Source organism: Hyperolius riggenbachi, chromosome 3, assembly GCF_040937935.1.
Source record: "Hyperolius riggenbachi isolate aHypRig1 chromosome 3, aHypRig1.pri, whole genome shotgun sequence".
Classification (NCBI taxonomy): Eukaryota; Metazoa; Chordata; class Amphibia; order Anura; family Hyperoliidae; genus Hyperolius; species Hyperolius riggenbachi.
In genome coordinates, this window is record NC_090648.1 from 320,386,022 (window position 1) to 320,528,287 (window position 142,266).

Here is a 142,266-nt window from a genome sequence, read left to right on the forward strand (position 1 = left end):
GAAAATTAATGATGTTGTATATCGGGGGACTTTACCTCACTCTATGAGGGGAGTAAGGTCTTTTCATGTATCATTATTGAAACCGGCAGCCAATGTTTCATCTTCATCAGGAGCCCCTGATGAGTCAATAGACGAAACGCATTGGGCGTGGCTACACGGGCAGGAGAGGATTCAGTGCTGAGAGGAGATGTCCTCTGATATATGCTTTTATACTTCGATTGTTTGTGAGTAGTACTACCGGTATTTTATACTTTAATAAATGGTTTTATGCGATGAGATTTCTGTTTAGCAATGCACTTTGATACTGAAAGAATATTGGCTATGGGAGAGGCATAGAGGCGGACACTTGATCCAGGACTGTGCATCCATGCTGTACTGCGGTCTGTTGGTCTGGGCAGGCGGTGCATAAGTTCAAAGGATTAAGAGAAAGGAAAGGAGCTGAATGGCAGGATCTATATTACATGCTTTTGTTGCTGTCTGTGGGCCAGGGCAGCGACATACTAAGGTGAGAGCGGTCCCTAAAGGTGGTGGACACAAGCATCGTGGTGTTATTGTTAGAAACCGCACAAGGGGACTAATGGTGAAGGAGCCATATATAACTGATGGTCTATGCGATGAAAATCTTTCTCTCATTGTTTTTTGAGGGGATCTGTCAAGAACTCTCCATCTGAAGAGTGGTGGATATAACATTGTTGGACTTTCTGATTTAGTGAACCATCTGATAACCCTTCTGGAGACTGCCAACCCCTAACTGACCTCGTCTTTCATTACTCTCATCGATAACTGAATTTATACCTCTGGCATTTCCGAAATTAGAGATGTTTGTTCTACAGTTCTTATGTCATATCTACATACAAAGACTCAAAAACAATTTGCTTTATTGCACTAACTTCTTCACAGGTATGATTATGTAGATAAACATTTTTTCTCTACTATATTGTGTCAGATCTGATAGGAAACTGTTTGTTGAGTGAGAACATTTTTTTCTTTCTGTTCTTTCCATCCCAGTTTATCAACACATTGCTATATAGAAACAATGAGAGAGGCACTGCTTTACAAAGTAACATTGGGGTTGATTCAGCAAACTACCCATAAACTGCAGTACCCTATACACAAATTACCACCAGCTTACTGCACACTCAGTGAGCCAGTGTATAATGACTATACAAGCAATATAAGTGCTGCATGTATTATACCAGTTACCCTATTGGCGTCACTCCCTATGTAAATTGCATAAATCCGGCAAGTATCACGTGCACTGACTCCAGTATCGACCTTTTGTAAGTATAACTATGTGCTGTGGCCAGCTGAGCTAACTTGCTCAGTGACCATTGCTTAAAAAGCTTTCCATGGTGCTGATATGATCAGCTCCATGGAAAGTCAGAATAAAATGACATGTGTCCTTCTCCTCCGCTTAAAGCAGGGATCCCCAAACACCAGGCCACGGCCCACTGCTGGTCCGTGGGCAGTTTCCAGCTGGGCAACTATACTATCCGGGTCTGGCCTCTCCCCCCCCCCCTCCCCCCGCGGCCGCCGTTCCTGTTACCTTATGAGCTGGCGGCCGCTTCCTCTCTCAAATTCCCCCAGCCGCTCTCCTGTTTGCAGCATCTTCTATGTACAGCAGCGCGTCCCACGGCTGCTGTAAGGAAGCGGCCGCCAGCTCATAAGGTAACAGGAGCAGCGGCCGCGTGGGGAGTGGGCTACACAGGGGCAACTAGCTATACAGGGACAACCATACTAGCTATACAGGGACAACTAGCTATACAGGGACAACTATACTAGCTATACAGGGGAAACTAGCTATGCAGGGGAAACTAGGTATGCAGGGGCAACTATACTAGGCAACTATACTAGCTATATAGGGGCAACTAACTATACAGGGGCAACTATACTAGCTATACAGGAGTAACTATACTAAGCAACTACAGTGGTGTGAAAAACTATTTGCCCCCTTCCTGATTTCTTATTCTTTTGCATGTTTGTCACACTTAAATGTTTCTGCTCATCAAAAACCGTTAACTATTAGTCAAAGATAACATAATTGAACACAAAATGCAGTTTTAAATGATGGTTTTTATTATTTAGTGAGAAAAAAGCCTCAAAACCTGCATGGCCCTGTGTGAAAAAGAAATTGCCCCCTGAACCTAATAACTAGTTGGAGCACCCTTAGCAGCAATAACTGCAATCAAGCGTTTGTGATAACTTGCAACTAGTCTTTTACAGCGCTCTGGAGGAATTTTGGCCCACCCATCTTCGCAGAATTGTTGTAAATCAGCTTTATTTGAGGGTTTTCTAGCATGAACCGCCTTTTTAAGGTCATGCCACAACATCTCGATAGGATTCAGGTCAGGACTTTGACTAGGCCACTCCAAAGTCTTCATTTTATTTTTCTTCAGCCATTCAGAGGTGGATTTGCTTGTGTGTTTTGGGTCATTGTCCTGCTGCAGCACCCAAGATCGCTTCAGCTTGAGTTGATGAACAGATGGCCGGACATTCTCCTTCAGGATTTTTTGGTAGACAGTAGAATTCATGGTTCCATCTATCACAGCAAGCCTTCCAGGTCCTGAAGCAGCAAAACAACCCCAGACCATCACACTACCACCACCATATTTTACTGTTGGTATGATGTTCTTTTGCTGAAATGCTGTGTTACTTCTACGCCAGATGTAACGGCACACGCACCTTCCAAAAAGTTCAACTTTTGTCTCGTCGGTCCACAAGGTATTTTCCCAAAAGTCTTGGCAATCATTGAGATTTTTTTTAGAAAAATTGAGACGAGCCTTAATGTTCTTTTTGCTTAAAAGTGGTTTGCGCCTTGCATATCTGCAATGCAGACCGTTTTTGCCCAGTCTCTTTCTTATGGTGGAGTCGTGAACACTGACTTTAATTGAGGCAAGTGAGGCCTGCAGTTCTTTAGATGTTGTCCTGGGGTCTTTTGTGGCCTCTCGGATGAGTTTTCTCTGCGCTCTTGGGGTAATTTTGGTCGGTCGGCCACTCCTGGGAAGGTTCATCACTGTTCCATGTTTTTGCTATTTGTGGATAATGGCTCCCACTGTGGTTCGCTGGAGTTCCAAAGCTTTAGAAATGGCTTTATAACCTTTACCAGACTGATAGATCTCAATTACAGTACTTTTGTTCTCATTTGTTCCTGAATTTCTTTGGATCTTGGCATGATGTCTAGCTTTTGAGGTGCTTTTGGTCTACTTCTCTGTGTCAGATAGCTCCTATTTAAGTGATTTCTTGATTGAAATAGGTGTGGCAGTAATCAGGCCTGGGGGTGACTACAGAAATTGAACTCAGGTGTGATAAACCACAGTTAAGTTATTTTTTAACAAGGGGGGCAATCACTTTTTCACACAGGGCCATGTAGATTTGGAGTTTTTTTTCTCACTAAATAATAAAAATCATCATTTAAAACTGCATTTTGTGTTCAATTATGTTATCTTTGACTAATAGTTAACGGCTTTTGATGAGCAGAAACATTTAAGTGTGACAAACATGCAAAAGAATAAGAAATCAGGAAGGGGGCAAATAGTTTTTCACACCACTGTATACTAGCTATACAGGGGAAACTATACTAGCTATTCAGGGAAAATTATACTAGCTATGCAGGGGCAACTATACTCCCAATACTAGGATACTGTGGGCAACTATACCTGGGGGCACTAATACCTGGCTACCTACCTATCTACACACTCCAAATGGGGGGACTCCCGCTACTAACCCCGACTCTGTAAAGGCGTGTTAAGTTTGATAAGGCATGTTATCTCTGATAAGGTGTGTTAACTCGGATAAGGCATGCTATTTGTCTTAGTGAATCAAGCTCAATGTGTGATACTGTATCAGTTACACCACAATCACCACGTGCTCTCAATAGACCGTGACTTCATGACATTTTCACTAATGGTCACCACCACCTCTTGCATTCATCCAGGTATCACGCTCTTTCAACCTTTTCTCAGTGCTGCCAAAATACAGACCACAAACAGCATGTTTTAACTTTTAACATGTGCGTTTCATAAGGACATACTCATCAGGGGCCCATGGAAAAGTTAACACATGCTGTTTGCTGTCCGTGGCTAGGCAGCATGGAATAAGGGGGAGGGGCTGTGATACCTGGATGTTTGCAAGAGGTGGTGGTGTGGTGACCATTAGTGAAAACGTCATAAAGCCACAGTCTGTTGAGAGCATGTGGTGAAAATCCCCCTCATGGAAATATGGAGGTGTTATTAGAGCAGGGTATGTTAGGACAGTTAGTTTTTTTATCACAAGAGGGCAGTATTCCATTGCCAAATGACCTACTCTAACGTTAACATAGTTAAAAAGGACCTGAACTCTTACAGAGGACAGAAAGAAATCCTAGAGAAAAGCACCCTGTATGTATTTAGAGTGTTTAGCTTGTCTAATTTTCTCTCATCTGTGTCTAATCACAAGTTGTAATTTGATCTCTCTCCTGTTTCACCTCTCTCTCCTGTTTCACCTGATTGCTACGGCAGATAAGAAGATAAGCTCATTTGAAAGCACAGGATGTTAATAATATGTCTGCTTCCATGAAAGCAGGAAATAGAAACACTGGAGATTTATTTTAGGATTTGTATCAGCTGTAAAAAAGAAAAGTTTTTATTTAAATATTATTATGCTGTTGCTTATCTTTTAGAGTAGAGAGGAAGTTCTGAGTTAAGGTCCACTTTAAATAATATCTTTATTTTATATCCAGAATGATATAAAATGTTATTTCCTCATTAACCACCCTGGCGGTTATCACGAGTCAGGCTCGAGGTAGAAAAAACAAGCCAGGAGCGGTAACCCTGAGCGTGACTTGTGGTAGCTGCCGGAAAAACTGTGCAGAGCATAGCACACCAGAGCATAGTAGCTGTAGAGCTGTGAGCCTCAATGCACATTTTACTTTTCCCCCACCTCATAAGCACTCTGTGTATAATAAACGCATGTAATGGACAACAGAGATGTCAGTAATGTCCATTACATACAAATTTCCACCCTGGTGGAAAGGTTCCTTACCCTATTTTCTATTTACGGAGAGCGACTTCTTAAACTCCTGAGTGGGGACAGGATTAAACTCCCCACCTGCCTACACAGTGGTTGCCTTGGTGGTAACCTAATTTTGTGAATATATTCTCACACATATCTATTATTTCCATAACATACTGCACTATAGGGGGCTCCAGGTGTGCCTCCCTTCTCTTCTTCTACAATAAACGCATGAGACAAATCATACATTCTCCATGGAGAGAAAGAAAAAACATTTTTAGGTGTGAAAGGAGGAATGGTTTGTTAATAATCACCACTATTCAAAGCACATATAGAAGTGACCATTATCACCTCAACACCAATAGAGAGCTAATGTTGCAGTTGCAACCTCCTAACCACCTATTGCTACTCCATTGGTCAAGTTGTTAAGTTAGGATTATGTCCAATGAGCTTATAGACCACTCCGCCCAGATGTATAATAAGTCTATTAACTACTTTAAAGTAAATGTTTACCGTTAAAAAAAAGAAAATGTTAGATACTCACCTAAGGAGAGGGAAGGCTCGGTCCTAATGAGCCTTCCCTCTCCTCTCCCGGTGCCCGGTCCCGCGCAGGATCCCCGGTGGCAGTATTCGACCAGTTCGGTCAAATACTGCCACTTCCGCATGCCGAAGGGAGCCTTCGGAAGCCTTCGGGAGCACTCGGGCTCCCGATGACGCGGCCGCCCCATACTACGCATGCGCGAGCGCCCTCTATGACGCGCTCGCGCGTACGTAGTATGGAGCGGCCCGTCTTCGGAAGCCCGAGTGCTCCCGAAGACCTCCGAAGTCCCTGCGGCGGCGGACGCGAACGGGGGAGCCAGCGCAGCACCGAGGGCACCGGGAGAGGAGAGGGAAGGCTCATTAGGACCGAGCCTTCCCTCTCCTTAGGTGAGTATCTGACTTTTTCTTTTTTAAACGGTACCCATTGGCTTTAAGAACGCATCAATGCCCATAGGCTCTGGCTCACACTGCTCTGGCTCACGCTGGCTATCACACAGCATGCCCATATTGCTGTTCCCAGAATAGGCTGAATTCACTAACAAAATAATAGTTCTATGTAAACCACATGCCTTGATAAAGAGGGGCCCTGTGAGGCCCCTGAAACAATTGTCGGATCTTTGTGGATACTGAAGCACTAATAAAGTGTGCTACCATTGAAACTGTTGTGCTGATATTCCTACGCATCTACTAAAATAATAGGTCTATAAAATATCATATTCAGTATTTTAGACTTTTTTTTTAGAATTCAAAAAGATTTTCACACATGTGGTAATAGTTTGATAATTTACCAAAAAAACATGGCTCTGCAGCAAGCTGAGCTGTATTATACCACAGTGATGTTCTCCCACTTCTGGCCAGAATTATGCCAATTCTATAGGTGGTCTGCCTAAACATGAGCCTTCCTTTGCAAGAGCTGCTTGTGACAGCATACAACAGTAAAAGACATCAGGAGTCAGACCAGTGTCTGTACAGTGGACATCTGCTGAAGATTTAGAAAGCCGGATCTTTAGCAATCCTCGGCGCCCGGGCACTGCACAATCACATTGTTCTGCCCTCTTCCACGGAAATCTGCTCTGTCGCATGCCGCACCTTCTCCCTTTGCCCTCTGCATAGCAACAGATGCGTCGCTAGCTAGGAGACTGATGATGCACCTGTGCAGCATCACCAGTGCTCTTTCACCCCAGCGGGGATCGGTACACAATCTCTTGGGTGATAGAGATCCCACAAAATTCCCCTTGCAGGGCCTTAAAGGGGAACTGAAGAGAGAGGTATATGGAGGCTGTCATGTTTATTTCCTTTTAATCAATACCAGTTGCCTGGCAGCCCTGCTGGTCTATTTCTCTGCAGTAGTGTCTGATTAAAACCAGAAACAAGCATGCAGCTAGTCTTGTCAGATCAGACTTATAAGTCTGAACCACTGAAACACCTGATCTGCTGCATGCTTGTTCAGGGGCTATGGCTAATAGTATTAGAGGCAGAGGATCAGCAGGGCTGCCAGGCAACTGGTATTGTCTAAAAGGAAATAAACATGACAGCCTCCATATACCTCTCTCTTCAGTTCCCCTTTAAAGTGTTTCTGTGGGGGGATGAAAATAAAAATGGACACTTACCTGGGGCTTCTATCGGCCCCCTGCAGCTGTAATGTCCCACGCCGTCCTCCAATGATGCTCCGTTCCCTGTCACCGATCCCGGTCTAATATTCGTCTAACAAGGCGGATAGTGCTCGCTCCTGCATGCGTCATCGGGAGCTTACTGCGCAGGCCCAGTACGAAGTTTTCTTGTACTGCGCTGGCATAGTAAGCTCCCGATGACGCGTGTGACAAGACAAGACAAATAACATTTATATTGCGCTTTTCTCCTTGCGGACTCAAAGCGCCAGAGCAGAACAGCAGCCACTAGGGCGCGCTCTATTGGCAGTAGCAGTGTAAGGGAGACTTGCCAAAGGTCTCCTACTGAATTAGTGCTGGCTTACTGAACAGGCAGAGCCGAGATTCGAACCCAGGTCTCCTGTGTCAGAGACAGAGCCCTTAACCATTACACCATCAGCCAACTGCTGTGTGGGAGCGAGCAAGTGCAGACGCAGTCTTATTAGAATTGTAATTAGACCTGGACTGGCAGCGGGGAACAGAGGATCCTTGAAGGACGGTGTGGGACATTACAGCTGCAGGGGGCCAGCAGAAGCCCCAGGTAAGTGTCCATTTTTATTTTCAACCCCCCCCCCCCCCCCACACACACACACACAGAGAACCACTTTAAGGCCTTGCAAGGGGATTGTCGTGGGATCTATATCGCCCAAGAGATCATGTACCGATCCCCGCTGGGGTGAGAGAGCACTGCTGTTACTGTACAGGTGCATCATCAGCCTCCTGACCAGCGACGCATCTGTTGCTATGCAGGGGCAAAGGGAGAAGGTACGGCATGCGAGAGAGCAGATTTCCGTGGAACAGAGCAGAACAATGTGATTGTGCAGTGCCCGGGTGCCCACAGAACACCTTTGAAGTTGTAGAGGGTGCGGTTATAGGAAAACTGTTGAAAAAGAAGCATGGTTGGCATAGTGGTTAGCACTCTCCCCTTGCAGCGATGGGTCCCTTCTTCATTCGAATCCCAGCCAGGTCAACATCTGCAAGGAGTTTATATGTTCTCCCCGTGTCTGCATGGGTTTCCTCCCACATCCCAAAAACAGATAAGTTAATTGGCTTCCCCCTAAAATTGACCATAAATCAGGCATGGGCAAACTGTCGGCCCTCCAGCTGTTATGGAACTACAAGTCCCACAATGCATATGCCTTTATGAGTCATGACTGTGGCTGTCAGACTCCTGAAATGCATTGTGGGACTTGTAGTTAGTTCCTTAACAGCTGGAGGGCCAAGTTTGCCCATGCCTGCCCTAGATTATGATACATACACTACAAGATATAGATGTATGACTATGGTAGGGGCTGGATTGTGAGCCTCTCCGAGGGACAGTTAGTGACAAGACAATATACTCTGTACAGTGCTGTGTAATATGTTGGCACTATTTAAATACAGTAACCAATCACATTAGTGGAATTTCCCTTTGAGGTTTCCTGCTGGGTCAACTCAATTATACTAACACCCAAAATGCACTATGTTCCTTCATATAGTTTATCAATTCTTTGAATATGTTTCTGCACCACAATCTTTGAATTGTGATCTTTCTTGTGTCTTTGCTACTCTACTATTAACCTTATTATTATATCAGTTGTATTGTTTTGCTGTTCATAATTCTTACTAAATTTAATTAAAATAAAGTTGAAAAAAACTTGCAACAAATTGTAGATTTAGCATTCTCAACGATCCTCTCTACTGCAGCGGACAGGTGAACATTGAATTCACACACCGGAGAATCGAAAGTCCGCTGTACTAGCAGCTACATTGTTGCTGTCTTGCCTGCCTTGGTTTGACAGAGGGCAGCAGAGAGCACATTACGCTGATATTGATCACGTGAGCCAATTCCTGGAAAGTTCCTGGAAAGCGGCCTTTGCATTTACCAGATATGGGGAGGGAGAGACAGGCGAGGAGATTAGGAGGGGGGAGGGTAGGAGACTCGTTCACAAGGAGACTCGGCTAATAGGGTGGGGGTGAAATCAGGATCCCTAATCAGAATCACAACTCACACAAACAGAGGCACGTTTTGCTGCAGACGAGCCCGCTGCTGCTCCGCGGATCCCTCGCTCTGGCTGCTGTGAGCGGATGGATGGCAGTGATGTGCTGTGGGATGTATAGCGACATGTGACAGGACATTCACCTTGCGCTGCCCGTGTAGTGGAGCCGGTGCAGTGACTGCCTGCCTGTGTGTGTAGTCACTACTCCGGGGGGCACCTCCGGCTGCTGCAGCCGCCTATCAGCGCACCGTGCCGGGGTGTGGTTGGGGTTTTGGAAGGTGAGAATGGGGTTTGGGGGGGTCAGACAACGAGAGGACCTTCAGGGAAAAGCGACCCAGTGAGATTAGAGGTTGATCCAGGACTCGCATCCCCAGCGCACTTCTCCTGCTGTGTAAAGTTTAAACACTAATAAAAGCGATCCTATGTGGAACTGTGGAGCCTCCTCTGTGTGGGACAAATACAGCAGATCACAAGGTAAAGACTGTGACAAGTGGATGTTTTCTCCAGGGAAAGTGTAGAGGCAGCCAGTGCGGGCGAGGCGATTCCTAGACAGTCTGGGCTCGCTGCGACTCGCAGACACATCACTCCTGTCTGCTGCCAGCGCCTCCTGCCTATAGGCAGCACAGACACAAAGGTAGCGGGACCGTCAGCGTCCCCCGCCTATAGGCAGACACTAAAGTAGCGCGACTGCCAGCGTCTCCTGCCTATAGGCAGCACATATACAAGGGTAGCGGGACCTTCGCCAACCCGTCCAACACCCCATGTAGTCCCGGGGATCCTTAATAAAGAGCTTAATTGGCTTGCATCACGTATCTAAGTTAAAGCTGAATATTCATTTTTGTGAAAATGACTGCAACAAAAAACAACTTATCAATTATTAAATATAGAGGTATAAAACTACAGTGATGACCCCAAGTGCCGCCGCTCTCCTGGGATCTGTTCTCTATGGGTGTGATTGTGAAGGTGCCCGCTACCGAGATCGGGACCGTTACAGTTTAGCCAGTGTTCCTCCTACAGCTGTTAGACTGTATATGTTGGTTGTTTTGTTGCTTCATTATGTTATAGGGTGGCACTGTATGCAATTATTCAATGCATGCAGACTATTTCAGAAGTTCTGTGTAGTTTTCAGGTGTGGCTGAAGTCACGTATTCGTCTGAGGAGAAAGCCAATGTATTTAGACTGATTATTTTTAGAGCTATAGTTCGCGATCATTATAACTTTTATATGTAACGTAGCTCTTTGTTGCTACAAACGAGAATAAGTGAAGAACATTAATTATACAGCTGCATTCCAGTTAGTATCTAAGAAACATTATTGCTGTAACTGTGTAAATAAGCTGCCTTGTGTATCTTATTTATTTAGAAGATATCTAGAGATACAGACCCTTGTTTCTAGGCATACAAAAAGATCGAGTTGATTGTAATTATTCAGATCTTTATATTTGTGAGAGACTCGCAGCCTCCAAGCATAGAAAGACAGGTGTGTGTTTATTATTACTGTATTACAATTCAGATGACCCATATAGGTGAAATAATCTTGTGTATCTCCAGATCCAGAATTAAATTGTTGATGAATTATTAAAATTCTGACTATATAGGTGAGAGTTCCAAGTATTTCCAGGCACAGAAAAAGAGCAGTATTTATTATAATTCAGGAGATCCCTATAGGTGGAACAGTCTGGTGTTCTGATTTATAAGAATCCAAGATCTCTATTGATGCAATAGTCTCATGCACCCCCAGTTTCCAAGCACAGTAGATGATTGTTGTTTATTATAACTCAGTAGATACCTATAGGCGAAACCGTCTGGTGTTGAGATACTAGAATAATAGGTCTTGGATTATTATAAATCAGAAGATCTCTATTGATGCAATAGTCTCCTGCACCCCCAGTTTCCAGGCACAGTAAATGATTGCTGTTTATTATAATTCAGGGGATTCCTATAGGCGAAACGTCTGCTGTTGAGATACTCGGATAAGATTGGTCTTGCATTATTATAAATCATATGTCTATAGATGAAAGTCTCCTGCACCCTCACTTTCCAAGCACAGTTATTGATGTTTATTATAATTCAAATCTCTATAGGTGAAACAGTTCGGTTTTCAGGTACTAGAATAAGATTGGTCTTGAATTATTATAGATTAGAAGATCTCTGTAGATATAATAGTTTCATGCACCCCCAGTTTCCAAGCATATAGTAAAATATTGGTGTTCATTATAAGTCAGCTCTCTATAGGTGAAGCAGTATGGTGTTCAGACAGCATAAGATCTCTGTTGATATAGCAGTCTCATGCAGCCACAGTATCTAGGCAATAGTGAATGATTGGTATTGGGTTATTATATTGCACCCCTCCCCTCGTATTGATTTGGCAGCCGAAAGAACTGTAGTTGCTGCAGGTTGACTACTTTTGAGTGTGTTGGTCTTGGTGGTGGCCTGCAGCTCCTGCACACATGGCCAGTAGCAGTAATGCAATGTATAGATGGCGATCATTATGTGCATGACACATTTTCTAGCAGGAATTTAATTCCCCTCCCAATGAATCTCCCAGCCAGGGGCTTCTGATCCTAATCCATCCCATTTGTTGACTTTCAGGAAGGAAGAAGAGCCGAGGAGGACCAGATCCCGTCCTTCCAGCCGATCTCTGTGAGATCATGCGCTCTGGCAGACGGTGAAGGTGGTCTGTGTACCCCAAGTTTAGGGCAGCCCCCCCTGTTTGCGTGGCTGGAGGGAGTCGAGCTGCTGGGTGCAGCGCTCTGTCCAATGACCCTACGCTCGCCCGACACCACTGACAGCAGCAGCGCCATACACAACGGGGACCAGGAGCACGGAGGGTCATCAGCAGCAGCAGCAGCAGCAGCGGGGGGCACTCAGGACAGCCCAGCCTGGGATGAGCGCATTGCAACTTCCATGGGGGAGCTCCGGAGGTCAGGTAAGAGATCTCTCACTGCAGGCTGTGTGTTAGCATCAATATTCCTCAACTTCTTCCAATGAAATCTACCCAAGCAGGGTGTTAGTACCTGTTCTATTACATGCTCTTTTACGAGGAACCGACCTAAATAAACAGCTTTGAATATGTTTAACCCACGGCATTGTATATTGAAAGCACAACGAAACTACCACCTAGCTAAACCTCACCCAATGTTGGACACTTCTCATAAGTGGGTTACTGTACCAAATTTAGGCTACCAACATCCTGAAAACACATTTGCATGTATATTAGGATTGTGGGAGATGTGCTCCCAGGAGCACTTGCGATCTAGTAGCCCAGAATATTGCCTCATCTACACTGTCCAATTTTCCTGCAGATCCAGATCTATTAGGTCTAATAAGAAATTGCATCGTGTGTAGACGTCCAAATTGTTTAAGATTCAATTTACAATAGATTTTGCTTTGTTAAATACCCAAAATCTGTTGCAACATCTAATGGACTAAGATTGGACAGGTTGGAAATTATCTAAAGCCCAATCTACACGATACGATTCTTTATACGATTCGATTACAATTCTATTTACGATCTGATTAAATCCAACATGTCCGATTGGGATTCGATTTGAATCTATTCGATTTGCCATTGCAAAACAATGACAAATCGAATTGAATCGAATCCTGATCGGACATGTTGGATTTAATCAGATAGTAAATAGAATCGTAATCGAATCGTATAAAGAATCGTATCGTGTAGATCTTAAGGAAAATTATACCGTGTAGATTAGGTGCATAAGGTATGCCGGGTACACACAATGATCTTTTCTGAAAGATTTACTGCCAGATCGAGTATTTCCAACGATCTACGATCGATTTTTCCGATCAATTTTCTGTTCACTACCATGGAAAATTGATCGGAAATCCAATCGGACATGTTGGAAATAATCTCTATGGCATTAAATCTGCCAGAAAATCTCATTGTGTGTACCAGGCATTATATTGCATAGAAATGGTTAGATTGGATGAAAGAGATTGGATCATTAGTGGCCACCATTAAGGTGTCCATTTACTATCCAATTTTCAAAATAATTGACCATCTGATCATTGTGATCGATTGGAAACAATCTTCAGGCCCACCAATGTTGAAGAAAATGATAAACAATCTAATCGGGCTAATATAATTGGTCTGTTTGTCGATTGGCACCATTCCCCCAGTCCGCTCAATCATCCGGCAGGTTGTACAGACAATGGGCACCTTTAGTGAGATGGCGGAGAGGCTAAAATTACCTAATAATAAAGTAGTGGTGGGGGGACTAAATTTGATATGCCATTAGTAATTACCCCACATTTTAACTTGTATCCACTTTAATTGTTATTCGTTTCGTGGTGACAGTGAACTTTCTATTTAAAGGGACAATGCCAATAGGTGCAAAGTGTTGTAACTATTCCTGATTTATGATCTTCATAAAGGCTCAAACACAGCTGCCAGGCTTACGTTTTGTTGTCCTCTGTGTGGAAAAGACCATACATGTACACAAAAAGAACCATTTTTTTTTTCTTCATAAATGCTAAAAGCCAAAGCTGCTTCCTATAGTTAAAATGTCGTATGTATGTGTATATTTAACTGGTTGTTTCAGACATTAAACTGTCTATATTTTTTTTTTTATTGCTGTTAATTCCAGAAACTGCATTTTATTTGTGCAGGTTACCAATTCTGTTGTTTGGCTGTTTGCTACTCTTTTAGCAGTTCAGTAAGTGATGCACTGCGAAGAGATGTAGGAAATGTTCTTTGTTGGTAACATGTAAACGATAAAATGAGACCCTCTGAGTATATGGGTAAACTGAGACTATGAAGCTGAATTGTTACAGGTGTGGGTGCTGGGTGTAGTAGCAGATTATCTCATGCAATGGCTATTTGCTGCAGGTGGAATAGGTGGATTTGCCACTGCAGATTGGTCCTAATGGGTGCAACAGGCATTAATATCCAGACAGGCAGCATCTGAGAACTAGGCAGATGTATCCCAGCAGGTATTGGTTACCGGGGAAGGCGATCATCTCTCCAGCATGTTATATGTCTGTGCAGTGGAGTCTCTGGTTCCTGTGGTGGCGTCTGGCTGTATAAGCTGTCAGTATACATAATGTACTTGGACATCATGTATCTCCAACCAGATTATCCTTTTGACATGCAGCCTGAGGTTCATGACAGCCTCTATGAGCACAGTCTCTGCTGCCACTGGGATTAAGCCCCTCCGGTCTCATGCAGGCTGCTGTTGCCTTGTCTGACTTGGGAAGAAGTTGGCTTATTCTGCGCATGTCAGAAGGGTCTCATCTGTCATGCAGAGCTTTTGTCTGGAGTATAATGAATTTCTTTTGTCACTGACTGGTCCTGAACAAAAGCCTGCACACGCCAACATCTGTCCATTCTACGTAATGTGTGCATCTGGTACAGCCATACAGATTAGAACAGCAAGAAACACCTGCATTTTAAATACGCCCTTTGCTGTTCTCCCACCACATTTGCTTAACAGTGCTATATTTCACCCTCTGAATTACATTTTATGGTGTCAAAATATGTTCACCATCTTTTCAATGCTTCTTTTGCATTCATACTGCTGCAAACTGCTCAAACCAATCACTGCAAAGCAATGTAGATTCGTTTTGTTTGCACAGTCACTGCCCCCCTCCCACCATTTTAAGTCGGTTTCTAAGTAGATCCACAATTGGTAGTAATTATAGCCTTGCGTCTCTGTACACAGGGCACTATCGCATCTGTATGTTGCCGTTTTCCCTCTTTTCTTTTATTAAATTGTCCTAGCTCTCTCTAAGGGTTTGCATTGTAATCATTTGTGAACAGCTTTTTGAAGTTCATCCACAAATTCTATATTTATGGTTTCTGATTTAGCCACAGTAAATATTGTTGTAAATCCATTCTTGTGTAGCTTGGCTTTATGTATGACGTCATTGTCTTCCTCACAGACAGCACTTGTTGTCTCAAGGCTCAGGTTTCTTGTAGACTACCCCAGGTTTTCCCCCAAAATTTCCCTATATTCTGCTGCTCTCATTCTACTCTCACAAGCTTTCCAGAGCCTGCTGCAGGGAAGCATCCATACAGCTTGGTGTTATCACCACCATGCTTCACAGTAGGGCTGGTATGTTTATGATATGCAGTGTTTGACTTTTGTTAGGCTCCACGGTGGGGGTCATGTGTCTGGAGTTTTGGACAGCTTACTAAGGCTCAACTGGAAAGACAAAGTGAGAACATGATCAATACAGGAATAGCTAATGGAGCGAATCTTGTTTTTGCCAGCATGCCTCACAAGGTGACATGGTTTTTACTGCTTTCAGGTTGTAGCCCTTAGCAGTGGCGGACACAGCCAGCAGTGGGCCCCTGTGCAAAATTGTAATTGCGGGTCCCTACGGCCTCTGTCGCGCGAAGCGGGAAAATGGTTGTGGGTAGAACCTGCGGTGCATAGCGCTGCGGCAAAAATGGGCGTGGCAATGACCGGATGAGGGCGGAGCTAACTGTAATTTAAAGTGAACCCGGGATGAGGGTTTATTTCCTTTTAAACAATACTTGTTGCCTGGTGTCCCTGCTGATCTATTTGGCTGCAGTAATAAACTGAATTACACCAGCAACAAGCATGCAGCTAATCTTCTCAGTTCTGACAATATTGTCAGAAACCCCTGACCTGCTGCATGCTTGTTCAAGGTCTATGGTTGAAAGAATAAGAGGCAGAGGACCAGCACGGCAGCCAGGCAACTGGTATTGCTTAAAAGGAGAGAAATATGGCAGCCTCAATATTATTCTCACCTCAGGTTCCCTTGAAAAGTGCAACACAAAGACAGTGGGCCCAAGTTTTGGTGACCCTTTCCCCAGAAAATTCACATAATTGTGCAGGTTTTCTCAAAAAAATACACATAATGTCGGCAGATATGCCCAGAAAATACATTCAATCATGTCGGCAGATATGCCCAGAAAATATGTGCAATCATGTCGGCAGATATGCCCAGAAAATATGTGCAATCATGTCGGCAGATATGCCCAGAAAATATGTGCAATCATGTCGGCAGATATGCCCAGAAAATACTTGCAATCATGTTGGCAGATATGCCCAGAAAATACGTGCAATCATGTCGGCAGATATGCCCAGAAAATACGTGCAATCATGTCGTCAGACCTGCCCAGAACATACACCTGCTAATATAAATAAAAAAAAAAAAACCATTTAGGGCCTGTTTCCACTACACACAGATTCTGCATGCAGAAAACTGAATCTAATGAATGTCTATGGGCCTGTTTCCACTGAACGCGATTTTTCTGATGCAGATTTCCCACAGGCATTCATTGGAGTCAGTTTTCTGCATGCAGAATCTGCATGTAGTGGAAACAGGCCCTCACTCACCTGCAGCAGCAGACCTTCTGTCCCTGCCTCCATCCGGCGCGCAGCTCCCATGGGTGGGTGGGTGGATAGGTAGCCTGGTGGGTGGGTAGGTAGGTAGCCCTTAGCTGGGTGGGTAGGTAGTCGGGTGGGTGGGTAGCTAGGTGGGTAGGTAGCCTGGTGGGTGGGTTGGTAACTAACCCGGTAGGTAGGTAATCTTCCAATATTCACCTGTCACACACCTTCAAGGCCTAAGTCTAGGCCTCCGTGCCGGTGCTCGCCTCCTGCAGGTACACCACTCCTGCCTCAATGTAGTGCAATAGGACAAACGGAGACAGCACACAAATGGCTTCAGTCAAAAACGGTATTGAATAGCATGCAGAGGCACACATACGACATGTTTCAGGCGGAGCCCTTCCTCAGTTTTTAACTGAAGCCATTTGTGTGCTGTCTCCGTTTGTCCTATTGCACTAGGTAGGTAGGTAGCCTGGTGGGTATGTAGGTAGGTATTCAGCCTGGTGGGTGGGTAGCCGGGTGGGTGGGTGAGTAGGTAGGTAGGTAGCCAGGTGGGTAGGTAGCCTGGTGGGTGGGTTGGTAACTAGCCTGGTAAGTAGGTAGCCTGGTGGGTAGGTAGGTGGGTAGGTAGCCTGGTGGGTGGGTTGGTAACTAGCCCGGTAGGTGGGTGGGTAGCTGGGTGGATTGGTAGCCTGGTGGGTGGGTGGCTGGGTAGCCGGGTGGGTAGGTAGGTAGCCTGGTAGGTGAGTAGGTAGCCAGGTGGGTAGGTAGCCTGGTGGGTGGGTTGGTAACTAGCCCGGGAGGTAGGTAGGTAGCCGGGTGGGGGACCCGACTCCTATCTTCCCTCCCTCACCTCGGTGGGCCCCCCTCCCGATATGAGCGGCGGGAGAGCGGCAAATACAGGAAGTCTCCGGGGCTCCAGACAGGCGCTAGAGGCTCAGCGGCCACTTGGTCTCCGATGTCTCCAACTCTGTATACTGCTCGCTACTTCCTGGTTTAGTAGCAAGCAGTATATATCCCCACATACCGGGAGGGGGGCCCCCCGAGGTGAGGGAGGGAGGGAGGGAGGATAGGAGTCGGGGCCCCCCAGGAAAAAAAAAAAAATTAAAAAAAAAAACAGCAATACTTAATGGGCCCCTGAAGCAATGGAACTTCAGGGGCCCTCGTGTGGCTGCACGGCCGTATGTCCACCACTGGCCCTTAGCTAAGCCAATGGTTGGCTGTAGGTAGTGCCAAGAAGAACTGGTGAACTTGGTAGCTGGGGTTGAAGTCCTATAACTGTAGCATAGTCAGCAATGGTGATCAGTCAGAGCAGGGGGATTCAGGCCAAGTTTGTATTGGGCCTAAAATCATCTGGTGGCGGTAGGGTCCTACAAGCCAAGTGAACAATAATGCTCAATGGAGAAGAGCTTGCTTTTGGGATAGGTTAGCTATCAAAGGTGGAAATATAATAGTTGTCATGCAGCAGCCACACAGCCACAAGCCTTGTTTAAACCTGGTACACCTAAACCATGATTTCCAGACACGGCCATCCTTAACAGACCTTTAATACTACATTAGGTATCATTACCAAATGTAGGCTCTCATGTAGGAGACTTTGTCACTGACTTTACTAAACAAACACTGAGCAAAATATTATAGTATCTGAGTTTTAGTTAAAGCCCAACTCCACCCTATTCCTTCATTTTAGTTTGGATAGATTTCAAAAGGCTTAAAACCTATAACTGCTCTTGGAGAGAGAGAGTCTCACTTTTAGTCACCTCCTGTCTGGAGAGGAAATGAGTAAATATAATCAACACAGACAGCTTTGAGGTAAACATGTTTGGTACAGTGGAGAAAGGTGCAGAATTATTGCTAAGTTTTTAATGTTGCTGACTTTCTCACTACAGAGGGTCAGCAAAATGCAGATATTTAATGCAAATTTGTCTGTGGCTTGGAACTGAGGCAGTCAAATGACTGTTTGGATTGTCCCAATAGCAAGCTGTGTACAGTTTGCATTAAACATGCACAGGGCCGGCGCTACCAGAGAGGCAAAGGGGGCAATTGCCCCAGGGCCCCTGAGTAATGCAAGGCCCCCAGGTCTCCCCCTGACTTGTGCCCCATGGGGTCCCTGCACCGATTGGTCAGAATAGCAACTCGTCTATCCTGGCGTGCTGCTCCATCCATTCTCCCTGTATTCATCTCAGCTGGCTGCCTCTTCTCCATGACCTGTCATTACGCAATAACAAGCATAGAGTCATGAAGAAGAGGCAGCCAGCTGGGATGAAGACAGGGAGCATGGATGGAGCAGCGCGAGCCAGGATACGTAAGTTGTTGTTCTGACCGAAACCGTGCAGGGCCTTGGAGGACACAGTAATGTTGAAGGGGGAGATCTGGGGGGCACGACAGCTGGCTCAGGTGCCCTGGGAGATGGATATGCTGGGGAAGGGTTCAGGGGGCCCCCCAAGGTTAATTTTTCCCTGGGGCCCCATTGTGGCATGAACCAGCCTTGGACATGCATGCAAATTGGGATTGTTAGCAATTTCTCTTTCTCACTTTAAGGCCTGGAACCCACTGAAAACCGCAAAACGCAACCGCTAGCATTTTGTCTGAGCGGTTTGCAAGCGGATTCATGTGCGTTTTGGGTTGTGTTTTGCAACATTGTATTTTTTTCCCCAGCGGGTGCCTAGCGTTTTGCGTTTTGCGTTTTTATCCTAATTAAAAACAATGGTGCATGAGCCAGCCTGGGGCCCCGGGAACTCTCACTGCCCGTGGCCCCAGAACCAGCATCTAACACCATATGTGAGCGCAGCCAAAACCTTGGAGCTGCCACCTCCAAGGCCTGTCTCCTACTGCTCTAAAACTTACCAAACACACAATTGGAGAACCTCACTCCCAAACAGTTCTCTGCTGCTTTATAAAGCCTGCAGGCTGCTTATAAGCCAATGAAAAGTGCACACATAATACACCTAGCTTGCAGTGATAATCAAGCAAAAGCTGAGCAAGTCAGCCAATTAGTAGGAGAGGGCTTCAGTTGCATATAGACAATGGCTATATGACCAGCATGTCATACGCTTGTTGCGTTTTTATCCTGACTGGTCCTGTGAATTATTTTTAATTTTGTTACAGTGTGCTGAACTGCAAAACGCTAGCAAAACCGCTCAGTTTAGGTTTTGCTGAGCGTTTCTGCTAGCGTTTCAATACTTTACATTGAAGCGCTAACGCTCCCAAAATGCTGCAGGTCCTGCGTTTGCGTTTCTGGGAAACGCAAACGCTCCTGTGGAAGTTGCCCCATCCATTAACATTAGCCCAGCGTTTTGGCAAACTGCTAGCGTATCGCAGTGCTGCCAAAACGCTGCCAAAAGCGCTCCTGTGGGTTCCAGCCCTAAGGGTGCATACACACATCAGACCATAGTCTTTGGAAAGTGAAAGATCACAGACTAATCTTACCCCATTCCATGTAGTATGAGAGCCATACCTACACAGTCTTTTCTATGGAGCTGAACTCCCCATCAGAAAAAAATCTTTGCAAGATGCTGCACACACAGATGCTGTACAGACACAAAAGATCAATATCTGCAAAAGATCTGTTCCTGCAAAAGATCCATTCCTGCAAATTGCAATGATAGTCTATGAGATCTGCAGATCATCATACACACCTTGTTTAACAGACAATCATCTGCAGATCAGATCCACCAGGATGGATATGATCTGCAGATGATTGTCTGTTAAACAAGGTGTGTATGATGATCTGCAGATCTCATAGACTATCATTGCAATTTGCAGGAACGGATCTTTGGCAGGAACAGATCTTTTGCAGATACTGATCTTTTGTGTCTGTACAGCATCTGTATGTGCAGCATCTTGCAAAGATTTTTTTCTGATGGGGAGTTCAGCTCCATAGAAAAGACTGTGTAGGTATGGCTCTCATACTACATGGAAGGGGGTAAGATTGGTCTGTGATCTTTCACTTTCCAAAGACTATGGTCTGATGTGTGTATGCACCCTTAAGGCTCATACACACATCAGACCATAGTCTTTTGAAAATGAAAGATCACAGACCAATTTTACCCCCTTCCATGTAGTATGAGAGCCATACCTACACAGTCTATTCTATGGAGCTGAACTCCCCATCAGATAGAAATCTTTGCAAGATGCTGCACACACAGATGCTGTACAGACACAAAAGATCTGTAGCTGCAAAAGCTCTGTTCCTGCCAAAGATCCGTTCCTGCAAAATGCATTCATAGTCTATGAGATCTGCAGATCATCATACACACATGATTTAACTGACATTCATCTGCAGATCAGATCCACCAGGATGGATTTTCAGATCTGCAGATGAATGTCTGTTCTGCATATGAATGTCAGTTAAATCATGTGTGTATGAGGATCTGCAGATCTCATAGACTATCATTGCAATTTGCAGGAACGGATCTTTGGCAGGAAAAGATCTTTTGCAGATATTGATCTTTTGTGTCTGTACAGCATCTGTGTGTGCAGCGTCTTGCAAAGATTTCTATCTGATGGGAGTTCAGCTCCATAGAAAAGACTGTGTAGGTATGGCTCTCATACTACATGGAAGGGGGTAAAATTGGTCTGTGATCTTTCATTTTCAAAAGACTATAGTCTGATGTGTGTATGTGGCCTTAGTCAGATGGACTCAAATCCGGGGCTTTGTTGTCCTAGGGTGGGTGAAGTGTGTGGATGTCCTCCTATCAGAGTCCTGGATTGGTGGTGAAAGGTTGGCTGATGTTCTTCACTCTTTTCAAAAGTAGGAAAAAAAATTGTTTTGGGTGGAGTTTGGTTTCCATCCTTAACTGTATTACCCAGAACAAACATGAAGCAGATCAGGTGTTTTTGACTTTGTCGTCAGATCTGACAAGATTAGCTGCATGCTTGTTTCTGGTGTCATTCAGACAGTACTGCAGCCAAAAAGATCACCAGGGCTGCCAGGCAACTGGTATTGTGTAAAAGGAAATAAATGTCAGCCTCCGTTTTCTTCTTACTTCAGTTGTCCTTTAAATAAGTTTTAAAATAGGTTTTACCTGAATGTTTTAAAAGAACAGTGTGAGTGATCTTTTTTTTTTTTTTTTTTTTTTTTTTTTTTTGTACAAGTAACCATTGTTCTTAGAATAAGTGCATTTAAAGTGGACCTGAACTCTTGCATAGGACAGAAGGATACATTTTAATAGACAGTCTTCAAAACTTGGACAGTGTACCCACTGTGCTGTTTAGTTAGCCTGTGAGAAAGGTATGATCAGTATATTGGTCAAATCCCAAGCTCCAGAAACCTATCAAATGCAGCAGCTCTAAGCTGCATATGCAGTATATCCATAAAAATAACAGGAATTTGCATCAACTCTAAATAATTAGCGTCATGTTGACTATTCTTACCCGAGTACCCGTGACTGAAACGTATGCTTCACTTCACCAGTCTGCAGATGTGCCGTCTCCTTGTGCATTACAAAGTGTGAAATGGAAATTCGGAATAGCCAAATTCTCTTTGGAAATAGCCAATAACACTTGAACTGTTTTTTGTTTTGACTGGAAACATTTGTGCTAATGTGTTTTTGCTGTATGCTGGGTTGTTTTCTTGCTCTACTTTGGTTCTGCTTTGTAAAAAATGAACTGGCTTGTAGATTTTGGCACGTGTATGAGAGGTGCAGTAAATGGCATTTCTTACTTGTGATTAGTGTCCACAGCTATGGATTGTGTAAATGCTTCAGATTACCAGCACTACATAAAAAAAAAAAAAAAAAAAAAAACTTTTTTTTTGTGTGTGGAAACTTTGGAGCTTTTAGGTGTGATTTCTCTAAGTAGCGGTGCAGAAATGTCCCTTGTCATAGGCTTGCATAGAGAATGACTCTCGTTAGGGGATATAGTCTAGGATTATTTACGCATCTCAGTTGGTGTGTGTCTACTGACCTTGATCAAAAAACTTTACTCAAAATTATATTTTCCATCCTCATTGCTAGCTTCTTGGAAAGTGTTAGTGAGGCTACTGCTATTAAAACATTTTGTATCAGTGCAAGTTGGCATTCCAATGCTCAGGCTGTTGTTTCTTTGGTGCAGACCGTTGTTAAAGGGGAACTTCAGCCTAAACAAACAAACATACTGTCATTAAGTTACATTTAGTTATAGTATTTACAATAGGTAATATAATCTCTTACCCACCCTGTTTTTAAAAGACCAGGCAAATGTTTGTGATTTAAGGGGGGCAGCCATCTTTTTGGTTGAAAGGAGGTGAGAGGGAGCATGAGACAAAGTTCCAACTGTCCTGTGTCCTGATCACTCCTCCCAGCTGCGCGCACTTTGCTTCAAATCTCAATTAAAAATAAAAAAAAAAACAAATGTGTGCCAAAACAGCAGAAGGAGAACATCAGAAATCCCATCATGCTTTGCACAGCATCAGGGGAAAAATGACCGGGCAGTTTTCTTCTGTGGAGCTAAAAATAAGGCTTGGGTAAAGGTGGCCATACACTGGTCGATTTGCCATCAGATTCGACCAAAAGATAGATCCCTCTCTGATCGAATCTGATCAGAGAGGGATCGTATGGCCACCTTACTGCAAACAGATTGTGATCGGTTTCAGGCTGAAATCGATTCACAATCTGTGGAGCTACCCCCCCCCCGCATACATTACCTGTCCCGGCCGGCCCGAGTCCCCTGGTCCGGCTCCCGGCTGACATCTTCTCCCATCACCTTCCGCATCACACATCCGGCATCCGCGTATAACTTTCTGTCACTCGAGTGACAGCGGAAGTTCAAATAGAGCACCCTCTATTTGTACTTCCGCTATCACTGCAGTGACGCAGGAAGTTATGCCGGATGCCGTGATGCGGAAAAGATGCCAGCCGGGAGGTGACAGTGGGGACTCGCACCGGCGGAGCAGGAAATGTATTCCGCTGTATTGCGTCGGTCGTCGAGCATTCGAACGCCGCTATCGACGCACTACCGACCCGCCGGCGATCGAGAAAAATCTTCCACACGGATGGATCAACGGGAGTCGATGGGAACGATGGATTTCGGATGGAAATCCATCGTTCTGTCAGCGCTGTGCGCGGCGATTTCACGGCCGTTTCGATCACTGTGATCGAACGGCCGTATTTCAGCGGGAAAATCGTTGTGTATTGGCCCCTTAAGAAAAACAAAAGTTCTGATGCTATCAAACTGTTAAACACCAAGCGTTTTCAGTGCTGCTGAGCAGGGACGGATCTAGACCAAGTTGCCCCAAGTTGCGCCTGGGGCAAGGTCAGGTTTTGGTGCCTAAACTGCCATTCACCATCCAATTTTTGCCGCCTTTTTAAGAATTCAACAAACTGCGCCTGGGGCAAGAGACCCGCTTGCCCCCCCCCCCCCCCCCCCACACCCCTAGATCCGTCCCTGCTGCTGAGTAGCTTTTTAGTCTGTAGGTTCACTTTAAAGCCATAGACCTGGAGATTATGGGCAGATTCGACAGACAAATTTATCTCGAATTGAATCTGATTAGAGATAAATGTGTCTCTTGTCAAAGCTGCCCATATACTACAGGCCGATTCCCATCTGATTTCAGCATGAAATCTTCCGGGAATCGGCTAAGCCCACCATCAATGCCCCCCAATGTCTAAATGTGACCCCCCCCCCCCCCACCCAGTGTGTGCATTTATACATTATATGTCCTGAAGCAGCCTCCATACGGTGACGTCCATCTTGCTGGGTTCTAATAGCTGCATACATGCTAGCGTGCATGCGGAACATGGCGACAAGGACTGACACCGGACAGGTAATGTATAAATGTACACACGGGGGGGAAAATTTTATACATTGTGGTGGGGGTTTTGTTGTTTTGCCGCTCATTCCAAAATCGGCTGCCGCACACACGACCAACCAAATTTGGCCTGACCTCTTGCAGCATGAGCGATCGACAATGCAACCAATTTCCGTCCCAAAATTGGTCACTTTGTTGGTCGGACATGCACTTGGACATGCACTATAATAATCAAATTGGATGGTTGATCACCTGCCAAGTCGCCTGATGTATGGCCACCTAACCAAAGGAGTTTTGAATCAGGATATCATAATTTATTGGCTAATTTAGAGATAAATAATTAGTAAGCTTTCAGCTAATATGCCTTCTTCATACTTCCATCCTGACTATATATTAACAAGATGTTGAAACACAGAGCTTAGGGCCCGTTTCCACTAGTGCGGAAACCGGGCCAAATCCGCAGTTTTCCCGCAGGCAAATCATGCAGGGAAACTCTGCCATAGGAAATAATGGCGCCCCCGGCTGAACCACTTGCCCTAGCGAGTTGGCCAACATTGCCATCAGTTTTTCGTGCGGGAGGCAGAAAATCCCATAGCCGTGCATGGCGCGGCGTCTGGCAATCGTCTGCGTGCACGCAGACTAGTAAGTGCCGCCTAGTGGAAACTATATACACTGGACACTCAGAGGCGAAACATTCTTTTGCAAACACATAAATAAATGTCATTGGATGCCCTGATTACAACTCCTGGAGGGTCTCACAGGGATGCTAGCTAATTTATGACAAATAGATAAGACCACTTGTTTGCTAAACCATGACATACCACAGAACTTCCTGCTGGGGGAAGTTTAAACAGTAGAGGGGCACTCTACTGTTTAAACTTCCTGCCGGGACAGGAAGTTCAGTGGAGCCAAGCCAGCCGGACTCGGAGCCCAGCGCGGAGAAGAAGACAGCTATCGATGCACCCGCGACCCACTGGCGATCAAGCAAAATCTTCTGCACGGACGGATCGACGTGAACGATTGATTTCGGATGGAAATGGATCGTGCTGTCAGCGTTTGCGCAACGATTTCACAGCAGGTTTGATCAGTGATCAAATCTGCTGTATATCGGCGGGAAAATCGTTAGGTGTATGGGCCCCTTAAGAAAGTTTTAAAAAACAAATGGCTCTTACAGGGAACCTAAACTGAGAGGGATATGGAAGTTTCCTTTTAAACAATACCAGTTACTGGCCATCCTGCTGATCTCTTTGGCTGCAGTGGTGGCTGAATCCTAGACCTGAAACAAGCATGCAGCTAATCCAGTCTGACTTCAGTCAGAGCACCTGATCTGCATACTTGTTCAGGGGCTTTGGCTGAAAGGATTAGAGAAAAGGAAAACAATCCATATCCATCTCAGTTTAGGTTCCCTTTAAGACCAACTACATATAGATATCAAAGTTTCAATGCAAGCCCTAACCACCTAAACCCCTAAACTACACATCTGGTCAGTTTAATAGGTCAGTATTTTCCATATGACCAAGGAGGAATTCAGCGGCCTATTATATAGGAAATTGTTTTGATTTATTTCCTGAAATCTGGATCCATGCTGTATGAATATTCTCCCTACTATTGCCTGATAACATTTTCAGCCATTTTGTTTTATGTTCCTAGAAAAGGAACAATCGGTGGAAGAGATCTTCAAGTATATTCCAACTTGGCATAAGTGCAGAAAGTCCTGAGTCTCACTCATATGTAGGGATGCTCTCACGAGTAAATTCGAGTGCCTAAGCACCCAAATTCGTGTTTTTAAATTAGCATTAATTACTGTAGGTGTGCGGCGGGGACATAAGGGGTTATTTACCCATAAATCCGTATCCTCCCTGCGCTCCAAACATCTTGCACGCATCCTATTGGACGAGTTACAAGCCTCGCCAAATGTTTACTTCCTCCTTCAAGCCGGAAGAAATTTCCATAAAATCTGTTATATTGTATCGTGTGTGGCCACCTTAAGATCTAGTGAAATATCTGCTTTTAGGTATTTGTCTGTTTACCTGCAAAGATTTGCACTGCACACACCTTCCTGGCTTTCTGGCTAAGGTGGAGTGGACAATTTATAACTACCAAGGTTATCACAAAGTACTGCGCCAACCATACAGGGTCCACATGAACAGCAACTCCCTGTGGGTGCGCATACAAGTAGAGTTTCAGATTATGAAAGCAGTATATTAAGGCACCTATGCGCTCTCCACATCCATCAGAATCTAGACCGAAGACACAAAGCTACCATTGCGTCATACTATTACTTCAATCAAATTTAATCAGAAGCTGCATGAAAATCAATAACCATATACACCAAGACTCCTCAACAAAAAGACTGGGGCTCACCAGATTGTTGCCACCTCAGATACCAGGTGGGTCTAGCGCTCTGGCGGTCTTCCAGCCTCAGTATAGTACAAGTAGGCACGTTCCAACTAATCCATCAGTAAGACATTGGCTATCATTCATAAAGGAGCTGTCGGTAAGGGGAATCAATGCGGGAAAACACCGCTGGCGGATTTTTAGACTTCTGGGTGGGCATTCATAAAGATCCATGTGCGGTAGCAGTGCGGAGATTCCCCGAACTAGGCAGGCGGTAGGCTTGCGGAGACACGGAAGCAGCCGAGTTGATACATTTCTCCGTGTTCCGCTCTGCAGCAGCTGCCTGGGAGGTCTGTGTGTCTCCATTCACTTACATTGGTATCGCCACATCAGAGGGAGCGGTACTTCCTGACCTCACTTCCCTTCCCTGATCTTCATGAATTAACATTTTGCTACATTTGTTCTGATAATCACCGCACAAGGCGGTGATTTATCACTCTGCTCGGTAGTGTAATTTTTTCATGCGGAAAGAGCCTTTATGAATGCTGACTTTGCTAAGTGGTCGGTAAAGTCAGCAGTTTTAAGCATTTCCGCATGCTTAAAACTGCTGACTTTACCGACCACTTAGCAAAGTCAGCATTCATAAAGGCTCTTTCTTTATGCTTTATGAATGATAGCCATTGTAGATAAAGATACCCAGCATGGCTGCTCTCCAGGGCTATGAAACACTGCGGTGTCCCGCTAGTGATTCCCCCCCCCCCCCCCCCCCCGTAATTTGTGAGCTGCACAAGGGTTAGATCCTGGTTGGTGTGACTTCAGTGCGCACTGGCTCCACCCTGAGGTGTGACATCAGAACCCAATGGCTCAGTCCCGAAGATTCGTTGGAATAAAAGCCCTACAGGGCTGTGCTCATACCGTGCTCTGTCAAGTTCCCCAGAGCTGCTCCATGCTATGTACACACGCAGTCAACTGTAGCCTGGAAAGAAAAGGGGGTGGTACTGCAGCACAGTGCTGTGAGCTGCAGGATGCCTGCAGACATTCTCAGGGCCGGATTTGTGGAAAGGCCTCCAAGGCACAGGACTAGGGCGCCAGATTTAGCCAAAATACATGGGGCGGGTGACGCTATACCAGTCACCCGCCGCCATAACTGTCAGCTACTTACTGTGCAAGTCTGCAGCCGCCCGCCCCGCTTTGCTCTGTTACTGTGTAAACAGCTAGCGAGGGGCGGCCGCGGCTACTACAAGTACCGATGTTGTGGTGCAAAGAGGGAGAGAGAGCCTGCAGCAGCCATAGAGCAGACTCTCTATCCCGAGTCCCACACACAGTCCAGCGGCTTGCAGCGGGCGCATCACTCACCTGGCTGGCCGCTTTGTCATTTAAGTGACGTCAGCCTGGCTGAGCCCACTCAGCCCAGCCAGAAGTGTGCAGTAGAGATGGGAAGTTCGGATCTTTTCAATGATCCGGATGATTCGAATCGGATCATTGAAGAGATCCGGATCTTTGATCCGAATATCGGATCATTTTACTACCAGAAGCATTCGGGGGTGAAATGAACAGCAGGACAGGTCTGTGGACAGGAGAAGGGGAGGGGGTGGACACACAGAGAAGGGGAGAAGATGGACAGAGGGCAGGGAGTGGACAGAGAAGGGGAGGGGGTGGACACACAGATAAGGGGAGAAGATGGACAGAGGGCAGGGAGTGGACAGAGATGGGAGGAGGGACGAGCAGAGAGCAGAAATGTTTGCACGTAATACTCACATGCTGAAGTCATATGCTTTACATATATTTCACCTATATGTTCATCTGTACACTTTGAAAGAAAAGGTCGCACAGTGAAATAAAGCATTCCCAGAAGATAAGTGTAGCTGTTTAGTGCTGAGTGCAGGAGGATCATATAATTGCCCAGCAATCACAGTGCCTGCAAAGTTACTGAGCTGTGCTGAACCAATAGCTTCCAATGTGATCACTGTGCAGCACTACGGAACAGCCAGCCTGTAATGGGCAGCACATTGCAGCCAGTATGTGTGCTCTACACATATCTGGCAGTGGCACCCATGTCCCTGACTCCCCTCTACCTCTCTCCCTGCAAGGGTGGCTCCCTTCCAACAGAGCGATCCATCTCTGCTCTGCTTCCGGGACCCCGCTGCCCGCTGAGAGGGGGCGTGTCGCCCCTGGCCCCGCCCCTTTTGTGATCCGAATCACTCATTTTGATGATTCGGATGATCGACTCATAAAATAGATTCGGATCAAAGATCCGAATCGTTCATGATCCGGACAACACTAGTGTGCAGTGGATGGGAGGTCTCCCGCTGCCGCTGGGGCTGCTGGATGAGCCGCCCGCTGTCACTTGCAGATGATCGGCGCCCTTCTCCACCCGACTTCCGGTCAATGGTGTGGAGAAGACGGGAAAACACGTGGCTGATGCAGCGCCACACATCAGTAGAGAGATCTCGCCGCGCTGCTGGGGATGAATGAACGTGAGAAACCCCAGAGTGCAGGCAATGGCGAGATCTCTTGCACCTGCAGAAGAACCGGACTACGGGAGGAGAGAAGGAGGCCGGACTATAAACAAAGATGCACGAGGTCTGGTAAGCAGCACCACTCTGCATCTACTAATCCCCTGTCCACCAGCATCACGCAATCTGTCCCCCGATCAGCAGCAGCCGCCTGTGTGAAATTCCTCTCCCCCTTCCCAGTGTAAGTGACACTTCCCTCCTCCCCACGCAGCAGCCTCCCAGTGTGATCCCAGGGGATTAACTGACCCAACAGCATCCAGTATGTCCCTTCTCCCCCACTAAGTATGTCCCTCCATCCTCACCCCCCACAAAGCAGCACCCAGTTTGTGCCCCTCCCCATTTTGCCTTCCACCTGTACCCAGTATGCCCCTCTCCCTTCCCCCATTAGCACCAAGTATGTCTCTCTCTCTCCCACACATAAAGCAGCATGCAGTTTGTGTGCCCCCCACAGAGCAGCACCCAGTATCTCTCTCTCACACCACCCAGTAGCTCCAAGTATGTTCCTCTCAGTCTCTCTTCCCTCCACAAAGCAGCTGCCATTTATGCCTCCAACCAGCACCCAGTATGTGTGCACACACTACACATACACACACACACACACACACACACACACACACACACACACACACACACACACACACACACACACACACACACACACACACACACACACACACACACACACACCCCCACACCCACACCCATCCTTGCATCCCACCAGCACCCAGTATGTATGTCCCTGCCTCCTACCAGCACCCAGTATGTGTATATACACACACGCACACACGCACACGCACACACACACGCACACACACACATCCATCCTTGCATCCCACCAGCACCCAATATGTATGTCCCTGCCTCCTACCAGCACCCAGTATGTGTATATACACGCACGCGCACGCACGCGCACGCACGCGCACGCACACACGCGCGCGCGCATCCCGCCAGCATCCAGTATGTCTGTCCCTGCCTCCCACCAGCATCCAGTGTCTCTGTCCCTGCCTCCCACCAGCATCCAGTGTCTGTCCCTGCCTCCCACCAGCATCCAGTGTGTCTGTCCCTGCCTCCCACCAGCATCCAGTGTGTCTGTCCCTGCCTCCCACCAGCATCCAGTGTGTCTGTCCCTGCCTCCCACCAGCATCCAGTGTGTCTGTCCCTGCCTCCCACCAGCATCCAGTGTGTCTGTCCCTGCCTCCCACCAGCATCCAGTGTGTCTGTCCCTGCCTCCCACCAGCATCCAGTATGTTATACTCTCCCCCACCCAGCAGCACTCAGCATGTGATAATTCCTGCCTCTCTAAGTAGCACCTTATATGTGACCCTACCTTCTAATACCAGTAGGAATGACCAATGAATGCTTATAATTCCAAGCTGATGCAAATGGATGCTGCTTGGAAATGGACCATTCAACTCCTGCAGCTGCTTTGATAATTTTTTAAGATGCAAAAGTCTGCATATTTGCATTAGCTCACAATTATCTGCATCACATTGGCCATATATAATAACCAGTAGCACCCTTTCCCTCCCAACTCAATCTCTTCCCCAACAGGGAGCGTGGTTGTTCAGGGGCGGTAGGTGACAGTAGGCCTTGGGTGGTGAACATTACAAATCCGGCCCTGGTTCTGGTGTCTCAACTTATGCCTGTCCCCAGACACTGCACCGGCCCTAGTCTGAGGGGGTATTCTGAGCTCCAGTAATATCCCCCTAAACTTGCCTATGCAGAGGGCACCTCATACCAGCTTTTGTGGCATTAAATCACTGTTGCATTTTCAGGCATGCGTATCTTAGTAGTCCATTGCATTCAGAGTCTGTCAGAGAACTGATAAAGACCAAGGAGGGAAAAGGGCTGTCTGCAATATTTTGTATTCTTAAACACTATATCTGAATGTATGCCTGGATTTTCAGGGATTGGAAGGTATGGTTTGCATGTTTAGTAAATGTCCTGTAGTAATACATTACGGCAGTAACTATGTAGACAGCATTCGTAGTGAATCTTGTAGTATTGTTCATGTTTGCTTTGTGATTGGTGTGCAGCAGACTTAAAGAGGAACTTTACTGAAAAGGGGAAAAAGTAAACCACTACATCGCAAAGTGAGAAGTTGAAGAGAGATCAAGAAATGATTGATAATCTCCATGTAATTTGTTCCTATTGTTTGATCCACAATCAGCTACATGTACCGTAATCATCTTTACTACTGGCAGATATGAAAAGAACACAGTACCAACTGCTATTATCTATAACCACCCCCCCAAAACGGCTGTTATTTCCCACAATGCAACAAGGCTCGCCGACAGGAAACTGTCAGGAGCTAGAACCTAACATCACGCTGTGGGTGTGGTTTCACCACAATTTCAGCCATACAGATATTCAGCCACTATATCCGCCAAATCCGCAGTTTTCCCACAGGCAAATCACGCAGGTAAGCTCTGCCATAGGAAATAATGGCGCCCCCGGCTGAACCACTTGACCTAGCAATTTGACCGACATTGCCATCAGTTTTTCGTGCGGGAGGCAGAAAATCCCCTACACTGACCCCGAGTCAGCATCTATCTACTACTCCACCACAGTCACCGCTGTCATGAACACAGCCGCCCCTCTCACCAACTTCCACCCCCGCCGCATCAACAGACAGCCCTGGCTGACTGAACCCATCAAAAAACTGAAAATACAGTCCAGGGCAGCAGAACGGCAGTGGCGGAAAAGCTCCAATGCAGATGACTTCGCCCACTATAAAAACACGCTGCTCCAGCTCAGGGACTTTCTCTTACTTGCAAAGCAGTCATACTTCTCTACACTTATTTCTTCACAATCCCATAACTCTAAACCACTTTTCAACACCTTCAGCTCTCTTCTCCACCCCCCGCCTCCCCCTACAACCACGTACTTGTCTGCAGAAGACTTTGCAGCATATTTTGTGAGCAACATTGAAACACTACAGAACAGCTTTCAAAAGCAACCCTCTTCACCGGTCCAATCACCTCTTCCTTTTTCCTCTCTGCCCGGCAGCACCCCTACTATCAACTATCCCTCTCCACATAACCACTCACCCACTCAAACCTCCTCGCCGCTAACAATCTTCTCCGCCTTAACTGAACAGCGTCTTTTGTCACTAATCTCTAAAGCTCATCTTACTACATGCGCCTCAGACCCTATTCCCTCTCATCTTATCCCCCAGCTCTCCTCCCCCCTCATTCCTGCTTTAACACTGTTTAACCTTTCTATCTCAACTGGCACTTTCCCTTCTTCATTTAAACAAGCTATCATAACACCACTAATCAAAAAACCCTCTTTAGACTCTACTGCCCTTTCTAATTACCGCCCAGTCTCTCTCCTTCCCTTTGCCTCCAAACTGCTGGAACGCCACATTTACTCAGTTGTCTAACTTTCTCTCTGCTAATTCCCTGTTGGACCCCTTCCAGTCTGGCTTCCGCCCTCAACACTCTATGGAAACCGTTCTCACTAAAGTTGCCAATGACCTCCTAGCTGCTAAAGCCAAAGGCAGATTTTCGGTACGAATACGCCTAGATCTGTCCTCTGCCTTCGACACTGTTGATCATACCCTATTTCTCCAGACCCTCTCAACACTGGGAATCAAGGGCCTAGCACACTCCTGGCTCAACTCTTATCTGTCTGGACGTTCTTTCATGGTCTCCTATGCCAATACCAACTCCTCTCCACGCCCACTGTCTGTGGGAGTACCACAAGGGTCCGTCCTTGGACCCCTCCTCTTTTCCATTTACACCCATGGTCTGGGACAGATAATAAGCTCTTTTGGGTTTCAATATCACCTCTATGCTGATGACACCCAAATTTATTGTTCTGCCCCAGACCTCTCCACACTACTTTCAAAAGTCCCCGAATGTCTATCCACTGTATCTACATTTATGTCATCCTGCTTCCTTAAACTCAATATGAGCAAAACGGAGATTGTGATATTTCCACCTTCGCTCTCTGTTCCACCTCCCATTGTCACAATCAATGTAGATAACACCCTAATAGCATCAACCCCCAAAGCTCGTTGCCTAGGGGTAACTCTGGACTCTGAGCTCTCCTTTAAACCACATATTCACACTTTAACTACCTCCTGCTACTTCCATCTCAAAAACATTTCCAGAATCTGCCCCTTCCTTTCACAAGAAGCAACTAAAATGCTTGTACATGCCCTAATAATCTCCCGTCTTAACTACTGCAACACCCTACTCTGTGGTCTACCAAAAAGCAGACTGGCACCTCTCCAATCCCTACTAAACTCTGCGGCCCGTCTCATCCACCTCTCTTCTAGATCCTCTGAGGCAGCCCCTCTCTGCCAATCCCTCCATTGGCTACCAGTTGCCCAAAGGATCCAGTTTAAACTTCTCACACTTGCATACAAAGCTCTACACAAGCTATCGCCTCCATACATTTCCTCTTTAATCTCTGGATACCTCCCCGCCCGGACCCTCCGTTCCTCACAGGAGACCCTTTTGTCCTCCAGCCTAGTCACCTCCTCTCACTCTCGCATCCAAGACTTCTCACGGGCTGTCCCTTTCCTTTAGAACTCTCTCCCTCAGCCGGTTCGTCATGCCACGAGTCTGGAAACCTTCAAACGTACTCTGAAAACACACCTGTTCAGACAAGCCTATAATTTGCTATAGGCAGCACTGAAGGCACACGGCTCACCCACTAATCCTTGTGTTTCCTTCCCTTTTGTTTCCCCCCCCCCCCCACTACCCTCTAGATTGTAAGCCCGCAAGGGCAGGGACCTCCTCCTCCTACTGTTTCTCATACTGCTGTTATTTTAACCACTTGAGGACCCACCCTTTACCCCCCCTTAAGGACCAGCGCTGTGTTAAGTGATCTGTGCTGGGTGGGCTCTGCAGCCCCCAGCACAGATCATGTAGCAGGCAGAGAGATCAGATCACCCCCCTTTTTTTCCCCCACTAGGGGGATGATGTGCTGGGGGGTTCCGATCTCTCCTGCCTGCATGTGGCTGGCGGGGGGGGGCACCTCAAAGCCCCCCTCCGCGGCGAAATTCCTCCCTCCCTCTCCTACCTGTTTCCCCCCCCCAGAGATCAGGGCTGCACAGGACGCTATCCGTCCTGTGCAGCCAGTGACAGGACGTCCCCTGTCACATGGCGGCGATCCCCGGCCGCTGATTGGCCGGGGATCGCCGATCTGCCTTACGGCGCTGCTGCGCCGTACAATGTAAACAAAGCGGATTATTTCCGCTTGTGTTTACATTTAGCCTGCGAGCCGCCATCGGCGGCCCGCAGGCTATTCACGGAGCCCCCCGCCGTGAATTGACGGGAAGCAGCCGCTCGCCCGAGTGGCTGCTTCCTGATTAATCGGCCTGCAGCTGGCGACGCAATACTGCGTTGCTGGTCCTGCAGCTGCCACTTTGCCGACGCGCGGTATGAGTGCGCGGTCGGCAAGTGGTTAACATATGTACATGTACCAACTATACATCAACTATGTATGTATTTGTATTTATTCTATTCAATGTCATGACTGTACAGTGTCTTGTATTTCTTATGTATATTTGTTCCCCATTATTTGTTTGTACTATGTACAGCGCTACGGAAGATGCTGGCGCTATATAAATTAAAAAAATAAATAAATAAATAATAATAATGTTCACTCCTTGGTTAGTTCTTCTTGAAGTCTAGTATGCACATCGGATTTTGAACCTATGAGTGGCCAATTTACCACCTGTAGTATGAGCGCTAGAGTTGGGCCGAACGGTTCGCCGGCGAACGTGGTTCGCGCGAACGTAGGTGGTTCGCGTGCGGGTACCGCACGCGAACCTTTTGCGGAAGAAGTTCGGTTCGCCCCATAATGCACTGAGGGTCAACTTTGACCCTCTACATCACAGTCAGCAGGCCCAGTGTAGCCAATTAGGCTACACTAGCCCCTGGAGCCCCACCCTCCCTTATATAAGGCAGGCAGCGGCGGCCATTACGGCCACTCGTGTGCCTGCATTAGTGAGAGTAGGGCGAGCTGCTGCAGTCTCTCATATAGGGAAAGATTAGTTAGGCTTAGCTTCTTCCTGGCTGCATACCTGTTCTGTTCAGTGAGCCCTCAGCCCACTGCATACCTGTACTGTGATCCTGCCACTCCATACCTGTTCAGTGATCCTGCCACTCCATACCTGTTCAGTGATCCTGCCACTGCATACCTGTCCCGACCATATGGGCTGTAAAGCCACCAAAACCTGCACTCTCGCCATGGTGCGCACCAGTCCAGCACGGCCGTCACTAGTACAAACAGCTGTTTGCGGTGCGTTACACGGTGAGTTTGGTGTGTCAGTGTGAAGCAGTACCTTAATTACACTACCTGATTGATGTATACACATGCAAGATGTTTTAACCACCTGAGCGGTCTGGACGAGCTGAGCTCGTCCAACACCGCCGGAGGTCGCCGCTCAGGCCCTGCTGGGCCGATTTTAATCAAATAAAAAGCAGCACACGCAGCCGGCACTTTGCCAGCCGCGTGTGCTGCCTGATCGCCGCCGCTCTGCGGCGATTCGCCGCGAGCAGCGGCGAAAGAGGGCCCCCCTAGCCGCCTGAGCCCTGCGCAGCCGGAACAAAAAGTTCCGGCCAGCGCTAAGGGCTGGATCGGAGGCGGCTGACGTCAGGACGTCGGCTGACGTCGATGACGTCACTCCGCTCGTCGCTATGGCGACGATATAAGCAAAACAAGGAAGGCCGCTCATTGCGGCCTTCCTTGTTTATTCTGGGCGCCGGAGGCGATCGGAAGATCGCCTCCGGAGCGCCCTCTAGTGGGCTTTCATGCAGCCAACTTTCAGTTGGCTGCATGAAATAGTTTTTTTTTTATTTGAAAAAAACCCTCCCGCAGCCACCCTGGCGATTTAATCAGAACGCCAGGGTGGTTAAAGCACTTTAGGCCTGTCATTTAGCATTCAATGTGATTTCTGCCCTTAAAACGCTGCTTTGCGTCAAATCCAGATTTTTCCCGGGGACTTTTGGCGTGTATCCCACTCCGCCATGCCCCCCTCCAGGTGTTAGACCCCTTGAAACATCTTTTCCATCACTTTTGTGGCCAGCATAATTATTTTTTTTTTCAAAGTTCGCATCCCCATTGAAGTCTATTGCGGTTCGCGAACTTTAACGCGAACCGAACGTTCCGCGAAAGTTCGCGAACCCTGTTCGCGAACCTAAAATCGGAGGTTCGGCCCAACTCTAATGAGCGCTTACCTACAGTCTGTTAATTGTCTTCACAATCTGTCAGTCCTAATACTATATGGAAGTGGTCAATTTTGCCAATCGAAATTGGATTTGTGTACCAGACTTAGAGGAACGCCAGTGAAAATAATGTAATAAATAAGTGCTTCATTTTTTGCAATAATTATGTATAAATGATTGTCAGCGTTTGACCATTGTAAAATATTTTACATCCCTGATTTACATTGACATTTATTACATAGTAACATTTTTACTGTTGGCAAGTGATGTGGCTGCTGCTTGCTGTTTTGGCAGTTGGAAACAGCTGTAAACTGCTATTTCCCACAATGCAACAAGGTTCACAGACAGGAAGCTGCCAGGAGTACCACGGTCCTCAGTTTCTTTTGCGAGGGGTTTCACCACACAGTGCCCCCTGGTGGTCTGTTTGTGAAAATGAATAATTTCTGATTGACAGAATGAAACAAATACCCCATTTTTGGTTTGTAGTAATTGCCACCCTTGCCAAATCTGTCATTAACTCAGTCTGTTAGTGATGCATTATGGAATAACTTCCTGCTCATGTGGAGCTGAATGCTTAAAGTTACTTTGTTTTAGAAAAGCAAAATCGAACGTGGCATAGCTTTTATTCAGTAGAGGGGCTCTTTGGCCTGCTTCAAAAATATTAATGGTTTTGGATCATCGTGACTTCAGGGAGTAATACATCTACCTTGCAAGGCCTATAATCAAGTGTTTCTGCTAATACGCCTGTTTTTTCAGGGATATGAAGGAATGATCTGCACATTTGACTCTTAGGCCTCTTGTAGACGACATGCGATTCCGATTTGCAATTTTAAATTGGTACTACATGCTGCATTTCTCTTTATTTTGAAAGCATCTAGGGAAACTCAGAATCACAAATGGGATTTGTATTGTGTGCAGAGGGGCCTCAAAGTGATACATTATGGTAGTAACTATGTAGCCAGTATACACATTACCAGAGACTACTAGCAAATGTGTCCATTTAGCAGGGCACAGGTCCCACTAAGTAAATGAATCAGGAAGGGAGCTGTTAGACCAGTGGTCCTCAAACTAAGGCCCGCGGGCCAAATGTGGCCCCCTGAGGCTTTTTTACTGGCCCCCCACACAGAAAATGTATTACTTATAGATGCGGTCAGCTACATCTTTAAATATTGGTGGTCCACATATAGAATAGCAGTGCTGGCACCACCCATCCACAAGCCAGAAAGCAGTAATTTGCTGGTTCCCAAGCAAATTCCACGTCAGGTGACACTGCTGTCCAATTGCTGCATGCTTCCCTGTCTGGCCCGCAAAGACTTCTACATCATTTTATGTATACTCCGGCCCCCCAGCAGTCTGAAGTATGTTGACCCGGCCCTCGACCCAAAACTTTGGGGACCCCTGTGTTAGACTGTGAGCTGTGTCTGGGATGGGCTTGCAGTGAATAAGTGGACATACTACAATATTTGTAAGAGCCCCAAGATGGGTAGGTTTGAGCAGAGACAATATGTAAAGTGCGTCTTGAGAAGAGCGTCAATGTTCTTCAGTACTAAGATGCTGGGGGGAGGGGGTGGCAATGGATGTGCAGCAGCCATGCCAGGCTTCTATGTAGTCATACCTGCTTCCGATGGACAAAGCATGGATGTACTCATAATGTGGGGGGGGGGGGGGGGGGGGGGGGGGGGTCTGAGCTGTATGTAAATGACATGGAGCCATGGGAATGAAAATGCAAAACATGCCAAATATGGCAAAGGCAAAGTTGTGTAAGCACATGACAGTGACCCCATATGTAACTAGTGTGATGTTTTGAGTTTGTGTTGGGTCAACACATGATCAGATGTTGTTCCAAGTAGTGGACCAATGAGCATTACACAATGTAAGATAGCCAACCTTGCTAATGCAGGCATTGGTGTAATTATGGGGTGGAAGAAGTAAGCCCTGATGTCACCGTACTGATCTCTGTCTGGAGACAGCCAGGGGAGCCTGGTGGAGGAGGAAGGAAGAAATCTGGGCTCCTACGGGCATGGGGGGGGGGGGGGTGTTGAATGTAGGAAGGGGGGCACCCAAAAAGTTTAGCAGAGTGGCCCTGTGAGAAAGTTATGGCCCATAATGAAGGTTTATTATTATTATTATTATTATTATTATTATTATTATTATTATTATTACTTCCTCTTAAGCCATAATAGTTGCCTGGTGTCCAGCTGGTCCTTCATTTATCAGTAGTGTCTGAATCACACACCTGAAATAAACATGTGGCTAATCCACTTCAGTCAGAAAAGTCTGATCTGCATGCTTGTTCATGGTCTATGGCTAAAAGTATTAGAGGCAGAGGATCAGCAGAAAAGCCAGGCAATTTGCATGGTTTAAAGGTAAATTCATATGTCAGCCTCCATATCCATCTCACTTCAGGTGTGCTTTAAATGGAACCTCAGGTGAGAGGTATATGGAGGCTGCCAATTTATTTTCTTTTAAACAATACCAGTTGCCTAACAGTCGTCCTGAGCCTGCGTCTCTAATACTTTTAGCCATATAGACCCTGAACTATAGTATATGCAGATCAGGTACTCTGACTCAGGTTTTACTGGATTAGCCATATGCTTCTTCCAGGGTTTTGACTCGGACACTACATCAAGTGGCATTGCTGGCAAGGAAATAAATATGGCAGCCTCCATATCACTCTCACCTTGGGTTCCCTTAAGCTTTCAACTTGTAACTGTACTGAAACATCAAAGTTCATGGGGATGGTCTTAAGCCCAATCTACATGATACGATTCTTTGTACAATTCGATTACGATTCTATTTACGATCCAATTAAATCCGACATGTCCGATCGGGATTCGAAATTAATCGAGTCCCGATCGGACATGTTGGATTTAATCGGATCGTAATCGAATCGCACAAAGAATCGTATCGTGTAGATAGGACTTTATAGCATTTGCCTATACATGCTTATCTATAATTTTCTTTCTGATCTCTTCAGAGGGTTGTCTCCTTTGCTTTCTGTGGTGCATGTTCAGTGTGGGACCTAAAACATTACCAAAGAGTCTCAATTTAAATAGGCTGAGAGACTGATTGTGAGATTGGAGATGTGTGATATGAATTAAAGAAAAATTACCTAATCCAATTACTTATGAGGTCTCTTAAAGAGACTATGAAGTCTCCTAAAATTGCACTTTTTATTTCACAGTTGTCTTCAGCATTATAACACAAGCTAAAATGCTGCATCCCCGCAGCAGATCGCTACATTTAAACCTCCCAAATCCCCTGGGCTAAATATGGGGAGCATTTCCTCATAGAGGCAGAGCTTTGGGCTGCAGCTCTGCCTCCATGTGTGTCAATCCCTGCTGATTGCCGCCGGTCCCCGCCCCTCTGTCTTCCTTCACTAAGAGAGGCGGGGGAGAGGCGGAGATCCGTGGGGATTGACGTGAATGGAGGCAGAGCTGCAGCTCAAAGCTCTGTTTCTCCGGGGCAGCAAAATCCATGACTTTGAAAGTCGTGGAAATTTGCCCCAAGATTTGGGGGGTTTAAATGTAGCGATCTGCCGCAGGGATGTGGCGTTTTAGCTTGTGTAATACTGCTGAAGGTAACTGTTTAAATATAAAATGCAATTTTAGTAGACTTCAGAGTCTCTTTAAGCTGTGTTCCCACAAGAGTTGACCGAGGACATGGTAAGGGGTACAGAGGAGGACATGGTGACAGAGTATGACACAAGGGGGTCAGAGGATGGGGTACCCCAGGGGTACAAGGGGGATATAATAATTGGCGGGAGAAGATCCACAAGATGCCCCTGCACCATGGACACACAAGATTTAGTTTTATTTTGCTTCCTAGTTCTTGCATCTTAAGGCCCGGAACGTCTTATGGTCCAAAAAATACTATATCTATTCAAGTGTGATTTGTTGACATATATTTTCTGTCCTGTATTTTCACAATATACTTAATGGCATTGATCTGTCCATATTTTGTTTCTTGTACCGTGCCTGATCATGTCTCCCAGATACTCTTATGCATCAAGTGCATCCCTTTTTGTGGACTGTACCAGTTTCAAGCATATAGCCCCAAAATCCTGGCCATTTTGTGCTGGTACTTTTCTAGGCTGCTTATTCTCAGGTATTTTCATACTCCCCATTGGGGTGGAGGTGATTGATGCGGATTTAAACCAGTCAAGAATTAAGCTAAGCAAACACGTTTTAATTTCTGTTGCCTGGCAGGGATTGGGGCTTGGTCCCCCAGACAGTTCATGGGCAAGTTGTTCATAAAAGTATCACTTTTCCTGATCGTTTTGGTCAGAAAGTGTTTCTTATATGCCGCAATGTCCTTTTGGGCCACATTATGTACATGAAACCACCCAATAATTTAGGAGCTATCTATTGTAGTACAGGTACTCCAGTGCATACTAAACAGATAGAACAGATAGCATTGAAAAGGGTCACCATGACTTTAGTCTGAAATACTACATTATTGATCCTATTCTTAAATTGTGGAGGACAGGTGGTTAGGATAAGGTTCTATTATTAAAACAAAGAATGGTAACTTTGATCTATGGGTTTAGAAACATTCGTTCCAGGAGGCCTTAACAGGGACTTTGTTTTTGTAACTTGCGTTTTTTTCCAGATCTTGTCACTGGATTCAGGAGCACTCCTATTACTCTTCTATGAACTCCGCTTGAGCGTATGGAACTATAAATTAGCTGTGTTTTCTGTTTCTGCACCTTGGGCTCGATTTTACAAAGAGTAGTTCGGTAAAATAATTTTCTTCGGTATAATACCGCCACCGATATTTTACACCTTTTTTTCCAAATTCACTAAGGTTTTCCCACATAAGGCAGAAGTTTGGTAATTTACAGAACAAACATGCCTCAATTCACTAATGCCTGCAATTCTGTTTTCCTTCAGTCCTGTTCAAGAGTTCAGGTCCACTGTAACCAGAACTCTCAATCAATCAGAAGAAAATCCCAGTCTTGCTGGATGCATAAAGCTATTTTTAAAGTACGATACACATTAATAAAGCAGTTTCGTTAAGATAAGTTTGTCTTAATTACTTTTTAAAGACTGTATTTCAACATTTATATGGATGGGTATAGTAAAAGGTGTACTGTAGCAGAGTATTAGTTAGGCCTGTTTTTAAAAGTAGCCCTCAAGCAACCAGAATTTACATGTATCCAGCATATACTAATCCCTTTAGGTCCCGAATAACTGAGATTCTACTGGATTTATATTATGGTGAAGTAACATTGGATTATTCCCTGTGAGTTCAGTATTTTCTTATTTTTTTCGGATATGCATATTTCAAAATAAAATGTGTTTGACTTATGATTTATTATAGTTGTGTAGTCTATAGAGCACTTTCCTGTTCTCCAGTACTTTAGAGATACTACTCTGATTTTGTGAGTAAGAGACTTTGCACCATAGGAAAGGTCCAAACTCAGCAGAAACACCATCCCTTTGGATGCATTGGCATATCTTTATAGACTGCATATTCACAAATTATTTTCTGTGCTTTACTGTCGCATCCTCTTACCATTGCTACCAGGAGTAACACTATAGCATGGCTCCATTGCTTTGTTCTGTAGTGAGTAGCATGTACATGAATCCCATACGGCCAAATATATCACGTCATCGCCTAAGGATCTGGCACAACCACCAAGCGCATTGTTCTCCTTACCCTGCCTCCTGGAAGTTGCTTGATTGTACAGTGTGAATCATCCTTTTCACCCCCTCTATAGCAACAGATGCATCACTAGCCTCTAGGCTAGCAATACGTTTGCACTTGTTCCTGGACTGTCGCCTGAGGAGCAGACTCCCAATCATGTGACTGTTATTGCGTGTACAAGGCCACAGGAGTCCATTCCCTAAGCCTCTACATTGGTGTTATTTTTTTACCAATCTTCTCATTTCCATGTTTGTTTTACCCAACCTTTTATTCATTAAGCTGCTTTTTCTTATTTTACCAACTGTGAAAGCTCTGTGTGATAAAATAACGATGGTTTATTAAATTGCCAACCAAAATAATTGTTACTGACAAGTGAACACTTGTGCTTTAATTTATAGCATACATTAATTTCACAGAAGCTATGTTTGGTGATGTTAAAGTGGATCCGAGATGAACTTTTACTCGCTGCATAATTGTGTTATTTTCCTATTGTTTATAGGGCATTCCTCAAGCCAAATACTTTTTGTTTTAACTCTTAATTCCCTATAAACTAAACGAGCCACTCCCACAGGTTTTCAGAGAGCCAAGGCATTTTCAGACAGTAGCAAGGGATCATGGGAGCTCAGTATGGGCAGGAGGGGGAGGTATTACTTGCCAGAGGGGAGGAGGAGGGGGATTAGTGTTTTTGTTTTGTCCCCCCCCCACAGGCTGAGTGCTCAAGATGCAGATAAGCCTGCCTCTGTGTAATGTTTACAAACATGGCTGCTGTCATTGTATCACAGGAAGAAATAATCATATTCTATTGAAGCTGAATGCAGCTAGATTTGCTGTGTAAATTATCTAACGTTCAGAGAAGATATATAGACAAGTTACTTGTTATAGTTTGTTTTTCATCTCTGATCCGCTTGTCCTTAGGTACACAGTGGTGATAAATATCTATACAGCTTTTATTGTGAAGAGAGGGGTTAAGGAGGAGACCGAGGAGGAAAAGGAGAGCTGGACAAAGAAAAAAGCTAATTAAACCACTCGGGAAAATGAGAAAACATTTTCCTAACTTCACTCGTGTTGTGTGTATATAACACAAATCTACACAAATTCTCATGTAGTAACTGACCCAGATTGGCAGTGGGAAGGTGTGAAAGAGGTAACTATCAAAAGCTAATTGTATCACAGCTGGCCTCTATATTGCATGTACTGCAATAATGGAGCAATACCACATGAATCCTTAACACAAACTATGGGATACCATGTCAGTTTTTAAAAAATATAAATTTAAAGTATGATGTAAAGTATGACCTTTATCAATTGAAAAAAAAAAATTGAAAATTTTATTTGGCTTTTGGTAACATATCACAAGAGGAAATTTAAGTAGAGATAGGACGAATCCTACATTTTCTCAAACTGAAACCTTAAAAGGTTCTCATAGTAAAAATGCACATTAAGCCTGTGCCCTTTGAGCTACTCACTGTACAGCTACAGCTACTCACTGTATTTAATGTCACCCTTCATTCCTTCCTAATCTCTACCGCTATAGCAGACCGCTATAACTCCCTATTCTGAATATTTTGCCTGAACCTTGGTGGAATTCAAATTTGCTTTCTTAAAACAGAGTATTTGCAATAATTCAGGTTGGAGTGAGCGCAGAGTATTTGCAATAATTCAGGTTGGAGTGAGCGCAGAGTATTTGCAATAATTCAGGTTGGAGTGAGCGCCAAGATGTTTCCCAGTGCATCACTGCTGAATATATGCAAATCACCCATTGTTGTCCCTGTGAGCTAAAAACACCTCCAGATCCGCTAGAATGCAATGATGTGTCATCCTGTTAATATAACAGAGCCACACTAATCCAACATGCATACAGACTGTTTTGGATTGGTTGATCCTCATCAGTGCATGGCATGGACTATTGTGGCTCTATGGAGTAGGACTTGAAACACCCAGAGTTAGTGACTACCCAGCAAGCTCATGGTGACCCAGAACTCATTAGAGTGTGTAAACCTGAATTATTGCAAATACTTTGTTTTAAGAAAGCAAACCTTTGTTTTCCATAGCATATTAGTAAGGGGGAATTTTGGTCCATTGTAGCCCCTTACACACTCCAATGAGTTCTGGTTCAGCATGAGCTTGCTTGGGTAGTCTGTAACTTTTGGTGGAACCCTCAATATCTTTTCATATGGATGTTTTTACAGCAGTTTTGTGGCATGACTACTTTACATCTGCTGTTCAATTGCCACCCTGGAAAATTTTATTTTTCCATGTAGCAGGAGAGATTACCTACACAATGGCCTCGATTCATAAAGCATTACCTCATGCGGTAATGCTGAAAACAGCAGACTTTACCGACCACTTAGCAAAATGTCAATTCATAAAGGCTGTTACCGCATGAAAAGCTGACATTACCGACCAGGGAGCTAAATTACCGACTTGGCTGCAGTTACCGACAACACATGTCAGTAAATTGTCAGCAAATGTCAATTCATAAAGCCTGCAACATGCGGTAAGCCTGGCGGAAGTTACCGACAGGTGAGGTCTTAACAAGTCACCGACAGCTCTGACAGCTCTGATTAATGCAAAGTGCAGAGATCCGAAAGTCTGTTTGATTCATCTGTGGAGAGAGCCAGTGAGCCGTCTGTGTGAATCATTTCAGCAGGCAGGGAAAGACTGTGTGACTCATCTGTCTGAGTCATCAGTGGGAGAGCCAGAGAGAGCCGTCTGTGTGATTCATTTCTGCAGGGCAAAGAGGGAATCGGGACACTGCTCTACTCTACCGCTCAATGGGCTGCGGTAATTTACCGACCTCCAAGGGCAGCTGGGGAAATCTTTATGAATTAGCACACAGACCGGGAAAATACCGAGTGCGGTATTTTCCCGACAAGATTTTTGTTATCGCACTGCTGTTTATGAATCGAGGCCAATCTGTTCACAGCATTCAAAATATTTTGGCCCTCGCCCTACCGCCCCATTCAGTACAAGTGAATGGGCCATCTGTGTCCTGTGTGTGAATGGAGAGGCTGGGCAGCAGTGGGGAACAGGCAGTGTGATGTCAACAGGTCCTTACACTGCAGGCTTCGTGTAGACTTCAGGCAGCTGAGTTGGCCAATAACCACCTCAGCTGAAATCGGGCGTGTGTTTGGCAGACCCCTGACCCCCAACCCGCGAGCGATCCACCAGGTGGATCTACTCAAGCTGAGAAACACTTGTATGCTTGTACCCGAGGTTTGCCTTTGGTACTAACGTACAAGCGTTTCTCGGCTTGAGTAGATCCACCTGGTGGATCGCTCGCGGGTTGGGGGTCAGGGATCTGCCAAACACACGCTCGATTTTCAGCTGGGGTGGTTATTGGCCAACTCAGCTGACTGAAGTCAGCACGAAGCTTTAGCAAGCGAGTTGAAGCCTGCAGTGTAAGGACCTGTTGACCTCACAATGCCTATGCCCCACTGCTGCCCAGCCTCTCCATTCACACACAGGACACAGATGGCCCATTCACTTGTACTGAATGGAGCAGTAGTGCGAGGGCCAAAAGATTTTGAATGCTATGAACAGATTGTGTAGGTAATCTCTCTTTTTTTTTTTTTTTTTTTTTTTTTTTTTTGTGTGAAATCCTCAAACGGTGATTTAGTGCAACAATAATCTATATTTATATCTGCTTACCGCATATGCAGGAGGAAGGAAAGGACGTGTAAAACCTGGGAAACTGTCCATACACTGAGATGTTTTAGTCTAATCATGAAGTTGTATACTTCTGTGACCAGTACAAAAATGACTGCAGGATCCCACTCGAGCCTGACACTCCAGGGAACTCAAACCAACCGTTTGCAGCTATTAGCACGTTCAGTGACATTAAGCAGAACCTTTCCAATTTGATGCCTCATGCAAATCGAAACCTATTACATTAAGTTTATATCTGACCAGCTTCTACCTTACCTATCAGAATACTTACTGTTAATGTCAACCCTGGGTTGAATTGGAATGACCTGCAATATTTAACTTGGTCTTGTTGAAAATGAAAGTAAAATGTATTGTAGTATAATATGCATGTGAGTGACTCTGGGTGTGTACAGATGTTGCAGAAGGAATATTTCTTAGGTAATGCCCTCTCCCCGTGTATGTAGTTGGTAAATGCCTTGTTGTTGCTTCTTTCACTTGTTCTCCTCAGATGCTGTGCAACCTCCACTGCATGCTTAGTAAACACTTTAATTCTAATGGACAGCTTCTTTCTTTGGGAGATGAATAAGAATAGCTAGCTGCAGATCCCTGTAATAGTATTAGTAGTCAGTGAATAGCCAAAAAATAAATAAATAAATAAATAAAAAACTAGCACAAATGATCCATTAATGAACTGAAAATAATTAGGAGGCATGAAGTAGATTTTAAGACATATTTTATTTTTCTAGGGCTACATGTTTTCTGAAATATATTTGGATAATGAGATCAACGATTTTAGGTCTTATAAATACTTTTCATTTAAGCGTTACTTTAATTTATAAAATGGCATTGCAGTTCTGAGAGCTGTAAAAATATTTGCTGTGCCTATGGTTTAAGTGGGCCAATAAATCTGTTTATTGCGCTGCTCTCTGCAAGACCCTATCTGTACATTGCATCTCCTAATTGTCAAACAAGAATTGCCCCCCCCCCCCCCCCCCCCCCCATCCATTAGTCTTTATTGAATTGCTTGTGTCCTCTTCACTCCTTACTTCATTATCCTAAAGATTTTCAGTTGCGCAGGGAACACACTTGCCTTTCAGTTTTCTGCACACGTTTTTCTGCGTACTTTTTCTGCACACCACGTGTTTCTATGCAGGAAAACGCACACTTTTTTTCAAAGCGGCTAATTTAATTGATAGAGAAAACTGACAAAATGTGCCGAGTCATCATGCAGGATTTTTTTTTTTTTGTGCGCGAACATATTAAGTGTGAACTAGCCCATTGATTAACCTGAGTTCTCAGTTTTTCTGTACAGAAAACGCACACGAAAACAGTCAAGTGTGTTCCCTGCCTGAGGGCTGGAACCCACTAGAGCGATTTTTTTTTTGAGCGTTTAGGGAGCGTGATAAATCGCTAGCGATTTCCCTAAACGCTCGGCCAATGTAAATGGATGGTGCAAATTCCACAGAAGCGATTGCAAAATCGCAAACGCAGGACATGCAGCATTTTGTTAGCGTTTGCGCTTCAATGTAAAGTATATAATCACTGGCGTAATCGCTCATCAAAACTTGCACGGAGCGATTTTGCTAGCGTTTTAAAGTTAATGTACACTAACAAAATTAAAATTAATTGAAAGGACCAATCAGACTTTAAAACGCTAATCGCTACACAACCGCTGGCAAATTGAATACACTTTCTAAAATCTCTCCCTAAGACGCTCATACAAAACGCTAGCGATTGCGATTAGCGATAGCGTTTTGTAGTAGGTTCCAGGCCTCAATGTTGATGCTGAAGAGCTCTGCTCATTTGAATACCAGAAAGAATTCAGTTAAGTGTGTTTACAGTATTATTCATCACGGGAGTGGTGCATAATATCATATGGTTTAAGAAGGGGCAGACTACTTTAATGCATGAAAGGCCGAGGTCATGTTTGCCCTTAGGAGAATCAAGTGTCTGGAATTAGCCTGCGATACTTGGTACTGAGAGAACATTTTACTAAAGGTGATCTCTTTTTCCAAGTAATGCTGACATATGAAAGCGCGTTAGACCCATTTCCTGGAAGTGTAACCCGTTTTATGGAATGAATTTTGTCTCTGTGCTTTTAACTGTTCCACAGCCAGGGCTTAAGAAACAGGTCTCTAGTGATCAGTTTAGTTTCACAGTACGGTATTCGTTTTTTTATGCTTTGTAATATGTTTATTTCTGAAATGTATAAGAATATATTTGACAACTGCACATTTGACTTTGTTTGCTTTTTTTAATAGGTGATTTATTTAAATACTTAAACACTGACTACACTGTTGGGGACAGCACTGAAAAAATAATTTATAATTTTTTAATTTTCTTTTAGTATACACCAGGTCTGATTATTTTTTTTATTTTTTTATTTCAATTTTGGGGAAAGACTATGCATCTGTATGTTGCGGTGTGGGAAGAAGCAAGTGCATGGAGGAAACCATACAAACATAAAAAGAACATACAAACTTCATGCAGAGGGTGTGTACTGGCCCAGACACAAAACCAGGACCCAGCACTGTAATGTAATTGTGCTATCTACTGCATCGTTTTACCTAGCATATCCAAATGTTGGTGTAAAGTCATGTTACTGCCTGCAGCTCTGTGCAGCAACAGTTTATCTCACTGTTCGGCTCTGCATCAACCGACATTTATAGAAAGGAGGAGGAAGTTGGCAGTCTGGTCTAATGTTGTTTAAGCGGACCTGGAGTCAATTTCCTCTCTGCTCTAAAAGATGAGCAACAGCATAATAACCTTTTAAAGGGAACCTTAACTGAGAGGGATATGGATGTTTCCTTTTAAACAATACGATTTGCCTGGCAGTCCTGCTGATCTCTTTGGCTGCAGTAGTGGCTGAATCACACACCTGAAAAACAAGCATGCAGCTAATCCAGTCTGACTTCAGTCAGAGTACTGGATCTGCATGCTCGTTGAGGGGCTGTGTTAGAGACACAGGATCAGCAGGAGAGTCAGACAACTGGTATTTTAAAAGGAAAAATCCATAACCTTCTCCTTTTAGGTTCCCTTTAAAGAAAAACATTATTGTTACAGATTACAGAACTTTTGCTATAAATCTGCATTCCTGCTTTTATGGAATATGACAAAGGGTTAATATACTGTTTACATATTAGCTGTGTCTGCCGAGGACTGCCGAATTTCTGTGCTGACACAGCTGAGATCAAATTACACTTGTGATTACTTACAGATTAGGGGGAATTAGACACTCTTCTCTCTAAGGGCGCATTTTTCTCTGTTTTCCTTATGTCCTGTGCAAGAGTTCAGGTCCATATTGAGACCACCGTCTCATGATAATGTGGTCCCTGCAGTATATATGGAGTGATTGTCACACCCTTGGGTGTACTTTGCAAAAAAAAAAAATGTACCTTGCAACAGACCTCTTAAGCAAATAAGTTCTATTTAGAGCTTAGCATGCCACCGATGCTAAAACAACCAAGCTCTGCCCTAAACCCTGCCTGTCTTGCTGCTGGAATATGTCTGGGGTATCGGGGTCCTGGCAGGGGTCTTCTGGTTATGTAAGCTTGGATGAATTCTCCGTCAGTTACTTTCCATTACCATGAAAGCAGAATAACGACTGCTCACATGGTGGCAGTGCCCACAGGCGTAACCGGTGGTACAAGCACACAAACCATGCTGACCTGAAAATAGCAATTCCAAGAAAGGATTTACTGCACTCAAGCTGACTTGCAAATTCCATGTGCTTCAGCCAGGGACATATTTAAACTTTGTTTTTCCTTATTTCCCCTTCCTGTGTTCTGGCTATCGCTAGACGCCTGTGGGTAAACCCAGCAGCAGAAGGGGCAGGATGGCTTGTGGATGGGTTTGAGGACCATCAACATTTTGTCTATGTATAAGGCTCCTAGTTCCAAAATGAACATTTTGCAAATACGGATGGTCTTTTTCCTTCTGGTAATGCATGGGGAGCTTCTTTTTTTTTTTTTTTTTTTTTTTTTTTTTTTTTTCTTGTGAAATTCACATTGCTTTTTATTATGTGGACCCAGCCCATACAAAGGAAGTCATGCTGCCCATGGCACTAACTCTACAGGCAGATGATTCTGGCAGTCTTTCTCTTATGTGTGCTGACAGACTAAAGGGAGTAACTAGGAAAACCTAGAACTACATAACAAGAGTAGATAACATGCAGAGTTGATAGCAGTAGTTTAACCACTTGATGACCACAGTGCTAACCCCCCTCCCCCCCTAAAGACCAGGCCATTTTTTTTTTTCAGTACCAAGCTGTGCAGGCTTTTCAGCCTCCTGCACAGCCCAGCTATGGAGCCCAGCGATCGGACTGTCCTCCTTTTTTGTTCCTAAGGGGACATGCCTCCGGAGGAGTCCGATCGATGCGGCCGTTTTTTTTTTTTCCACAGCCTCTGAGGCTCTCTACCCCCCCCCCCCCCCCCCCCCCCGACAGCAGAATTGGAACCGGACGGCAGGGAACGATTGCGCATGCGCGCGGCTGTTCCCTGTGAAACTGCAGTCCCAGGACTTGACGCCAATTGGCGTTAGGCGGTCCTGGGGCTGCCGCCACGATCACGCCCATTGGCATGAGGCGGTCTTTAAGTAGTTAAAGTGAACCTATGATCACACGAAGGAAACGTGAAGTAGCAGAATTATGATTAACTTCATTATCCTGTTTACAAATGTCAGTCGTCTAGCTGTGATGCTGAATCTTTGGCTCCAGTGTTGTCTGACAGAGCCAAGCGGCAAACATGCAGCCAGCAGAGTTGGTGTGGAATCAGGACTTCTAATCTGTAGATGTGATTTGGGTCAGACTCAAAGTATTACAGGCAAAGGCACACCAGACAAGCAACCTACTTTTCCCAGTATACGTGTCAACGGAGGGTGTCTTGTGCACACTTCCATATGATTTGCATGCACATGCCCCCTATGCTGTTAAACCTAGTGTGCTTTATCAAGCACACTTGGGCATGTGTTGGGTAACTTAAAGGGTACCTGTGAAAAAAAAATCCATTACTTACCTCCGATCATTAGAGGGAAGCCACTAGACAATCAAACGGCTTCACTAAGGCCTCGTTCACATTAGGCAACACATATGGCCATGCGTTTTGGATGCAAGCGCCCGCTATTGCACGTCGTCTGCATTGCCATGTGTTGTGCTGCTGATCCCATTCATTACACTAATGCGATCAGCAATGCGCTTTGCCAAAATGCATGCAGCAGTGCGATAGCACATCGCATTGCTGCGCAGCACGCATATTCTGAACGTCAGAAGTGCTGTCTATGCACTTTTGATGCTGATCGCACACCATATGCGCTGCCGAAATGCGCACGGCAGCGTGTATAGTGTGAATGAGGCCTAATCCTCCTCGACGGCACCAATTCAGCACTGGGAAGCTTTAAACATATTCAACCAGAACTTGTTGAATATGTTCTCATGGCTGTGCTCCTGTCCATGTATGAGCACGGCTGCCTTGCGCAGGCACAAGTTTGACTTGTGCAGTAGCGCGCAGCTACTTGTGCACAGCTTTTCCTCACATGCACGAGTGGCTTTGTGCTGGTGTGCTCCATGAAAGGACAGGAGTGTGGCTGAGAAGGGGGTCCCATCGAGCACCAATGAGGTTGATCACCAGAACTAGGTACTTCCCTAACATCTGCAAGCAAGTGGTAATGAATACCAAATGAATGCATTTACTGACATCGTGTGTAGATGGAGAAAAGGAGGGGACCTAGGACAGAGTCCTGATTTAACAGAATATGGGGTAATGCCTACACATGAAAATGTTTGGAGGAGCAGAGTGTGTTCCAAAATAAGAGGACAAATCAATAAGGATGAATATAGAGTGGTGGCATTTGGATTACGGTAAGCTGTTAGGTCATTGGCTATTTTGACAAGGGCCATTTGTGTGGAGTGGTTTGAGCAGAGGCCAGACTGGGCTTAACCCGGGAATTTTTAATCAACCATACTTTTAGAACTTATTTGAAATTGATCGCAAACTTTTCAATTAATTTTTACTATCACAAGAAATTATACACATAATCAAGTTAAAACAATTCATACTTGCAAAGTTGTCTTCATGTACAAAACGTACTGTACTATTTTTTGTTTTGCATATTTTTGTTGTTACATGTTACAATACTGTATAAACTATAATAAGTAATTGAAAGCCAAGCAAAAGCTTACTGAAAACAAAAAAATTGTTTAAACTACATGTCAAAATCTAGAGTTGTCCAAAAGTAAATCGGGTATCCACGTTTCACTATGTAAAACGCGTGACTCAAAAATGAATTCTACTTACAAACAACCTCCCAAAACGGAGCCTGTTTAGAAGTAGGGCTTCGTATGTGAAAGCAGACCTGAATTAAATATAAATTCATAATTGTATGTGTAGTGACAGTGGTACATAGAACTCTCCTAGTATCGCATATTTATGGCTCATACCATTGTCAGGATCAGTTATTAGGCAGGTTACCGGAGGAAGTGGGCAAACCCTAAACCTTTTGCAATTTACTTTGAATTTGCGAGATATGTATTGTTTACCTCTTTAATGTATCTACCTTATTACCACCAGCCATAGGTGCCTCCAGTACCCACATCTTTAATTACACTTGTTTACAACATTGCAGTTTGTGTTCCTCCTCCCTAATGGGTTTTCCCCTCAAGCAAAATACTCAGTTGCAATTGGACAGGCACTCAATGAGGGTAGCATCCATCAAAAACCTACTGTCCAAGAGACTTGTCACTTAGGCTTCTGGTTCCCCTGTGTATTTCTTTCTTCCTTCTCTAAGGTTTCCCAAATGTCCTGTGTATGGTACTCTCCCGGGCATCGTTTTGCAAAGAAATTCAGTAAACTGTCAGACCTTCATTCTACTATTCTGGCTATCTCTACAGTTAAAGCAAACCTTAATTTGAAAGTAAATTCAAGAGATAATTGTATGTATAATAGCAATATTACATATAACGTTCCTGGTATCTCATATTTTCAATGTAGGGGATTCAATTTTAACTTTAAAACGTGCACAGCAGCCATGTTTAGTGTGACATAAAATCTGATTCTTTCAGCTCTCAACAAAAAGAAATACTTAGCTTTTAAGCTTTTCAATACTCATCTGGCTGAGTATACAATCCTGATAACAAGTGTTTGGGCTTCTATTTACTTTTTAGGAAAGCTGCCCTGCATTGGATTTCAGTTTGGCTGCCTCATTTACATGACATACATCACTGCAATTAAAAAGAAATAGAAAATGAACTCAAGAAAATTGCAAGCTAGCTAAATAGGCTTTGTACTATATGTACCCATGTTTATCTGATAATGTTGCATGTTAATGCAGGTACACTTTACCACTAATTGTGAGGAAAGAGTTTGTTAACCCAATGGAAATTTGTGCAATGTTTATCCAGTATGATAACTTGATCTAACTTTTTGCGCATTATAGTACAGTCATCCATTTCCAATTGGGAATCTTTATCCAGTGATAGACAATGACAAATGTAGAAATGAACCTCCTATATGCTGAATTAATTGAAATGCTGTTGGCGCAAAGTATACATAGTCATTGGGTTTGTACTTCTCACTAAATAGAATTTCACACTATGGGCCTGAGTGAAGATACAATAATAATACAATACAATAACATTTCTATAGCGCTTTTCTCCCATAGCGCTTAGGCTCTCTCAGATTCAGTAATTAGTAGGATGAAGTATTCACACAACAAAAGTTATATTTCTGCAAATGCCAGACTGAACAGGTGGGTTTTCAGTCTGGATTTAAACACGTCCAGGGATGGGGCTGTCCTGATCTGTTGAGGTAAGGAGTTCCAAAACGTAGGGGCAGCATGACAGAAGGCTCTGGGACCAAAAGTTTCCAAGTGGACTCTGGGTATGACTAGATTATTAGAATCTGTGGATCTGAGAATGCGGGGATTGCTACGCAGCTGTAACATATCTTTCATGTATCCAGGGCCTAGATTATTCAGGGATTTAAATGTCAGTAGGCCGATCTTGAATAGGACCCTCCATTCTATAGGTAGCCAGTGAAGGGAATGCAGGACTGGCGTTATGTGGCAGTGACGGGGTTGGTTGGTTAGCAGTCTGGCAGCAGTATTCTGTATCAGCTGTAGGCGGTACAAGACCTTTTTTGGAAGGCCAGTGTAGAGAGCATTGCAGTAGTCCAGTCGGGATGTGATGAAGGCGTGGACTACGGTTGGCAGATCTTCTGGGGGTATGAGGTGCTTGATTTTTGCAATGTTCTTCAGGTGAAAATAGGATGATTTCACCACAGCAGAGATTTGAGTTCTGAAGTTTAAATCCCCATCAATTAGAACTCCCAGGCTACGCACATGATCAGAGCTGCGTAGATCCGTGCCTCCTATTCCCAGTGGTGAAGACTGCAAGTTAAGTTGTTTTGTTATCATGCTCTGCCCTCCAATCAGAAGGACTTCAGTTTTGTCTGCATTTAGTTTCAGCCAGTTGTCATTCATCCATTGCTGTAGTTCACGTAAGCAGGCGTTTATAGTTAGAGTTGGGTCTGTCACACCAGGCTTGAAGGAAAGATATAGTTGGGTGTCGTCTGCATAGCAGTGGTATGTCAGGCCATGTTTTTGGATTAGTTTTCCCAACGGTAGCATGTAAATCGTGAAAAGCAGGGGAGAGAGGATTGAGCCCTGGGGCACCCCATACTTAAGTGTTACAGGGGTGGACAGGAAGGGCCCCATAGACAATTTGTGGGTTCTGCCACTCAAGAAGGATTGGAACCACTGAAGTACTATGCCATCAATGCCGCAGTATTCCTGTAGCCTGTTTATCAAGATGTCATGGTCAACTGTGTCAAAGGCTGCAGAAAGGTCTAGCAGTATGAGGATCGAGCACTCGCCTCTGTCTCTTGCCATGAGCAGGTGGTTGCATATTTGGATGAGGGCAGTTTCAGTGCTGTGGTGTTTCCTGAAGCCAGACTGGAATGGGTCATAACTGTTATTTTGTAGGATTCTGGCTTCTAGCTGGAGGTATACAGCTTTTTCAATTAGCTTGCCCAGAAAGGGGAGGTTAGAGACAGGTCTGTAGCTGGTCATTGCATCTGGGTCCAGTGAGGGTTTTTTGAGGAGAGGCCTGATGATTGCTTCCTTCAGTAAAGCAGGAAATATCCCTGATTGTAAGGAACAGTTAACAATTTTGAGTAATACCGGTACGAACAGGTCGGGGCAGTTCAACATGAACTGTGTTGGGTCAGGATCCAGGTCACAGGTAGTTAGGCGGACGTGAAGGAGGATGCTTGATGTGACTTCTTCATCAATTTCTTTGAAGTTTGACCAAGGTGTTACGTTGTCTCTGCTAATGGTCTTCGGTGCTATATTAGGCTCAGATGCTGTAAGTTGGACGGCAGACCTTATAGCGGAGACTTAGTCTGTGAAGAAATGGGCAAATTGGTCACAGAGGTCCTTTGAAGACTCGATATTAAGTTTTTGACATGCTGGGTTTTGCATAGTTTTTCCACTGTGCGGAACAGTTGGGCTGGTTTGTTAACTGCATTTGCAATCTCTTGTGATAGAAAGGATGATTTTTTTTCCCGTGATTACCTTTTGGTAGCTCTTCAAGTGGAAGATTAAGGCATGTTTGTCTTCTGGGGACTGAGATTTGCGCCACAGCCTCTCAAGTTTTCGGCCTTGTCTTTTCAGCTCTTTTATAGCGTTATCAAACCACTGTGCATGATGGTGTGGAGTAAGATATTTGGTGCGCAGAGGAGCAATGGTCTCAAAGGTGGAGGACACGCATTTGTTGTATTTAAACACCAGAGTATCAGGGTCCAAGCTGGAGTCAGTCAATTCATCAAAGCTAAGGTTATCTCGGATATGTTGAGGTGTTAGCCCTTTTAAGCGGCGATATTTTATTTGATTCTTGACCTGGTGTTTGACGGCTGGTATTGAGAGGGAGAAGTGGATAGTGTGATGGTCTGACCAGGCAACCTGATTAATTTCCACATTGGCTATTGACAGCCCAGTATGGAATATAAGGTCCAGAGTGTGACCTTTCCTGTGAGTAGCAGAGCTGATTGATTGGAGGAAGCCCAGTTCATGTAAGGCACGAGGTAGCTCTTTTCCAAATTGTGAAGAGGAGTCGTCCAGATGCACCAAAATCTCAAGATGCATGAGCAAGTGGATCATGGTATTTCCACTGAAGATGTTTATAAATTTGTGCAGATGTCTTTGTAAATCAGACACTGCAAGTGAGGTATGGATTGGTGTTGGTCATGGAGCAGATCAGACACTATGCCCCAAGTCCCAATTTACAATGCAAACTTCTCCAGATCCAGACAAGGCACATTTGAACATCTTTGATGGGACTGTGTTGAAAGTAAAATGTTTTAAAAAATAAAGCAAATTATTTATAGTCCCTCTCTCCCTCTCTCCCTCTCCCTGATCTCATGAATTTTTGGATGCCAGACTTGCCTCTGAGACATGGTTTCTTTGAGGTCTTGCATGGGAATGTTTATGGATTCACAGATTGTGTAATCTTAGCTTCTGCCTCTGTCTTGTCCTTTTTGAATTATGTTTTTTCCACGCATCAAGGTCTTCTGCATTGAATTTTCTCTTCACACAATGCAGTCAGAATTTGAAGTTTAATTTACTGGTGACTTTCCAGTGAGCAATTGGATTTTGAATACTGACTAGATCTTCTTACAATCCAGGGAATTCTAATTGATTTTTACCTAAACTGCAATTGAAAGCACCAGTTTTTCAGTACATAACATTTTTTTGTTAGTCTAGTTCTCCCAGCTGTAAGTTGCTTTGTCCATCCACAGCCTTGAGAATTGAGTCCCCATGGCCACGAAATGTTGGCATTTCCTTTGTGATGGATATTTCTTGGCTTTTTATTTTTTTTTTTTTGACCTTCTGCAGCCATGCATCCCAGATCCCCAGGTGAGGCATGGGTGCAGATTGTTCTACCATTATTATGGGAAAACACTGTAGCCTTTATTATGCTGATCATTGTTGGAATAGCAATGGCTCTGCACTTTAGTATCTTGACCATATTTGCTATAGCTTTCCTCCTGAGAAGCAAACCTCTTCTAATTTTATGGATGCAGTCACCATTTACAAAGATCACCAAGACAAAAGAATCACTGTATCCACTTTGTCTCCACCTACTTGCACATCAGTGGCGAGCTATGAGCCTCAGTGCAAGTTTTACATGGGGCCCCCGCCAAGCACTCTATACGTAACAATTGATATGGAGCAACAAAACCTGCCAAGGTCATCTACTGTATTAGAGGTGCAAGAAGGAGATGAGGAACAGTTTGATTACTATTATTCAAAGCATCTATAGAAGTGATTATTCCCACCACAGGGCCAATAAACAGCTTATACTTTGATTTAGATGGGGCCCCTCTGGACCAAGGGCCCTGATTCGGTCGCTACCTCTGCAACCCCTATTGCTACACCACTGTTGCACATGATTAACACAGGAGAAGTTAACATAATCTTAAGCTAAGAAGTAAGCCAGCTTTTGCACCTCTTTCACATCATAAATAGGCTCTTTAAAGCTAGGTACCCACGTGAAGACTGCAGAAGATGGACTGGGGAACTTCCGGCGACCCAACTAAAGCTTGTTCGAACAATTGGCACACAATGGGTGTAACGTGATCGTGGTACTTTTGCATGGAAGTCTGACTATTGTTTACGATGAGTGATTGCCACGGGTGGCCATGTCGTTCAACATCATTAACAATCATTAACATAAACAATGCTGTGAAAAATCACGTCTGTATGGGCCTTTTCTCTTCCTCATTTTCAGACTCCAGAGTTGTATGATCTGCATCTGATTTTTAGCTACATCACTGATTTCATCTACATAAACATTCTGCATTATATATTCACTATACTAAATTTGACAGTTGACAAACCACTTCACCTCACTTCTTTCTAAATCTTGAGCCATTCACGTATACCAGGTTCAGATTTTAAAAATTGCTACTTTGTTTTCTGAGTGATTCCTCGAGAGGCAGTTTGAGATAACCTGGCATTTCCATTCCTCCAAGGACTTGACATGGCTTGTTATGATCCGCAGTAGTAATACATAAAACAAATGTAATATGTAAAGAATTATTTTAAGGACCATTCCCGCAAGAAAAGTAAGCAGTTCAAATCTGACAGAACCGACAGGTTTTGGGCTAGTCCATCTCCTCATGAGTGATTCTCAGGGTTTTCTTTGTTGTCAAAAGCATTTCCCAAATGGCAGTTGGAAAGTCTGACAAAGTAGTGTGTAAATCAAAAATTTAAAATTTGTTACAGCTGATGCAAATCCTAAAATAAATCTGCACTTTCTACTTCCTGATTCATAGAAGCAGACATTTTGTTAACCTCTAGTGCTTTCAAATGGCCTTATCTGTGTAGGTGCCCTCCGTATAGGTAGTTAGCTATAGGTGCCCCAGTATAGGAAGTCAGGTGTAGGTGATCTCTGTATAGGTAACCAGCTATAGGTGCCACCTGTATAGGAAGCCAATGTGTAGGTGCCCTCAAGTATAGGTAGCCAAGCATAGTATATTTACCCCAGTATAGGTAGCTAGTATAGCTGCCCCCAGAATAGGTAGTATACTTGCTGCAGAATAGGTAGCTAGTATAGTTGCCCCAGTATAGGTAGCTAATCTAGTTGCCCCCAGTACAGATAGTATAGTTGCCCCAGTATAGGTTGCTAGTATAGTTAGCCCAGTATAGGTAGCTAATATAGTTACCCCCAGAATAGGTAGTAGTTTCGCCAGTATAGGTAGTTTAGTATAGTTGCCCCGAGTCCTCCCCTTCTGCGCTCCCCCCTCCAGATAGTGTCAGCGGCAGCAGGTGGAGAATTACTCAACTGACCTCCATGTTCCAGACTTCCAGCGCCGACATCACTCTTCTCTCCCTGCTTCTCCCCGCCTCCGCTCTATCTGTAGTTAGAGTAGGGCTACAAGAAAATGGCCGCCAATGTCCACATTTGTGGACATCGGTGGCCATTTTCTTGTAGTTCTGCTCTAATTACAGATGGAGCGGTGGCAGGCAGAGAGACAGAGCGGGGTGGCGAGCAACAACACTTTACTGAGCACCCTTGTAAGCTGGCGTTCAGGTCAAAGACTGGCCATGCATTTATCTGTATTTCTTCAGTCCTGTGCAAGAGCTGGGGATGATCAATTTGTATGCAACTTAAAAATGGACGAATCAAGTCCAACCTAGGTTTAAATTGATCCGTTTTCAAGCTGCTTAAATTTGCATACAAATTTACATAATCCTGCATGAACTCGGAAATATTTGCCTCTCCGTGATCAACCCTAAAGGCGATTTCCTAAAGTAAATGTGTAGTTAAGCGCTTTGAAATTTCAATGATGAGTTTAAAGGGTTACTAAAGGCAAAAAAATAAAAAATTTTAATTTACCTGTGATGTCTTGCAGCTCCCTGGCAATTCTTCAGAGAACCTCCAGCTAGCAGCAGTGATCCCCTCAAAGCTGGCCGGTCATGGTGAGTCGGAAGCTAGCACGCTGATCGCGCTACAGTTGCCTGGAGTGCTATGCACATGTGCAGTAGCTATTTTCACGTACTGTGGATGTGCAGAGGAGGCATGTGGCCAACTTAACAGGGTGTCGCCGTTGCTGGCCGGAGGGTCTCAAAAGGATGGAGCGGGCACAGGATGACTCCAGGGGGTTGCAAGAAGCCCCAGGTAAGTAAAGGCCCATATTCATGGCACACAAATATCTCTCAAAACAGGACTCAGGACGGTTTATGCAACAATTGCTCCGTGAGTAAGCAGCTGCTTGACAGACTGCTGCCAAGCCCCTAGCATGAGAGATCAAACCAATCGCTCACAACTTTTGTAGTGCAAACCGTCTCACAATTTAGAGTTGTTGTGTATGAATGTCTTAAAGACGGACAGCTTGGAAGCAGATGACGATGACCACTTTACAAGTCCGTGGTAGACTGCTCCCATTGTGAGATCACTCAATTTGTTGTCACTTGTGTACAATTGTTGCTGGTGCGAATTGTCCCTCAAAACCGCACGCTGCAATCGTCTGTCTTTAATTCCTGCCTCACAGCTAAAGACATTTGTATGCCGTGTGTATTTACCAACTGATTTGATTTTTTTAAGCCTTTAGATTTCCTTTTAACTTGTTTCTATGTGCAGGTTGCATCATAATATTTTCTCAGCCCATGGTTGGATGTTTGAAATGTACACGGTGCAGGCAGTGTCATTAAACATCTATTTCAGTAAACCACCTGCACTGTTCATTCTTCCTCTTGATCTAAATACAAATCTGCAACGTCAGATTGTCAGTATGTGGCAGATGAACATCTGTAAAGATCAGAGCAAAAGGTATAGTCATATACTCTAATGGGTGTCAGATGAAAAACTGCAGAAACTTCTTGCACTTTACAACACATGTTCATGAGTCTACCACAAAAATAATCAGTGGGTAATCACTGTTGTTGAAAACTAGTCCTTTCAAAAAGCTATTGAAAACAGTCTAGGACACCTAGATGCTTCAGTGCAATACTGGAACAATATTCTGCAGTCAGTTAATAAAAATGTTGAACTCTGGATTCAACTGCACAATGTTATATTTAGTCAAAGAAAAATACTGTATACCAACAGTAACATATTACATCACCTGAGAAACCTGATGGCAAGGATTCAAGAATTGTGCTGCCTCAAGGCCTTATTGATTTTTAGCCATTGAGGAACCAGTTTCCAGCCTGCATCAGGAAACTTCATACATTCTTCTGTACAGAGTATGTGTAACTGAAAACTCAAGATATTGTTTAAAACTGACCTGAACTCAGAACTCTTCTCTGCTCTAATGGATATGCAACAGCATAATAACCTTTAAAAAAAACATTTTTGTTACAGCTTGATACAAATCCTAAAATAATCACTGTTTCTACTTCCTGATTCATGGAAACAGACAAATTGTTAAAAAAGTCAGGGATAAAATCAAAAATTCTTTATTTTTATCTGGTAAACAAGTAATAAGGATACTGACCCGGGAATCCAAAAGTTAAAAAAATCACTTCTTTTTCTTCTCCATAAAACATCATTGTCCAGTTTCCCTAACTCTTATTTGGTACATCTGCCGCACAAAAGAAGTCGCAGGGCATGCTGGGTTGTTTTTTTTATTTATTTTCTTCACTTTCCCCTCAGACCTAAAGAGAAACTCCGACCAAGAATTTAACTGTATCCCAATCAGTAGCTGATACCCCCTTTTACATGACAAATCTATTGCATTTCACAAACAGACCATCGGGGCGCTGTATGACTGATTTTGTGATGAAACCCCTCCCACAAGAAACTCTGGTACCGCGGTACTCTGGGCAAACTGCCACAATAAAACAATAACTATGTAACTATGTACAGAGCAATTAGAGGGCGGGCAAGCTGGTAAATGTACACAGTACGATGCAGAGCAAGTGTGTGTGTGTGGAGGGGTGGGGGGGCCTTGGGGAATTAAGGTGGCCATCTGTTGACTTGGCGATCAACCAACTGTTTTGATAATTACTATCAAATTGAATGAAAATTGGTGCTGCCACAAGCATGCCCAATCGACGATTTGACTGATTTCAGTTGGAAATTGGTCAAATCTTAGATTATGGAAATCTCAGGCCGATGTGGTTGCGTCATCCCTCCAAATGTATTATGTGACCCCCGGTGCCTGTGCAGTTATACTTTACCTGTCCCGCTGTCCTGCAAGTGTCTTTACTGTATTTTCTCAATGGCGCCCCACGTGACTACTGGCATATAGCATGTGGGGCATATGTGTGACGTCATTTGGGCTGAGGCTGCCATGAAAACGGGCCTCTAGTTTGCGTTTTCCCCCCAGGCCGAAAGGTCCCAGTCCTCCCCTGCTGCCAATAAATAACTTAATCAATAAAATATAATTTTTTAAACCTTTGGGCAAGATGGCTGCAATGTAAAGTGCTTCCAGGTCAGTACGCAGTCTCCCTGTACTGCTATGCACAAGAGATGAGCTGAAGTTTTGGAATGTGTGTGTAACGGTCGTGGGACTGGGCCGTCACCAACTGACTGGGGCACTGCCCCGGGCGGACACCCGTGAATGGATAGTCTATGCACAGATAAGCAGGTACTGGTTTAGGGGATCAGACAGGAGAGTGGTGGATTTCAAGCCAGGTCATACACATATAATCAGGTACTGGTTTAGGGGATCAGACAGGAGAGTGGTCAATTTCAAGCCAGGTCATACACATATAATCAGGTACTGGTTTAGGGGATCAGACAGGAGAGTGGTCGATTTCAAGCCAGGTCATACACAGATAATCAGATACAGGACTGACTAAGCACCCAGAGGTTAGCTGGCACCCACGGGGTTGCTGGAGATCGATACAGCACTGTGCACAGCTAAGACTGCGGTCAGAACACTAAATAGTACAGTGAAATCAATACAGAGCTTGCCAGCGAGCCTACTCACAGTAAGCAAACGCTATAACCGGCGTGCGGCCGCGGACCGGAAGTGCCTATATACCCTCCGGCCGCGTCACTTCCGGGTCGCCTGCCGCCTGGACGCATAGTTAGTACGCGTGTCCGTACGCGTCTGACGCATGGACGTACACGTCTGACGCATGGACGTACGCGTGTGACCCATGCGTCCCCTGGAACGCATGCGTACACCCACCGCCGCTGGAGAGGGCGATGTGGAACGCAATCCGGAAGTGCCCGGACCATCGCGGGAACGCGGAATCATCACATTACCCCCCCCCCCCGAGGAGTGACCTCCGGGCACTCTAACCTCGGTTTATTGGGAAATTTGGTATGAAATTCCTGAACAAGTTCCCGGGCATGCACCTGCCGTGCCGGGACCCACCGCCGATCTTCAGGCCCGTATCCCTTCCACTCGATCAAATACTGCAATGAGTTTCTAACCCACCTCGAGTCCAAAATTTTCTCCACTTCAAACTCGGTCTCTCCTTGTACTACCACCGGAGGCGGGGGGGGGGGGGGGGGGTGGCGGAGGCTCGAAAATCCTTTGCTGACTTAAGCAAGGAGACATGAAAGGAATTTCCCACCTTCAAGGACCCCGGTAGCTTGACCCTGTAGGCTACTTTGTTAATTTGTTTTGTTATAGGGAATGGTCCAATGAACCGCGGACCCAACTTCGGTGTTGGCTGCTTCAGTGGGATGTTCTTGGTTGACACCCACACCAGATCCCCTGGACGGAATTCCGGTTCTGTGGACCTAAGCTTGTCAGAAAAGTACTTCTGTTTCCCAGTGGCCTTTTCCAGGTTTCCCCGGACCTTGTTCCACACCTCCACCATCCTTTTCACCCAGTCCTCCACCATAGGAGAATTAGACGGTGGGCCCGACAGGGGAGAAAATTTAGGATTCGAGCCCGTAACCACCTGAAATGGTGACAAGCCCGTAGAGGAACTCACGGAGTTGTTAACAGCGAATTCTGCGAAGGGCAAGTAAGACGCCCATTCCTCCTGATTCCCTGCCACATAGCACCTCAGGTACTATTCCAAGATTTGGTTTACCCTCTCAGTCTGGCCATTCGTCTCAGGGTGGAACCCCGAGGAGAATGATAGTGTGATGCCTAGGCGAGAACAAAACGAACGCCAGAACTGAGAGACAAACTGGACACCACGATCTGAAACAATTCTCTCGGGAGCCCCGTGGAGGCGAAAGATGTTAATAATGAACAGATCAGCCAATTCTTTTGCAGAGGGTAGTTTATTCAACGGAATAAAGTGGGACATCTTACTAAAGCGGTCAACCACTACCCAGATGACCGTATATCCGTTTGAGGCTTGAAAGGGATCGGGAGCGACTGAAGATGACCGCTAATGTGCAGTGCGGGACACTTTGCTTCGGGCACAAATAGGGCAGGAACTGACGAATGCTTTCGCATCTCGAGACAGGGACGGCCACCAAACCCAACGGGATAGAAGTTCCTGGGTCTTTGCTTGTCCAGGATGACCAGCGGCCTTGTCGTCATGGAACTGTTGCAGTACCTTGTATCTCCACTGAGGCGGCACATAAATGCGGTCGACCGGGTTCCCAGGAGGAGCATTACCTTGAAAAGAAGAGAGAAGGCGCGTGAAATCTTCCTCTAGGAGGGGAACGGTCGCTGCAGCTGAAATGCAGTTAGCAGGTATTATAGGCTCAGGGACCTGGCCCTCAGAATTCCCTGGACTAAAGTAACACGACAAGGCATCTGCCTTCACGTTCTTCGAACCTGGTTTGTATGTGATGGTGAACTTAAATCTGGAAAAGAATAACGCCCACCGGGCCTGTCTTGGGCTCAATCTCTTCGCTGACTCGATGTACTCCAGATTCTTGTGATCTGTGTACACCGTGACCGGATACGCTGCCCCCTCTAGCCACTGCCTCCACTCCTCGAGAGCCCACTTAACCCCCAACAACTCCCTGTTTTCGATATCGTAGTTCCGCTCAGCGGAAGAGAACTTCCTTGAGAGGAAAGCACAGGGGTGCAATTTCTCGGGAGTGCCAGCATATTGAGAGAGAACCGCACCAACACCCAGCTTGGATGCGTCGACCTCCACTATGAAGGCCCGTGTAACATCTGGGTGCACTAGGACTGGTGCAGTGCAGAAAGCCTCTTTCAATGCCTTGAAAGCAAGTTGGGCCTGTGCGGACCACCGAGTAGGATCGGCCCCTTTCTTGGTTAAGTCTGTTAGAGGTGCCACTTTGAGAGAAAATCCTTGGATAAATCTCCTGTAAAAGTTGGCGAACCCCAGGAATCTTTGTAGAGCCCTCAAGTTGGTCGGTTGGGGCCAGTTGAGGACTGCTGAGACCTTAGCTGGGTCCATGGTTAGACCCGAACTGGAGATGATGTACCCCAGGAAGGGTACTTGGGATACCTCAAAGGCACATTTCTCGAGCTTGGCGTACAATTGGTGCTCTCTCAATTTCTGCAGTACGGCTCGGACGTGGTTTCGATGCTCAGAGAGGGATGAGGAGTAAATCAGAATGTCATCCAGATAGACTATGACAAATCTCCCCAGAAAATCCCTGAAGACATCATTTACGAACTCCTGGAAGACTGCAGGGGCATTACAAAGCCCGAAGGGCATCACCAGATACTCATAATGCCCCTCATGGGTGTTAAAGGCAGTCTTCCATTCGTCTCCCTGGCGAATTCTGATGAGGTTATAGGCTCCCCGCAAGTCTAATTTAGTGAACACCCGAGCCCCCGAGATCTGCCCAAATAGGTCCTCGATCAGGGGTAAGGGATAGCTGTTCTTTACGGTGACTCTGTTCAGGCCCCTGTAATCTATACAGGGTCGGAGACCCCCGTCCTTCTTCTCCACAAAGAAGAACCCCGCCCCCGCAGGAGAGGTGGAAGGTCGAAGGAACCCTTTTCCTAAATTCTCCTGTATGTATTCCTGCATTGCCACCCTCTCAGGTCCCGTCAGGCTGTACAGATGGCCCCGTGGAGGCATTGCTCCTGGCAAAAGATCGATCAGACAGTCATACGGCCGATGTGGGGGCAGTTCATCTGCCGCCCGCGGGGAGAACACATCTGCAAACTGTCCATAGGCTTCGGGTACCTGCGGTGCCTCCAGCTGGGTGCTGAGGACGGGCAGAACCGCTAGACAGTTTTTGTGACATGAATCAGACCAACTCACTAATTGCCCTGACCGCCAATCCAGAATGGGATTGTGCTGCCTTAGCCAGGGCAACCCCAATACCAGTGGGGTAGAAGGCATACTCAACAGGAAGAATGTGATCTTCTCTGAATGCAGGACCCCTATCTTAAGATGTAGCTCAGGGGTTACCGCTACTGGGGTCAGTAATTGCAACGGGGAGTCGTCAATGGCGGTGACTTGCATAGGCTTACTCAAAGGCAATGAGGGAATGTTTAACTTCCTGGCCAACTCCACATCTAAGAAATTCCCTGCAGCCCCTCTATCTACAAAGGCTTGTCCCGTCATCCCCTTATCCTGCCAGTCTAGGCAGAAAGGTAGTAAGAATCGTGGCCCTTTAGGAGGAATTACCTGCCCGCCTAGATGAACTTCCTCAGATCCACCTAGGCATTGGAGTTTCCCGACTTCTTCTCTGGGCAGTTTGTCACATGTCCCGTTCCTCCACAGTAGAGGCAAAGGCCCTGGGCACGTCTCCATGATTTCTCTGCAGGGGAGAGCTTGGACGAGCCAATCTGCATTGGTTCTTCTGAACTGCCAGGAGGAGTCCCTGTCTCCACCCCTTTTGGAGTCACACTGGTGGCCCCACTCCGTTCTAGCCGCCTTTGGCGTAGCCGCCGATCGACCCTTGATGGCTAGGGTGATGGCATCATCCAGTGTCACTGGAGTTGGATAATTGACCAGATGATCCTTAACTGTCTCCGTCAACCCGTGTATGAACTGGTCTAACAGAGCCGGATCGTTCCACCGGGAGACCACAGGCCACCTCCTGAACTGTGAAGCATAAATCTCCGCAGAATTCTTCCCCTGCCTAAGACCTCGGAGTTTATGGGAGGCTGTAGTAGTAACGTCTGGGTCAGAGTAGAGAACACTCATGGCCTGAAAAAACTCCTCTACAGAGGACAGGGGAGGATGTCCCTGAGGGAGACTAAATGCCCAGGCCTGCGGGTCTCCCTGTAAGAGTGAGATCACCAGGGCCACCCTCTGCGTCTCAGACCCCGAGGCTCTGGGCCTCACATAGAAATACATGTGGCAGGAGTTCATAAAATTACTGAAGGAACCCCGATCTCCAGAGAACTTTTCTGGGAGGGGCAGCTTAGGCTCCGGAAGGTGCTCCACAGGCGCAGGGACTACCGGCTCGCCTGGAGGCGGAGGAGCTGGAGCAGGAGGCGCATTGCCCTCCATATCTATGGCCATATCAAGAGGGGCGGCAGCAGCTTGTGTTTGCACTGCGGCCATGGCGGCCGCTTGGGCTTGCGCCTGGGCTTGGGTGGCAACCTGCGCTTGCGCCAAAGGGGTGACCATCTCGACTAACCCCTTGACCGCTTCGGCCAACTGATCAATCTGCCGCTGCAAATCCTCCATGCCAAGTATGATATGTAATTTGGCCGGTTATAATGTAACGGTCGTGGGACTGGGCCGTCACCAACTGACTGGGGCACTGCCCCGGGCGGACACCCGTGAATGGATAGTCTATGCACAGATAAGCAGGTACTGGTTTAGGGGATCAGACAGGAGAGTGGTCGATTTCAAGCCAGGTCATACACATATAATCAGGTACTGGTTTAGGGGATCAGACAGGAGAGTGGTCAATTTCAAGCCAGGTCATACACATATAATCAGGTACTGGTTTAGGGGATCAGACCAGAGAGTGGTCGATTTCAAGCCAGGTCATACACAGATAATCAGATACAGGACTGACTAAGCACCCAGAGGTTAGCTGGCACCCACGGGGTTGCTGGAGATCGATACAGCACTGTGCACAGCTAAGACTGCGGTCAGAACACTAAATAGTACAGTGAAATCAATACAGAGCTTGCCTTGCCGCCTGGACGCATAGTTAGTACGCGTGTCCGTACGCGTCTGACGCATGGACGTACACGTCTGATGCATGGACGTACGCGTGTGACCCATGCGTCCCCTGGAACGCATGCATACACCTACCGCCGCTGGAGAGGGCGATGTGGAACGCAATCCGGAAGTGCCCGGACCATCGCGGGCACGCGGAATCATCACAGTGTGTCCGTTTCAATCTGGGGACATGGTGAAGAGCAGCTCTGCTGTCAGAAGTTCTGGGGTGTATTTAGAGAGCAAAATTGCTGTTGATGGATTGAAGAGTGCAAACATTCTTATTCCAAACGGGTGTTGTGTTGCTGCTGTTTCTTCAAATAGGAGTTCTAAGTCTTGAAATGATCTACAACTGAAAAAAACAAAACAAAAAAAAACAATTTTTAATTTTTCCATAAAATTGATCTTCTTTTTTGTTGTTGTTTTATATTAGTGAGGATCCACAGCCCCTTTAAGGCGTCCATAAGATTCAACTAAATAGATTTCCCAGTGTTTTTTTTTGTTTTGTTTTTTTGTTTGTTTTTTTATCAAAAATAGTTTGAACTTCATTGCGATACGGGCAAGTGCAAAAACATTGCATATCATTTTGAATGTCATCCAAATTAAACCAAATTCCCCAAACCTGTCCTGTTCACCGCCACCGTTTTTTTTTTTTTTTGTTTGTTTGTTTTTTTTTTCAAGTTTAGAATTGTTAATGTGGAGTTGCTTTCACATTCCGTCTGGTGCCTGAGACTGCCACACCTTATATCACCTTGCTATGGAGGTGATTGGGACTGCAGCAGATAAGACCATTCAAGGATCTGAATGACTTTGAGAGCTGCACTGAGCCTGAGCAGCAGATTATTTTTCCTCACCTTTACCTGAAAAGGATATCCTCTATACATCTAATGTCCCCTTCCAGCATTTGCTGGACTATGTAATGTATACACAGATAGCATTTGTCTGGAATAAATACTTGCTGTATAACTACAAGCCATGAAGGAATTGGGACACATGGTGTTAATTTGCTTTGCTAGACTGCAATTTTGTGTTAGACTGTTAAATAATGTATCACTTAATTCTTTTCAGTAAACTAAGTCTTTTGTTCTTTGATTGGCAGGTTGGTACTGGGGGCACATGACTGTCAATGAGGCCAAAGAAAAACTGCAGGATACTGCAGAAGGTACTTTCCTGGTTAGAGACAGTTCACACATGGACTACCTTTTGACCATCTCTGTAAAGACCTCTGCAGGACCAACAAACCTTCGCATTGAGTATCGAGAGGGGAAATTCAGGTTGGACTCTGTTGTTTGTGTACGCTCCAGATTAAAACAGTTTGAAAGCGTTGTTCACCTTATTGAGTATTATGTTCTGCTATCAAAGAACAAGAAAATAGAAACTGAGACTCTTCCAAACAGGACGGTACACCTTTGGCTTGTTAAGCCACTTTACACATCCACCCCATCACTGCAGCACCTCTGTAGAATGACTGTCAACAAATGCACAAAAAGTATCGATGAACTGCCATTGCCGATGAGACTGAAGGAATACATCACAGAGTACCGGTACCATGTATAGGTTCTTGATTTGCTGTCATTCTCACAGCATGTTAAAATACATTTCCACAAGCGACTTCCAAACTCAACCAAATATGTTTAAATCCACTGTATGCTCTCTGGTGAATATAAGGACTGCACATTTTATTTCATTATAAAAAAAAAGTGGTGATGGAACATTTCAGGCCTTGAGGATCTGGAAAATGGTGGAATCCAGTGTCTATTTTTACTTTTTTCTTCAACTCTCCCTTACCGAAATGCAATATAGGTATCCAGTTATAACGATTCCCACATTATGTATGATTAAAGCAAAATGTTACTTTTTTCCCTAAAATTAAGGTTCTTGTTTTTTAATAGACTTTTTTCATGCCTAAAATGTGTAAACTTCATAGTCATCAGCTTAAGGTTTTCCTGCATACGAAATAACCATTTGATGCCTGCATCTTCAATAGGGTTGAGCAGTGCTTTGATAGCATAGGTGGTGAAAGAAGCCACAAGTGAAAGTCAGATCGCCCACCTGTATGTATTCTCCCATCAGTGCAGACCCAATTGTGGTGGCACAAGAAGCGTCACTCTTTGAGGTCAACAACAAAAGAGTTCTGATGTATGTTTGAAAGTATACAATAGTTGTGGTAGATCACATTCTGATGGTCAATCATAAGTTTGCTTCAATATATTCGCGAGCACAGGAAATATTCGCTGTACATTTAATAGTTTATTAGTACATTGCAAAAACTATATTTGAGTCTGACCAATGATTCTAGCAAATATTTAATATTACTTAGGCTCGGTTCACATTTATTCATGAAAAAAATGGTCCGCTCGCAGATTGTAATGTATCAGATCCTAATGATTGCATCAAATCCAATGTTAACCTATGGATCAGGTTACAGTCGTCAAAAGTTATCCGTTCCATTCTCTCCACTGGACCGCAAGTTTGGTACAGCAGCGTTTTTCCCGGATAAGGGAGCCTAGCGGAACAGAAATGGATGCTGAAGCACTGCATTGGGGGCAATGAGAAAAGAATCCTTAAAGTGGATCCAAGATACACTTTTACTTATTGCATAATTGTGTTCCTTTCATATAGTTTATAGGGCATTCCTCAAGCCAAATTCTTTTTTTGTTTTTGTTTTAATACTCTTAATTCCCTATAAACTAAACAAGCCTCGCCCACAGCTCCTTTTGTGCCTTGGCACTGTAGAAAGGGCTTGTGGGAGCTCAGTCTGGGTAGGAGGAGGAGGTTACTAGGCATTGATTTCAGAGGCAGAGGGGAGGAGAAAGGAGGAGAGAGGACTGAATTTACACACAGGCAAGCAGGTGGCATCTCCAGCCCTCAGCCTGTGACAATGTGACAAACAGAAGATGAAAAAATCCAATTTGCTGATGCGGGTCTGGGGGGATATGGGGAAACAGAACTGAATGGGAACATAACAGAAATGGATCCATTCGAAAGGAAATCTGATCCATTTTCACGGATCCATTTACCACCTAAGTACCAGAGTGAACCAGCCCTTATGGTAGTCCTGATGTTTTATAATCTTTCAGCACTCCATAAGATATGTTCACTTGTAGTGAATGCAGCCTCATGCCACCAAATTAGCTGATATAATGGTGTACCATGAGGCAGACTAGGATCTACACAATGATTTATTCATGAGAAGTAATTTCCGTAGGACAATTTATATCTGACTAGAAACAGGGAAGACAGAAAGTCAAATCATAGGAGCTTGTCCGTTCATCCGTATTAACCCAGTGCTGATTTCCTTCTCCAATCTTGATCTAGAGGTTTGCTTCAAGTACAGGGCGTTAGACAAGAGTAATTCATATGCATGTTGTCTAGAAAATGTCCTGTAACCCAGTCTAAAGCTATCAGATTTAAAGGGGCACTACAGCAAAAGACGGTAAAATTTAAAATATGTGCAAACAACATAAACAAGTAATTTTTTTCCAGAGTAAAATGAGCCATAAATTACTTTTCTCCTATAATGCTGTCACTTACAGTAGGCAGTAGAAATCTGACGGAAGTGACAGGTTTTGGACTAGTCCATCTCTTCATAGGGGACTCTCAGCAAGGCTTTTATTCTTTATAAAGATATTCCCCAAAAAGTTTTTAAACAATGATGCTGGCCAGCTTTCCTGCTCACTACACAGTTTTTTGTCAGTTGGACAGAGCAACTGCCATTCACTAAATGCTTTTGAAAATAAATATATCCCTGAGAATCCCCTATAAAAAGATGGACTAGTCCAAAACCTGTCACTTCTGTCAGATTTGTATTACCTACTGTAAGTGACAGTAACATAGGAGAAAAGTAATTTATGGCTCATTTTACTCTGGGAAAAAATGTACTTCTTATTTGTATATGTTTGCACATATTTTAAATTTTACAGTTTTTGGCTGTAGTGCCCCTTTAAGAGCATAGTCAGACCATGCAAAGCACAATGCAACTATCTATTGTCGTTTCTCAGTGACTTGTCCCTGTGGACAAATCACTGTAACCTTGAACTGTCCAAGCAACATGTTCTTTATTTAGGAGAGGAGTAGGAGACTACCTGCTGCAGGGTTACATTAGCAACTGGTGAAAAAAATGTAATGTGGCTGTTTTATGTGCTGTTAGCTGGATCAACTGCAGAGGACGGTCTTACTGCTTTTCATCATTACCAGATGCCGATAAAATCTCGCTTGACCTATTATGGTTTGTAGAACAAATCCAAGTTTCATCAGGTACAAGTACATAAACAAAATAAATTGGCAGAGAAGTGGAAGTATAGTGAAGTGCCTACAAATTAGATTGCAAAGGTAAAAGGGCTAGCTACATTTTGTATGTGCACTGATGGTTTGAGTCATAAGCAATAACAATGATGGAAGTTTTACAAATGGGTTGTTTAATTAGGTTGATCATAAATGATGAAATATCTATTTGCAACCAATAGGCACTTAATGAGTTAATGAATACTGATTATTAAATCCAAAAAGTACTAACCCGCATCCCATAATTATGGAAATTGTTAAAGAAATAAACAGGTAAAATCTGAACATTCTAGGGCAGGGGTCTCAAACTCGCGGCCCGCGGGCCATTTGTGGCCTGCGATACAATATTTTGTGGCCCCAGGGCTTGTAGGGGCCCCCAGTGGCTACAAGAGGAAAAAAAATTTTCAAATCGGCCTTATAGTTTTTGAGAAAATCGATTTTAAAGTTGCAAAGGAAAAAAAATACACATTTAAAAACCTGCTGACTTTAATGGTTAATAGCAAATCCACCTTAAATGCTAGAAACCATAAATTTGCAGGATATGTTAAGGAGATCATTAGGAATAAGAGGAAAAAACAATTTTTCTAAAAGACCTTATAGTTTTTGAGAAAATCGATTTTAAAGTTTCGAAGGAAAATAGTATACTTTTAAATGCGGTAAATGTCACTTTTAGTAGCAAACCTAACGGTAGTGTAATTTTACATGTATCAAAAGAAAGAGCAATACATTTCCAGACAGGGTTTCCAGGGGGTCCATACGCAGCCGCAGCGCTTTGGCCAGGGATCGCTATACAGCCGCAATATGGCTGTATGAAGATTCCTGGCATTTTTTTCCTATTTCCCCATTTTTTTTTTTTATTTTTTTTTTTTATATGTTTAGAGTGTGGGAATTTTTTTTAAAATAAATTATGTGGGGTTCCCCCTCCTGAAACTTTTTAACCCCTTGTCCCCCATGCAGGCTGGGGTAGCCAGAATGTGGAGCTCCGACCGATTGGGGCTTCACACCCTGACTATACCAGCTGCAAAAAAGGTCCCTTAATGCCGATTTTTTGTTCCAGGGTATCTGTTGGGGGGGGAGGGCAGGTTTATTTTGCTCTAGGGCCCCATTGTTGCTTAAACCGGCCCTGCCTGCCGGCAAAAGCAAAAGAGACACGGAAGCGAACTATATTTGCCCATTTTACCTTATAGTTCGCTTCAGTGCTCCCAAGTAAACCCCCAAATCCCCCGCGCAAACATCCACAACTGCGCTGAGGGGCAGAGCTTCCAGCTGTAGCTCTGCCCCTCCTGACGTCAATCGCCGAATGGATCGCCGCCTCTCCCCCACCCCTCTCTGTGAAGGAAGAGAGAGAGGGGCGGGCAGAGGCGGCGATGCGCCGCGATTGATATCAGGAGGGGCAGAGCTGAAGCTGAAAGCTCTGCCCCTTCCAGGAAATGCCGGCGGATTGCCCCCCGGGCCGATTTGGGGGCTCTGCAGCCCTCGTTTTGCGGCGGGGACATGTGAACTCCCTTATGCGGCCCAGCCTCATCCTGACTTTGCCTCCTGCGGCCCCCGGGTAAATTGAGTTTGAGACCCCTGTTCTAGGGGGACATATACTCAAGAGAAGAGGCAAGAAACTAAAAAGAACTGGCAGGTAAATTGAGCAAAAAATATTCAAAAAGGAATCTGAGATAAAGAATTTGTTTTAAATGGGTCATTCAGTTATTTAAAAAATACAACTTTTGAATTTATAATTCATCCCATAAAGGGAAACGCATGAACAATTATCTAAAATCAATCATCTCTGTTCTTAATGGGATATATTGCAATTTTATACACTGTTAACATAAGCAGAAAATATGGCATACATAGCAAAACAAAAAGATCTCAACGTTTCATAAATTAGCTCACTACATCAGGAGGTATTTAAAGAAAACCTGTACTGAAAAAAGTTCCCCTGGGGGGTACTCACCTCAGTAAGGGGAAGCCTCTGAACCCTATCGAGGCTTCCCCCGTCCTCCTGTGTCCCACGGCGGTCTCGCTGCAGCCCCCGGAACGCACAGGCAACAAATCCGACAGCCGGTGCAATATTTACCTTTTCTGGCTCCAGCAGGGGTGCTGTGGTGGCTCTTTTGATGAAGATAGGCGAAAATAGCCAATCTCCGCCGGGTCCGCTCTACTGCACAGGCGCTATTTTCGCCCATCTCCGTGGGAAGAGCGGATACTGAGCCTGCACTGGAGCCAAAAGGTAAATATTTACATCGTCCCCACTCCGGGAGGATTTTCTCCACCGCCGTGGGACCGAGGGGGGCGCCTCAATAGGATCCGGAGGCTTCCCCCACCTGAGGTGAGTTCCCCCCAGGGGAGTTTTTATCATTACAGATTTTCTTTAATGGCTCGAAAAAACACTTGGAACACACAAATGAGGTGCACAACCGAAAGAGCAAAATCAATAGTGTAAATGTAATAATGAGTACTTAGAACACACAAATACTGAGCTATTCTCTAAAAGTGAAGTAGAATTATTGTTGAATCTGGGATACGAGTGGCGTGGGACTGGAAGGTTTCCAATATCCTCTCTGTTCCAGGCTCCACGCTAACTACAAAGATGAACCTGCGTAAAAAAATGAAGCGCTTATTAGTATTTGACTTCATGTTTACACTGAATCTCTCTGTACAGATTTCAATGGCCCTTGTACAAGCAATGTAACTGATAGGAGAAATGGCTTCTGAAGACCATTATTCTTTTACAGCACTTACAGGATTAAACGTGCCCAGCTGCAGGAAGGACAAAACCCTGCTATGCTCTACAAGTCAGAAAAAAAATCTTCAAAAGCGATCACATGCTTAAAGTGCCCATTAAAGAGGAGCTGTTAGGTATAGGGTCTCAGAGAAAATAAACACATATATCAGTAGCTAAAGATTGGCTGTACTTACATTACATATGCATTTCACTGTCCACGTTTGGATTTCACAGAATTTGTATATAGTATATGCAGAGAATGATGCTCCTGACAGCTCATGGCAGGTTCCATGTTTGTGAAGCCAAATGTGTCGTCATGTCCTGCCTGCTTCTGATCACAGAACAGCTCATACTGAATAACACAGTGTGCAGTGCATATTAATGAGCCATGTGGCTAGGAACAATAGCGGACTCCTGCAGTGTACTCTGCCAGGAGATTTATCTGTGCTGTGGCTGGACTGAGTTTTAGAAGCTGCTGAAACTTGATCCCGTCTTCTCCTTAGCAGCCGAGGGGAGGGCCCCAGAATGCTTTGCAGTATGTTATGCGGCTTGCGTCCTGCTTAGCTCTAAGCATTGCTGATAAGCATACATCAAAGGTAAGATAGATCTTTATCTTCAGTAATGTCTTTTTGGCTTCCTTCTAAACTGTTTAACACAGGAGACTAGAGGTTTAAATTAGCTTCTGCAGCCTGACAGTTACTCTTTAATGATGCAATCTTACCACTTCTATGTAATACAATAACATTGTTCTCCCCAGGGTCTTTCAGCTGGGTGCTCCACCTGGCTAATTTTGGCGAGTCCCGGCTGTCATTGGCTCACCTCTTTATCCTCCTATGCTGTAAGCAGAGTTGTGCCTGCCCTGTATTCCCTCATCGCACCCCACCAGGCTACTTTTTTCATGCTACCCAGTGTGGAAAAAAATTTGGGGACAGCACTGCAATAATATGTAAAGTTAGTGTAATGTAATGTAATGTAAAGTCAGTATATTCACTCAATTTACCCTTCTACTTCTAAGATTTGGTAAGATTATATCATTAAGGGGCACCTGGAGGGAACAAAAATGCCCAAGAAAGATACCTCAGTAGAGGAAATCCTCTGGATAATCGAGGCTTCCTCCATTCTCCCCACCCCACCAATCCAGCGCTGGGATCTTGTAAAGCTGTTAGAAGAAGGGATTGTCAAATAAGTTCACGAGGCTGCACTCCCGCCTGCATATGAGCGTGGCTGCACTGTGCAAGCACAAGACAGCCTACCCTTGAGCATAGATTTTTCTTCTTGCACAGTGCAACTGCACTTGTACACGGACAGGAGTGTGGCTACAAAGAGGGTCCCACTGAGAATCTGTGGATATGGGAGGATCACATAAGCCTCTGAATCATGCTGAGGCTTGCCACTACTGAGATGAGTATCTGACTTTTTATTTTTATTTAAACTCACAGGTTTGCTTTAACATATATGTACACGTTACTAATTCATATAATCATAAAATGCATATTCCAAAAAAAGTCAGAATGAATGTAAACTTTCTATGGATATCTATCCACCTAAAATGGGAGTTAAACCATACATAACTCTGAAGTCTTATGGATGAGTTTAGGGTGCTGTCCCTTTTAATCACAGTAGAGTTCTACTATGACTAGGTAACGGTGGCTGGAAAGTGTAATGGTTAAGGGCTCTGCCTCTGACACAGGCGACCTGGGTTCGAATCTCTGCTCTGCCTGTTCAGTAAGCAGTTCTTTGGGGCGAGACTCCCTAACACTGCTACTGCCTACTGAGTGCGCTCTAGTGGCTGCCTCATAAGTGCTTTGAGTCCGACAGGAGAAAAAGCGCTATACAAAAAAAGGAATTATTATTCAAAAGGGATTATCTCTAAATCCCCTACATGTGTTACTGATCTGAAGAATAATAGCAGTAAAAACTTTGATCTGAATAACAAATCTTTATTGCTCAAAGTATAACATTTTCGTCTTTTAAATCTCAACAGTGGTTCCATGTCTGTGATTCTTTAAACGAAGTTCCCCCGTAACTATCCCAGGTAATTAAATGTTATTCAGATTCACAAGTTACAAGTCTGGCACCTCCACATCAATATTGCAACATGGTCTTCCCTGGTCCAGACTGAGTCTAGCATGTGTGTGTGTATGTGTGTGTTTTCTGGCTAGTTGGGTAACGCACACTACTAGGGGGCAGGAACTCAGAATGGGCCGCCTTCTTCTAATAACTTGGTCAACCCACTGTAACACAGTGCACCTTGAGCCCTATGGGGAAAAGTGCGTTACAAATGTTTTTATATTGAAATGTCTCCTTATTGGTTGATAATAGAAATCCAGCTTCAAGCAAGTCCTTGTCTATGCAATTCTGCGGTAAAGGACAGCTTTAGACCTGTTTCTGTATTCATGGCCACTTTTACACTGTATTAGGAATTTTACTATCTAAAGTGAGAGCACCCTAAATTATTTCATAAGACTTTTTATAGGTTTGTATGCTTTAACTTCCATATGATGCAAAACAGTAAGTAACGTTTAAGACGCTCTTTAGAGTAATTGAAGTGAAGTAAAGCATGCAGCCAGAAGTTCGTAATTTTAGTAAGAATCCAGAGAGCCACCTATTAATTGAAGTGCAACTAATAATAGGAGCCAGCAACAACCACCGCAAACTCTATTTACAAAAAATTCTTGTTGCTGTCTCATGCACATGTACAAAATTTTATTACCGCCTTAGCTGTATATTGGAAGATCACAACACATTAAAACAACAGACACTTAAAATCACTACCTGGCCAGGAGCGCTCACTATTTTAATAAAGGGGACCAGACCTGTGCATACATGCAGCGTGATCGCCCAGCCTTGGCCTATGCAGAAAACGCTTTGCACCACACTGGTCTATACGGTCCTCATCCCACCACCACAACACCCAGCACGCTGTGCTCTGCTGACTCGAGTGCCTGCTATTGGCACAGATTACGGATCCTCATGACATAGCTATGTACGGGGTTCCGCCCAGAATGTTCAGACTTTAGGTTTGCGTGTTGTCATCTGCCTCATGGTAACACTGGTTTGCTAAGGAACTGGCTCTGCATAGCGTATACTGTCACTTAGTGGCTTTGATATACTTGCACTTTCAGATGGCGGACTCCTGTCCGCTTGGCCAGACCTACAGTGCACTGGGTCTCTTGAGTCACGCAGACATATCTCGTGTCATGATCCTCTGAAGCGGTCAATCCTCTTGGCTGTTAGCAGTAGAACTAGGGATCCCAGCAGTATGGAGTTTCGCTCAGCGTGCCGGCGTTTGCACGTGGAAGGCCAGCGCGAGCACTCCGGAGGTAGCCACGCCTACCGACGCGTTTCGCCCCGCCCACGGGGCTTTCTCAAGGTAGCGAATGACAGTAGGTCTGCACACCCCTCCTCTTAAGCTCAGTCACTCATACTCCGCCTCCAGCTTGTATTCACCATGGCAACAATTGCCTCTGTTTACTCATATTTCCTGGTAGCGGCGGAGGAGATTGATGGCTGGGAGAGAAGTGTTAGATTTATACTCATTCAAAGAATTCCACATTATCACATTTTGTTACATGGGTGATATCGTGGAGTTTGACTTTGTTCAGCCAGCATGTATTAATGCTTCCATATTCCAGAAGCTGATTATTGCTCTTATAAGAAGTAAACAAGGTTCAGATCAGTATTCAGACCTCTGGGTGTCATTCTGGGTGTAATAGGGGCTGAATGCCTATTGCTGCCTAATGGTTTGATCTCACACGCAGGTTTTTAAACTCGAGGAAAAATATTCCATAGAAATGGCGTACATGATTGGTGATGATATTGAGGTTGATATTGATTCAACAGTGACTGAGCTTAAGAGGAGGGGTGTGCAGACCTACTGTCATTCGCTACCTTGAGAAAGCCCCGTGGGCGGGGCGAAATGCGTCGGTAGGCGTGGCTACCTCCGGAGTGCTCGCGCTGGCCTTCCACGTGCAAACGCCGGCACGCTGAGCGAAACTCCATACTGCTGGGATCCCTAGTTCTACTGCTAACAGCCAAGAGGATTGACCGCTTCAGAGGATCATGACACGAGATATGTCTGCGTGACTCAAGAGACCCAGTGCACTGTAGGTCTGGCCAAGCGGACAGGAGTCCGCCATCTGAAAGTGCAAGTATATCAAAGCCACTAAGTGACAGTATACGCTATGCAGAGCCAGTTCCTTAGCAAACCAGTGTTACCATGAGGCAGATGACAACACGCAAACCTAAAGTCTGAACATTCTGGGCGGAACCCCGTACATAGCTATGTCATGAGGATCCGTAATCTGTGCCAATAGCAGGCACTCGAGTCAGCAGAGCACAGCGTGCTGGGTGTTGTGGTGGTGGGATGAGGACCGTATAGACCAGTGTGGTGCAAAGCGTTTTCTGCATAGGCCAAGGCTGGGCGATCACGCTGCATGTATGCACAGGTCTGGTCCCCTTTATTAAAATAGTGAGCGCTCCTGGCCAGGTAGTGATTTTAAGTGTCTGTTGTTTTAATGTGTTGTGATCTTCCAATATACAGCTAAGGCGGTAATAAAATTTTGTACATGTGCATGAGACAGCAACAAGAATTTTTTGTAAATAGAGCAGCCAGAAGTTCCTTATCCACAAAGGTGCAAGCAATAACTACAACTTAAGTGCTGTAACTTTCCTTATTGTGTTCACACACAGACTATGATATTCCTGCAGCCACCCAGTGCAACACAATACTCACAGGTGACCACCACCACACAGAAATAAAGTGGTGTCAAATACTGTATTCCAGTTTTTCCAAATGTTTTCAAAAATGTATTGAAATGGTAAGCATGTTGAAATATACAGCAACTTACATTGTGTGACCTTGCAGACAGGACCTTCTTGCATAACCTGGATGATCGTGCAAGGCTGAAACTGGTCAGGTTGGAGACTGGGCAATACAATTGATGATTTACACTACTGCTCTGAGCACTTAATGTGCAATTGATTTGATGTGCTTTTATGAAATAGGGTCCTGTCTTGCTTTGTCTGCCCCCTCTACCTACCTTATCAGTATAAAAAAAGAACACTTTTTTCCCCCAGTCAATACACAATTGATATTACACAATATCTGTCTGATGTGTCCCGTTTTTAATAGATTTTCCTTAAATTTGATGCAAATAAAAATTTAACTAAACATCTAATCCTTATCTACAGGGCACATTTTAAGAAGTGATGCGTTTAAAGTGATGTATAGAACTATATCATGTGTACTGCAAATTTGGTTCCTGTATTTTTCAGACACCTTTTAAATGCCACAAGCAGTTTACTCAAACTAAAGCTACATTGATACCCATGGTCAACATTTTTTAAGATGCCTAAGGCCCGGTTCACATCTGCTTTAGTTTAGTGATTTGTAAACAAAGGGACAAAGCACTTACTCAAAAGTGTTTGCTATAGCAAATTGCTAGCCTCGCACTTTAACTGCTTGCCGACTGCGTCACGATGGGCGTGGCCGCAGCGGCAGCCCCAGGACCACCGCTCGGCGTAAAGTCCTAGGGCAGCAGTTTGCAGGAGATTGCGCGCAGGCTGCACGCAGATCACCTGCTCGGGTGGGGGGCCAGACTGAGCTCCACCTCGCCTTCAGTCTCCGAGCGGCGATGAAGACTTAGACTGCTAAACCGCCGTCTTTTCTGTTAGTACAGCGCTGCGATCAGCTGTACTGGGGACACAGCTGTCCCCCTCGGGGGACAAGAGAGTGATCAGCTCTCATAGGCAGAAGCCGGCTGGGGGGAGGGGGGGGGTTGGGAAGGTGAAGGTTGGTGATCAGACCCCACCAACAGACAGCTCTGTTGGTGTGGAGAAAAGGGGGAGGGGGAATCACTTGTGTGATGTGTTGTGCGGCCCTGCAGCTTGGCCTTAAAGCTGCAGTGGCCAATTTTACAAAAAAGGCCTGGCCGTTTGGGGGGTTTAATACTGTGGTCCTCGAGGTTAATGGATGCAGTAGACTGTGGCTGCTTGTGCAGACATTAGATGACTACGAAGGATTGTTTCAGCCATGAAATTCACTTTCTTTCCGTTTTGACACAAGCTATTTAATCTATATATATAAAATCGGTTGTGTGTATGTATGTGCTGCGATCACGCGAAAACGGCTTGACCGATTTGAACGAAACTTGATATACAGATCCCTTACTACCTGGGATGATATGTTCTGGGGGTCTCGCGGCCCCCCTGCACACGTGGGTGGAGCTACAAACAGCAAATCAGATTTCACCCATTCAAGTCAATGGAAAACATTTAAAAGGCTGCCATTCTCACAGTAATCAAGCGAGAGTCCCCACACTTGGCACAGTTGGTCACTTGATGACCGAGGTTACAAATCCAGGAAAAGTGGGTGGAGCATAATCAAATTTCAGCCATTCATTTAAATGGGAAAATGTAAACTGCAGCCATTCTTAGACTGTTAATCGCAGGGTTCTCAAACTTGGTACACTTGGTCACTGGGTGAATATGATTACGATTCAAGAAAATGGGTGGAGCCTACAACAGCCAATCAAAATTCACCTATTGATTTTCAAGGGGAATATTTAAACTGCTGCTATTCTTACACTTTTAATGACAGAGGCTTCAAACCTGCTACAGTCAGTCATTGGGTGACTGGGGTCCAAATTCACTAAAGGGGCGGGGCCATATACAGCTAATCAGATTTCCTTGGTGAATAAATTGCTTCCATTCACATTTTTTATGCCAGGAATCTGAAAGCTCACAAACTTGGTCATTGAGTGACTGTGTGTGTCAAGGTTACAAAAAGTGGGCGGAGCCCCAAAAAACTTTTATTGGGAAAATATAAACTGCAGCCATTTTTACACCGTTAATGGCAGGGTTCTCAAACTTTGCACAGTTGGTCACTGGGTGACTGAGATTAAGATTTTGGAAGGTGGGTGGAGCCTACAACAGCCAATAAAAATTCACCTTTTGATTTTCAAAGGGAATATTTCATCTCCTACCATTCTCTTATACTGTGAAAAGCAGATTCCTCAAACCTGGTACAGTTGGTCGCTGGGTGACTGGGGTCCAAATTTGGAAAGGGGCGGAGCCACAAACAGCCAGATTTGTTTATTTTTCAATGTAGACTTATCACTGGGTTAAGAGCAGCACCCATCAACAGGAAGGTCAGGTAGCGTGCCTCAGCTGACAGCTCTCCACACCACCGGAGCCGATACTTGCAGCAATCCACTTCAGCAGGCACCACCAATTTAAACGTAATAGCTTTATTGTGTCATATAGATTAAAAGGCAGTCATCCAACGACAGACCGCTGTTTCGAGCTGTGTGCTCTTTGTCAAGTTGTCAAAACTGCTATGCATAAAAACACCAAAATCCACACAATATATAGCAAATGTTAACCAATTGCAGTGTGTCATTTCAAAACATCCAATCATATGCTGCCACATCATAAGAGGACCTGATGGGGAACTTCACTCGAAGGAATAAGTCCCTCCCAGCTAAACAAAGTAGCCAATCCCATACCTGGTAAGTGTTACTGCAGTGTACACAAACGTTTATATATGTTACGGCCAGAACCCGAAGTCTGGCCACTTCGGGTTCTGGCCGGTCACAACGCGAAGTGGCCGCCTGATGCGGCCAATATAAGAAATGCTACACAATTTCGGACTTTGGCCGGCCAGAGCGCGTTCTGACTAAATGTGGCCGGCCAAGTCCCGAAGCATACCTCTTAGGAACTGCTGTCCCGCTGTCCCCCGCTCTCCATGCAGTTCAAGTTGCACTGCTGTCCCCTGCTTTTCCCCGTTCTTCTGCTGGTCCAATTCCGTTCGTTTGCGAGGACCCAGGGGCTGCCTGTATACTGCCTGCATGCCAGCATGTAAAGCTGCGGGTGGGAGATTTATCTACGCTGCGGATACCCGCTTTCCCAGGTCCCAAGATGTGAAGGGCGGGCGGGGGGTTGCTGTATGCTCGCTTTCCCAGTTATACCCGCAGGTCCCACGACGCAGCAGACAGGTCCCATGAAAAGACCCGAGGCTGCCTTTCATTCATAGGTTCATGGACTGCCTAAATGGTGCCTGCTGCTTAATGTCACACATAGGAGGTGACACAGGAGCCAGGGCTGCAATTCTCACAGGGAGGGGGGAGGTATTTGATAGGAAGCTGGGCTGACTCATTTCATCAATGGGGGGGGGGGTAGAGGAGGTTAACGATATTGGAAAGAAGATGAATTCATCACCACCATGTAAAAGACAGAAGGGAAGAAGATCATGAGGAAAACGTGGGAATGTCTGAAGTGTAAACCCCTGCCTGAAGTGCCTGATGCTGAGAGAACAGGTAATAAAACCCCTGCCTGAAGTGCCTGATGCTGAGAGAACAGGTAATATTTTCAAGTGTGCCCCCACTTCACTGTTTGTGATGTACCTGGCTGCAGCTGCATGTGCATGAGGTATTTCTGACAAGGCTAGGCGTTTGGTTTTTCTGCTACTGCTGCGTTTGTGGAAATTCTTTTGTTGGTGGCGATTTGAAGATAGTATTTTCGTATACTTTGTGCTGTGGCTGCCATTCTGTGGTGCTTTCCTGAACTTTCTGTGGTCCTTTCCTGAACTTTCTGTGGTAGTTCGGTATACATTCTGCTGCTGATGCCATTCTGTGGTGATTATGTGAACATTCAGCTGCACCTGCCTTTCCGCAGTACTTCCGTGGACATTCTGTGGCACTTTCATAGATATCCTGTGCTACTTCTGCAAACATTCTGCTGTGGCTGATATTCTGTGGTACCTTTGTGAATATTCTGCAATACTTTTTTGGGCATTTAGCTGAAGCTGACATTCTGTGAAATTAACATGCTGGATGAAAGTAACGCAGTTGTGGAACCAGGATTTGATATGAAAACCAGATTTATGGATGGTTTGAACTCAATGATACAAGACAAAGCAAGTAATTGCGCTACCTTTAGTCGAGAAAAATACTTCGATATTATAGAGGAGGTGAAAGCAGCTAAAACGAAGCAGAAGAAAGAAAGCGTTGACTATCGGCGAATACGAAAATATGATGTAATCGTAGTTGATGGAACAGAAAAGCTGATTGCACCAGTAACAAAAGAAAACCGTGCTGTTTTGTACTATGTACATACAGAAGAACTGTTCGACATACTGCACGAGACGCATTTAAAAATTGGACATGGAGGTCGCACCCGGATGGAAAAGGAAGTACACCTTAAGTACAAAAATATCACAAAAGCAGCGATTAAACTGTATCTGGACTTATGCAAGCCATGCCAGACTAAACTGTCTAATCCTAAGAAAGGTTTAGTTTCTAAACCTTTGCTCTTTAACGAATTGAATTCAAGATGCCAAGTAGATCTGATCGACATGCAAAGCAACCCTGACAGGCAGTACAAGTTCATCCTCAATTATCAGGATCATTTAACCAAGTTTATATTGCTACGCCCACTGAAAAGCAAAACCGCAGCAGAAGTCGCTTACCAGTTACTTGACATTTTCACCATCATAGGTGCACCGAGTGTCCTTCAATCTGATAACGGTAAAGAATTTGTCAGCCATGTCATTAATGAACTGAAATCTATGTGGCCTGAATTGAAACTGGTACACGGAAAACCGCGGCATAGCCAAAGCCAAGGTTCTGTGGAACGTGCCAATCAGGACGTTCAGAATATGATGATGACATGGATGCAGTCAAATGAATCAACACATTGGGCTGAGAGTCTTCGATTTATTCAATTTATGAAAAACCGCTCTTTTCACCAAGGCATCCACCAGTCGCCATATGAGGCCATGTTTGGTTGCACAGCAAAAGTGGGACTGAGTACTTCCAATCTACCCAAAGAAATTGTAGACAAGTTAGTTACAGAAGAAGATCTTGAAAAAATCGAACACGAAATGGAGACAGCTATTCATGGAGGGACTTCTGCTGCTGACAATGCTGCGGTAGTAAGAGCATCAGGAACTTCAGTCCAGTCGCCTAAGAATAGCAACACAAAAGTTATGTGTCCAGTATGTGAAAAAGAGTGTTCATCAGCTCATACCTGTGAATCTTGTGGAAATGATGTTCATGCAATTTGTGGAGTAAGCAACGCTGCGGATGAAGGGTATGGAACTAAGATTACTTGTTGGTTATGCCATAAGAAACAAGAAATCAGGAAGAAGAGATCAGCAGCCCATGTTGGCTTGCAAGCTCAAGCTTCCAAGATGCTCAAAAATTCCGATGCAAAATTCCCATTAGCAAAAAATTGGAGATAACGTGCGCATTAGTATACCAGATGTTGACAGAGGCCGTGGAGACCCAAGAAGCGTTCTTGCAGTTGTAATGAATGTTGAGAATGGTTTCTACAAGCTAGGAACAGAACATGGTGTTCTGAAACAACTGTTCGCCAGAAGTGAGTTTACCATTCTCAATGAGAAATTGATAACATTGGAAGCGGTTGGCAAAACAGAAAAATCACTTCGGACCATCGCATCTTCCCAATCACTAACTGGTGGGCAAGGATATACTCGCTGCAGCTGCACTGGAAAATGTGCAACAAATCACTGCAAGTGCAGAAGACAGAAACTGTTGTGCAATTCCAAGTGTCATAAAAGTTTGACTTGCTCTAACAAGTAAACTACTGCTGTTGAACAATATTCCTGTAAAAATTTGCCTTAAAAACAGTTACATGTCAGTTTTCTCCACAGTAATAAAGTTCATTACTAAATTATATGCATTCTCTGAGTTTCATTACTGTTCTGAGATTTGTGCATTTTGGACTTTGGCCGACTAACTTTGGCCATTTCTAGAACTGGCCGGCCAATGTCAGAAATTCCCAGCATTTTGGACTTTGGCCGACGTCAAATCGGCCAGTTCTAGAAATGGCCGGCCAATTCTAGAATTGGCCAATTTCTGGTTTTGGCCATAACATATACAAAAATTAACACTACGGCAAATAACATACATTACCTAACGGAGCAAAAAGAAGTGTATCTCTGCATCTACTCCTGCGCGTCAAAAATAGGAGCCAGCGTGTATCCAGGCCGCCGACCAATCAGTATCAAGTGCCTCCTGGCCGTGACCAATCAGAAACAGTGTGGAGCCTAAACGAGGGACGCAAGCGCTATTATAGTGTATGAGCCGCCAACCAATCAGCTCCGCTCACAACCCCTAAGACTAAAGCGTGGGACGCAAGCGCTATTATAGTGTATGAGCCGCCGACCAATCAGCTCCACTCACAACCCCTAAGACTAAAGCGTGTGTATCCACGTCATGACCTAGCTCATGCTTCTATGACGGGATGCCGACCAATAGGCCGCTTCCAAGAAAGGGTGTCATCAAAAAGCTGTCAGCTGAGGCACGCTACCTGACCTTCCTGTTGATGGGTGCTGCTCTTAACCCAGTGATAAGTCTATATTGATTGACACCACAAAGAGATTGAGCACCATGGAAGAGCAAGAGTTGGACATCGGTCCAGATGTCTTCTCCTTTACTGGCGAACAAGCCACAAGAATCTTGGCACTTACAGAGGGGGAAGCGACATTTCTACAAAAATCAGATGCCAAACCTTTGAAAAGAGAATTGGAGTATCTAAAGAAGCAAAAGATAGAATTGGACTTACATGCACGGACTCTTACGGAATATTGTCGTAATAGAAAGATTCCAAGATCTATGCGGGCACAAGTAGCCCCTCAACTATTTCCTAAAAATAAGAACTTCTGTGCAATCTGGGAACGTATTTTCAATAAAGCTTCTTTTGACGCTATGCTCCATATGATTAACACCATACACCATGAATTGCCTGCCTTGGATGTGAAGACATTGGATATTACAAGTAAATTGAGAGCACTGGTTCCTGAAGATGAATATAAGTCTTACTTAGAGAATCTGGAGAAAAAGATGGATTCCTTTAGAAAATCTTTGGAAGAGATAAAAAGATCAAAATACAACCGCGACATTTCTGATTACCAGTCAGGTTATGTATATTCATGGCAAAAGTTAATTCCAGCTAACTCTAGACGACCTAGGGCAAGACCCCGTATACCGATCCATCTCCGGGAGGAGGAGGAGGTGCAGAGGCGGGGCCAGATACAGGCGCCAGCAACAGAGGTATGACAAAAAGAGGTCAGCAGGGTCAGACCAATCCAATGACCTTACGCCAGAGGAAGGATACTCAACCCAAGATCTAGTAGTTAATATTTCAGGTCATGAATTATCCTCGAGACGAAATTATTGAATCATGGACTAGGTTTTAGTCCCACAAATCGACCAGATTTCTTCTTATTGGAACAGGAACTGTTTAGGTTCTATAGGAACATAAGATTGAAAGCATTTTTTAGTGCACTACCTTTACAAACTAGAGGGAATCAGGACAATGAGGGGAAGTTCACCCTAACAGCAAGTGGACTTCGCACTAAGAGTACTTTTACACCTTCACCAGATGCCCTGGTGGACTTGTTTACTACCAAAGTTAATGAGGACATTAAAAGAATTGAGCTTGATTCCGTCCAGGAGAAAGTGACCCTTAATTTGACCAAAGGGGAATTAAAAGCCTTACGTGAACTTGAATCCAGAAGGGACATTGTTATCCGCCCTGCGGACAAGGGTGGGGCCGTAGTAGTGTTAGACGCAGAATACTATAGGAAAGAAATTTTGGGACAGTTGACACAGGCAGATGTGTATAGGAGGGTAGACAGTGATCCGATTGGTGTGATACAGCATAAAATAAAAGCATTGATAGAACACGCTCTCTCTAAAGATATTATTGATGAGAAATTAGCCAAATTTTTGGTTAAAGATCACCCTGTCACTCCCAGTTTCTACACATTGCCCAAAATTCATAAAAATTTAGAGTCCCCACCGGGCTGTCCAATCGTGTCCGGTGTGGACTCAGTTTTTGTCCCTGTAGCCCAATTTCTTGATAAGATTCTCCAACCCTTAGTGATTCAATTGGATTCATATATCAAGGATACCACCTGTTTCCTTGAAAAATTGAGGGGAGTTGGGGCCGTCGGAGGGGAGGTTCTGTTGGTGACGTTGGATGTCGAGAGCCTCTACACCTCCATCCCACACGATGGGGGTGTAGAGGCAATCGACTGGTACCTTATGACGCGGCTTGATCTCTCACGAGACCAACGAGCCTTTTTGATTGAACTATTGAGGGTAGTTTTGGTTTTCAACTACTTTAAATTTGAGGACAATTTTTATATCCAACGGAGGGGGACTGCGATGGGGTCGAACGTGGCCCCGGCCTATGCAAATCTTTTTATGGGTTTATTTGAGGAATCTTTTGTATATACCGATGTACTTTTCCGCCAGCACGCTAAGTGCTGGTGGAGGTACATCGATGACATTTTTTGTTTGTGGGCGGGGCCACGTTCGACCCTGAATGCATTTTTGCATTCCCTCTCTGAAAGATGTCCCCATAGTAGACTTACAGCACATGTTGATATGCAGTCAGTTTCCTATCTTGACACAAAGGTATACAGGGAAGGTGTTTCTTTAAACACAGACCTGTATACTAAAAGCACAGACAGAACTCTATATTACACTTCTCAAGCTTCCACCCACCTCAAATAAAAAACTCAATCCCCAGTGGCCAATTCAAAAGGGTAATGAATATTGTACAGGAGAATTCCAAACAAAAATTACAGTTGGATAAAATGAAGCGGAAATTCAGACATAGAGGGTATCCTTCACGGACCCTTGAGATTACACAAAGGAATAAACAAAGTAGAGATAATTCCACACGTATGCCATTTGTCTCAACGTTTAACACCTGCAGCACACAAATAGGCAATGTAGTTCGTAAACATTGGCACTTATTGAGAGAAGCCTTTCCCAGGGTCCCAGAATTTAGATACCCACCCCTCCTGTCCTTTAAGAGGGCCCCTACTATTCGAGATAAACTGGTACATACCAGACCTAAGTCCCACAAACTAAGAGAAGGCAAAAAAGGCACATACCCCTGTCTGAGCTGCCATTTATGCAGCTCTATTACAAAGGGTGATGTCTTTAGACATCCCTCGAAGGGTACCCCCTTTAATATTAGGGAACATTTTGACTGCAACTCTACGTTTGTTATATATATGTTGAAGTGTCCTTGTGGTCTTGCCTATGTAGGCAAGACCACAAAGGCCCTTAAGGTGAGACTATCTTCCCATAAAACGGCCATTAGGAATAAAGATACCACTCAGGTTGTGGCTAGGCACTTTGTGGAGGCAGGTCATGGGGTCTCACAATTGAGGGTTCAGATCATCGATGGGGTGCCTGTAGTGTTAATTTTTGTATATAAACGTTTGTGTACACTGCAGTAACACTTACCAGGTATGTGATTGGCTACTTTGTTTAGCTGGGAGGGACTTATTCCTTCGAGTGAAGTTCCCCATCAGGTCCTCTTATGATGTGGCAGCATATGATTGGATGTTTTGAAATGATACACTGCAATTGGTTAACATTTGCTATATATTGTGTGGATTTTGGTGTTTTTATGCATAGCAGTTTTGACAACTTGACAAAGAGCACACAGCTCGAAACAGCGGTCTGTCGTTGGATGACTGCCTTTTAATCTATATGACACAATAAAGCTATTACGTTTAAATTGGTGGTGCCTGCTGAAGTGGATTGCTGCCTTTAATTTTCAATGGGAATATACAAAGTATTGATACCAAGGACCCCAAAGCCGATAAACTTGATAACTGAGTGACTGTATGTCAAGGTTAGAAAAAGTGGGCGGTGCCAACAACTACATTTTTAACATGGCAGGGTTCCCAAACTTTACACAATTGGCCACTGGGTGACTGGGATGAATATTCAGAAATGTGGGTGGAGCCTACAACAGCCAATCAAAATGTACCTATTGATTTTTAAGGGGAATATTCCCATTGCTACCATTCTCACACTGTTAGTGGCAGAGGCCTCAAACCTGATACAGTCAGTCATTGAGTGACTAGGGTCCAAATTCACTAAAGGGGTGGAGCCACAAACAGCCAATCAGATTTGTTAGATTGATTTCAGCCATTCTGTTATTGGCAGAGTTCTCAAACGTGACACAGTTGGCCACTGGGTGACTGGGACTAATATTCAGAAAAGTGGGTGGAACCTACAGCAGCCAATCAAAATTCACCTTTTGATTTTCAAGGGGAATATTTACATTGCTGCCATTCATGCACTCTTAATGGCAGAGGCCTAAAATCTGCTACAGTCAGTCACTGGGAGACTGGGGTTTAAATTCTGAAGGGATCAGGCCAAAAACAAACAATTAGATTTGTTTAATTTCAATGGTAAAATGCAAAAATGTTCAAATTCAGTAAAGGTGCGGAGCCAAAAACAGCCAGTTTTCTTTGCTGGATAAACTGCTTCCATTAGCACAATTTTTATGCCACGAACCCAAAAGCTCACAAACTTGGTCATTGAGTAGTGACTGTGTGTCCAGGTTACAAAAAGTGGGTGGAGTTAAAAACAGATTTTTCTGGGAAATTGTAAATTGCAGCCCTTCTTCACTGTTAATGGCAGGGTTCTTAAACTTAGCATAGCTGGTTACTGGGTGACTGGGATTAATATTCAGAAAGGTGGGAGGAGCCTAAAAATGGCAATCAAAAATCACATGTCACTTTTCAAGGAGAATATTAAAATTGCTGCCATTCTTGCACTTATGGCACAAGCCTCAAACCTGGTACAGTTGGTCATTGGGTCACTGGGGTTCAAATTCAGAAAAGGGGACAGAGCCACAAACAGTGAATCAGATTTGTTTCATTTCATGGGAAAATACAAATTATTGATGCCAAGGACCCCAGAGCTCACAAACTTGGTCATTGAGTAGTGACTTTGTGTCCAGGTTACAAAAAGTGGGCGGAGTCAAAAACAAATTTCACTGGGAAAGTGTAAACTGCAGCCCTTCTTACACTGTTTATGGCAGGGTTCACAAACTTTGCCCAGATGGTCACTGAGATTAATATTCAGGGAAGTGGGTGGAGCCTATAATAGCCAATCAAAATTCACCTGTTGATTTTCAAGTGGAATATTTAAATTGCTGCCATTTTTACACTGTTAATAGCAGATGCCTCAAACCTGCTACAGTTGGTCATTGGGTGACTGGGGTTCAAATGCTGGAGAGGGGCGGAGCCACAAACTGCCTATCTGATTTGTTCAATTTGTATGGGAATATACAAATTATTGATGCCAAGGACCCCAAATCTCACAAACTTAGTCATTGAGCGTTTGTGCGTTAGGGTTAGAAAGTGGGCGGAGCCCACACCAGTCAAATACATACCCGGGCAACGCCGGGTCATCAGTGGGTGGAGTCAAATACAAATTTCACTGGGAAAATGTAAACTGCAGCCATTCTTACATTAATGGCAGGGTTTTTAAAGAGACTCCGTAACAAAAATTGCATCCTGTTTTTTATCATCCTACAAGTTCCAAAAGCTATTCTAATGTGTTCTGGCTTACTGCAGCACGTTCTACTATCACCATCTCTGTAATAAATCAACTTATCTCTCTCTTGTCAGACTTGTCAGCCTGTGTCTGGAAGGCTGCCAAGTTCTTCAGTGTTGTGGTTCTGCTATGAACTCCCCCTTCCAGGCCGCTCTATGCACACTGCCTGTGTATTATTTAAATTAGAGCAGCTTCTCTCTTCTCTCTTATCTTTTACAAGCTGGATAAATCGTCCTCTGAGCTGGCTGGGCTTTCACATAGTGAGGAATTACAGACAAGGGAAAAGCTGTTTGCAGGAAGAAAAGAGCAGCCAGTGCATGAGAGATGCAGGGGGAAAGAAACACACAAATGATCTCTTGAGATTCAAAAGGAAGTCTGTATACAGCCTGCTTGTGTATGGATGTATTTTCTATGTGTGGACATACTGTACATCAACCTACTTCCTGTTTTGGTGGCCATTTTGTTTGTTTATAAACAAACTTTTTAAAACTGTTTTTAACCACTTTTAATGCGGCGAGGAGCGGCGAAATTGTGACAGAGGGTAATAGATGTCCCCTAACGCACTGGTATGTTTACTTTTGTGTGATTTTAACAATACAGATTCTCTTTAAACTTTGCACAGTTGGTCACTGGGTGACTGGGATTAATATTCAGAAAAGTGGGTGGAGCCTACAAAAGTAGGCTCCACCTATTGCTTTTCAAGGGGAATATTCAATTGCTACCATTCTTGAACTGTTAATGGCACAGGCCTCAAACCTGGTACAGTTGGTTATTGGGTGACTGGGGTTCAAATTCAGAAAAGGGTGTGGAGCCACAAACAGCCAATCTGATTTTTTCATTTCAATGCAAATTATTGATACCAAAGACAGCAAAGCTCACAAACTTGGTCATGAAGTAATTGTGTGTTAGGGTTAGAAAAAGTATGCAGAGCCAACACCAGCCAAATACATACCCGGGCAACGCCGGGCAATCAGCTAGTTCTTAATAAAATGAAATACAGACTGAACTCTAGTTTTCAGTTTTCAATGTAGTGCTTGCATAAGTTTGAGTTTGTCTGTGTTTATATGAGGAGATTGCCGCTCATTTTGTCAAGTCTTACCACTGGTTGTCCCCTCTGCAGATATCCATTCAGTTTCTGTGTTGTCACCAGCTACAGTAAAGGATTGGAGTCTTTCCAATGGGGTACAGATGTCAATCAGAACCTGACAGTCTAACCGAGGCGTCCCCAAACGTTTTGGATCGAGGGCCAAGTCAACATGCTTCAGACTGCGGGGGGCCGGAGTATATATAAAATGATGTAGAAGTCTTTGCCGGCCAAACAGTAAAGCATACCCAGGTGACAACCTGCAGTGTCACCTGATGTGGAATTTGATTGGAAACCAGAGAATTGCTGCTTTCTGGCTTCCATGTGGATGGGTGGTGCCAGCACTGCTATTCTATTTGCGGACCACCAATATTTAAAAATGTAGCTGACCGCATCTATAAGTAATACATTTTGGGGGGGGGGGGGGCAGTAAAAAAGCCTCAGGGGGTCACATTTGGCCCGCGGGCCTTAGTTTGAGGACCACTGGTCTAACACTACTCCTACTCTTCAAAACTGAAAACCACTGTTGAGACTGGGGTTTCGCAACAGTCAAAGGACATGAGAAAAAAAGTCTGGCACTATAGTGTTTATTGTACAAAAAGATGTCACATAAAGTGAATTAAAGTGCATCAGCAAGGCATGATATACATTGATTGATCATTCAGTGAAAAAACACACATACCATCATGGTGTCTTCAAACTCGACTGGGTACAGGTGGGAGGCAGTGGTGGTGGGTGCCACAAGGTGCACGGCCTAACGACCGTTTCGCATGGCTTGCGCCAGGCTTTATCAAAGGTAAAGACTGGGGTTTCACTTATTGATGGTGCAAACTGCTTTTCAGCTTTTACTGTTATGCTCGTGTGTAAAACTTGATATTTTAATGGCATCATTTACGCACTAAGAGAAACTGTATCTTACCTACATGGGTAGATCTGGCTGTGAGTCCAAGTGTTAAAAGGCCATGCAATCATTGCTTTAAAATGCACAATAAGGGAAAGAGGCGCCCTGATTTGAATAAAGGCTTTTAAAACCAGTTTAAAAATGAAAAAGAAAAAAATCTCTGTAAACTTACAAAATATTCTTATTTGATATAAAAATCTTTTGTAAGTTTACAGAGATTTCGTCATTGAGGTAAGATGCCTCATTTTTCTTTTTCGTTTTTAAACTGGCTTTAAAAGCTTTTATTCAAATCAGGGCGCCTCTTTCCCTTATTGTGCATAGTTATACCCCCGTACATGTTTGTCCGAGGGGTGGCGACAGAACACCCATTGTTTTACCACGGTTAATCTTTTGTCCATCCTTTTTCGTCTAAGAGAGCGACCGCGACCAGGTCCGTCCAGGACCACCCCAAGTGGAGTCGGGTTTATGGTCTCCACCTGCTTCCTGTGGTCGGTTGCCCCTTGCAACCCTCCTTTGTGAGTAGCCCTTTCAATCAATTGATTTATATGTAGATTGCATGGTCCTTTACTGTGACTTCTCTTTGTGGATGTGAAGGATCTGTTAAATTGCAGCAAAAACTATTATAATGCTGTGTCTGCTGGAAGTTGCAGCAGCTTGTTTTATTGTCTACAATGTAGAACTTGGTTTTATATATAAACATGACTATTTAACAAGTGTGTAATCGCTTCTGTAACAGTACTATAGTAAAATGGAAACAAAACTTGTATGCACACATGTATTTTTACTTTTTAAATGTAAAATATTATTTTCTCTCTTTAAACAGTACTACATAGTTCTATAACTATAGTTAAAATAGTAACTATAGATAAAATTACAAAATTGATTTGATCTGCTGATCTGATAAGAGGAAAAAGTAATTCCAAAAGAATTAACTTTCACACTGCAACTTACAACTGGTTTCCTGGTTTTATATGAGAACAGAGCATTCTAGTGATTGGCAGGAAATTTTAATCTGAAAATAACTTTTTTTTGTTTGTTTGTTTTATGCATTTAAAAAGTTTTAACACTTTAGAAAGTTTATTTGCAGACTGTGATAAATATCACTTCAGTTTGGTCATTTAAATTACTTTATTAACATCTTTGCCTATGACCAACTTTACAGCAAAAGGCCAACAGAAGAGTCTTTTGGGGGAGGGGCGGAATCTGTACATTAGTGGAATTTATATGAGATGGGAATGCACCTTCCCTACTCCTCACTGCACATATCATGTTTCGTAAATGGCCCTTAAAGAGACACTGAAGCGAAAAAATTAATTGAGGATTTGTATGTGTAGTACAGCTAAGAAATAAAAACATTAGGAGCAGAGACAGAAGTCTAATATTGTTTCCAGTACAGGAAGAGTTAAGAAACTCCAGTTATCTATGCAAAAAAGCCATTGAGCTCCACTACTTTCAAAGTCGCAGAGAGCTCTGTCTTCTGAAGCTTATTATCTCAAGTTTCTGGTGCTGTATTGTTTTTTTGTTTTTTTTTTCCTGCAGAGAACAGTTCAAAAGTTCACTAGCCTGCTCTGTAAAATTATTTAGAATGCTGAGTAGTGTGCAAACTGCAAATATTGGAGAATGATGCAATGTTGTAAAAAAATATATAACTGAAAATAAAAATATGAGAATATTTTATTTGCTACTAATGTTCTAGTAATTATCCATACTACACGACCAATTCATTATATCATTTTTTTTTTCCGCTTCAGTGTCTCTTTAAAGGGAACCTGATGTGAGAAGTATATGGAGGCTGCCATATTTATTTTCTTTCAAACAATACCAGTTGCCTGAAAGGCCTGCTGATCTATTTGGCTGCAGTAATGTCTAAATCACACCAGAAACCAGCATGCAGCTAATCTTATCAGATTTGAGAAAAATGTCAAACACCTGATCTGCATATGCTTGTTCAGGGTCTATGGCTAAAAGTATTTGAGGCAGAAGGTCAGCAGGCAAGCCAAGGATGTGGTATGGCTTGAACGGAAATAAATTTGGCAGCCTCCAGATCACCCTCTTACTTCAGGTGTCCTTTAAGAATGATTACTGCACACAGTATCTAATCACAGAAATGGGACACCAGTTTTTCTTCTGTGTCGCTAAGCCAAAATTTAATAGTCTGTTGCAAACTGTTTTGATATTATCCTTGAATATTTTTTTTTCCACAAAGAAATGTTTTTCAGGGCCCATTCACATGTAAAAGTGCAAAACGGAAGCATTTAGCGCGAGTGATTTTACCGCAATTAGCGCTGTAAAAATCGCTGGACATTCCGTGATTTCAGAGCGATCGCGGTTAGTGCTTTATAAGCACTGTTCCGTGATCGCTTCAGAATCTCCCCAAAAATGCTGCAGGCAACACGTTTGCGATTGGCACGAATTGCAAAATGCCTGCGCTCGGCACCAATCGCGGCAGTGAGAACACTGCCCTAGGGTAACAAAGCAATAGTGCTTTAGCGATTAGCGGGAATTGCCTGCTAATCACCCAAGTGTGAATGGGTCTTCAGACTATAAATTTCAGTAGTACATTGTTAAATTGTCTAAACAGACAGTGCAAAACTTTAGAATAACATTATTAATATCTTGGAAATTTGATGCACAACTTGCTTTGTTAGTGTCCATCTTCTATCTAACCTGATTTCTGCATTTACAACCTCTGAGTCCGAGCAGTAGAGATGTCGCGAACGGTTCCAGGCGAACTTTGGGGGTTCACGTTCGCCTGCATCAGGCGAACTTTTGCGGAAGTTCGATTTGCCCCATAATGCTCTATTGAGCAAAACTTTGACCCTCCATATCACTGTCAGCAGACACATTATTGCCAAACACACTGGTCTCACTACTGTAAGCCCGCCCTCTCTCCTCCAAGCAAGGTCCTTCTACCATTTGACTCAGTTGTCTGCCTACACTAATTAGTTATGGGACAGCTGCTACAGAGATTTTAATTAGCCTCTTGTGGGCCACCTCCCTCCTCCCACCCCCCCTTCTACCCTTCTACCTTTCTACCTATTCCCTCCTACCGGAGGGAGGAGGGTCTCATCTGCCAGGGAATTATCCTATTTCAAAAACCAGTATACATCATACCATGGCTGGGAATCGAACCCAGATCTTACGGTGGTGGGCAAGCACACTAACCACGGTACCACTACAGTAGTAACTGAAGCTGGCCTAAAATTTACCATTTATGCTCAATGCAATAGAAACATTAGGTTGCCTAAAGGGAACCTTAACTGAGAGTGATATGGATGTTTCCTGTAAACAATACCAGTTGCCTGGCAGTCCAGCTGATCTTTGTGACTGCAATAGTGGCTGAATTACACCCTGAAACAAGCATGCAGCTAATCCAGTCTGACTTCAGTCAGAGCACCTGATCTGCATGCTTGTTCAGGGGCTGTGGCTAAAAGTATTAGAGACACAGGATCAGCAGGTGATTCAGGCAACTGGTATTATTTTAAAAGGAAAAATCCATATCCTCCTTCGTTTAGGTTCCCTTTAAAGAGAACCCGAGGTGGGTTTGAAGAATATTATCTGCATACAGAGGCTGGATCTGCCTATACAGCCCATCCTCTGTTGCTATCCCAAACCCCCCTAAGGTTCCCCTGCACTCTGCAATCCCTCATAAATCACAGCCACGCTGCTGACAAACAGCTTGTCAGAGCTGGCTGTGTTTATCTCTATAGTGTCAGTCTGCTGCTCTCCCCGCCTCCTGCAGAACTCCGGTCCCCGCCTGCATCCCTTCCCTCCCTGCTGATTGGAGAGAAGGGACGGGGGCAGGGACCAGAGCTATGCAGGAGGCGGGGGAGCAGCTGAGACTGACACTACAGATGTAAACAAAGCCTCACAGCAAGGCTGTGATTTATGAGGGATTGCAGAGTGCAGGGGGACCTTAGTGGGGTTTGGGATAGCAACAGGGGCTGGGCTGTATAGGCAGATCCAGCCTCTGTATGCAGATAACATTCTTTACACACACCTCGGGTTCTCTTTAAGGATTTGTAGCATAAAAGCCAACTCACATTGGCTGGGATTTGAACCTGGGTCTCACTGTGTGGTGGGCAAGCACACTAACCACTGTACCACTACAGTAGTAACTGAAGCTGGCCTAAAATTTCGAATCTCAGCTCTGTCTGTTCAGTAAGCCAGCACCTATTCAGTAGGAGACCTTAGGCAAGTCTTCCTAACACTGCTACTGCCTATAGAGCATGCCCTAGTGGCTGCAGCTCTGGTGCTTTGAGTCCGTCAGGAGAAAAGTGTGATATAAATGTTATTTGTCTTGTCTACTTTTACTCTTGTATTGAGCATAAATGGTACATTTTAGGCCAGCTTCAGTTACTACTGTTGTGGTACAGTGGTTAGTGTGCTTGCCCACCAGACAGTGAGACCCAGGTTCAAATCCCAGCCAATGTGAGTTGGCTTTTATGCTACAAATCCTTAAAGGGAACCTAAACGGAGAAGGATATGGATTTTTCCTTTTAAAATAATACCAGTTGCCTGAATCGCCTGCTGACCCTGTGTCTCTAATACTTTTAGCCACAGCCCCTGAACAAGCATGCAGATCAGGTGCTCTGACTGAAGTCAGACTGGATTAGCTGCATGCTTGTTTCAGGGTGTGATTCAGCTACTATTGCAGTCACAAAGATCAGCTGGACTGCCAGGCAACTGGTATTGTTTACAGGAAACATCCATATCACTCTCAGTTAAGGTTCCCTTTAAGCAACCTAATGTTTCTATTGCATTGAGCATAAATGGTAAATTTTAGGCCAGCTTCAGTTACTACTGTAGTGGTACCGTGGTTAGTGTGCTTGCCCACCACACAGTGAGATCTGGGTTCAATTCCCAGCCATGGTATGATGTATACTGGTTTTTGAAATAGGATAATTCCCTGGCAGATGAGACCCTCCTCCCTCCGGAAGGAGGGAATGGGTAGAAGGGTGGTGGGAGGAGACCCACAAGAGGCTAATTAAAGTCTCCCTAGCAGAGTGTGTAGCAGCTGTCTCATAACTAATTAGTGTAGGCAGACAACTGAGTCAAATGGTATAAGGACCTTGCTTGGAAGAGGGAGGGAGGGCGGGTCCTCCAGCAGTGATGTGTATTTCACTCAATCAGGTGTGCCTCCAGGTATTAGAGCTCTTGAAACATGTTTTATATCATTTTTCCAGCCAGTAGAATTTTTTAAAATTTTCAAAGTTCGCCTCCCCATTGAAGTCTATTGCGGTTCACGAACTTTTTTGCGAACCGAACCTTTCGCGGAGGTTCGCGACATCTCTACCGAGCAGTGCTTTTCTAGACTGGCCCTTAAATTGTATTCATTGTGCATAAAATTGTTTCATTTTTATTCTTTGTGTCTATGTATAATTTGCTCAGTAATTAGTCGTGACAATTGGGGGCAGAAGCGGGAAGGCTAGACAACTGAAGAGTGTTTGTCATTCTTAGTTTTGGATTGTTTCTTTGCTGAGATCATAAAATGGTATCTCAGTCACATAAAATAGTATGTACCGGTACTGTTGGTAAACACTGAAATGTATTAATAGTAATTTCTTTATAGTGACATGATACAACATCCCTAGTCCTATTATTTGCAGGCAGCTGCAGAACAGTCATGATTACCATCTCATTGATGACTACTGAGGGGGATGGTCCCTGAGATGAAAATGAGGACTTTGCAAATTTTGTATGGAAATGTACGCAGCTTATAAATGGATCAATTAAATCTCATCAAGGTGGAATTCGATTGATGCATTTTCAAGCTGCAAAAATGTGCACAAGCCTGGAATTATTCGCATCTCACTTACCGGTACCATCCCACGTGAGCATAAAGAAATGCTAATTCTTTTTACTTGCAAATTGTATGCAGCTATGAATTGGGTCTTCCTGTGATTTGGATGAGCTGAATTCACTATCCAAGCTTGGAATTATCATATAGTCAAGAGTACATGTTGTGGTGCTGGCATGTGTTGGGCACTGGATACGATCAGCTTCAATCATTAATTAATATGTAGTAGCCAACCGGCTAATACCCGCATCGGGCGACTGATTAACATTGGTTAACAGATGCCTGCTGATCCAAATGACCTGATCCGATCATCAATCTTTTCTAGTCACCAGTAAGTAATGATCTGGCCTTACTGCACTTTTATAGTTATTGTTGTGTTATCAAAACAGTGGTCTGTGGCTGCAGAAAGGCTTCCTGCACCTATTCAACAGTGATCCTCAGCTCTTTTTGTACATCTATATTTTTTCTTTAACGATGGCTTTTAAAACTTTCTGTGAACTATTTAAAAGTATAATTTACTTAACTCACTTCTGTCTAATATCCCTGTATTTCACATTAAACAACAAGGCTTTGAAATAGCTGAAAAAAATGAGTTATATTATTAGGATTCTGCCGTCAGTAGCTACAAGAACATCTGTCATCTGTGATGAAACTTTAAACTAAAATCATTCTAATGTTCGCAGTTCTTAGTACTATATATAACATTTCTTTCTAACCAGACAATCAAGCGAGGTATGATTTTTAGATTAAATGATGGTTAGCAGCTAGAATAAATTCATTGTAAGTAATGGTAGCCACTGGGCATTCATTTATCATTTGCATGGGCTCGTTCCATGTAAGTTCATCTGATTTAATGTACACAGAGTTATGCATTTGTTCTTGGCAGGGACTGGCCCAGTCCTTACTGCATAATTTCCCCATAAGTCTTGGCTAAGCTGCAGCTGCACATAAACAGCTCTCAGTCTCCGCTCTTCTAGGAACTCACGCCCATCTAATTAAGCCATATGTTGGCCAGATACGTAAGCTTGGCCTATGATAACATCACTTATTTTGACCATTGAATTAGCGGGATGAATAAATAGGACTTGCCATGCTAATAAAAATGTTTTCTTTCTAAGAAATGCTTGTTAGTGTTGGGAAACTGCCACCCCTGAAATCCTAGCAAAGATGTTTCTGTGAAGACTAGAGTTTGAAAAAAAAAAAAAAAATCTTACTTATCAAAGCAGTGGAAGCAAATGGTCTAAAAAACAGAGGAAGGGATGGGAGGTGGAAAGACATTACTGAAGGGAGCACCCAGGTAACTACTGTTTAGCTTTTATTTTTACTTTATTCTGGATATCTTATGAACCCCATTTCTGCAGTGTTTGTTATTAAAGGACATGCCTTTTCCATTTTCTGTTCTTTCATTTGTTTAACCCATGCTTTTTTCTTTTACTTGCAACAACAAATCATGTCCCCATTTTCAAATAGCAATGTGTGGCTCCTTAACTAGTATAGCTATCCGCTGAACAGTATCCCACAAGATCCCCATGATGATGCCTATGATTTCTAGCACACCAGATAACCAACCTGTGCCTTTAGTGGAACTGGGGGACCACCCCCATGATGTCATACAACAATGTAGTGGACAGTTTGGGAAATTGCCCTTGACCACCAAAACCCTTGGTGTCCTCCTTCAGGGACCTGCTGCAACAGAACAGTAAGGAAATAATGGTAAGCGGCAAAGCCAGTATCAAGAAGTCTGTAAGCTTTAAGAAAGTAAATGAGTGCTACCAATTTACATTTTTTTTAATTATTCAAACAGTTTTTATTAAGAGATGTTAGCAGAAAGAAACCCAATATACAATGAACAATTAAAAGGAATAATAAGCAAATGCCAAAACATTTAATTGAAAGATCAAATCAGATTGAGCAAACAATGAAATATGCAAGAAAAATACATCTGCGAGCAACATACATATCTGAATAAACAAACAGAACCATCATAACTGAAGGGTCTTAACAAGAAAATTCATCTGGTAGTCCAATGCTGCAAATTGGATACAAAATATAAAAGTAAAAAAAAGAACATTACAGGTAAAAAGATGTAAAACATACTCACATAATAGTGTCCAAGTGCCCGCAGTACCATTCAAGTATAAATGCCCCTTTTCGTCTAAGTGAGATTAAACTCCACCCCTATATAACTTCCAGCCCTCCCAAATCCTATCAAAATGATCCCAGTTCTCTGTACTGAGATAAAAGACCCTGTCCATAAGCATTAATGTATCCAATTGTCGTTTAACCAAGGAAATATCATTTACTTTTGGTTTTATAACAAATTGGATATTGGGTGAGAAGAGTTTTCAACCCTCACCTGGGTTAAATCAGAATATAGTAAGATTTGTTATATTCATATCTCACTAATATTATAAAAGTGAAAGTTTGGATGTTTGTTACTCGATCACACAACAATGGCTGAATGGATTTTAATGAAATTTGTAACACACATAGTACATTACCTGGAATAACATATAGGATACTTTTCATCCCCAGAACCAAAAAATGGGTGGAGACAAATACAAATTTCACTGGGAAAATGAAAACTGCAGCCATTCTTACACTGCTAATGGCAGAATTCTCAAACTTTGCACAGTTGGTCACTGAGTGACTGGGATTAATATTCAGAAAAGTGGGTGGTGCCTACAAAAGCCAATCGATTCACCTATTGATTTTCAAGGGGAATATTAAATTGTTGCCATTGTTGCACTGTTAATAAGCCTCAAACCTGGTACAGTTGGTCATTGGGTGACCGGGGTTCAAATTCAGAAAAGCGGGTGGAGCCATAAACAGCCAATCAGATTTGTTTCATTTTAATGCAAATTATTGATGCCAAAGACCGCAATGCTCACAAACTAGGTCATTGAGTAATTGTGTGTTAGGGTAACAAAAAGTGAGTGGAGCCAACACCAGCCAAATATATACCCGGGCAACGCCAGGCAATAAGCTAGTAGTAGTAATATTTCTAAAGCACTGTACAAATGAATGGAGTAAAGAAACCTTGTCGGTAAACTGAGTTTGTTGCTGCATTCACAAATATAAATTGGAACTCTACTGTGAGAACTTATATAAACATGTTTCAAAAACACCCCTGCCTTCTCTGGGCCCGAACTCCTTAAAGAAAACCTGTACTGAAAAAAAGTTCTCTTGGGGGATACTCGCCTCAGTAGGGGGAAGCCTCTGGACCCTATCAATGCTTCCCCTGTCCTGTGTCCCACGGCGCCGGTGGTCTCGCTGCAGCCCCCGGAACGCACAGGCGACAAATCCGACAGCCTGTTCAATATTTACCTTTCCAGGCTCCAGCGGGGGCACTCTTGCGGCTCTTCTGACGGAGATAGGAGTTAATAGCCGATCTCCGTCGGGTCCGCTCTACTGCATGTTGCATAGACAGCTTTGGTAATTCCTACTGTGTGTGTCACTGCCAGGCCCAGCACATTCAGTGACTACCTGTGTGTGTGACAGGTGCACATTGTAATACCCATCGCTGCATATACCTACTACCTGTTGTTCACTTCAGTGCACCGACCTACCTACGTGAGCGCACGCAGTGTCACTGAGCCTGTCTGGTACCTGTCTGTGTGTGACAGGTGCACATTGTAATACCCATCACTGCATATACCTACCTGTTGTTCACAGTGCACCCACCTACCTAAGTGAGCGCACGCAGTGTCACTGTGCCTGTTCGGTACCTGTCTGTGTGTGACTGGTGCACATTATAATACCCATCACTGGATATACCTACCTGACAGTCACTGTTGTTCTATCATTGAGCTACCACACCCCGGCAACCATATGGGCTTGAAAACCGCCACAGCCTGCACTCCGGCCATGGTGCGCACCAGTCCAGCACGGCCGTCACTACACAAACAGCTGTTTGCGGTGCGTTACACAGTGACTTTGGTGTGTCAGTGTGAAGCAGTACTCTAATTACACTCCCTGATTGATGTATACACCTACAAGATGTTTTAAAGCACTGGGCTTGAAAACCGCCACGGCCTGCACTCTGGCCATGGTGCGCACCAGTCCAGCACAGCCGTCACTACACAGACAGCTGTTTGCGGTGCGTTACACAGTGAGTTTGGTGTGTCCGTGTGAAGCAATGCAGTAATTTCACTCCCTGATTGATGTATACACATGCAAGATGTTTTAAAGCACTTTAGGCCTGCAATTTAGCATTCAATGTGATTTCTGCCCTTAAAAAGCTGCTTTGCGTCAAATCCAGATTCTTCCCCGGGACTTTTGGCGTCTATGCCAGTCCGCCATGCCCCCCTCCAGGTGTTAGACCCCTTGAAACATCTTTTGCATCACTTTTCTGGCCAGCATAAGTGTTTCTAGTTTTCAAAGTTTGCCTCCCCATTGAAGTCTATTGCGGTTTGTGAAAGTTCGCGCCGGAATCGTACTTTTGTGTAAGTTCGCGAACCAAAAATCGGAGGTTCGGGCTATCTCTAATAAAGGTCCATGGAGTTTTATCAGGGCACAGCTCAAAACCAGTATTGGGCTGCATAGGTAGGTGCCATTGGCATGGATAGCTTTCATATCTCAGAAGGCACAACTAAAAGAGAATAAGTCTTGCCTAATATACAAATAAATATCTGTCTTCCAACTATTCACTTTGGACCCAAAGAAACATCATCCTGAATGAATATCACACTCCTCACTCACATTGCAGTTTACTAGAGCTGAAGGATGCCATCTTGCTTAATGATGTAATGTCCTGTCAGAAGATTCTGCAGTTAGTGGATCTTCACACTTGATTTGCATTGTGATTTATATATAAACACATGCATTTGTATGTGAAATTTCGCATTGCGAGTTTTTTTCCTTTTCCTGAATACCAATTAAGTTAATTTACATCAAAATCCATCTAATTCAAAATCCGAAAAAGCATGATTGCATATTCACATATGAACGCAAGTAAAATGCAAAGCCATTGAAATACATTAGATGTGCATCATTTGCGATTTCAGAAAACGTCATATTTATTTTTAAGTGTGAACCCTGCCTTGGGAAAATGGCTCTGTGCACACCCTAGATGCAACTCAGTTGACGTGGCTGATAAGGATGGGAATCTAGTGTGTGTACAGCGGCCTCGATGCCTCTGCTATTAATCAGCCCAGTGGATCAATTCAGGCCAAGCACTGGTGAGAGTATTGTTCTTCCCACTTACCTCACCTGCACTGTGCTGTTCTGCTATGTACCACTCCACAAGTTTGTTCATGAAATGTATAATGTTGTGGTTTATCTGTTGGAAGCAGATGGGGAGATCTGATATTAGGCAAGAATGGGATAACCTTTCACTTTTAAAACGACATGAATTGGTCTCCTCTGTTTCAGAATATTTAGACTGCGTTTGCAGTAAGGTGTTGTTTCAAATAGTTCTGTAGTTCCTGCTCTTGCAGATTTCTGCCTATGCAACAGTCCAGCCTTAAGCCCAATCTACACGATATGATTCTTTATACGATTCGATTTGCCATTGTTTTGCAATGGCAAATCGAATTGAATCGAAGCCCGATCGGACATGTCGGATTTAATCGGATCGTAAATAGAATTGTAATCGAAGTAGTATAAAGAATCGTATCGTGTAGATTGGGCTTTTGGCTATTATATAGCTGAAGTACTTTCTTACAGGGATGAGGCTGAGAAAATGTAGGTTGTAGGCCAAAGTTGTGTGCTTTTTTTAAGTGAACCCGAGGTGGTTTAATGCCACAAAGTTAGATACTTGCCTATGAAAAGGGAAACCTGGCTCCTCCAGAGGCCTCCCATTACTTCCTTGAAATCACTACCACTGATGTTTACAGGGTCTAGGAGTGGCAACAGTGGGCATATGGAGGGCAACACAGCAAGCCTCTGGAGGTAAGTATGTAACTTTTTTTTTTACTTTTTGTCAATTGTCATTGGCCTCTAGCACTTTTTTTTTTTTTTTTAATGGATGTGTGTTAAGGGATAGGGCAAAGCGAAGCAGTTCATTCTGGCGCTCAGCGCCGAAACTGGGCACCGTCATAGCAGCAATGCTATGCTGCGCGCCCTGCGTAATGGTAATTTAGGGCTCCGGCGGCTGCCAGACCCCAAATTTGCATCTCTTCCCGCGTTGCTACAACTACAATGGAGAGGGAATAGTATTTAACACTGCCGGGGAGTTTAGCGGCAGCAGGGAGAGCCGCCATTCGTCCCGCCCTGCGCAGATATCAGATGTACCCGGGCAAAGGGATGGTAGAGGTTAAAGGCAAAATCACCCTAACACTGTTACCTCTGTATTTTTCTGCAAAATCTCCACCAAAGGGAAATGGACCCAACATGGCTGTCCCCAGGTTTTGGTGTGATTGTGTTGGGTTTGGTGGAGGTTTCCCTCTAAAGTATTGTATAGGTGCATGGCCTGTGGGCATCCCTGTTTGCTGAAAGGTAAGGTTTAGGTGTCAATTAGAAATTAATGTTGGAGTAGAGGTTACAGTTAAGAATGAGGAAGGACATCTTAGTATAAGAATTGGTTGTATTGATCCACAATTGATCCGCTAGAACAACACCAAAAACTGCATTGCAAATTTGAAATACCAGACTAGGCAGCTAAACTTTGCCACTCTGAATCCATACATACCCCATAACTGGATTATTTTCATGTTGGTAAAATGTTACTCACCACGTGCCTCTGCACTACTAGCTACAAAATGCCATAGAAATTATGCAATAAAAATTATGTGGTTGCCTTATCTTTTACTACTTCACGGTGTGTGCAGTGTGAACGCAGTATTATTTTCAGAAGCTTGAAGAAATCTAATTGTGGCTGTGGTATCGTCATATTCAGATGAGATCTTTGACTTCATGAGAAGCACATTAGTGTGCCAAAAAGTTTGTACTCTGGATTCAAATACGAAGACTGCCAGCGTGTACTGTTGTGTTATACGAAGCAAAACGTTTTGGTTTATTTTCATTGGGACTAAAACTATTTTGTTTTATTAGGGTTGAGGGTTTTTTATGATGGAGAGAATCTTTTCAAGTAGATGCAAATCCCATCAATAATGAAATTCAAACAGTAGTGCTAACTAAATGCAGTTTTCTAGTACTATTTCTACCAACTGAGTGACCTATTTATGATTAATTTATTGCAGCATTTCTTGACACGGTATAAGATGGCCATCTAGTGGTCGGACTTGAAATTTAAGTTGTTCTTGGTCCTTAAAGTGATACTTAAATATAAATAAACTGATGAGATAATAGATAAATAATTGTACCTATCCTCCTACTTCTAAAAATGAATTTTAGATATTCCACAGTTTTATGTTATGTTTAAAAGCTTAAAAAAAAGCACTCATTAAAACTGTCTGTCCCTTATCTCTGAGTGCTAAATCTATGAACTATAAACTTTATCCTGTCAGTTCCATAGCCTTTTTCAGGCAGAGAAAAAAGAAATGCAACACATCATACTTGTGTGCTTGGCACTGTACATACACATGTCTATCTCATCATGTTACATGTCACTTAAGATTTGCTTTAAAGCCAATGGGTACCAATCTAAAAATAAAAAAGTCAGTTACTCACCTAAGGAGAGGGAAGGCTCGGTCCTAATGAGCCTTCCCTCTCCTCTCCCGGTGCCCTCGGTGCTGTGCTGGCTCCCCCGTTCGTGTCTGCCGCCGCAGGGACTTTGGAGGTCTTCGGGAGCACTCGGGCTTTCGAAGACGGGCCGCTCCATACTACGCACGCCCGAGTGCGTCATAGAGGGCGCTCGCACATGCGTAGTATGGAGCGGCCCGTCTTCGGGAGCCCGAGTGCTCCCGAAGGCTTCCGAAAGCTCCCTTCGGCATGTGGAAGTGGCAGTATTTGACCGAACTGGTTGAATACTGCCACGGGGGATCCTGCGCGGGACCGGGCACCGGGAGAGGAGAGGGAAGGCTCATTAGGACCGAGTCTTCCCTCTCCTTAGGTGAGTATCCGAATTTTTTTTATTTTTGAAATGGTAAACACTCACTTTAACTGTTATTACAGATATTTTGTATGTACAGTATATAGTGCTGACATCTTCCACAACTCTCTACAGAGTATATAGTCATACTGCTAATGTCCCTCAGAGTAGCTTCCAATCAAATTCTAGTAGTCTAAAGCCAATTTTGGAGGGAAAATCTGAGTTCACGGACAGTTCTAGTGTGATGCAACTTAACACCATTGTATTGGGATCCTTTTTTTCAGGATGTGCAAATTAACATGTATACCATACATGTATATATATTTTTAATATACTGTATCTTCCTATGCATGTATGCATCTATAAATGTACTAAATTAGTGTTCTGCTAGATGAGGGCAAATGTATGATTTAAATCTTAGACTCCCATCTCCCGATTTTCTTAACCATATCATCGATTACTCCCCAGCAGTCTACTTCTATGGTCACTCCAATATGAAATACAGTACGTGTGACCCATAATCACTAGCTGCACAACCTAGAGATGAAAGACACTGCTTAAAGAGGGATGTAAATTGAAATTGTAATAGCAAAGACCCATCCCTGTGTCACCTTTCCCACCTGACTTGGAAAGTATACTAAGTACTGCCTGAATAACTGGACTTGGCTTGATGAACAAACCGTGATCTTGTGGAAGCGCAGGGTCATTCCCCTGCCTGTTATGTCAGTCTTGGACCTGGACATGTGCACCGAGAGCACTCCACCTTAGGTGGACACATTGTTATATTGGAGCTCCCTGGTTCCATCTCTACATGGACTTCCCAGTTCCCCTATGCGCAACACCCCAAAAAAGGCCAAGGAAAAGGCAAGTTTGAAAAGTGTACTCTCGTCACTGCATATTTTTTCTAGAACTGAGAGTAGCTGTGAGAGTAGGGAGAAGGTAAGTGGCCACCTTTTTATCGGGACAATAACACTTTATACTGGAAGCTTTTAGGATTTGCCGCACCAAGAATCCCTTTCTAATGTCCTAGCAACCTCCCATTTTGAAAAGAAAGGCTAAGGCCTCTATTGATTTATCCACTGTCGCGGCCAAGTGGGCTGAACTACACAACTGGAATAGCATGATCCTGCACTTAAAGTTACATTTACCCCAAATTTCTTGTAGCTCTCATAGCATCACTTTCTTGCTCTCCAAAGCTTTGTGTATGGTGTTGATCAAATCAATAATCTTGTCCTAGGGGAGTCTATATTCGATGGCTAGTGTGTCATTTTAAATGAACAATAACCTAATAATCTCTGTGGGACCCTCAGACCTATCTGGTGATAAAACACCTTGCATAAAAACTGCATTAACCTAGCACAGTCCTGTGATACAGCATGCCCCACCCAAAGAAAATCATCCATATAGTAACCAAGCTGTTGGGATACACTCTTGAGCCAAACTGCCCACCCTACAAAGGTGCAAAATGTTTTGAAAAAAACTGCACATACCATTGAGCATCCATTGTCAAACAACAATCCAGATAGTAATAGCCACTGAACTTTCAAATGAGTAGATAAAGCCTTTTCTAAGCGCTAGTGATTTAAAAAGGCTCTTGCTAGTGCAATGCTATTTTTTTTTTTTTAATAAAATCACATCGCTCAAGTGGGATCACACCCATAGCATTACATTAGGAAGTACAAATCACAGAGCACTTCGAAAAGCACTCTTAGGCCTGGGGCACACCAGAGGAGTTTTTCTGAGCGCTTTGAGTTTTTAAATCTGCTGCTAATGTTATCCTATGTGTCTGTGCACACTGGAGCAATGAGGTTTTGTAAAAAAAAACCCATAGCATTACATTGGGAAGAGCTTTTAGAGGTTTCAAAAGCTCTTCCTAATGTAATGCTATGGATTGTTTTACAAAACCTCATTGCTCCAGTGTGCACAGACACATAGGATAACATTAGCAGCAGATTTAAAAACTCAAAACGCTCAGAAAAACTCCTCTGGTGTGCACCAGGCCTTAGTGGGTTTCAGGCCTCAGAGGCAAAAGACAGACTCAATGTCGGCCTTTGCCATTAGAGCTCCCTTCCCCATGTCCCATACAAGTGCAGCCGCCTTGTCGAAAGATGTGTACATTACCGTTGATAACTTGGCAGCCATGCCATCATTAACAGATGATCCATGACGGTTGACAGGTGTTGAATGAGCCAGAATTTCCCTTCTTTTTTCTTGACAACGACCACTAGTGGTGAAATTCTTAAATTGCCAAATATGGGGGGGGGGGGGGAGGATCAAAAGTGGCCTGCTATTATTACTATTTGAACTTCTCTCTTAATTTTTTCTTTGATGATCTGCAGGAGCATGCATCAAAAAAGGCGCGGGATATAGCCGAAATTATAAGTTATAATGTAAAACAATATTTTTCGTTTATAGCTTATAAACGAAAATCTAGTGCTAACTAGGTTGAATACATGGAAATGAAACAGCAAAATACTGTCTATAACAAAAATGAAATCTGAAAAGAAACGTCAAATAGCGTCTATAACAAAAAAAAACAACGATATTTACACTTGCATTAAGCATAGTAATACAATGGTAGATTTTACAGGTATTTTACTGCAATTATTCCTAACTGTAGGCTCACACATCTCTCCCTATCCCTAACCCCTAGACCCCCCCCCCCCCCCTGTGTAAATATACATAATTTCATAATGTAATAAATTGTATATATTACAAATATTGTACTGTAACTATACCTAACCCTACTCTAACACACAACCCTCCCTGTACCTATCCCTAACCCCTAGACCCCCCTGGTGGTGCCTAATCCTAACCACCCCCCTGGTAGTGCCTAATCCTAACCACCCCCCTGGTGGTGCCTAACCCTAACCACCCCCCTGGTGGTGCCTAACCCTAACCACCCCCTTGGTGGTGCCTAACCCTAACCACTCCCCTGGTGGTGTCTAACCCTAAGACCTCCCTGGTGGTGCCTAACCCTAAATTTCCCCTGGTGGTGCCTAACCCTAAATCTCCCCTGGTGGTGCCTAATCCTAACCATCCCCACTGCACATACATCCTTACACACATATAAACAATAATATATTTAATCCTTAAAATACTTCACTATAAATAACATGAATAGAATAATTTATATATTTGTAATAGAATAAATAGCCTTAATTAACCACCTTGGCGGTAATGACGAGCTCAGCTCGTCCATTACCACCGCGGTGGATTTCTCAGGCCCAGCTGGGCCGATTTTCACAAATTTTTGTAAACACGCAGCTAGCACTTTGCTAGCTGCGTGTTGGACGTGATCGCCGCCGATCCGACGCGTAACAGGCCACCACCCCCCCCCCCCCCCCGAGACCCCTGCGCAGCCTGGCCAATCAGTGCCAGGCATCGCTGAGGGGTGGATCGGGACTCCCTCTGACGTCTGTGATGTCATCACGATCGTTGCCATTATGACGGGGAAGCCAAACAGGAAATCCCGTTCTGAACGGGATTTCCTGTTTGCTCTGATCGCCGGAGGTGATCAGAAGGGGCGGGGGGATGCCGCTGCTCAGAGGCTATCATGTAGCTAGCTACATGATTTAATAAAAAAAAAAAAATAGTGCTGCGCAGCCACCCTGGCGCAATCAATAGAATGCCAGGGTGATTAAAATCACATACACAATAATAATATAAATAGAAAAAGGTGTGTGTATATACACATTATAATAAAAAAAGCCTTACAATCACGTAGGCATTAAAAATCTTAAAATAACTGGAATATTAAAAGCGATATATTAGTAAAATAATAAATCTGAAAACTATAATCGACGCATTATAAGTCTACATAACAAAGTTAATACCAAAAGCGATGTATTTATAATAGAATAAGGTTGAAAACGATATTTAAGCATTATACGTATAAAAACGAATTTTAAAAATGATAAAATAACTGTAAACAAAAATGTATTTGTTAGTCCTGAAAGTGAAATTTAAAAACGAAAAAATAAGTAAAACACAAAGTCAAAAAACCAATTTGTAAACAATATTTGTAATAAATCTTATTCTGTAAATGAAAACTTTTGTTAACACGATCCCTGCAACCGCTATTTCTCGGGCGCCCAAGTTTCCTGTCGGGCGCCCAATTGCAGATATTTTGCATTGCAGTCTATGGCGGCGCCCTTTTTGTCCATTAGCCATATGCGCCCTTTTTTACTGCTTCCCCTGCAGGGTGCTGTTATGGAAACTTAAAGGGAACTTAAAATGAACATAAAAAAGTTTCATTTACTAGCCCACTGCAATCACCCTGTGCCTGCGCTGTCACGGAATGATCTTCCATTCCCCCGTAGTGACTAGGCTTCAATTTCGGTGGCAGAGCCAGTCGCCGGCCAATGCAGCCCTGGCTGTGCACGCCCTTGAGATTTTCTCGTGCTTCTTTCGTACTGCACATGCACAGGACAGCAGGAACATGATTGAGGATGTGTGCGGCCAGGGCCGCGTAGGCGCAGTGGCCGGCAACTGGCTCTGTTGCCAAAATTGAAACTTAGTCACTGCAAGGGACCGGAGGATTGCTCCGTGATGGCGCAGGCACAGGGCGGCTGCAGGGGCTGGTAGAAGCCCCGGGTGAGTGAAACTTTTTTTTTTATATGTTCAATTTAGGTTCCTTTTAAGATTTTTGCACTCGTTTAAATATGTGGCTGTGCAAGGTATTCGGAAGCCATCTGAGTAAGCGTGCAGTGGTAAGTCCACTTCGTCTCTATTTTGGTACCTATCTATCCAGGGGTGCATGGCCTGGACATTCACTGGTGTTAACCCCTTCTCCACCAGTGTGTTTAGCCTGGGTGAATTGTGTTGGTCGTAACCATCCAAAGCATTTTGACACGGGGTGATTGATTTCCCCACAAGTTGAGCATTCATGTTTGAATCCACACCGTTCCCCATTAATGAAGAGCCAGCACAATCTGCGTTTGTGCCTGGCCAGCAATATATATCCCATTTTATCCCCATTTTGGTTGCATTTTAATTACTGTGGGCATTATGGCTATGCTATGTATACCAGGGGCATTATTGCTGCACTGTATATACTGAGGACAATGTGAATACACACTGTATATTTTTATATGAAGATGATGGCTGCATCTCTTATATGAAAGTCACAGGGCACAAATAATAGTGTTTGAATGGGCAGCACAGTGGCGTAGTGGTTAGCACTCTTGCCTTGCAGCGCTGGGTCCCTGGTTTGAATCCCAGCCAGGGCACTATCTGCAAAGAGTTTGTATGTTCTCTCCGTGTCTGCGTGGGTTTCCTCCGGGGACTCCGGTTTCCTCCCACATTCCAAAAACATACAGATAGGATAATTGGCTTCCCCCCTAAAATTGGCCCTAGACTACAGTACTTACACTACATAATATAGACATATGGCAATGGTAGGGATAAGATTGTGAGCTCCTTTGAGGGACAGTTAGTGACAAGATATAAATATACACTGTACAGCGCTACGTAATATGTCGGCGCTATATAAATACTAAATAATAATAATAAATAATCATGACATGTAATGACTTTTAAAGTCAGACTGACATATTTAATGTAAGGTTTTCTTCTTCTTCATCCGCTTAATGTGGCATCTAATGAAGAGCTTCCCCACTCTGGGATGTGGTTTTCTCTGTGGCAGATGGGATGAAGCTAATGCCATAACTATTAAATAAACAATTGCAGCTCCCACATGTTTGCCTATAATTTACCTGAAACTATAAAATATGGAACCACAGAGATATTTGACTTTTTTATTTTATTGAATTAATTTTTGTTCTTGTCCACTTAAGGGCGGCTGTGATGCATTTGGGACTTTGATTTGTTAGGATTATCAGGTCAGGTGAGATTTGGGGGCTCTGGACTGAATTTTGGTCACTTCAACGAGACATCTCCACCTAGAATAGAAAGAATGAGACTAAGTACTTACAGCAATAAATATTCAAGGCAGTAGGCACGGGGGTGGGGTAGACATATGTGCCAGTAGAAAAGATTACATTCAAAACAATATATTATTGTTATAATAGAATGACCTACCTTGCTTTCTGTAGACATGTAGACCAGAAAGGATTAAGGCTGCTTTCACAGTGAGATGTTACAGGCGCACGTTAGTGCAGCCTGTAACGCAGCCCCACCGCACAGTAATGAAAAATCAATCAGCCCGTTCACAGTGCCCACGTTGCGTCACATTGTAACGCAGCACATCCTTTGAGAGTGCTGCATGCTGTGCGTTATGCGCGTCTAAGCCGCGTTAGACTGTGCACACATGCTCAGTAGTGTTGGGGAGGAGTGGAGAGCAGCCAGGCACATGGCTAATTAATATTCACTGCACGGTGTGACATGCAGTGCTTACTTCCTGGAGCGGCCGTTCTGTGCGGTGATTGGCCGGGCGGGACCACGTGATGCCGCATGCGTCCAAGAGTATGCATCACGGCATCACGGACGCCAGAGTGAGCTGCACAATGCGGCTTACTCTGACAACCACATCAGAGAGCACCAGGCGTTGCGTTAGGGGCACGTTATGTGCCCTATAACGTCCCCTAAACACAACGTCCTGGTGTGTAAGTAGCCTAAATGTCTTTAGGGTAGCTGTGTAAAATTTCTATAACCAGTGACATGATTGGCCATCTGATCAGCAAAGCTAACAACTTTGTCAATCCTAAATAGTCACTTTTCTCCTGGGCTGGCACCATGCATTTGGGTGAGATGTGATAATGGTTGGCCCAGGCTGGACACTCAAATTGCCATACACCTCTGGTAACGTAAACATCTTATGTTTTTCTTGTTTGACTGGTTTGGATGGATCTGTGCTCAGAAATTTTTCAATATTAACTGTAGAAAAGCGTAATGGTAACTAAATTCTGTCAGCCTGCAGGTCTTGCCAGCTGATGTCTCTAAAGAAGAGATGTAATCTTGCCCTTCCATGTATGCCCTGTCAGCAGGAAGGGTCTTTGCAGAAAAGTTTCTGCAGAATATTGTACTGGTGTCATTCAGATCCTCATAAGATTGCTCATTGTTCAGGACCATGGTGTTTGTATCCATCATCTTTCCTCCGAATCGATGGCTCCTCATCAGCATCTCATATGTAAGGCAATCTGCACCTTCATTGTATGGCAGGCCTGATAGCATCTCTAGGGATTTGTAACAATTTTTGCCAGAAATTTCTCTAGCTCTCGCCATTCCATAAACATTTTTAAGTGACATTCCAAAATATGTGATCTTTGCGTGTCCATCCAAAGTCAAAGCATGTTTTATGGCTTAATATCTTCATGAACAATGCCGCTGAAATGAAGGAATTGCAGCCCACATACTAGTTGTGCATCAAGAAAAGCCACACAGTTGATAGGTAGCTGGGACTTGCTATACAAATTTTAACATTATTATTAGTATAATATATACATTGTGAAGAGTGAAACAAAGTATGAGGCAGGGAACACACTTGTCTTTCAGTTTTCTGCGCATGTTTTCCTGCATACTTTTTCGGCACACCAAGTGTGTCTCTATGCAGGAAAACGCACACGTTTTTTCATAGCAGCTGATGTAATTGATACAAAAAACTGACAAAATGTGCAGAGTCATGATGCAGAATGTCAGTTTTTTTTCTGCGCGCGAACAAAATATTAAGTGTAACTTACATTTGGTAGAACAGCGAGGAGAACGCCAGCGCATACCACTAAGGCTGCATCTGAAATGACCACCAGCTCAGTGTGTAGCACCTATATAGACTTTCTACACACTTTGCATTCAATTCAGATGCAAATCATATGCAAATCTGCTACTACTTATCATGCAAACAGGAAACTCAGGAGGAGGGGCTGGGAGCAGCTAACCTGACAGTTACATAGTTACAAAGTTAAGGAAAGGTGGGGGGAAAGGCTGCGCATCCATAAACACATGCTGCAATTGAATGGTAATCGCATAGGCATACACCGCCTCTGCCAGACTGAAAAATGCATGCCCTGCATCCAAGACAAGTGCTAACATTTATTAAACTAGGAGGTACTTTAGCTTCCAATATGGTTTGCATGCAAAGTATAATATACTAGACACTTGCGCCACGGTGAGGCAGACCTCCGGGCAAGTGACCTAACCTAAATTTAAAACCTCGGGAGCAGCTAAGCAGAAAAAAATGTGTAACTTACATTTGGTAGAACAGCGAGGAGAACGCCAGCGCATACCACTAAGGCTGCATCTTTCCTTAACTTTGTAACTATGTAACTGTCAGGTTAGCTGCTCCCAGCCCCTCCTCCTGAGTTTCCTGTTTGCATGATAAGTAGTAGCAGATTTGCATATGATTTGCATCTGAATTGAATGCGAAGTGTGTAGAAAGTCTATATAGGTGCTACACACTGAGCTGGTGGTCATTTCAGATGCAGCCTTAGTGGTATGCGCTGGCGTTCTCCTCGCTGTTCTACCAAATGTAAGTTACACATTTTTTTCTGCTTAGCTGCTCCCGAGGTTTTAAATTTAGGTTAGGTCACTTGCCCGGAGGTCTGCCTCACCGTGGCACAAGTGTCTAGTATAATATACTTTGCATGCAAACCATATTGGAAGCTAAAGTACCTCCTAGTTTAATAAATGTTAGCACTTGTCTTGGATGCAGGGCATGCATTTTTCAGTCTGGCAGAGGCGGTGTATGCCTATGCGATTAACCATTCAATTTCAGCATGAGTTTAGGGATGCGCAGCCTTTCCCCCCACCTTTCCTTAAAATATTAAGTGTGTACTAGCCCATTGATTAACATGAGTTCTCAGTTTTTCTGTGCAAAGAACGCGTACGAAAACAGTCAAGTGTGTTCCCTGCCTTAGAGTAAACTTTTTCATGTATAGGAGATGACTGTGCACATATTAGCAGAAGGTTAGGGCTAGTGCTGAGCCTAGAAGGTATTTTTGAGGATGGGATCTGGACTACTGAAGACTGCTTCAGACACTTTTGTTAAGCTCATAGAACAGTCATTTGGTAACAAATAAAGCTATATTTACCTTTTTCTCAAGTGGTTGATGGAATAAGGCCTCTTTTCCCCTGGCAGTTGATATGCAGTGAAATGACTCTCACAACTGCTTGCTGCTGCCTGGTAACTGCTCACTGCTGCCTGATAAAGGCTTGCTGAGCACACAGTTCAACTGCCCGTGGAAAAGAGGCCTGGCCTCATTTCCATCTGTGCGCTTCTGTCAGCTTTTCAGCAACATGTATCAATCTGCATTGATGTGCTAATAAAAAGCGGACAGAAGCGCACTAATTAAAGCCTCGTTCACATCTGAGGAGCGCAGATGGCCGTGCGATCCGAACGTAGTGCATCCGATTGCACGCCATCTGTGCCGCTTCCCATCCATTGACAGTGATGGGATCAGCTCTGCTCTTGCGGGCAAAATGCAGGCAGCAGTATGCAAGCGCTACCCAGCGCATCGTACTGCTGCGCAGCGCTGTACATGTGAACGGTAGAAGGGCAGTCTATGCCCTTCTGCCGTTCCTGCATTTCAGCACATCATACGCGCTTCCATATCCGTACGCAAGCGCGTATGATGTGAACGAGGCCTAAGCAGAAAAGAGCCCTAGGCTCGTTTGGCCTCATTCACATCTCGCTAGCATGGATGGCCGTGCGATCACAACGCAAAGCATACGATCGCACGCCATGTGCGCTGCTACCTTCAGCGCTGCTGATCCCATGCATTGACAGTGATGTATCAACTGCGCTTACGGGCAAAATGCAGGCAGCAGTACGCAAGTGCATTATAGTGCATCGTACTGCTGCGCAGTGTCTTTGATGTGAACGGCGCATGGAAGCGCGTATGATGTGAACAAGGCCTTAGAGTTAAAAAACTGTGAAATGTATTAACTGCAGAGTTAAGGTGCCCATACATTTCCCTGATGTGATCTAATCTGATTGGAAAGCGATCTGTTAGCTGCCCATACACCACAGACCAACTCCCAAGAGATTTAATGCTGAAATACCAAATGATTGTTCTATGACCTTAACAAAACTGTCTGAAGCAGTCTTCAGTGGTCCAGACCCCGTCCTCAAAAATACCTTCCAGGCTCAGCACAAGCTCTGACCTTCTGCAAATCGTCCTTGTGATGCTGCCTGCCAATACCCCAACCCCCTGGCATTGTAGTTTTGCCTCCTCCAGCTGTACAGTAAGACTGCAGTTGGAACAGGTGATATTTACAATGCATGGGCATTGGGGAGGGGGGAACATTTACATTTGGGGAGACAGTAGTGCACCTGATCGACCACGTTGGACCGAGATTCTCCAGCTTGCTTGATTGATGCATTCGGCCGCTAAATTATCAATCAGACATGCTTGTTGCGGCACTAATTTTCATCCAGTTCAATAAAATTATCGAATTGGATGGTCAGTTTGGCTGCAATATTGCTAGTTGTATGGCCAGCTTAAAGAAAACCTGTAACTAAACAAAGTTCCCCTGGGGCGGTACTCACCTCGGGTGGGGGAAGCCTCCAGATCCGATCGAGGCTTCCCCCGTCCTCCTGTGTCCCACGGCGGTCTCGCTGCAGCCCCCGGAACGGCGGGGATGTAAATATTTACCTTCCCGGCTCCAGCACAGGTGCAGTATCGGCTCTCTGCTTGGAGATAGGCGGAAATAGCCGATCGCTGTCGGTCCGCTCCTGCGCAGTAGAGCGGACCCACCGGAGGTCGCCTATTTCCACCTATCTCCATGCTGAGAGCCACAACAGCGCCCCCGCTGGAGCCAGAGTAGGTAAATAAATCAGCGCTTATCAGGCCTGTCGAGGGAGGATTCTGGGACACTTTGGGGGAGCCAGCTCTGGACTGCCTGCAGCTACAGGGATGGGGCAATCCTCAGTAGGACCCTAAGGCATCCCCCTCCCGGAGGGAAATCTCTGTTGGCTCTGGTGTGAGAAAGCAGGTACCAGACATCTCTGGGAACATTCAGGGGGCTAACCATGACCTTTTGAATATTATTTATAAATTAATCTTGTTATGCTAAATGCAGTTACAGTATTTCACTTTGCGGCTTAAACAACATTTGTTATGAAGTATTACCATTATTTTTTGCTATAAAAACAAATATCTGCAAGTCACTCCCTGATGCGGGCTAATTTATCAACCTTAGCTCTTTGACCAACCAGTACCAGTCTACTGAATAATTGATAGGATTGCTTTGTGGCCAAGCTAAAATGACAACGCCTTTTATTATTAGGAATTGTTTTCATTATATTTGGAAACTTAGAGTCCATGATTGCTATACAAAAGTCATGTCTCTACTTTCTATCCCTAATTCCTGCTTATATAGTCTATGAATGGCATGAATCAGAAGTATGATCTAGAATATTTACTTAAAATATGCAACGTTGTATTGGCCTGGACATTTGATTTGATCAATATGTTGCATCCAACAAAAATGGATGACAGCCATGATCAAAGTATTTATTTATTGAAAGTTAATCTGGTAAAGTGGTATTTTTTTTTATCGTTTGCGTGAAGGAAGGATTGCCAGGGGATTGATTCAATCAGGGCTGGTTCTAGACTTTTTGTTTCCTGAGGCAAACTTGTGAGGATGCAGGCCCCCCCCCCCCCCCCCTTCTTTCCCTGATTTGGAATGATCGCGCAGTACCAGACAATTTACTCTGCTTCATTTAATGTTCTCACATGACATGCTGCAGCTCAAAATAATAGCACACTGGCTGTGGGTCTGTGACAAACAAACTGCTCACCCTCCATTCTTCTTCAGTTCAGGACAGCAGTGCCACCTCCTCCCTTCTGCTGTACAAGTTAAATGAAACACTGCTGTTCTCCTGCCTCCCCCCTCCTCACTCACTCCTCACACAGCACAAGCTGCTTTTCCCCAATGATGACCTCTTTACCTTGCTTGCTCTCCTCGCGCTTCTCCTCCTACTCTGACTGCATGCTGTTAGTGTAAACACAGTGTACAAACATGCTGCCCCTGCAATCTCTGCTGCCTGATGCAAATGTTTCACCTTGCTTCATGAGAGAACTGGCCCTGGATAAAATAACATTTTCTTTTTCTCCCATAGGACTTAACCTCCTTGCCGGTTTTCCCGACCTGAGCTCGGGGTAGAAAAAAGCAGCTGCTATCGGTGATCCCGAGCTCAGGTCGGGGTAGGCATTGCAGAGCTTTACCTGCAGTTGTGGAGTCCCGCGCGCGATCTCGCTGCGCAGCGGGACTCCAGCCTCTCTCCCCGGCAGTGTGGGGTCTTTCCCTGGCCGCCGGGATCCCCCATGTCCCCGCTATTCTTCCGGGGACCCGGCAGCCAGTTGGAGCAGCGCAGCCGTGGTGGTGGCAGCAGAGCGGTGGTGGCAGCGTGATGTCATCGGGGGCGGGGCTAACATTGAAAACGAACTTCTCTATATTAGAGAAATATAGAGAAGTTCGTTTATATGTATATTAGCGCCATCTTGTGGTCAAAGAGAAAACTGCAGCCCAGGAGCCCAGGAAGGTAATTTTTTTTTAATTTTGCTGCAGATCTCCCTGCCAGAATGATTTTTTTTTCAGGTTTTAGGGTCTGAAAGAGTGAAAAAAAATTGCACCGCTTTTAGACCCTAAAATCTGGAAAGAATCAGACCGCCAAGGAGGTTAAAGCACAGTGATATGTCTCAGATCAATACAAGGTTGCAGGCTGGACTGCGTTCCTGTGTTACAGATGATATAGTCAGATGTTCATAAATGCCAGGCTAAACAGGTGGCTTTTCAGTTTGGACTTACCTGTAAATGTTTCCAGGGATGGAGATGTCCTGATTGGGTGTGGAAATAAGCTTTGTAATTCATTAACTGGTACAAACTGGAGTGTTCATAACATAAATACAAGCTGCTGCCACCTACTCCTCTACTTATAGACATGGCCAAGCAATGCTGCATTGAGATACGGCCACGTCTATAAATAGAGGAAGAGCTGGCAGCAAGCTGTTAGCTGAATGGAAGAGCTAGAAGTAGATGGACCTGTCTGCGGAGCTTTCTCAAGGAAGATAAAATACTGCAAGTAACACACAGCAAAGCCTTCTATCAACAAAGATAGGAGCCGTACTGCAATCAAGGCTGTTGATGAAGATGAGGGTCCTGGAGTAGAATCCGAAAGACTTCAGAATAAAATATGACTACTTGTGTTTCGTTTTTCTTAATAGACCCTTAAAGAGGAACAGTAGTCAAATTAGCATATGGAATAAACTCGCTTTTATTTTTTACAATATTCATTTATAATTTTTTTGCGTTTGCCCATTGTAAAATCTTTCTTCTCCATGATTTAGAAACTGTAGAATGACTATCTACTAATAGTCCTAAAGCCAGTAAAGTGCTCTGGGGGAGAGAATCCCACATAATAAACAGCCTCCAGTGATGGCTAACCTTGACACTCCAGCTGTGGTGGAACTACAAGTCCCATGAGGCATTGCAATACTCTGACAGTTCTAAGCATAGCTCGGGGAGGCAGAGGCATGATGGGATTTGTAGTTTTGTCACAGCTGGAGTGCCAAGGTTAGCCATCACTGGCCTAGGCTAAGCCACAGTGGGGAGATGAGGCTACACACCAATATAAAGCAATAAATAGCTATAGGAAGTGTTCCCGATGCTGAAACCAGGATAATTAATATAAAAGTCTATATTCTTATGGGGTAACCTTAAAGAGTACCTGAAGTGAAAATAAAAAGTCAAAATATCCATACACAGGTCATACTTACCTCCTGTGTAGTCTGCTACTCAAATCTCTTTCTCCCCTCCTGCATTTCATTTGTCCACTGTGATCAATGGAATTCTCCGTCATCCATTTTAAAAATGGCCATTACCCCCTAACAGCTTCCTGGTCAGCACACTGTTAAACTGTAATATCTCCAACTTGAGCCATAGGGAAACATGGATATTACCTTGCACATTCAGTGGTAACTTACAGCTGCTGATACATAACTGACAGAAACTGGTATATTTCAATTCTGACAAAATATTGTCAGAACTGGAAGGGATCACTGTAGAAAGAAAATTATGAGCTTCTGAGAGGATCTGGTGGTGAGGTTAGTATGTAATATTCATTTGCAGCTACGTCATGTGTTTATTTTTAATAATTTTACTCGCTTCAGGTTCCCTTTAAGATTTCATTAAGGCTTGGCTTCACACATAAAAAGGTGTTGTGTTATTCCCCCCTCCCCCCCACGATGCAGAGTAGCATTCCTGGAACTGCTCTGGATGCTGCCATCCCCTGGCTGCCTGCCAATCATGCCATACAGTTATGTGTTGATGTGCCATGGAAGGGGGATTAACTCACCTTTGTCACCGCTTCTGCCCACGGCGCTCAAAATCACCTTCCATGTCCTCAATTATTTCCCATTCACAGCTGGAAGGAGCAAAAATCTGAGTGTCGCGCAGCAGCAAGAGGCAGCAACAAGGGTGAGTAAACTCCCCCTCACTTCACATAGTCTGGTTCTGTGCCAGAGCATTAGGAGCAGCCTTCTGAAATAGAGAGCTCGTCCCTAAGTTATAAAGCACGTTGGAGTATTTTTTGTAGCAGTAGGTCTTTTTTTGTTGATTTTCATCCGCTGTTGTGTGTATTCTAGTACTGCATATCACCATGCACACTTGCGTGCGTGGGAAAGATGCCTAAGGGGAGTGGTGGATTTTTCTGATCAATTTTTTTTAAAAAATTGAATGGTGTAGGGTAGATTGTCAATTAATGTAGATACTCAAGCAATTTTTTCAGAGTTTTCAATCATTTACTTTTCATAATTGTAGGAAAATTTTACGTTTGTGGTACATTGGTTAGATTTTTCAAAATGTTACAATCAATTATAAAAATAGATTGTAATTCTTAAATTGAATAAAAATGTATAAAATTGTATGGTGTGTGGCCACCTTAACCACTTGCCGACCGCCTACTTCATATTGGCGGCGGCAAAGTGGCAGCCCCAGGACCACGTAACGCAGATTGGCGTCAGGTCCTGGGGCACTCTCTGGCCGGGGATCGCGCGCTGGGATGCGCGCGCATCCGCCGGCAATAGGCTCCGCCCACCCGCGACGTCAACCCGCTGGCCAATCGGAAGCGCCGGCGGGTTGTTAACCCGACGATCGCCGGATAGGAAGCGTATAATACGCTTTGTAATGTTTACAAAGTGTATTATACAGGCTGCCTCCTGCCCTGGTGGTCCCAGTGTCCGAGGGACCACCAGGGCAGGCTGCAGCCACCCTAGTCTGCACCCAAACACACTGATCTGCCCCCCCCCTGCCCCCTGATCGCCCACAGTACCCCTCAGACCCCCCCTGCCCACCCCCCAGACCACCGTTTGCACACAATCACCCCCCTAATCACCCATCAATCACTCCCTGTCACTATCTGTCAACGCTATTTTTTTTTTAGTCCCTAAACTGCCCCCTGCTCCCTCCTGATCACCCCCCCCCCCACCCCTCAGATTCTCCCCAGACCCTCCCCCCCCCCGTGTACTGTATGCATCTATCCCCCCTGATCACCTGTCAATCACCTGTCAATCACCTGTCAATCACCCGTCAATCACCCCCTGTCACTGCCACCCATCAATCAGCCCCTAACCTGCCCCTTGCGGGCAATCTGATCACCCACCCACACCAATAGATCGCCCGCAGATCCGACATCAGATCACCTCCCAAATCCATTGTTTACATCTATTCTCTCCTCTAAACACCCACTAATTACCCATCAATCACCCCCTATCACCACCTGTCACTGTTACCCATCAGATTAGACCCTTGCGGGCACCCAATCACCCGCCCACACGCTCAGATTGCCCTCAGACCCCCGCCTTATCAATTCGCCAGTGCAATATTTACATCTGTTATTCCCTGTAATAACCCACTGATCACCTGTCAATCACCCATCAATCACCCCCTGTCACTGCCACCCATCAATCACCCCCTGTCACTGCCACCCATCAATCAGCCCCTAACCTGCCCCTTGCGGGCAATCTGATCACCCACCCACACCAATAGATCGCCCGCAGATCTGACATCAGATCACCTCCCAAGTGCAGTGTTTACATCTCTTCTCTCCTCTAAACACCCACTAATTACCCATCAATCACCCCCTATCACCACCTGTCACTGTTACCCATCAGATTAGACCCTAATCTGCCCCTTGCGGGCACCCAATCACCCGCCCACACCTCAGAACGCCCTCAGACCCCAGCCCTGATCACCTCGCTAGTGCATTGCTTGCATCTATTTCCCCCCTCTAATCACACCTTGAGACACCCATAAATCACCTCCTGTCACCCCCTAGCACACCTACCCATCAGATCAGGCCCTAATTTGCCCCGTGTGGGCTCCTGATCACTCAGCCAAACCCTCAGATCCCCCTCAGACCCCCTTCCGATCACCTCCCCAGTGCATTGATTGCATCTATTTTCCCCTCTAACCGCCCCCTGAGACACCCATCAATCACCTCCTGTCACCCCCCTAGCACTCCTATCCATCAGATCAGGCCCAATACATCCTGTCATCTAAGAGGCCACCCTGCTTATGACCGTTTCCACAAAATTTGCCCCCTCATAGACCACCTGTCATCAAAATTTGCAGATGCTTATACCCCTGAACAGTCATTTTGAGAAATTTGGTTTCCAGACTACTCACAGTTTTGGGCCCGTAAAATGCCAGGGCAGTATAGGAACCCCACAAGTGACCCCATTTTAGAAAGAAGACACCCCAAGGTATTCCGTTAGGGGTATGGTGAGTTCATAGAAGATTTTATTTTTTGTCAAAAGTTAGCGGAAATTGGATTTTTATTGTTTTTTTCACAAAGTGTCATTTTTCACTAACTTGTGACAAAAAATAAAATCTTCTATGAACTCACCATACCCCTAACGGAATACCTTGGGGTGTCTTCTTTCTAAAATGGGGTCACTTGTGGGGTTCCTATACTGCCCTGGCATTTTAGGGGCCCTAAACCGTGGGGAGTAGTCTAGAAAACAAATGCCTCAAAATGACCTGTGAATAGGACGTTGGGCCCCTTAGCGCACCTAGGCTGCAAAAAAGTGTCACACATGTAGTATCGCCATACTCAGGAGAAGTAGTATAATGTGTTTTGTGGTGTATTTTTACACATACCCATGCTGGGTGGGAGAAATCTCTCTGTAAATGGACAATTGTGTGTAAAAAAAATCAAATAATTGTCATTTACAGAGATATTTCTCCCACCTAGCATCTGTATGTGTAAAAATACACCCCAAAACACATTATACTACTTCTCCTGAGTACGGCGGTACCACATGTGTGGCACTTTTTTGCACCCTAAGTGCGCTAAGGGGCCCAAAGTCCAATGAGTACCTTTAGGATTTCACAGGTCATTTTGCGACATTTGGTTTCAAGACTACTCCTCACGGTTTAGGGCCCCTAAAATGCCAGGGCAGTATAGGAACCCCACAAATGACCCCATTTTAGAAAGAAGACACCCCAAGGTATTCCGTTAGGAGTATGGTGAGTTCATAGAAGATTTTATTTTTGTCACAAGTTAGCGGAAAATGACACTTTGTGAAAAAAAAACTATTAAAATCAATTTCCGCTAACTTGTGACAAAAAAAAAAAATCTTCTATGAACTCACCATACTCCTAATGGAATACCTTGGGGTGTCTTCTTTCTAAAATGGGGTAATTTGTGGGATTCCTATACTGTCCTGGCATTTTAGGGGCCCTAAACCGTGAGGAGCAGTCTTGAAACGAAATTTCTCAAAATGACCTGTGAAATCCTAAAGGTACTCATTGGACTTTGGGCCCCTTAGCGCAGTTAGGGTGCAAAAAAGTGCCACACATGTGGTATCGCCGTACTCAGGAGAAGTAGTATAATGTGTTTTGGGGTATATTTTTCCACATACCCATGCTGAGTGGGAGAAATATCTCTATAAATTGACAATTGTGTGTAAAAAAAAAATAAAAAAATTGTCATTTACGGAGATATTTCTCCCACCCAGCATGGGTATGTGTAAAAATACACCCCAAAACACATTATACTACTTCTCCTGAGTACGGCAATACCACATGTGTGGCACTTTTTTGCAGCCTAACTGCGCTAAGGGGCCCAAAGTCCAATGAGCATCTTTAGGCTTTACAGGGGTGCTTACAATTAGGCACCCCCCAAAATGCCAGGACAGTGAACACACCCCACAAATGACCCCATTTTGGAAAGTAGACACTTCAAGGTATTCAGAGAGGAGCATAGTGAGTCCGTGGCAGATTTCATTTTTTTTTTGTCGCAAGTTAGAAGAAATGGAAACTTTTTTTTTTTTTCTGTCACAAAGTGTCATTTTCCGCTAACTTGTGACAAAAAATAAAATCTTCAATGAACTCACCATGCCTCTCACTGAATACTTTGGGATGTCTTCTTTCCAAAATGGGGTCATTTGGGGGGTATTTGTACTATCCTGGAATTTTAGCCCCTCATGAAACCTGACAGGTGCGCAGAAAAGTCAGAGATGCTTGAAAATGGGAAAATTCACTTTTTGCACCATAGTTTGTAAACGCTATAACTTTTACCCAATCCAATAAATATACACTGAATGTTTTTTTTTTTATCAAAGACATGTAGCAGAATAACTTTCGCGCTCAAATGTATAGGAAATTTTACTTTATTTGAAAAATGTCAGCACAGAAAGTTAAAAAAGTCATTTTTTTGACAAAATTCATGTCTTTTTTGATGAATATAATAACAAGTAAAACTCGCAGCAGCAATCAAATAGCACCAAAAGAAAGCTGTATTAGTGACAAGAAAAGGAGGTAAAATTCATTTAGGTGGTAGGTTGTATGACTGAGCAATAAACCGTGAAAGCTGCAGTGGTCCGAATGGAAAAAAAGGCTCTGGTCCTTAAAGGGAACCTTAACTGGGGAGCAAAAAAAAATTCACTTACCTGGGGGCTTTCCCAAGCCTCCCGCAGCTGTCCGGTGCCCGCGCCGGTCCTTCGGTGCCCTCCGGTCTCCCTCCGCCGCTAAGTTTCGTTTTCGGACGACTGCTAGTCGTCCTCGGGCCTCTTCCGCACTCCTCGTCGTAAACTGCAGTAAAGCGCGTCCGCATGACGCCGAACGCGTCATGTGCATGACGCCAAACGCGTCATGCGGCGCGCTTTACTGCAGTTTACGACGAGGAATGCGGAAGTGGCCCGAGGACGACTGGCAGTCGTCCGAAAACGAAACTTAGCGGCGGAGGGAGACCGGAGGGCACCGAAGGACCGGCGCGGGCACCGGACGGCTGCGGGAGGCTTGGGAAAGCCCCCAGGTAAGTGAATTTTTTTTTGCTCGCCAGTTAAGGTTCCCTTTAAGGGGTTTTATGACTGCAGTCCTTAAGTGGTTAAAGGATGCCACACACCATATTTTTTTTCTTTAAATATCTTTTCAACTCAAGAATTGCAATACATTTTTCTGACCGATAGTAACATTTCAAAAATCTGACCAATGTACCACACACATATGTTAAATTTTTTCCCAATTATGAAAAAAATGATTGAAAACTCAGAAAAAATTGGCATGGGTCTGTACAACAAGTAATTGACAATCTACCTTACACCATGCAAATTTCATAAAAATTGATAAATAAAAATCCAATATTCCCGATCTTTAATTTTTTTGGTACAACTGATCATTTTTATGGAATTGCTGTAAAATTGGTTCATTTTATTGTATTGTGTGTGGCCACCTTTAGGTTTTAAAGAGGAACTTTAACCAAGAATTGAACTTCATCCCAACCAGTAACTGATACCTCCTTTCCCATGAGAAATTTTCTCAAAAAGATGATCATCTTCATGGCTAATATTATGGAGAAAACCCTCTCAACAGTGTAATATCATGACCATGGTCCTGACAGTTTTCTTTCTGTGAACCTCGTTGCATTGTGGGTAATAACTGTTTTTCCAACTACCAAGCAAGCAATATCTCCCTTTGTGCTTAGAACTTTCAGGGCCTGTTTCCACTAGCCGACGTGTCTTATGACACGCGCGGCGGCACTTCCTGTTGTGCAAGTACGCAGCCGAATCCCAGAAGCCGTGTCATGCACGCTTATGGGATTCAGACAAATTCTGCAATTTCGTCCTATGGAAAGCAATTCGGACGGCTGCTGCATTATCCCCATAGCAGTTTCCCCGTCTGATTTGCCTGCGGGGAAACTGTGGATTCGGCCTGATTTCCGCACTAGTGATAATGGGCCCTTAGTAAACAAACATTCCGTATGAATCACCTGGCAGAATGAAAGATGTGATACATTTAGGGAAATGTAAATCAGACAGGAAAGATTTTATAATTGGCAAACACTGACTAAATAATCTATAAATTAATTTTGTACAAATAAAACAAAGCAATTTTATTATTTATGCTAGCCTATTTTCACTATAGTTCCTCTTTAAGAAGTGGTTAGTTGGGTAGGTTAGGCACCAGAACATGGTAAATATTAGGGGAAGAACTTGGGATTGGGCTTTAGGAAAGGCAATGGACTCCCCCTGTAGTGCACTAAACGCTGACTAAAAACAGGGTCGGGCAGCCAAAGCAAAGGAGTTCCAGATATTGTTCTGCGACTGCGACACCTTTGAATCAATTGCTCTCCCCCCCCCCAGCCTGTGTCCGCGTCCATGACAACCAGAACGCTCGCGTATTTGTCCTTCTGCGCAAGTCCAACAAACAGATCAGAAGTTGTATTCTTCATCCATCCCTTCCCTAGTGTCACAGTAAATATGCGCTGGTGTTTGACCCGGAAGTTGTAATGCAACAGTGAGTGAGGGGTTTCCGCTTCCTCTCGCTGTCACGATAATGGCAGCTATCATGCTGAACAGGTGCAGAGGGGTATTGTGCGTATTGCGGGGTGTTCTCTGGCCCGTTCAGGGTGGATCGTGTGGAAGAAGCGCTGGGCTGATCGGAGGTGAGACAGGAGATTGCTGTGCTGGCTGTGCGGACACAGGGCAGGCAGCACATATCTGACCTTCTGAGCATAGGCACCATGTAGCAACCTAGCTGCAATGACACTAGCACACATATGCAAGCACTTCCCATTCTTCCACTATGCAGAGAGACATTCGCAGGTAATTATAGAACAGGCTAGGCTGATATCTCTTCAGCTGAGATGTTTAGGCAAAGAGGTGTTTTCAGTTTTGTAAGGCTTTAAGCTTTTTAGACTCTTTAAATTTAAAAATTATTTTTATAGTAATTTTTAAAAATACAAGATCTGACAGCAGAAATCAAACAAACAAAAAAAATCTTGAACTCTTTTAGTGTTGACAGTTTAAACCTCTCTAAAGGTAGCTATACATCTAGCGATGATGGGCAGATTCGACCAAGAGACAAATCTCTTTCTGATCGAATTTGGCTAGAGAGAGATCTGTCAGATGCTATACACCGCAGGGTGATTCCCGATCGGCCGTGGGAAGGAGCATTAGCCACAAAGCTAGACTGATGCTATACCTCCACCCCCCGGGATGCCAGATGTGCTCTATATACTGTAAATGAAAGAAGGACTCTGACTGGTAGGTCTATGCTATGGCTACACTTTTCTTTCATTTATATTTAACACCAACAATCATAAAATGCATTTGAGGATTACACATGAGGTTTTGCATATATAGTGCTTAGTTACATGATGCATTTTCTGTATATCATTCTAAGCAGTACTTTCTTTCTACAGATCTTACTCTCCGTGAAAAAAATACCTATTCCCCTTTGCCTGATGATTACAATTGGTATGTGGTTTATCTACTGAGAGACTGCTCTGATGTTTGATATCGGTGTATTCTTACTCCCCTCCACGTTACGCTGTATATTTTATTCTTGTGACCAGTTCTATTTCAAAATTTTTAATGACATTTTTCAAACATAACATGACTTATACATTTTGCAAATCAATTGCAGATCAAAGCAGACAAGTCATAATGTGTCCTTGTGACCAGGGCTGTGGAGTCGGTACAAAAATCCACCGACTCCGACTCCTCAGTTTAGGATTCCACCTACTCCTCGACTCCGACTCCTCTAATTTGCATATTACAATCTTGTTGATTGAAAGTATGTAACATGAAATTCGTCTCTTAACTGCCAACGCTTAGGAATTTTAAAAGACAACGGAAGTGAGAAGGATATGGAGACTGCCATATTTATTCCCTTTAGTCATAGACTAAAACTAGTCCTTGGTAAGAGTACTTGTAAAAGGTACAGGCCGGAACAAAGAACATCTATCAGGCCCTAGGCAATTTAACTGTGGGTACATGTAAGAGTGATGTGCAGGTACTCTGCAGGGGAATAAGGAGATTCTTCCTCTATTACACATTCTTCATGCACAATCTGAACCAGGTTTATGGGTGATAGACAACACCTCTGTGTTCAATGTGCAGAACATTCTCAGTGGATTCCCTGCAGCTCTGTGGAGAGTGCATATGTAGAGTATAGTACTACTGTGTAAAAAAGTAAACCTGAGACAGATGAAATTAAAGTTTTATACATACCTGGGGCTTCCTCCAGCCCCCTTCAGGCTAATCAGTCCCTCGCTGTCCTCCTCCGCCACCTGGATCTTCTGCTATGAGTCCAGGTACTTGAGCCAGTCTGGCGTAGTGCGCATGCACACACTCCGCCGCCGGGAGCGTACTACACCTGCGCAGCACTGTTGCGCTGGTGCAGAACGCTTCTGGCTGTGGAAGCGCCATGCGGCCGGACTGCGCTGACTGGCTGAATTACCAGGACTCATAGCAGAAGATCCAGGTGGTGGAGGTGGACAGGGAGTGACTGATTAGCCTGAAGGGGGCTGGAAGAAGCCCCAGGTATGTATAAAACTTTTATTTTCATCCTTCTCAGGTACCATTTAATTCGTAGTCAGCAAACCAAATTTAATTTTAACAACATATCAAATTATTTAATTTCATGAGCAAAGAGAGTGCAGTGCATACATTTGCATAAATCAGAATCAACGCAGAATTATTTCCATCTCATTGACCATCTCTATTAGTGACACGGCTACACATCAGGCTTTATACTCACAGCATAGATGTTATTTCGTATTTATAAGAGGTTCCTGTGTACACATCATATATACAGTCACAATCAGATGTGTATATCTGACTTTAAAAATCCAGGACTGCTTTATTGAAGCAGCACAAGTAACTAATTTTGATTGGTTTATTTCATCTTTGTGGACTAAGCACAGCTATTACTGTATGTATAAATTATTTATGATGACTATTATCTGAGAAATAGAACATTTTATCATATTTTCTATTTTAATTACAGTTTAAATTCATTAGGAGTCGAAGTCTGTGCATTTTTCCCCGACTCCGACTCCAGGCACCCAAAATTATTCCGACTCCACGACTCCGACTCCTCAGCCCTGCTTGTGACCAGTTCTAATGTGTAATATAGCACTGTATAATTTCCTTTATGATACTTGTGTTATAATAATCCTGGCATCATAAAAATCTGTAAAGCTAACAGGCATCTGTTTTTTTTTTGTTTATAAGGCTTAACCCCCTCCTGATCGCCTAATGCCGATTGTCGGTGGGAGGGTGGCAGCTACAGGACTGCCTAACACCGATTGGTGGCAGGTCCTGTAGGCGGAGATTAGCGGGATCGCGCATCCCTGCTGAGTTATGGAGTTCTGGTCTTTAAACAGCCTGCCACCCATGATAGAAGCTGGCAGGCTGTAAGAAAAAGAAACTGACTTTTTTTTTGCACAGCACTGTACTGGGGACAGCTCTGTCACTTGGCTTTCCCCTGGAGTGGCTCACAAAGCAATCCCTCTCATAGGCTGATGCCTGTGAGATTTGATTTCAGTACTGAATCTTGGAGGGAGGGAAATTAAAAAAAAAAAAAAAGTTTTTTTTTTTTTAAATCAATAAAGTGTGTGTGTGTGTGTGTGTATAAAAACAGCAATCAGATGCCACCAAGAGGAAGCTCTGTTGGTGGCAAAAAAAAGGAGGCAAGATTTATTTGTGTGCTAAGTTGTATGGCCGTGCAGCAAACTGTAAAGCTGCAGTGTGCTGAATTGTAAAAAATAGCCACTGGGGGTTGTAAGCCTGTGGTCCTCAAGTGGTTAAGGGCTGTAGGAGCTCCAAATCAGGGGTGTTTTGGATGTAAACAGTGGCTGTCACTAAGGAGGTCAACCATGCCCCCTGCGATATGTATCTCTTTAGAAAGTCAGAAAGCAGTACACTTGACATGTACCAGAAAAAAATTCCAAATGCTCTGAACCCCAAAACATAGATACTCGATACACAGATAGATAGATAGATAGATAGATAGATAGATAGATAGATAGATACATGACATGCACAGAGGAGGCAAACTGTCTGGCTAGCTCTAGTTTGGCTGCACTCTTGTAAAACTGGAAAATGCCTACAACATAATAAACACTGCTTTACAATGATAAAGCAGAGAGAATTGTTTGTTTGAAGATCATGCAGCAGTGCACTGCTTATCTTAAGGAGGCACTATAGTGTCTTATAGTAGAATACAGTTAATTTTTTAGAACATCCATTTTGATGGTACGTTTCTTGGTTTCAGCATCAGAATCACATCGTATAACTATATACTGCTGTATATTAGTATGTAGCACGTCGTCCTAGTGATTCTTAGCCTATGATGTTTAGCTATGCTGAATGCTTCCCCCAGAAAATTGTGGGAGACCAGGCTTTATTTTCACTGACTTCGGAATTCTCAGAAACAAACATTCCATTGTGCTGCACCTGACAGGTCCAAAGCTGTCGCCTCCTGTGTATACCATTCACAACCACCATCATAGCATGCTCATGTCTACCTTCCTGAAAGAGAAATGTGGACAGATTCATTACCTTTTAATAAGTGCTCACTTATTGCTTTTAGTAATAATGCATTGTTTTTGTCATTCAGCTTCTTAAAAATGGTTTGTCTTTTTTTCTGTTTTTGTATAGCAAAGTCGACCTGGCTCTGACTTCTGATGGGAAAACTATTGTATGCTACCATCCATCTGTGGATATTCCATATGAACACACCATGGTAAGACACCACTTTTGCCCTCATTAGACTCTAGCGTCTAAAAGAAGTCTTCCTCCCTCCACTCCCCATCTCAGTAAATTCGTTCACTGCCTTCCAGTTCATAAGCAAATAAAATTCAAACTTCAATGCTTTGTCTCAATGTCACTACAAGAATCGCGTTTGCCTTCATCTCTGATGTCATACACAAATACGTACCAAAATTCTTCTGTCACTCATCCAAGGGTTTTCTAAAGTCCTTACTATTTTAACTGGCTGAGATATCTCTTGAGCTGTTCTCATACACATAAATTCACTTCCTTGCTCTAAGGTTCCCCTCAACCTTTTTCAGTGTTTAAAGTGTACTAGAGATGTCTGCATTAAAAGGTTTGATACTTACCCGGGGCTTCCTCCAGCCCCATGAGCACTGATGCGTCACACGCTGTCCTCCCGAGTGGCTCTGTTCAACCGCAATCACTCCCAGCAATCTGGCTCAGTTACACCAGAAGAGCCGACTGACGTGACTGAGCCAGATTACCAGGAGTGATTGCGGCTGGATGGAGGCACTCGGGAGGGCAGCGTGTGACGCATCGGTGCTCATGGGGCTGGAGGAAGCCCCAGGTAAGTATCAAACCTTTTAATGCAGACATCTCTGGTTTCCTTTAAAGCACAGGTGTTGAACTCCAGGCCTGGAGGGCCAGGTCCATGCCAATGCCTGATGGACCACGCCTTTCCTGATTCCGACCCATCAATTAATTTGAGCTGTGTCAAAATTGTGCGAGGAGCTCGGCCCTAGAAGGACCGGTTTAACATCCCTGCTTTAAAGAGAGCCTGTGGTGGGCTCAAAAAATTAAAATAAAAGTAGTCTCCCTAATCCGGGGGGCTGAGCAGATCAAGTAGCCGCAAAAACTGCCGCTCCCTGCCACTCCTGTGGGCCTCACTGGCCCACTTCCACTTTTGTGACCTGTAGGTCATGATGCTGGAGTGAGAGATTCATTCTCTTGGGTGCATCTTAATTTGGCACTGCTCAGTTTGGCGCGGTGAGAGCCGAATGATGGCTCTCATCGCTACCGCTAAACTCCGAGGCGGGGTTAAATTCTATTCCCCCTCCAAGTTTTCGCAACTCGGAGGGAGATGTAATTCGGGGTCTGGCAGCCGCCAGTGCTCCGAATTACCGCTACGCACCCCGTGCAGCATAGCCTTGCTGCTATCGGGCGCCCAGTTTCAACGCTCGGCTCTGAGAGCCGCACGCCAAAATCAGCTGATCCGTATTCTTTCATCCAGCATGCAGGGAGGCGGCAGGGGGCATGGCCAGGAAGAGAGAGCTACCCAATGGCAGCTCTGAAAACCCTGCAGGATGCCCCTGGCAGGCATTTTGAAAAGGGAATCCCTCTTTCCTATGTTTACCTCCGAGATAGCAACAAATATTGTTGCTACTCTTGGGGGGGCTATGTTGTGGGGGGGTGGGGGCAGAGAGCGGCGGTGTGGGGACACAGAGGCATGTCATCAGGCAGGGAACATGCCTTTGCCCCCCATCTGCCCACCTCGGGTTCTCTTTAAAGCATATTTTAAAGGACACCTTAACTGAGGGGGATATGGAAGCTGCCATATTTGATTCCTTTTCAACAATACCAGTTGCCTGTAAGTTGTGCTGTCCTCTTTGGCTGCAGTAGTGTCTTAATCACACACCTAATACAAGTATTCAGTTAATACAGTCAGATTTTGGTGAGAAACATCTGAATAATAATATATATATATATATATATATATATATATATATATATATATATATATATATATATATATATATATATATATATTTCCATTATAGCACACTGGGATTCTTCTTTAAAGTGTACCAGAGCCGCTGTAAAATAAGTTTTATAAATACCTGGGGGCTCTGTGCGCATGGGGCTGGAAGAAGCCCCAGGTATCTAAAACTTTTATTTTACAGCAGCTCTGGTTTCCTTTAAAGAATACATCCGGAGGCCTGGGGCTTCCTCCAGCCCCTCATGGCCCGTGAGGTCCCTCTGCGTCCTCCAGGTTCCCTTCATGGCAGCCCCATTTAGTGTGGCAACTTTGGCTGAAGTAGTGTGCAACTGCACATGTGCGGCTTGTCCACACACCCAGCTCGAAAGTTTGCACTGCGCAGGAGGCTTACGGCGTTGCACACGTGATCGAGCCGGGTGCGCAGACGACCTCAGTCAAAGTTGCACTAACAGGGCTGCAGCAGGACCATGCAGAGGACCCGGAGGGCTACAGGGGGGCTGGAGGAAGCACCAGGTAAGTGCTGATTTTCATTTTAAAGCTCTGACCAGAAGTGCATAGACTGCACTGTGTGATGTTCTCAATTAAAGGGACCCTTAATTGAGAACATCAGACAGTGCAGTCTATGCACTTCTGGTTTTGTTGTGTACCACACACTATACACCTTGCTGAAACGCACACAGCAATTGCTTACAATGCCAGCGAGGCCTTAGGGTGTCCAAACAAAAATAATTCTAACATGTATAGCGCTTTTAGCCTGTCAGATCTAAAGGACAACTGAAATGAGAGGTATATGGAGGCTGCCACATTTATTTCCTTTCAAACAATACCAGTTGCCTGGCAGCCCTGCTGATCTATTTGGCTGCAGTAGTGTCTGAATAACACCAGAAACTAGCATGCAGCTAATCTCGCCAGATCTGACAATGTCAGAAACACTTGATCTGCTGCATCCTTGTTCAGGGTCTACGGCAGAAAGTATTAGAGGTAGAGGATCAGCAGGATAGTCAGGCAGCTTTCATATTCCTCTTGCTTCAATAGCACTTTAAAAAGCTTGAAAGCTGCAGCCAATAAGGGCACACTCAGTAGGCCAATCTGTGGTGTTAGGGAGTGTTGCCCAAGTCCTTACTGAATTAGATACTGGCTCCATTGAGGATTTGACAAATACACTTTTCAGCCACTAACAAGCAACAGGTAGTTGCATAATTCAGCCACTAATAGCCAGACTTGGTGACTATCATCTTATGTCTGTACACAGGAGTCTTACAATTAAATGCCTCAGGAACATTCATGTAAAATATTTGCTTTGCTTGTTTTATTTTTATTTGCGTCTTCCCTTCTGTCATGGTGTACTTGCTGTCCTCTTGCATAGAGATGACCAATGCGGTGCTATTAATTCGAACTTGCATGCAAAGTTAATGCAGATTGGGTCAGACTCAACAAAGTGCATTTTACTGGCCCAATTGCTGGCTTGAATTATTAGCATGACTTCTACTCTTGGGTAGGGATGTTCAATGAGATGCTTATTAATTCTAAGTAGATGCAAATTTGCAGCTTGTAAATATAGAAGCTGCTGTATTTGGTCCATTTACAAGCTGCGCAAATTTGCATAAGAAAATGTGGATCGACTGCTAATTACTTGCATCTCGGTGGCCACCCCTAAATATTGAGAAGACCGGGTTAGGACCAATTGCAGTTAACAAAAATTCATGCAAAATCACAGGTCTAGAGAGAAATATCTCATCTTCTGTCTTCTGTAGCCCATTCCCAGGCAAGATCCAGTAGAGCTCCCTGAAGAATCTCTTGATCAAGTCTTAAAAGCCAGACTGAGTGATACAGTAGTCAAAAAAGAACCTACAATGGAAGAACTCAGTAAAATGTTCTATACTACGAAGCACCGATGGTATCCTGTTGGACAGTAAGTTAAAACTGTATCAATTTCTGCTTCTTGTCTCTTAAAGTGAACTTTAACCGAACCAGGAAAAAAAAGTTTCACTTACCTATCGTTTCCACCAGCCCCCTGCAGATGTCCTGTGCCTACGCCGTCACTCGCCAATCATCCGGTCCCCTGCCGCGCCTCAGTTTTCAAGTGCGCCTTCACAGTCCTGGCCCGCTTGTACTCGATCACACTCCTGTTGCCTGGAGTGTCCTGCGCATGTGCAGTACAGCGACGTGAGCTTGATCGAGGACACGCGTGGCCAGGGCTGCAGGCGTACTGGCCTGGTGACTGGCTATTAGCCGAAAACGAGCTGCGGTGAGGGACCGGATGATCGGTGAGGACAGTGCGGGCACAGGACGTCTGCAGGGGGCTGATGGAAGCCCCAGGTAAGTGAAACGTTTTTCTTTTTTTTCCCGTCTCGGTTAAGGTTCACTTTAAAATACTGCCAAAGTATTACACAGTAATGAGCATGAGCCTAAAGGAATACTGTAATGGGGAAAAAAGTAAGTTTAACTTACCTGGGGCTTCCACCGGCCTCCCGCAGACGACCTGTGCCCGCACCGGGACAAAACGATCCCCCGATTTCCCCCCCCCCCCCCCCGGTTTAATGACGCAAGCAACTGCGCCTGCGTGGCCTAGGCCACACGCGTCCTCGCTCCCTCTGACATCAGTGTGACCTCGCATGTGCATTAGGACCAAGACTGACGCTACTGAGCCAGTTACTGTGGCTGAACAGCAGCCTGCGGGAGGACACAGAGAGACTCAAACGTGTTTATGGGGCTGGAGGAAGCCCCAGGTAAGTATAGATTCTTGCTGTTTATATATCTCTGGTTTACTTTAAAAGTTAGAATGACCCAACACATTGTCTAACATTCACTTGAACCCTGTATCAGCTGGGCTCTGTTGCATAGATCTGTCCACTTGCTGAAAATGACTATGGTCTCTACTATATCAGATATAGAAAAGGTAGGGACCTTTTTCTGCAATTTGCCAGGGTTACACACTAGAATGCAGCAGATATGGGGAAAAACAGCAAAAACCTTTCTAATGGAGTGATTGTAGAAATGAGAAACAGTGATTGTAGAAATGAGAAACAATGTGAATTATTATAAGGCTGGTTTCACAGTGGGACGTTACAGGCGCCCGTTAGAGCAGCCTGTAACGCAGCCCACCGCACAGTAATGAAAAATCAATGGGGCTGTTCACAGTGCGGACGTTGCGTTACATTGTAACGCTGCGTCACAAGGCAACATACTGCATGCAGTACTTTGGACGCGGCTGAGCCGCGTTAGACTGCTTGCACATGCTCAGTAATGTTGGGGAGGAGCGGAGAGCGGCCAGGCACATGGCTAATTAATATGCACTGCACGTTATGACGTGCAGTGTTTACTTCCTGGAGCAGCCGCTCTGTGCGGCGATTGGCCGGCGGGACCACGTGATGCCGCATGCGCACAAGAGTGCGCATCACGGCATCACTGACGCCAGAGTGAGCTGCACAACGCGGCTCACTCTGACGTCCAGATCCAGCACCACCAGGCGTTCCGTTAGGGGGACGTTATGCGACCTTAACGCCCCCTCTAACGCAACGTCCTGGTGTGAAATTAGCCTAAAGCAAGATATAAATATAAAGAAAACAAATGATTGCACCTACTTCATAATCTTTTTATGTTTTAATTATTTTCTTTGTGCTAAAACACATTTCATTTTATTTTCAGGTATCATAGAAGACGAATGAAGAAGAACCATCTAAAGGACCGATAATTTCTGTTTTTGAATTCACAAAACATGCTTTAATAATACTATGTTATGTGTGACAAATGAGTCAATTACTGTAATAAATTGTACATTTTTTTTTTTTTTTTTCAAAACGTGTGTATTAAAATATCTGTTTTGCTACTGTTGGGCTATGTATGCATTACTCTGCATTTAATTATCATTGGCATCACACAGCAGTAGTGTACAACTCGCCTGGTACATATTTTATGGTACTGAACCTCCATCAGTGGTATAATGCATCTGATCTCAGCACGTCCAGGACCACTCGTGGCAGGTTCAGTCAATTTGTTTTTAATCATTTTTATCTGCATCTGGCTGTGTAAAATAAGCTACAGATGTATTATAAATCGCCAGCTCTGCCATTATTCCTTGCCTGAGAGAAGGATATGCCTATTCCACTCGCTGGAAGTGATGCATTATGGGTATTACTTCTTGCCCTTGTGGAGGTGAAATTTAAAAAAACAAAAGTTGTTTGTGTTTGGTGCAGCTGTTTTTGGCTTCTTTAGGCTAGGCATGTCAAACTCAAGTCTAAAGCCTTGTACACACATCAGATTTTGCCACTTCTATGTAGTGTGAGACCTTACCTACATAATGTGTTCAAGGAATTCACATTCTGTTGGGAAATGGTAAAATTTGGCCAATCTACATAGTGTGTGTGTGTGTGTGTGTGTGTGTGTGTGTGTGTGTGTGTGTGTGTGTGTGCGTGCGTGCGTGCGTGCGCGCCCCCTAAGGCAGGTAGCATACCTAGTATGATTCCCAGGTACGACACCCTTACTATGGACTATCTCTGACTTGAATTGCTGGGTCTCTGTAAAATTTCATGATCATGTATCTTATACCCTGTTAACACGTGTAATCTTTTAATACCTCTCAGTCTGACACCCCCTGTTAACATTGTATGTATCCCTATTTATTGTCCAGCACTGCATAATACGTTGGTGCTTTATAAATAGAAAAAAATATTTTAAATACAGATTGCCTGGCTGTCCTGCTGATTCTCTGCCTCTAATACTTTTAGCCGTAGACCCTAAGGCCTTGTTCACATTGTGTTCGGATCGCATGTCCGTCCGCGGTGGGCTTATTTTGAGGCGTATTTTTTTTTCCGATTCCCGGCGCTTGGGTTGGCGATTCTTTCTTTTTTGTGGTTAGCGGTTTCCGATTCGTTTTTCCCAAGCGTTTGGTAATTCACTCCCTGACGCAAGTCAGGAAGTGCAGTCTTTGATCCGGAAAAGAATAAATGCAATGTATTTATTCTTAAAAACCTGACCGCAATTGCTCCACAAAGCGGTTTTGAGAGCGTTTTGCGTTTTTCTTATACCTTCTATTGAGGCGCAATCGCCTCAAAAATGGCTCAAGCACAGATTATCTAAACGGATTGGAAACGAACCGCTTAGATATGAACTATCTCATAGAGAATCATTTTGTAAGCGATTTTGAAAAATCAAATAACAAACGCCTGCAGTGTGAACAAGCCTGAAGCAAGCCTGCAGATCATGTTTCTAACAAAAATCTGACAAGATTAGCTGCATGCTTGTCTCAAGTGTGTGTGATTCAGACACTACTGCAGTGAGGAAGATAAGCAGGATTGCCAGGCAGTTTATAGTGTTAAAAATGAAATAAATATGGCAGCCTCCATGTGTCTCTCACCTCGGGTTCCTTTTAAATTTTTTACTCTGTGCAATCAATACTATACTTTGGCCTAAAATAATTTGCAATACGATTGATCGGATGTGACTGTGCAATAGATTCCTCCCGATCTAATATGCCGGGGATTGAACAGGAAAATCTATGCATGTATGACCTGCTTTAAAGTAAACCTGAACTAAGAGTTACAGTAAGGTCCATAAATATTTGAACAGAGATTACTTTTTTTGTACAGTTGATTCCTTACATTACCACAATGAATTTTTAAAGGGACCCTGAGCAGTAACGAAAAAAGGAAATGGGAATTACCTGGGGCTACCTCCATACCCACCCCATAGCCCATGAGGTTCCCCGGCATCCTCTTCTCCCCTCCCATGGTCCAGCTGCCCGCTACAGTAATCCTGCAACTTCGGGTGAAGTCGCACCCTATGCGTCATCATGCTGATTGCCGTAAGAGTCTTGCATTTTTTTTAACACAATCCCTTCATTACAGAGGCTCATCTGAGTGTTTCATTTAAAATGTATTGTGGTAATGTACAGAACCAAAATTACAAAATGGTTGTCTCTGTCCAAATATTTATGGACCTAACTGGAGGCTGCCATGTTTATTTTGTTGTAAACAATACCAGCTGATCGAGTCAGACGTCAGGGTAGCTGATCTGCATGTTTGTTCAGAGCCTTTGGCTAAAAGTATTAGCAGTAGAGGCTCAGCAGGACAGCCCTTTAGGGATAATTTCTTCAAGCAAACCTGAAAAGAAAATTAAACTTGTGAGATAATTAACTGCCTGTGTTTTACCAAGGATAAGAAAAATATTAGTAGCATAAAACTGTCTCATATTTTTTTTATTTTCAGCATAACAGTTACTGAATTCAAAACAGCAGCCATGACCGTTAAATGAAAAAATAGCTCCATTCAGCTCTAAAAACAAACAAAAGTAATGACCCATTAAAGGAGAACTGTAGTGAGAGTTTTATGGAGGCTGCCATATTGATTTACTTTTAAGCAATACCAGTTGACTGGCTATCCTGCTGAGCTATTTGCCCGCAGAAGTGTGAATCACACCAGAAATAAGCATGCAGTTAATCTTGTCAGATCTGACAAAAATGCCAGAAACACCTGATCTGCTGCATGCTTGTTCAGGGTCTATGGCTAAAAGTATTAGAGGCAGAGGATCCGCAGGTTAGCCAAGCAACTGGTATTGCTTAAAAGGAAATACACATTGCAGCCTCCATATACCTCTCACTACCGTTCTCCTTTAAAGGAGATCTGAAGGGAGAAGTATATGGAGGCTGCAATGTGTATTTCCTTTTAAGCAATACCAGTTGCCTGGCTGTCCTGCTAATCCTCTGCCTCTAATACTTTTAGCCATAGCCCCTGAACAAGCATGCAGCAGATCAGGTATTTCAGACTTTAAAGAGACTCCGTAACAAAAATTGCATCCTGTTTTTTATCATCCTACAAGTTCCAAAAGCTATTCTAATGTGTTCTGGCTTACTGCAGCACTTTGTACTATCACAGTCTCTGTAATAAATCAACTTATCTCTCTCTTGTCAGACTTGTCAGCCTGTGTCTGGAAGGCTGCCAAGTTCTTCAGTGTTGTGGTTCTGCTATGAACTCCCCCTTCCAGGCCCCTCTATGAACACTGCCCGTGTGTTATTTAGATTAGAGCAGCTTCTCTCTTATCTTTTACAAGCTGGATAAATCGTCCTCTGAGCTGGCTGGGCTTTCACATAGTGAGGAATTAGGCAAGGGCAAAGCTGTTTGCAGGAAGAAAAGAGCAGCCTGAAACTTCAGTGAATGAGAGATGCAGGGGGAAAGAAACACACATATGATCTCTTGAGATTCAAAAGGAAGGCTGTATACAGCCTGCTTGTGTATGGATGTATTTTCTATGTGTGGACATACAGTACATCAACCTACTTCCTGTTTTGGTGGCCATTTTGTTTGTTTATAAACAAACTTTTAAAAACTGTTTTTAACCACTTTTAATGCGGCGGGGAGCGGCGAAATTGTGACAGAGGGTAATAGGAGATGTCCCCTAACGCACTGGTATGTTTACTTTTGTGTGATTTTAACAATACAGATTCTCTTTAAGGCTGCTTTCACAGTGGGACGTTACAGGTGCACGTTAGTGCAGCCTGTAACGCTCCCCCAACGCACAGCAATGTAACACAAGTGGGCTGTTCACAGTGCCCACGTTGCGTTACATGTAACGCTGCACGTTGTAGAGAAAGTGCAGCATGCTGTGCGTTCTGTTTGCACATGCTCAGTGGGGGGCGGAAAGGAGGCAGGGAGATGCCGCTACAGTAGCCGCGCACATGGCTACTTAATATGCACTGCACTGGCGGCCGCTGATTGGCCGGCGGGACCACGTGATGCGGAGTGTCTCGCTCCGCATCACGTGGTCCCGCCGGCCAATCAGCGCCACTCGGGGAGACCTTATGCGGATAGAGCCGCCTAACGCGGCTCACTCTAACGTCCTCTCCCGCACCACCATGCGTTGCATTAGGGGCACGTTATGCGACCATAACGTCCCCTAAAACGCAACGTCTTAGTGTGTAAGTAGCCTTAAGTCAGATCTGACAAGACTAGCTGCATGCTTGTTTCTGGTGTTATTCAGATACTACTGCAGAGAAATAGACCAGCAGGGCTGCCAAGCAACTGGTATTGCTTAAAAGGAAATAAACATGACAGCCTCCATATACCTCTCTCTTCAGTTCCCCTTTAAGCCAAGGCTCCCTAAACTATTTTGGTCAAGGGCCGGGTCAACATACTTCAGACTGCTGGGGCCGGAACATACATAAAATGATGTTGAAAAACTACATTGAATCTAGGTATTGATTTCCCCCCAATAATGCCCGGAGGTGAACTCCCAGCAGCAGCCAATCAGTCATGCGGGCGCCCGAAGAACGTCTTTGTGCACCAGACAGTGAAGCATACCCAGGTGACAGCCTGCCGTCCAGTTGGACAGCAGTGTCACCTGATGCAGAATTGGATGCCAGTAAATGACTACCTGCTGGCTTCTACAGTACGTGGATGGGTGGTGCCAGCACTGCTATTCCATATACGGGCCGCCAATATTTAAAATTACAGTGGGCAGCATCTATAAGTTATACATTTTGTGCTTGGAGGCCAGTGAAAAAGCCTTGGGGGGCGCCACATTCGGCCCATGGGCTGTAGTTTGAGGACCACTGCATTAAACTTTTTAGCAATAAAACCATATTATCAGCAATATTCAAGCAAATAGAAGTGTTTGCATTCTATTTACTTTTTCAGGACATTGGCCAGTATTTGGCAAGAAGTTCATTTAACCTCCTCGGTGTTCAGTTTTTCCTGGATTTCTGTGCAAAAAAGTGTTTCAGACTGTAGAGGGTCTATTTAGATACTCTGGATTCTTGAGAGAGTCAAGTCTATCATTCGGCTCATCCAAGTTTTATCTGGCGTCTGTACACAGCTTTAGGGTCCATACAGACATCCAATTTTGATTGGTCAAAACTACCACTTCCAAGGAGTACAAGGGTGAACAGATTGTGTAGGTAAGCTCTCATAGAGGTGGTAAATTGGTTTAATGATTGACCAATCAAAATTGGATGTGTATGCACCTAAAGCCTTGAACACATGCTCAATCAAGTCAGACAATAATGACCACATCTGCTGAGAAACTAGCATGAGAACAGCAGCCCCCGAAGCCTTGGCCAGCAATCAGCCCAGCGGATTGACTCGCCTGAACACTGCCCAAATGCATCTTTTTCACCCCGCAAGATGCTCCTCGTGCAGCACTCATCATACCACCCCCCCTGCATAGCAATAGAAAGCAGTGCTAGCCTGCAGGCTGCTGAATTATATGTACAGTTGGCCTTGCAATGGTGCCCAAAGAATTGAGTCCCGATCCCTGTTTGGTGACTTGGCAGAGGAGAACAGGGCTCAGTGGGCATCAGCACAGCTCCCCTTGCATGTCTGCTGTCTGTTTCTCCGCCTTCTTTCGGCTCTGGTATCCTTTAACTATTCACAAAGAAGAGAGCAAAATATAGCTAATTTCATCCCCAGTTTCTGTTTAGGCTATAGGCGTTTCCTGTAAAAATGGAGAGAAGTTGCATCACACA

At 44.3% G+C, this 142,266-nt stretch overlaps 3 protein-coding genes across 5 annotated transcripts; all 3 read left to right on the forward strand.

Moving 5' to 3' along the window:
- The first annotated feature begins 9,093 nt into the window (after window positions 1-9,093).
- Window positions 9,094-68,875, forward strand: SOCS2 (suppressor of cytokine signaling 2). 2 transcript variants are annotated; one of them, XM_068272763.1, is made up of 3 exons: window positions 9,094-9,628; window positions 11,746-12,082; window positions 68,106-68,875. In XM_068272763.1, the coding sequence occupies exons 2-3, from the start codon at window positions 11,914-11,916 to the stop codon at window positions 68,561-68,563; spliced, it is 627 nt and encodes a 208-aa protein (XP_068128864.1). In that variant the 5' UTR covers window positions 9,094-9,628; window positions 11,746-11,913; the 3' UTR covers window positions 68,564-68,875. The 2 variants fall into 2 exon arrangements, with proteins under 2 accessions (XP_068128864.1, XP_068128865.1); XM_068272764.1 differs by lacking the exons at window positions 9,094-9,628; window positions 11,746-12,082 and adding an exon at window positions 28,757-29,126.
- Window positions 68,876-77,803: 8,928 nt separating this feature from the next.
- LOC137562318 (SCAN domain-containing protein 3-like) lies at window positions 77,804-84,252 on the forward strand. The gene is made up of 2 exons (XM_068273655.1): window positions 77,804-77,851; window positions 82,810-84,252. Exons 1-2 carry the CDS (start codon window positions 77,804-77,806, stop codon window positions 84,250-84,252), a joined length of 1,491 nt encoding a protein of 496 aa, XP_068129756.1.
- A 42,587-nt stretch (window positions 84,253-126,839) lies between these two features.
- Window positions 126,840-136,638, forward strand: MRPL42 (mitochondrial ribosomal protein L42). Of its 2 annotated transcripts, none has more exons than XM_068272765.1 (5): window positions 126,840-126,975; window positions 127,735-127,789; window positions 130,979-131,063; window positions 134,564-134,721; window positions 136,458-136,638. In XM_068272765.1, the coding sequence occupies exons 1-5, from the start codon at window positions 126,867-126,869 to the stop codon at window positions 136,501-136,503; spliced, it is 453 nt and encodes a 150-aa protein (XP_068128866.1). In that variant the 5' UTR covers window positions 126,840-126,866; the 3' UTR covers window positions 136,504-136,638. The 2 variants fall into 2 exon arrangements, with proteins under 2 accessions (XP_068128866.1, XP_068128867.1); XM_068272766.1 differs by lacking the exon at window positions 126,840-126,975 and adding an exon at window positions 127,037-127,135.
- Window positions 136,639-142,266: the final 5,628 nt, after the last annotated feature.

Bases quoted from the DNA above. Each gene is read 5' to 3' on its own strand.
- SOCS2 (XM_068272763.1), top strand. From the start codon at position 11,914: ATGACCCTACGCTCGCCCGACACCACTGACAGCAGCAGCGCCATACAC. The intron at 12,083-68,105 runs GTAAGAGATCTC...TTTGATTGGCAG, and splicing joins GGGGGAGCTCCGGAGGTCAG to GTTGGTACTGGGGGCACATG.
- LOC137562318 (XM_068273655.1), top strand. From the start codon at position 77,804: ATGGCGTACATGATTGGTGATGATATTGAGGTTGATATTGATTCAACA. The intron at 77,852-82,809 runs GTGACTGAGCTT...TTGGGCATTTAG, and splicing joins AGGTTGATATTGATTCAACA to CTGAAGCTGACATTCTGTGA.
- MRPL42 (XM_068272765.1), top strand. From the start codon at position 126,867: ATGGCAGCTATCATGCTGAACAGGTGCAGAGGGGTATTGTGCGTATTG. The intron at 126,976-127,734 runs GTGAGACAGGAG...TTCTTTCTACAG, and splicing joins AAGCGCTGGGCTGATCGGAG to ATCTTACTCTCCGTGAAAAA. The intron at 127,790-130,978 runs GTATGTGGTTTA...GTTTTTGTATAG, and splicing joins TTGCCTGATGATTACAATTG to CAAAGTCGACCTGGCTCTGA.